Source organism: Miniopterus schreibersii, assembly GCF_964146895.1.
Source record: "Miniopterus schreibersii genome assembly, chromosome: 6".
In the NCBI taxonomy this organism is placed as follows: Eukaryota; Metazoa; Chordata; class Mammalia; order Chiroptera; family Miniopteridae; genus Miniopterus; species Miniopterus schreibersii.
In genome coordinates this window covers 36467709-36591452 of record NC_138107.1, presented here as the reverse complement: position 1 = coordinate 36591452, position 123744 = coordinate 36467709, and the positions used below count along the sequence as shown (strand labels likewise).

Genomic DNA, 123744 nt, shown 5'->3' with positions numbered 1-123744 from the left:
CCCTGGCCACTGTGACTCGGTTTGTTGAGCATCGGCCCATGTACCGAAAGGTCACTGGTTCAATTCCCCATCAGGGCACATGCCCAGGGTTCGGGCTCGATCCCTGGTTGGGGTAAGTGCAGGAGGCAGCCGATCCATGTTTCTCTCCCTCCTCCCTTTCTGTCTCTCTAAAAAAAAATTAACAAAAACAAATTTTCATAAATAGATAGATCAGACTGTCCACTGGCACTGTTTTCCTGACTTGCCCCTTTCCCCTCCCTAGTGTCTCCTGGTATCTGACAGCCATTCACCTCCCTTGGTTGCTCCTCCCCAACTTCCTCTGGAGACTCAGGCATTCGGCAAGTAATTATGTGCTCACAGGGTGTGTCTAACAAAGGCTCTTCCTTTCCTGTTTGTTTCTTTTAATCAAAGAACAAAATAAACAAACAAACTGAAAGGGACTCATGGACACAGAACACGAACTGGTGGTTGCCAGAGGGGAGGGAGTTTGGGGGACTGAGAGAAAGAGGTGAAGGGAATTAAAAGTACGAATTGGTAGCTGCAGAATAGTTACGGGTTGTGAAGTACAGCATAGGGAATATAGTCAATAATATTGCGATAACTATGTAGTGTCTGGTGGGTACTAGAAATATCGGAGGGGGGAACACTTTGTAAACTTTATGATCGTCTAACCACTATGCTGTGCACCTGAAACCAATACAAAATCATATTGAAAGTAAACTGTAATTGAAAAATACAAATAAAAACCGCAATAAAAATGTCATCTGTTTTTAAAAAATCCACATTTGAGCACTTACTGTTGTTCACAGCTGTGTTTCCCAAACACATTTGATGATGGGAAACAATGGGACATTTATTGAATCTATAGGTCCACAGGACTCTCCGCTGAAGTTTCCAATCCAGAAGTTCTATGGTGGGGCTTTGAGAATCTTCCCCCCCCAACAAATGCAATAGGTGTTCTTATCATCAGGCCAGTTTTGGAAAGACTGATGTAAAGCATAAGAAAGAAATCAGGCATTGTGACTATGATGCTAGGAGGTTTAATATTATAAAACTTTAAGAAGCTTATAATCTATTTGGGAAAACTGGATCCATGTACATAAAACGATGGTTATCAATACAAGGTTGGAGAAATAGTTGCTAAATGAGTGCATTGGACGATGTAAGTGCATAAGAGCAGAATAAGTTCAGGAGGAGAAAGCTATGGGCTGGGCTCAGGAGTTAGATTGGCTTATGCTGCTGAAGACGCAAAGGATATGAGTAAGCGTGGAGAGCATGCGGAGGGGAGTGGCATAGAATGGCAAAAATGTCAGAGAACAGGGAGTCTGACTGGAGCAAAGGAAATGCAGAAGTTGATGAAGTGAAACCAATCTGGTCGGAACTGGGAGCCATTCGAGATCTCTGGGTTAAGTGGCAACTGATGAAACAATGTTTTTAGCTGGTGAATCAGTTTATGACGTTCATCAGAGGCTCAGAGGTTCTCACCTGAGGGCTGGTTAAACGAAAAACGTTGGGCCCCACCACCAGTTTCTAATCCAGGAGATCTGGAAGAAGCTGGAGAATCTGCATTTCTAACAAGTTCCCAAGTGGTGCTGATACTGCTGGCCCAGGAACCGCATTTGAAGAGCCGGTGCTGTGAATGGTGAATTGAACACAAGAAAGAGTGAGGTGGGGATGGCTGAGCGCCACGGCCATGGTTGAAAATAGGAGTGAAAGAATAGGAAGGAATCATGAAAGCAATTGGTGTGTGGTTGGAATAAGTATGGGAAAAGAAGAAACAAAGGGAGACAAATTAGAGCTCAAATCTGTGGGCCAAAATGGCAAAAAAAAAAAAAAAAATGCTGCATGTGGAGCCATCTCAATTATAAAAAGGCAAAACTCGTCATCATGAGCGGCTGCCTGAGTCGAATGATTCTTGCTTTGTTCCACATTGCCCCTAGTCACAGAAGGTTAAGCAGCAGAGACAAGCTGGTGAGGCCAAAGGAATGCAGAGATTTGCAACAGTTCGAGGAAAGTGCTCTAAGCACTCACCTGGTAGGTTGGGTAAGCAGTGATTTATAATGTTTTCCAACCTGACCTGACCCATTTAGCAAGTCCGTCCCTGGCTGGGCCCTGGAGTTTTGTTCCAAATCAGTCATTTATACATACAGACCGACACCCAAACCAGAAATTCCTGCTCAAAACTGGAACCACAGTTGTTGTCCCTGCCACTCCACACACAGCTGGAAGCACTGAACCTTGACTCACTAGGCCGTCAGCTGCCAAACTTCTGGGGTAGGCAGCGCCCTCCGTACTCTCGCCCTTACCACAAGGGGGCCCTTTCCAGCCCTGGGGGGAATGCAGGCCAGCCTGAGTGCGCAGGGGAAGGAGTATCGGGCCTGGGGTGGGGACAATATCTGGTTATGACAGTCAGCCCTTGGGGAATCCCCACCAGAGAAGGGAGCCAGGAGTGCCCTTCAGAAACAGCAATGGAGTGGGGAGGGACAGCGCTCCTTGCATCCCACCCTCACCAGCCTCCCCAAGCTGTGGGCACAGACAGGCACCTGATGCTTGCCCCTCCTGTCTTGTCAGCACTTCCATGCATCAGCTCAACCGTGCGTGGGATCAGCAAGAACTAGAAAGTCAATGCCAGGACAGACGGGCTAGAGCTAAAAAAAGAGAAAAATTTCCCCTCATAACACATGAAGAGGAGAAACAGAAATAAGCGCCTGAAGGGCAGGGACTTCAGTTTACTTCATTTATTTGAACATAGAAATACTTCATCTAGGACCATGTACCGTCATGCCTGCATAGTCCTCCCTGTCATTCAAGAGCATGTCTGGAAAGAGCCTGCCTCTGTGAACATCCTTCATTCCTAAAATCCCAGTGCTGCAACTAGGTCGTTTAGAGTGGGTGATGCCCATAAAGGATGTCTCATTTTGTCTAGCACTCTATGGGTTACATCAGTCCGCCGGGCTAGCACAGTTTGCTAATATGGTTCCTCGGTAAGAAATATTTTATAATGCTTTCTTTCCAGGAAAGAAAAGCTTTTATTCATGTATTCAATTGTCAACTATCGATTAGACTTTGTATTAGGCACTGGGAATAGCGTAGTGAACAAAATAAACAGTAAAACATAAATAAAAATAAATAAGAATGTCATAAGGATAAATCCTATAAGAAGTGATAAAGCAAGGAAGATTATGGAGTACCTGGAGCAGGGGAATGTGATTTTAAAGGCTGTTTAAGGAACGCCTCAGTAGCAAAGTGACATTTGAACAAACACAAGATGAGGAAACACGCCTAGCGACAGTTGGGAAAAAGCATTCTAGAAGAGAAAGCAGCAAGCCCAAGGCCGTAAGGCAGGAGTGGGTCTGACACCGTCAAGAGATGGCTGCATACAGCAGGAAAGGCCTATCCGGTAAGGACTCGGGCATTTTCGCTCCATCAGATGGGACTCAGTTGGAGGGTACTGAGCAGAGAAGCAAAGTACTCTGACTCATATTTGAACAAATCACGTTGTATAATAAGCAGAGTACAGAGGGACAAGAGTAGAAGGGAACAGTTAGGAAGTTACTGCAATGATCCCAGGTGATACAGGTAAAGTTGGTGAGGACTGTTTGAGTGCTAGATATATCTTGAAAGTGGAATCAACAGGATTTCTGATTAGATAGCCTTTGTCTCCTCCCTAAAGTAGTTTAATTAAATCTACTTACAAAGGTATCAGGTTGGCCACCAATCAGGGATGGCTTAAAAGTAAAACCAATATTAATTTCCAAATCTAATACCAAATTACTAATTCAAAAAGACCATGATCTTTCTTTGTGAATTTACATTAGTTATGTTTTGGGACAAACGTTATGTTTTAGGACTTCCCATTCCTAATAATAAAAAGTCACAGAGGTTTATTCTGTATTATTTTACACAAAATAAAAAATTGGGAAATATTCTTATATATTCATATGATAGGATATTTCATAGGAATCAGTTATATTTATGAAGGGTTTAAATGAGTTAGGAATGCTTATGAGGAAGGTAAGTGGAAGAATTAAGTATAAAATTATAAATATATTATCACAATTGTGCAAATATGCCAAATGTCAAAAGTAATTAACTCAGGATGATGGGATTAGGAATCATGCTTCTTTCTACTATATTTTTCAAATTAAGATGAGACTATTTTCTTTTTTATAGAAACATTAAAAAAGAGAAATTCACAAGCAAAAGCTTCCACTTATGGTTACTTTTCATTTATCCAGAGACAAGATGAGGAGGCAAGGTACCAGGTTTACTTAGGCTGGTGAGTCCCTACAAAGGGAAGAGAGGCAGCATGCTCAAGTATCCCCAAATATGCAATTCCAGTGTGGCTCCTAGCCCTCCAAAGAATTTCCCTCCCTGTCTCTTTTTGATCCCTTCCTCAGCCCCCTCCCCTAAACTCCTGAGATTTTCCTCCAGGGTAGAGCTAGCTAGTCCACCAGTGCTCCATGAATAATTATGCATACTTTTTTTTTTTTTTTTTTTAAAAAGGGCATTATAATATATTAAGACTAAGGGGAGACTGTAAGTTTGAGCATGATCCTCTGTCCCACATAATTGAATGCCAACTGTGTTCTTGCCTCATTTCACTCTTGCAGTGAGAATGTAAACCACCATCTACAATCTCCTCCTCCTCACCTCACCTGTATCTGTAGGGACCTTTCTGACCCAATTCTGTCAAATATGCTAATTTAACATATTTCTAATAACACAGCATGCAAAATAATTCCATATATACACACATATATATGCCTCTACAAACATTGCAACACAATAAACCTTATTTCTTTATTAAGCAACAAATTAATGTAATTACTAATACATTTTCCTCTTCACTACAATACACATTCTTTCTGGAGGTAAAAGTGGAGAAGTAGACTGAAGAGGAAGAAAATAGGAAGGCAGAAGAACCATGGAGAGCATCCCAAAGTTGTCTGTAACTTTAAGGAAAGTAGCATCAAATAAAAAACCTCTAAAATGACACGGCAAGGAAAAAGTAGCGTATGTACTTTTATTCTCTCTGTGCCACTCACTACCCAGTAGTCCTAGGGGGGTTCTGAACTACAAGGTAGGAACCCTTGATTGAAGCAGACAGCCGTATCTTCTTACAAATGCTAGTTAGTGCTGTCCATCATGTACTTTGAGCTCTCCTCTCTAGACACAAGATCATCACATAAAAACCATGTAACTCACTTAGCCAATGAATTGTGAGAAGGGTGTCACTCTCGTGTTAATTTTAAGTGGCAGTGCATGCTTTCCTTTTCTGTCTGCCAGAGCAACCAGATAGTAGGGCACCAGGTAGCCTGGGTGCAAGAGTGCAGGCAACCCAGAGCAGCTGTCCTTCTCCCTCCCCCATAGACATTAAGAAATAGAATCTTGTTGTCCAAAGATAAAAGTTATAGGTATCTTTTAGGCTTGCTTGTTACTATGGCTGGAGTCTGGGAACTTGGATGTCAGGAGGGTTCCCACCGTCGCCTAAATAACGAGTGGCTCCCTATGCCTAAACTGTGAGGTACAAACAAGTGGCTTATACTAAACATCTGCTTTTCTTCTGGGAGTCTAAAATGTTGGCACCTGGTAGGCAAAGCGTGAGTTCATGGCCAGCCCCCATTAAAAACCCAGGGTGCCAAGTCTCTAATGAGCTACTGTGATAGACATTTCATAGGTATTGTTACAACTTGTTGCTAGGAAATTAAGTGCATCTCTGTGAACCACAGGGAAAGGACGCTTGGAAGCTTGTGGCTTGTTTCCTGCAGACTTGGCTCCACATACCTTTTCCCTTTGCTGATTTAACTTCACTAGATCCTTTCACTAGAATCAATCATACTGATGAGTATGACTATACGCTGAATCCTCCGAGTCCTCCTAGCAAATCACCAAACCTGGGGGTGGTCTTGGAGACCTCCAACACAGTGAGAAACCATGATCAAAGTTAGCAGAGAAGACAATGACTTCAACTCAAACACTTCAAGTACTGAAATTGCAGATACAGAATGTAAAATTGGCCCATGTAAATTACTAAAAAAAAAATAAATGATAGAATCAATCACGTGAGAAAGCAGCAAGAAACCATCAAGAAAAAACAGGATCTGAAACAGAACCAAATAGAACAATAAGTTTGAACAGATAATTGAGAATTTTTCAAAATCAAGATATGTGATTTCATAGACTTTGAAAGCATAATATATACCAAACAGGATTAAAAAGTATCAACAACTAGCAGATCACAGAAGGTAGAAAGATCTTAAAAGCAGCTAGAGGAAAAAGGCAGGCCACTTATATAGAAATATTAATTAGATGACTAGAAGACTTTCTGATATCAACAATAAAAACCAGAAGTAGGTGCAGTAATAATCTCAAAGTACAAAAAGAAAATAGCTATTAATTTGGAATTAAGACCCAGAAAAAACAATCTTCATGAAAACAAAGGTGAATTTAAAATATTTTTAAGTAAACAGAAAGAAATAATTTACTATTAACAGATCTTTGCTAAAGAAATTTCCAAAGGGAGTATTTTAAAATGAGAAGAAATCATCCCAAAAGAATAGTCTGAGATATAAGAAATATATAAAATGGTAAATGCTTTCTGTGAATCTAAATAAATATTGTCTGTATAAAATGATAGTAGTCTGTGGGGTTATAATAGGAAAAAACTAAAATATTAGACCACAAAATCATGCAAGTTATGCTAGTGTAGCTAAAGTACATTAAAGTCTTTGTATTGTTTGGTAGGGAGGTAGAGATATTTGTTTAAGTCTGTTAAGTTAATAAGCTTGGTTAAATTTAAGACAAATAACTAAAAAAGAAAGAAAGAGAGACTCTAAACCTAAGGCATCAGAGTGGAAATTATGGAATAGAAAAACAAAAAAACACAAAACTAAAAAAAAAAAAAAAAAGCTAGAGCAAGCATCTAGTGAAATAGCCTCAAAATATATAAGGCAAAACTAGATATAATTTAGCAATCAGAAAGTGATATTTAAAATATATTTTAGACATTGTCATCCTAACTTGATAGCTTCTCCCTTTATCTAAGGGTGTTTTACTATTTCAGAAAACATGCAATACATTGTAATTTTTCCATTTAACATAACAGAAAATAGGCTCCTAGTAAAAAGGGAAAGGTAATTTAGAACAAATCTTACAAGGAGAAACTTTAAAAATCTGTACAAAATACAAAAAAATATAAATCATAAAAAGAGCTAGCATTTACTGGTAGGAAGCCCCAAAGATGTCCCATGACAATCTTTGCCTCCTGGTATTCACATCAAGAGAAATTTAAAAGTATTTTGAATAAATAAAAATGAAAACACAACTTACCAAAATTTGTGGGATACAGCACTGTGCAGAGAAAAATGTATAGCACTGAATGCATATATTAGAAAATAAAAAAAATCTGCAATCAGTAACCTAACTTTCCACTTTAGGAAACTAAAAAATGAAGAGCCAATTAAATCAATGAACTTGAAAACAGGAAATCAATAGAAAAAAACAATGAAACCAAAAGCTGATTCTTTAAAAAGATGAATAAAAGTGATAAACCTCTAGCCAACCTAGGGAAAAAAAGAGAGGGCACAAATTGCTACATCAGAAAAGAAAGAGGAGACATCACTACAGATCCTAGGGACATTAAAAGGATAAGTGAATACTGTGAACAACTCTATGCTTATGATGAACCTAGATGAAACAGACCAGTTTTTGAAAGACACAACTTGCTAAAGCTCACACACAAAAATAGACAGCCTGAATAAGTCTGTATCTATTCAAGAAATTGAATCAATAATTAATAACCTTCCAAAACAGAAAGCACCATGCCAAGATGGGTTCACTGGTGAATTCTATCAAACATTAAAGGAAAAGATCCTCTACAATGTCTTTCAGAGAACAGAAGTAGAGAGAATATTTCCTAACTCACTCTTTGAAGCCAGTATTGCCTAATACCAAAACCAGACAAAGACATTACAAGAAAATATGGCCCTGCCCTGGCAGGGTAGCTCATTTGGTTAGAACATCATTCTGATACACAAAGGTTGTGGGTTTAATCCCCAGTTAGGGCACAAACAAGAATCAATCAATGAATGCATAAATAAGTGAAACAACAAACTGATATTTCTCTCTCTCCCTTCCTTTCTCTCTAAAATCAATCAATAAAATAAAATAAAATAAAATAAAAATATAGACCAATATCTCTCATTAATACAGATGTAAATATCCTCAACAAAATATCTGCAAATGAAATTCAACAACATATAAAAAGAATTATAAACCACAACCAAGTGGGATTTATCCCAAGTATGCGTGGATGGTTCAACATTCAAAAATTAATTAATATGCCCACACACGAACAGGCCAAAAAAGAAAAATCACATGATCATTATTAATAGATGCAGAAAACAGTTGACAAAAATCCAACACCTATTCATAAAAACTCTCAGTAAACTAGGAATAGAAGGGAATTTACTCAACTTGATAAAGAATACAGGGTGGGGCAAAAGGTTTATAGTTGGTCATATGGAAAATAATACCATAGTTATTAAATAATAATACAAGAATAAACTGTGTTTCACATACTCACAACTGTAAACCTACTTTTGCCTTACCCTGTATATACAAAAAAAATACAGCTAACATCATACTTAATGGTGAGGAACTTTAAGCTTTCTCACTAAGATCAGAAACAAGGCAAGAAAGTCCCATCACTGATCCTTTTCAACACCATACCAGAAATGCTAACTAATGCAATAAGAAGAAATACAAGGTATACAGATTGGGAAGGAAGAAATAAACTCTCTTGGTTTGCAGATGACATGATTGTTTACGTAGAAAATCCAACAGTTTACTAAGTTCTAGTCTTGTGTCTTCTCTTAATCCAATTTTTATTAATTAAGAATTTTGCTACCACACCAATATATCTGCTTGAAGAAAATAATTTCAGAACTTTAATATTTTAGTGTCATTTTATGCTACAAAGCTTTATTTACATAGTTCTTCAGAATATATTTCAGTTATCCAACCATTGTTTCAAGTGTGAAATGATATGAAATAGGTTAGAGTTATAGGAAAGCATAACAGAGAAAACAGTTCTATAATTTAATATATACAGTGGCATTAGTGGTTATTATTTTTAGTTTTCTTTTGAGGATAATCCACTGAATTTTTCTGCCAATGACATTTCAGAGTAAAGTTGTCTTCAAGAGCAGATTTCCACAAAATCAAGAGTACAACAGTCCAATATATTTTACAGGTGATTATTTGACAGTTTCTGAGTAGGTGCAAATCATTTTTTTTCTCTTTTTTTCTCAGAAGTCTTGGATGATGAAGAGGAATCATGACTTTGATCACTACTATAGTGCTCATACAAAGTCTGAAATTAAAAACACAAATCTGATTTGTAACTTAAAATTCAGCATATTATTAGATTAATAGAGATAACTACATATTTTACTAAGCAATACATTTCTTTTTTGTTCCTATAATTAGGAAATTATTTTATAAACCATTGGAAATAATTAAGAATTTTAACACCTAGCTTGGCCTAAGTATCAGCTATCATGAGATGCAGCTCAATTTCTCTATAAGTGAAATGGACCATGCTACCAATAAGCAGATATGTGTATTTTCAAGGCCTTCTTGATCTCCCTTACTTTTTCTCAAATGAAGTCTTAGATAAATTCCTATAATGTAATATACACTCATTAGAAAATATACTTTCCAATGCTATTTAAACTAATGAACAGAAAAGATTAAAAAAATCATACAAATTATCTTAAATATAATTAGCTGCATTAAAATCTATATTTTAAAAAGGGTTTAAAACTAAGCCAACATCTAATTTGTGAAGATATTTTTGCCATCGAGGAACACATTACCTTATTGATAAAGGTAACTAATCTACCTCAATTTCATTTATAAAAGGCTTTAAACTTAACAACACAATGGTAGAAATTTAAAATACAGAGATATAAAACACAGAGCAAAATTACAAAACAAATTTTGTCCAATTTTAATTCCTAAAGTCACTGATTTATACATCAGCACGTGAGAAATTTAAGAAAAAATTTACCATATAGCATATAAATGCAAAATAGTGAATAAATAGTTAATTCCTCCACAATGTGTCCAACTTCTTGACATCTTAGATTGGCTTTACCCATACCCAGAGAGCTAAAAGCTCCTATAATTTTATAATAATATTATAATTGAAATATATAATTAGTAACTGCTTGGTAACTAAACAAGTTGGTCAATAAGCATACATAAGGTTCTAGAAATGATTAGGTGTTTGATGGCAGTAAGATAAAAAAAATTATGGTACAGATATAAACAGGCATTGGGAAGCTGAAAGGTTTGAGACATTTGCTTTGAAAAATGTACTGACTGCTACATACAGCTTCATATAAGTCATATGTGACAAATACTGTGATTTCTCTGAGATGGTTTAAGAAAAAAAATGAGTAGAAAAAATGAATTCAAAAGCTGTGTTAAGAATGGGGCCAATTAAAGACAAATTCCTCATTAAATTTACTCCAGTTGAGACTTCACAGCAATCATTTGAATATACTTTATATGACAATGCACTTTCAATTATTCTATCTGCATAATAAGAATATACATTGAATAAACCTGTATGTGTCAAAAGCACATTAAGTATCTAAATGTAGATAAATACTATTTCATAGTTGATCTGACTGAACCAGCTTTTCTTTGAATTACCCATTTAAATGTCTAACACACTAAACTATATAAAACAAAATTCATGTATATAAATAATAGAAATATTTACTTTAGCAGCTTTCAAAATGGAGTTAGGGGAATTCAGACCAACAAGTTGGCCCAGAACATGTTTCATTTCTTCAGAGGCTCCCTTATGGTTACCTGTAGAAAAATATAATTGATAATACACTGATACCAATAAGAAAAATTAACTTCATGTATAAATACACATTCTGTTAAAACAGTACAATAACTGGCATTCTTGCAATTTATCTGATCACAGGCCCTTAATTAGGATAAGTAAAAATATATGCCAGTAAGTAAAGGAAGGCAATTTCACTTATTTTAGTATTGAGCATAAAAAAAGAAACTTTCTTGCTCTGGCCGGTGTGGCTCAGTTGGTTAGAGTGTTGTCCCATACAAGAAAACGCTATGGGTTCATTCTCGGTTGGGGTGTGTACAGGAGGCAACCCACCGATATTTCTCTTTCACAATGATGCTCACACTAATGTTTCTCTCTCTCTCCCCCTCCTTTCCTCTCTCTCTAAAATCACAATAAAAACATATCCTCAGGTAAGGATTAATAAGTAAATAAGAATCTGGTAATAAATTGATTTTTAAAGAAGTACCTGGGTGAGTTTGAATATGAACATATGGATGCTCCAGAAGCTCAGCAACGGATATCCTCTGTTTAGGGTCCCTTATTAAACAACGCTATAAAAATAAAGATTATTATTTTTAAACAAAGAAAGTTCTCTTACATAATATTGATAAAGTATTTTTTCAGATTGCATTGCATTACAGAAGTTGCTTTCTAGGCAGCCTACTCAGAGATTATTTCATGTCATATTTTGCAAAATCCCCAAGTATTCATTTTAAAACTAACAGCTTCAAAGTGAAATTAACATGCTTTAAAAAGTGAATTCAGCCAGCAATTTCTTTCAATGGGCCAGTTTATAGCTAAGCCACTTAGATAATTCCAATCATTTCGGCAAACAATTAAATACAGTTGACCCTTGAACAACACTGGTTTGAACTGCGTGGTCCACTTTTTCAATAAAAACTATAAATTCATTTTCTATTCCTTATGATTTTCTTTTCTCTGGCTTACTTTATTGTAAGAATACAGTGCATAATATATATAACATACAAAACGTGTTAGCCGACTCTTTATGTTATCATTAAGGCTTCTGGTCAACAGTAGGCTATTACTTGTTATGTTCTTGGGGACTCAAAACTTGTACACAGGTTTTCAATTAGGAGGGGGATAGGCACTCCTAACCTCCAAGTTGTTTAGGATTAACTGTATATATATTGTTCTTCTATATCCATATTCTACTAATGTTACCTTTAACACATCTTGAAGATCTTTCTCTGGAATATCAGGAAATTCGATTTCATGATTAGGGTCAATTATGGCATGTAATTTAGAAATCTGATTAATTATATGCTGAAATGGTGTCTTCCCATAAGTCATATAGTACAAAATGCATCCCAAGGACCAAACATCACTTTTGGGGCTTATCTAAGTAAAAAAAACAAACAACAACAACAACAAACACACACAAAACCAGAAATAAGTTGCCATTATTTTAATATAAAATTAAATTTAAGAGTATTATACACACACACACACATATATCCTAATACTAAAAATCATAAGTAAACCTCAATTAATGTGTAAGTACTAGATTATGTTTACATGACAAAGCATCTTTTTCTAGTTTTAATTATAATTGGTTATTTGACCGAGAGATGAACTTCACTTTAAATCTTTCAAAAAACTCATAATTAAAATATTTCACCTAAAACAAAATATTACATTCTTGTCAGTTTATGAAAATACAAAACTAAAAAATATAACTGCAAATTTTAAATTTGTTTTCCCCAAAGCTACTGGATTATAATAAATTTTTATATAAACTTATAACATATAAGTATAAATAGATCTTTTAAAGGTTATTTAAGCTGAGTTATCCTAAACTCAAGAACACAAAACTATAGAGCCAGGCTGAGCAGGGCTTGAACCCTGGCCTTATCACTAGCTAGTAATTCTATGCATCTCTGTTTCCTCATCTCCAAAATACAAATAATAAAAGTACCCTTTTAGGCCTTAAACAATATAACTATGAGGCCTGAGTAAGCATAGAGAATAGTTTCTGGTTATAATAAGTACTTAATAAATATTACTTATTGTTAAATGTTCTTTGTATTAATCTCATTAGAAATAATGTAATATTATAACATAATCATGTTTTTACTTTAATAAAAAATATGAATAAGACCAAACATAGCAGGGGGCATAATAAATGAGAATGGCTAAATTCCCTTTTTAAAAGATACTTAAATATACAGTAAAACAAAATGTAATCACATGATCTCCGCAAAGGACTGATCTAAACCAAATGATATAGAAAAGTGAAAGGAAAAATGAAAAGAAATGGACATATATAACCAAATGCAAAAACAGGAGAGAAAAAAAAGAAAGCAGGTAGCAATATTAATATTAGAAAAAGAGAACTTGACAAAATGCCTTTAACAGAAGAAACACATTTTATAGTCACAAAAGGTACAATCAACTAAGAAGAGATAATAGAAACTTCTATGCAGTGACTCTCGTCAGTGGTGGTTTGGTGGTCTCTGGCGAGAGACAGTACTCTGTGCCCCTGGTTCTTGTCTTGCTTGTAGGAACGAATTCAAATAAGAGACAACAAATATCAACAAAAGCAGGAGAGGATTTATTTGTGGGTTAGAAATACACTCAGATAGAACGTGAGCGGGCAATTCAGCCAGCCGAAACCAAACCAAGTGCCCTGCTTAGGTGGGGTTTGGGGTACTTATACCCCTAGACTGGAGTGCCTCTCAGGAAGTCTCCCCCTCTCTTATTTTTGGAAAAACAAAATTTCTTTAAGCTGTAAGGCTCCTTCACACAGGTGTTATGCCACTGGTTAGCCCACATCCCGGAGGGGCTCTGAATCTTTCCTCATCACGCAGGAGTCTGCCATTTCCATTGTCTATTTTTGGTTTGTCATGTTTCACACATATTCCCTCCAAGCCCCAAATGCCTTTCCCAGCTCATATCTTTCTAGCTGCCTACCCTAACATATCCACATTTAAAAGAAACAAATTTAGCAGAAACTATTACATTATTTTGGGGAGGGGTAGAGATTTTAATATGCATTTCAGAAGATAACAGATAAAACAGATCCCATTATCTGAACATTCAGAAAACTGAAAATTAATAAAAAAAATAAATAATAACCTCCTTTTCCTCTAATTTAACCACCTGGAAATTAAGCCATTTTCTAATTAAATCATGGGCTAAAAAGGATATCAGATCATGGGGAAATAGCAGTGGCTATGGCAGCACAGTGTTTCAATCTCTCCAAATCCCCAGATAAGATAAAGTACCCTAGTAGCAAAACCATAAACATAGAATATATTTATAACAAAACCAGGTGAAAAACTATACCCAGGAATGCCAGAATATAAGTGAGAGGAGGAACCACCAATAGCCACAAGTCCTGCATAGCAGAGGCATTTGAAGCAGAGGGAAGTAATCAATATACCTGAGACCTCAGAACAGAAGCCAACAGATGTTCACTGGAAAGTAATGTGAGGCAGCTAGACTGGGAGGAGTTTTGAGCTTTTTAATAGCAGGGATAAACTCACATGTTGGGATAAAAATATATCTTCTATACAGAATCACTAAGGCCAATGGATAACAGCAGGTGATTCAAATGAATTGAGATTTACCAATATATGTTAAAGCACTGAGTTGCCAACTGATAAATTCTGAATTTTGAATGTAATTCAAAATAAATTTTATTCTAAAGTAAAAAAGAATAAAACAATTTTAAAACTGAAATTACAAATTTTAGGAATTAATGAAAATAAGGAACACAAAAGTAAAACCTATAAATAGAAGCTAAAGTAAAATTCAGTTTTAACATTTCAATTATAATCAAGAATACTAAGACTAAATTAGCGATTATTTAAATCCAGAAGCTAGAAAAAAAAATAAACCTCAAGGGAAACAAATACATAGCAGAAATTAGAGAACACATAAAAATAGAATCAATAAATTAAATGAAGACCTATTTCTTTAAAAATAACAAAACCATGATAAGTCTAACCAAGAAAAAGGAAAAAGAGAAAGACAACAAATCTAAGTATGAGAAGAAAAAGAGAATTAAACAGATAAAAAGAATTTTTTAAGAGAGACTATTTGGCATAATTTTATGCAGTTATTTGAAAAGACATTTAGAAGCCACAATTTTCTAGGAAGAAAAATATAATTTAGTTAATAGAAGCACATTTATTAATCAATTATTTTGAACTGGACAATATGCTAAGTGTTTTATATTCTTTCTCATTTAATCCTCAATTATTTTTAAAACAGGTACTGTTCGTAAGCCTAAGTTACAGAAGAAGAAACTAGGCAAGTTCAGTCACCAAGACAGTTAATGAAGAGGCAGATCTATGACTTGAATGCAGTCCCTGGACAACGTGTGCTTCCATCCAGATGGTTACACTGTCACAGAGGAAGGATTTGCTTGGGAGCATGAGGCATCATGGCAGGCAGCGCAACAATGGGCACTAATGAAGCTAACACAAAGCTCACTGAGGTGGTCAAATAAGATATAAGCGGAAAAGTAGCCAGTGGCCAGGACAAATTATACGCTAGAGTTGTATTTGAAAATGGAGAATTCACAAATGAATAACTGGTTAGGAAGTAAAATGTAAGAATCAAAGAGGAAACAAAAGACTTCTAAGGTTATCAAGTTAATGTTATTTAAGGTGTCCAAACCAGTGCTAATTTAGTTTTAAATTTTCTCTTTAATTTTAAAACTTAAAAATACCCTAGGTGGATTTCTTGTAGAAGCACAACGTGAGGCATCATCATATTAAAAGCACAATATTAAAGAACAATCTCAAATCAATAAAGAAGGCTGAAATTAAATCCCATGACAATCTACTTGAGAAGGCAAGGTCTCTGTAATGGCCTAAAGTTTTAGAACTTAAATAACTTTTAGTTATCTGTTAAGTTTATTCAGATAATAGACCATTACCTATTAATGTTAGATAAATGACAGATAACCTTTACAGTACCTTTGATTTGGATTTCCCATTCTCTCTCGAGGAAGACATATCTTTGATTGCTTCTGGTGGCATATAATTAACTGTACCAACCTATTTGCCAAATCACAGAAAACACCAATCAATGAAAATAGCACATTCTGCTACAGATTTTTAAAAACACGAACGTGAGATTTTTGGAAACTTGGGTAATTAAATTTCAGTAATATATCTGAAAAACTCAAGCCAACAACAATATTAAGACATAAATTTCTTCACAACTCCAGCAAAATAAATTGGGTTCATAATCAGCAAATTGACTCCTTTCAGAATGCTGAGCTATTTCTATGACTATGGTAGGCAACTACCATAAAACTGTCCAGGCTAAAATTCTATTAATGGCCATAAACCTAGAAGGAATTGATCAATTACTCATTTCTATGCTGAAATAGACTGAGAATTTTTAAAAATAAACCAGCCAACCAACCAACTAACCAACCAACCAAGTAACCAACCATCTAGCTTTTCTCCAAGTACTCACTGGGCCCATGTCCAAACTAAGATGCGATGGGTGTCTAAATTATGCAAGAGTTTTCACAGTTGGATTATGCCAACCTTACAAGGCATTCATTTTATTCTACAATAAACGGTTCTGCTTTCAAACATGGAATATTGTATTTTAAGGCCTTGGCATAGAAGATACCTTCAAGGGGATTTACAACTAGATGTTCAGTCATATTTTTAATATAAAGAAAAGTGATTGTTACATAAAGTTGTTTGAAGGGCACCCTGCTCATCTACTCTTCCTACTGGACTACAAAAGTCTAGTTTTACTCCTAGAATTAAGGCAGATCCATACAAAAAATCTGTATAGTACATAGAACACATCTTGGCTCCAAGCAAGATTGTTTTTAGTTATTCTGTGGTGTTACCATCTCAGTTTTTATGGGGACAATTTTACTAAGTTTGCTACTGCATATCCTATTATAAAAATGCAGTTGAGTACAATATTTACTGTGGTGTTTCCAATATAAAAGCCCCCTTAAGAATTTTTTCCCCCAATGTAAGTAATAAAAGCTTTACTTCTCTGGAAGAATAAAATTATCTTACCTCACCGACAATAAAAAACATGTAACTGTAATCCCTCTCTGGTTGCTACCAGGAAATTCTGAGACCAAGTTTCAGGTGAATTTTAGATCATGACCAAGAAATTCGCCTGGTTAGTGAGGCTGCTCTGTTTTGACAATTCAAGATGATCATTTCTATTTTGTAAATACTATCTAACTTTACATAAATTATATCATAACAAACTATTTTTGCATCACCCTTTGGAAAAAAAAAAAGATGATTTCAAGACAGGAATTACTGCCTCTCTATCTTAACTATAGGAAAATCACTCAAAATTGATGGATATACTTCTACCAGATCTTGACTTTCTATACAAAATTTTATTAATCATGGTTTTGATTTGTTTTTATAAAAAGGCTTTAAATTCTTTGAAGAATGAGGTAGGTAAAAAAAAAAAAAATCCCCATTGGCAAAATAATATTTCACAAGTGAAAAGGAACTGAACTCCCTTGGGTGGTAACCAGCCATTCATTAAGTCTTACCTGAGAGTCTTTAACAATACTTGTTGTATCTGGTTGCATTTGATTTGCAATCCCGAAATCAATTAGCTTCAGCATTCCATCAACTATCAGAAAGTTAGCGGGTTTCAGATCACTGTGAACAATGCCTTCGAAATAAAAATCCTTTGTAATATTAGACAATGTAAAACATTCTTAGTACAAAAAACTTCACAATCTACCAGCTGTGCTGATTCCTGTAATTACTCGATCAAATTATTCATTTTTAATATAATCTACCAACATATAGCAACCCTGCTATGTGCCAGGGACTATTATTAGCTTGTTGCTTGTATTGAATCATTTAATACCTCCTTATCCCCATTTTTAGGTGAGGAAACTAAGGCAAAGAGTTTAAATAAGTTCAGTGTCATTGGGCCTAAGTGACAGTGCCGTGAGTTGAATCCAGGCAGCCTGGCTTCAGAGTTTACGCTTAACCACTGTAATTAATAGCCCATTAGAAAGCATTGTAAATGACACTGCCAGATACTAAGACCCTAATGCTACTGATGCCTCCATCCCTATAGTCTGATCTTGTTCACTGGTGAATTATCTTTAACTTATAGGAATGAAGACATGAAGAGACAAAATGTAACACCTAGGTTAACAGGTTTTACTTTTTTTTTAAAATGTATCTTTATTGATTTCAGAGAGAGGAAGGGAGAGGGGGAGAGAGAGAGAGAAAGAAACTTCAATGATGAGAGAGTTATTGATCAGCTGCCCCCTGCATGCCCCCGACTGGGGATGGAGCCCGCAACCAGGGCATGTGCCCTGACCGGGAATCAAACCTCCATCTCCTGGATCCTAGGTGGATACTCAAGCGCTGAGCCACGCCCAGCTGGGCTGGGTTAACAGTTTTTTAAAAAGGGATAAGGTAAAGGCAGAGAAGCCCTAACAAGAACCAAGTCTAAGTAAAGTAAAAACCCAACCAGAAGGTAGGGCTAAGAGGCAATAACCAAAACAACAATAAACCAACTCCCACAAAAGGTATACAATACAAAATGACTAGGATGAGTGAAAAAACATCTCAGATTTTTAGTATGCCTGCACCCCAAAGTCTCAGATCTGCTATAATCCAAGTATCTGGAAACCTAGGGTTATGACTGTTACTACTGATAAAATACATTTGCATTTATTGATGCATTATGGATGTGGGACTTGAGTTTATGCCCTATATTATTTGGTTGACAGTGTTTTAAAGAAATGGTTTTGTTTCTTCATCTTTAAATAAACTTCCAAAACAGTTTATCTAGTCTAAAGCTGCCAATAACCACTATCTTAAAATTATAGGTATATGTCTCTAAGACATTATTAATGGATATTTTAACTTCACATGATAAAGAGATTTAAAATACCATGTTGATGAATTGTGTGAACTGCCTCCAACATATTTTTCCAGTAACTCTTGCGTTCCCATGGATCAATGGATTTTTTCTTTTTAAGCCAACTATTAAGATCGATATTTCCACACTCCATTACCATGTAGATGTACTGGTCTGTGATTTCACTGCCATTAAAAAAACAATAAATAAAAACAAAATAATAAATTCTTAGGTTATACTAGGTAAGATCTATTAGTTATTTATCTCAGGAATCATAGTAAAAATAAAAAAATCTTACTAATCATAAAGTCGAATGATCTTATCACTGTGTTGTTGTAGTTTATTCAAATAAGCAATTTCATTCCGGTAACTATCAACTGTTTGGTGATCTGCTTCTTCTAAGTTAACATACTTTATAGCATATATCTGTTTCTTTTCATTTAAGACCTGGAATACCTATACAGTAGAACAAAGGGGAAAATTTAGAATGTACTAACACAACAGTAAACTTATTAGACAAGTTAAGGAATACTGATATGAATAATTAAAAGTGCCTGGTGTTATTCTGTGTATAAGAATACACCTGTTGGTAGAGTAATAGTCCATTTTCAACTACCTATGACAACAGGCATTCATTAACTCAAAGGCATAAACCCTAAAAAGTTTCTATATTAACATATAAGAAAGGTAATTTAAATTTCATATATATGTCATAACACTCTGCTGAATGCCTTAACTAGAGAAATAACCTAAAAAAGAAGAGATTCAGAAATGTTAAGGAAGGCTAACGACCATAATAAAGTCAACTGATTTCACATGTGGTGTTTTTTCCATTGTGCCTGAGTTGACAATTTCATTTATGTGGTAGAGAATATTTAAAAATATGAGATCAAAGGAAATGCATTCAGAAAAAGAAACTAATATTATTGAACAATTGCTACTTATGGTACTAATTGTAAGCTATCAGTATATTCAGTTGTAAAAAGTACATTAGTTCTAATTTTCAAAGTCAAGTTTACAGAAACAAGATCCTGTAATCATGTTGTCAGGGTCTCTGAGGTCCAGGTGCTCTGGCTATAACAACAGTCAACTTCTAAGCAACACTTAAGGTAGATAGTACATTTCACAAACTAGAAAACACTGCTAATGTGTCTAACCTTCAGCAGACATGCAACAGGAATGGGGCTTCTAAGAAGCAATAATTCAAATACAAAGTGTCAGTGTAAGAAAGGAAAAATTATATTCATTTACCCTTTTTGACACATTGAAGTAAACATCACATTTAAAAGCCATTTAACCTTGATTACCCAGCAGATACTGGCAAGGAATACGAGCCAAAGTGTATACCAGGGGAGCAGGTACAGCTTAGTTACTTAAAAAATTAAATCCATAATTCTAACAAAGTACTACTGGGTTTACTTGCACACACAGCAAATTAAAGGGAGAGGGGCATAAAACAGTGATAGAGCAAAAAGCAAGAGAAAATAGCACGGAAAAAGATAAAAGGAATTTGAAAATAGGATAAAGCCATTTTGTGTAAGGTAAACAGCCTTACAAGTCTCAAAGAACGGAGTTATCTACTATTCTGTTTTAACACAATGAATGTTATTAGTAGTACCTACCACACAGGGTTGGAAGGATGACTGAGATGATGTGTTTGGAGTGTAGCAAATGTTGGCTACCACCATTAAAGACAATTAGGACAGAATAAAGTGGACATTTTAAAACATTAAAGTTGTCAGGTATATTAGAAAAAAGATTTGCAGGATATTAAAACTGTATAATAAGACCTCAAAATTTTTGAGCAAATGAAAACTTTTAAACCAACTTTGTGCATGTATGTGCTTTCACTCCCTCTGTTAAAGCAATGAAATCAGGTAATTCAAATACATTGATAAAAATCAACAAGGAAAATGCATACAGAAAAGAAATTAATATTACTAAACAATTACTACTTATGGTAATGTACATAGACAGTCTTCAGCAAGTCTAGTTATTATTAGCTGGCTTAGAAAATTATAGTAAAATTTAAATTAAACCTAGGCTTTGTTTCATGTATCATCCCTAACAACTTATAATAGCAAAACAGGTGAGGAGGGACAGTTCTTTCATTCAACAAATACTCCAGTCTCTGTTATGTTCTTGGCACTATTCTAGGTAACAGAGCAAGTATCACTGAATACATCAGACAAACATCCCTACATTGATGGAAGCCACATTCAAATGAGGGCCACCCAAACAACAAATCAAGTAAATCAGAGCATGCTAGAAGATGAGTGACAGAGGGAAATAAAGCAGGAAAGGGGACTGGAACTCACAAGTGATTAGAAGTGGCAGTTGCCGTTTTAAAGCCTGTGACCAAGGAAGGCCTGACAGAGAAGACACTTAAGCAAAGACTTGAGGATATCTGGAGGAAAACTGACTCTTATGTAAAAATAGACCAGGAGAGCAAGGACTGAATCAATGAGACTAGTTAGAGGCAATTGTAATAATCCAGGTAAAAAGATGAAAGTTGCTTGGACCAAAGAGATAATAGTGGAGGTAGTGAGAAATAGATTCTGGATATACTTTGAAGTAGAACCAACAAGATTTGCTGATTGGCTGGAAGTATGTTTGAGAGTAAGTGGAGTCAATGATGACTCCAGGTTTTTGGCCTAGCAATTGGAAGAATGGAGTTGCCATTTACTGAAATGGGGAAGACTATGGAGCAAGAGTTATCTTTGGAACATAAGTTTTAAAGATCTAGTAGATACCCAAGAAGTGCTGAGCAGTCAAATTGGATATATAAGTCTGGAACTCAAGGGGGAGGTCTGAGCTGGAAATAGAAATTTGGGAATTGTCAGCATATACCTAGTATTTAAAACCATAAGACTGAATGAGGACACTAAGGGAGTGAGTTTAGAGAAAGAAGAAAAGAGGTTAAGAACTGAGCCCTGGGGCACTGCATCACTGAGATCAGGGACATGAGGAAGACAGAAAAGGAACAGCCAGTGGAGAGACCAAGTGAAAAAATAAAAAAGTTTCAATGAGAAAAGAGAAATCAACTATTCCAAATACCCCAAATCAAAGCTACGAATTAGATTTGGCAAAAATATGGAACTCAATGGTAATTTTTATAACAATTATTTTGGTAAGTAATAAAAGTAAAAATCTGATTTAAGTGGATTTAAGAGAACAGAATGAGAAAAATTAAAGACAGTAAGTTGAGACAACTTTTTTGAGATGCCCTTCATCCAGAGAATTAGAACCATATAAATTCAGAACTCAGATAAATTTAGGAAATGACCTGTCCAATTCTAGGAATTCGTAAATTAACTAAACTGTTTTTAAAATGAAACACTCAAAACAAAGCAAAATCCATTAGTCAAAAACCTCGCTGGATCATCCTAAGCATATCAGTCACTTACATCACAGTGTTGACTGACTTTAGGAACATTGTTTTGTGATAATACACAGCTGTCACTTGCCACCCCTAAGTCAATGTTAATGCTATTTAGAGAAGAAAACTGAAGGTAAGAACAAGGTACTGGAAATAAGAGATGAGTCTAAAGAGATATGTCATTTGCTGGAAGGAGGAAATAGGAGCCGGGGATGAGAAGGATTTTTTGGCTCAAGGGCAATATGGGCCTCTAGAAGTGAAGAAACAAAGAGGCTGAAAGGTAAAAAGAAAAAGAAAGGAAAGTTTAAAATATTTTTATTCGTTTCTTAAATATTTAAGATATATATATCTTTGCAAAAAAATGTTTTCAAACTTTTTGGGTAGATTCTTACCTTACTTGAACCTCCACTTCCTATCTGCTTCAAAATGGAATAAATTCTTCCTTTAACTGAAATACATTCACTTGATGAAGAGGATGCTGAAATCTAAATTAAAATATGTAAAGATTCTAAAGTTCAAAGAATATACCTGAGAAACTAGCTTGCATTTAATATAGTAAAATGCTTCCAATTTCAAAATTATATTAAATTTTAAGTAATTAGATATTAGTATCAATTATTTTAAAGAGGGAATTTACTCTACATACTTTAGTAAAAGAAATTAACTTACTAAATTAATATACAAACTTCCAAGGTCTCCCCCTCTAACTTGCCTTTATTTCTTAACATGAATAGAAGATTTAAAGGGGAAATGGAGAATGGGGAACCACTTAATGTTCAACATACAAACTCATAAGCTATCACTTTTCATCTTTCTTATCTATTATTTTTCTTACATAAACCTCTTTACTATTACACACACACACACACACACACACACACACACACACACAGGTTTTCTCATTTAGCATTACACTGTAAAGGAAGCAGTGTGCTAAGGTGCTAAGAGCTCCAGAGTCAACCTGACAAATGCAAATGTCAGCAATGCCCCCTTTTTGCTGAAGGATAGTCAAGTTTTTAAATTTGAACTTTAGCACCTTCCTCAGCAAACTTTCAACTGATCTGCTCTACCATTGCCACTTCTCCCCTCCCCTCCCCTCCCCTCCCCTCCCCTCCCCTCCCCTTCCCTTCCATTATGCCAGAGCTCTCTGAGGACCTATAAATGTTTTGAACAGATGGCTTGGTGTGAGAGGGCTTATTCTGAGCTGACAAGGAAGCTGAAGACACAAAAAGTGCCTGATTAGCTGATTAAAAATCTCAATTTAACTAAGTCCTGCTTTAGATCCCAAATGATAGAATCTCTCTCATATAATCTCCTGCTATATTAAAAAAAAGATAAGGATTCTAATTTCTTTAACCTCTAGGGTTGAAAGACACTGGAGTCATGATCTATGTTTTCTGTAAGAAAGTATTAGGTTTTGAAATATACACCTGTCATCTTCCATTACGTTGTGATTTTATTAAGATTCTTCACTATCCTCACCCTCCAACCCCTTCCTTTTGGAGCTTCCTCTCATGCTTAAACTGAAAATTCCTGAGAGGGATAAAAGCAGTTCAGTTTCATTTTCCCCTAACTGCTGACAGTTTCTGTTTGTTTGTTTTTTAAGAATAAAGTAATTCTGACTTAATTCTAATTCAATACTAATGTGAAGTTCAGTTTCCTACACAGGACATCCCACATTCCCCTTAGTCCATCCATCTCACTGTCACCAGAGTAATTGTTTCAAAATGCAAATAAGTTCACTTCCCTGCTCCAACCAGTTCCAACAGTTTCCCATCCCTCTTGGGGTAAAACTTAAAAGGGCCCAGCAGGATTCTTAGGATCATCCCATCCCTTCTGAGCTCCAGGCACACACTGGCCTCTTTTCAGTTTCCTCCTGACACTGACCTCTTCTAGAAGCCTCCTAGCCCCTTCACTTGGTCAAGTTTGACAAGTCCTTAAGACATTTCCTAGCAACTAGATGCTGTAAAAATAAAATCTATGAAATTGATCTCACCTTAACATATACCATCATAGATAAAGCTTATCAAACCTGTAAATTCTGAAGTGGAGTAACAGGTATTTGCTGCTGTTGCTGCTGAAAATAGGCAGGTTGGCCATAAGGTGTTGATAACTGACAAGCAGGTGGAAAGTCATTCTTTACAACTGGAGTCCTAAAACTAAGAAAGATATTTTTGTAATTTAAAACATTAAATTTTTAAAAAGAAGATTCTGACTCAGTTTTTGTGTGGGATTTTAAAGGTGAATATATAAACTTAAATGTGTTACATCAAACAGAATCAAGGTTGGCTTTCATAATATAGCTGAATTATTTATTCTAGATACATCATGAGAAATTTTATTTGGGGGGGGAAGTTCTTTCTCAAAGTAATTTTTTGTCCCCAGATAAAAAAATCCTTATTGTAAAATAAATAAGACGGCATTTAAAATATGGAGTTGGGGTTATTTTGTAAGAATTTAGCCAAGGTAAAGGTCAACCTATGGCTACTATGAGTACTTTTTAACAGTAATGTTCTACAACAGCCTGCTATAAATATCTGAAAGCCAATTACATCAGAGAAGTTTGGCCTTTGAGCTTAAAGTCATTCAGTTCCCATTTGTGCTTTGCTTGTCTTACTCACTACTATATCCTCAGTACCTAGAATGGTGCTTAGCACAAAAGAGGCCTACAAATATTTGTTGACACTAACTAATCTAATTTCACAAGAAATAACTACATCACTATTGCAGTTAGCAATCATTCTTTAAAATATACTAAGTATTACAAAATAAGGTAATATATAGCAAAACTGTATTAACTAGGTAGGAGACTAGGTTATAAATCCTCTAAGGCCAGTTCTAATTAATTAACATCAAAGATTATATTATGCACATGAAAAGCAAAAGACATATGTACCTTAAGTTATCCTGTAAGACATTAAAAAATATAGTTAAAACATAGCCACTAATTTCAGAATATGATGGGTTACATCCCTTTATTTCCTTCCTTTGAATGTCATTAATTTGCTTTTGGAATATCCCAGTGTTTCCTATCAATCAGCACTGACAATCCAATCTCTTTACTCATCTCTCATTCTCATCCACTCACGTCTTATACCTTTGAACACTCCCAGAACCATGTGACCTGTATAAACATCTTTCAGAAACTATCACATTCCAATTAGCACCTCCTTTGCTATAAAATGTATCCACCCTTTATCCACTCTAAGAATGTAACCTTTAAATATCTCTCTCAATTACAGAGGGACCCATGTGGTAATGCATGATTATCAAGTTTTGCATACTTAGAGTAGTTATAGGTTGCAGGTACAGAATACAATATGACAGAGACTTTCAAAACAATTCCTAAAAATATACTGTAGCCTTTTTCACCATTTATAGGTGAAAAATATGATGCTGAGAAAAAAAATAGGAATTTAAAAAATCCTTAAAGTAAGGCAGCAGGATTCAACTCCAGATCTATCTGGCCCCAAAGCCCATGTTATTTCTATTGTACCAAGTTAAGAGTCAAAAGTAATTACCAGCTCATGTAATCTTCCAAGGCCCTGCTGCTGGGTGTCTTACAAACAGATTTTCGGTCAATCCATTTTGGTACTGATAGTGGTGGTGACTGCTTTGAAACTAAAGAGGCAGGTTGCTCAAAAGTGGTTTGTTTCTGTTAAACCAAAATAAAATTTAAAAATCACTTCTAAAATAAAATTATAAAATCATGAATTACAAAAAAAGCATGCTAAAATAGGTAGATATATATATATTCCAGACTTTCAATAACTTTTTTGTTTTGTTAATCCTCAGTGGGGAATATTTTTTTTTTTTTTTTTGAGGGTGTTGTGTTTTTTTTAGAGAAACTGGGGGGGGTGGGGGGAAGGACAGAGAGAAAAACATTGATGTGAGAGACACGTTGATTGGTTGCCCCCTGTATGCAATCCCAACCAGGGATTGAACCCAAAACCTAGGTATATGCCCTGACTGGTAATCAAACCCACAACCTTTTTTATATGCAGGACAACACTCCAACTGAGCCACCCAGCCAGGGTAGTTCAGTGGTTTTTAATATATTCACTAGTGTTCAATCATTACCACTATTTAATTACATACCATTTTCAGCATCCTCAGAAGAAATGCCGTATCCATTAGCATTCACTACCAGTCTTGTCACCCACTAATCTGCTTTCTATCTCTGTGGAATCTCCTATTCTGAACATTTCTTATAAATGGAATCACATAATATGGCCTTTTGTGACAAGCTTCTTATTCTTAGTGTGTTTTCAAGGTTCATCCATGTTACTGAATTTATCAGTACTTATTTTTTATTGTTGAATAATAAAATAATAAAAAAATTAGAGTGCCACACTTTGTTTATCACTCTCTAGTTCATGGATATTTGGGTCATTTCCAGTTTTTAGTAATTATGAATAAAGCTGCTATAAACATTCATGTACAAGTTTTTCTGTGAATATATATTTTCAGTTTTCTTGAGTATGTACCTAGGACTGGAACTGCTGGATCACATGGTAACTTTATGTTTAATCTTCTGAGGAACTGCCATGCCCATTTTCCAAGTGACTGCACCATTTTACATTCTCACCAGCAGTGTATGAGGGTTTCACATCTTCATCAGCACTTGTAATTGTCTCTTTTTAATTATAGCTATGTTAGTGGGTATGCAGTGGTATGTCATTGTAATTTTGATTTGCATTTCCCTAATGACAAATAGTTTTGAGTTCCTTTACCATGCTATTGATTTACAGGTTTCAAAAAGAAAAAGAGAGATGCTGTTTAATATGATCCATGATTCAACCTGTCAGGATTCCTTTCATCTAACATTTGTTATCTACTTTTTTACTTAGATTGGTGGTTCTCAAAGAGTAATCCAGGAAAAGCAGAGAGAGGGTGGTTGCCAAGATCCTTTCAGGGAGTCTGAGAGGTTAAAACTATCTTCCTTATCATACTAAGACATTATTTGCCTTCTGCAATTTCATGAGTATGTATTGGCGATTTCCCAAGGCTATAAGACACATGATAATAAAATAGATTAAATGCAAAAGCAGATTCAAGAAATCCAGTTTTCTGTTAAGCCAATCATTAAAGAAATTGTAAAACAATGCCATTCTTCTCATTATATTTTGTTTTGAGGGAATGTAACTCAGCATAATAGAGGCCATATATGAAAAGCCCACAGATAACATTGTACTCGACTGTGAAAAGCTAAAAGCTTTTCCTCTAAGATTAGTAATAAGACAAGGATGTCCACTTTCACCACTTTTATTGAACAAAATATTGGAAGTCCTGCCCTAGCTGGACAGTTCAGTTGGTTAGAGTGTTGTCCCACTCTAATAGGCCAAGATTTCGGGTTCAATCCTTGGTCAGGGCATATACAAGAATCAACCAATGAATGCATAAATAAGTGGAACATCCCTGGTCAGGCAGCTTAGTTGGTTGGAGCATGGCCCCATACACCAAAAAGGCTTTGGGTTCGATCCCAGTCAGGGTGCATACGAGAGGCAACTGATTGATGTTTCTCTCCCTCAAATCAGTAAAAAACAAAATCCTCAGGTGAGGATTAAAAAAAAAAAAAAGTGGAACAACAAATAGATGTTTCTCTCCCTTTCTCTCTCTCTAAAAATCAATCAATCAATATATATATGGTCCTGCCCAGAGCAATTAGGCAAGAAATAAAATGCATCAAATCAGAAAGGACAAAGTAAAACTGTCACTATTTGGAGATGGCATGATATTATATATAGAAAACCTTAAAGGCTACCAAAAGACTGTTAGAACTAACAAATTCAGTAAAGTTTTAAGATACAAAATCTATACACAAAAATCTGTTGTGTTTCTACATAATAACAACCTATCAGGAAAAAAATTAACAAAACAATTCCATTTATAATTGCATCAAAAAGAATAATATACCTAGGAATAAATTTAACCAAGGAGGTAAAAGACCTGTATACTGAAAACTATTAAGACACTGATGAAAAAATTGAAAAAGACACAATAAATGAAAAGATAGTACGTGCTCATGGACTGAAAAAATTAATATTGTTAAAATGTCCACCCCACACCTGTCAGAATGGCTATTATCAAAAACATAAGAAACACAAGTGTTGACAAGGATGTGGAGAAGAGAACCCTTTTGCCCTGTTGGTGAGAATGTAAATTGGTGCAGCAACTATGGAAAACAATATAGAAAAATTAAAAACAGAACTACCATTGCCCAGCCAGCGTGGCTCAGAGGTTGAGCACTGACTTATGATCCAGAAAATTGCAGTTCGACTCCTGGTCAGGGAATATGCTTGGGTTTCAGGCTCGATCCCCAGTGGGGGCATGAAGAAGGCAGCCGATCAATGACAACTCTCTCATCATTGATGTTTCTCTCTCTCTCTCCCCCTCTCCCTTCCTCTTTCTGAAATCAATAAAAATATATTAAACACACACACAGAACAAAAAAAAACAGTACCACCATATAACCCACCAATTCCAATTCTGGGTATTTATCTGAAGAAAATGAAAACACTAACCCAAAAAGATAATATGCACCCTCATGTTCATTTTCACTGCAGCATTATTTACAATAGTCAAGATATGGAAACAACATAAGTTTCCACTGATGGATGAATGAAAAATGTGATACATATATACACAATGACATATTATTCAGCCTAAAGAATGAAATCTTGCCATTTGTGACAACATGGATGGAACTGAGGACATATGCTAAGTGAAATATGTCAGACAGAGAAAGACAAATACTGCATAGTGTCATTTATATGTAAAATTTTAATTTAAAAAAAAGTTACAGATTGGTGTTTGCCAGAGGTGGGGAGGGAGAGACAGAAGGGGTGACTATGGTCGAAAAGGATGAAGATGGTCAAAAGGTTCAAACTTTTAATTATAAAACAAATAAGTCATGGGGATATAATAGACAGCATGGCGACTATAGTTAATAAAACTGTATTGTGTATTTGAAAGTTGTTGAGTAAAGTGAGTAAAGTTCTCATTATAAAATTTTTGTAGCTATGGTGACAGATGTCAACTAGATTCCTTGTGGTGATTTCACAATATATACAAATATCAAATCATTATTTTGTACACCTGAGACTAAAATAACGTTGTATGTCAATTATACCTCAATAAAACAAAATAAAATACTTATTTTTCATAAGTGTATCTATAGTCACATGTAATGGGCATATTGTTATTTTTAATATATTAATAAATATTTTAAAATTTTCTTGATTTTATTTTCTAATACAGTAAATACAGATAAGTATATGTAAACCTATGTAAACAAAAGCTCTTTGGGTATCTCAATAACTAAGAGTAAAAGGGGGTCCCAAGACCAAAATATTTGAGAACCACTGAGTTAGACTATAAATAATAAGAAATGGTGAGAAAAGTATGGCCATGGACTAAAATAGGTATGGCTCTTCCTCCAGCAGTCTACCAGATCATTCCTTCTGAAATGGCCCCTAGTCACTGTTATAAATATTGTCTAGTTAATATTTTCTATTTCATCCATGAGGATGACAATAGGAAACTGTCAAATGCTTTTGTATTGCACAAGTGTAAACATCAGCATATTGTTTTCTGTAAAGGGCAATTCAGTAAACATTTTAGGCTTTACAGAAGTGCTGCAACTACTCAACTCTGCTGTTATAGTTTCAAAGTAGCCATAGATAGTAAGTAAATGGTCATGGCTGTATCGCAATAAAACATTTACACACACAGGCTGGGAAACAGATTTTCTAATGTATTTTTATTGATTTTAGAGAGAGAAGAAGGGATAGAGAGAGAGAGAGAAACATGGATCAATTGCCTTTCATATGTGCCCTGACTGGGGACCAAACCCCCAACCCAGGTATGTGCCCTGACCAGGAATTGAACCAGCAACCTTTTGGTGCACAGGATGACTCTCAACCAACTGAGCCACTCCAGCGGGCTGGGAAACAGATTTAACCCACTGACTATAGTTTGCTGATCCCTGTTACTGATCATTGTTTTGTGAATAATAAAAATACCCTTTAAATAAACTATTCCACTAAATATGGTGCATAGAAGTTAATAAAATAAGAAAACATTTAACATGATCATCACATTTTAAACTGGCCATGTTACACAAGAGGAAAAGAAAGTTACCTCTGTATCAACTTTTGGGGTTATCTCTGGAATCTGCCACTGATTTAAAGGTGCAGCAGGATTCTGGTTTACACATTTTGACTTTTTCTTAGATTGCCATTGTTTCTGGTTACTTTCTGGAACCTTTGGTTCTTGATCTTCTTTAGGTTCTGAAATTGTTTTTGCTTTTATCATTAAAATGCAAGAATATTTTATAATAACAAAATTAAGCCTAAACACTAGTACATGCTACAAACTGTATTAGCATTTTGCTCTTAAAAACAAAGAGAGAAACTAAAAACTTTAAGCCAATTGTTGACAATTTGCTTTCAGCAAGTCAATTTTTACAAACCTGCAACACGGCCACCTTCTTAAGTAGTTACATAGGGTTTCATCATCAAAGACCAGTCTGAATTTAAATTCTTCTGGTCTTTACACGAAAGCAAGTAAACAAATAAAAATGAAAAAACCTATATATGTCATAAAGTCTTGCTAATAAAGAGAAGCTAATTCACCACTTTTCATAGACCTCTAGTTTTTAAACAAAAATTTTACCTTAAACTGGCCTGCAATTTACTTTAAAGGTCTCTGAACAAAAGAACCTCAACAATACCTTTACTATTCTATGAATATCAATATTCCATTCCTATCATAATAGATGCATAAATCCTAAACGAAATATTTGCAATATACAAAAGGATAACAAATTATGACCAAACTGTGTATGTTACAAAATGCAAATTTGCTTAACATTTGAAAATCAGTTTAATTTGTCATAACAGAATAGAGGAAAAAAAATATGATCAACTCAATAAACACAGAAGAATTTGATAAAATTCAACACCAAGTCACAAAAAACTAATATTACAGGTGTAAAGCAAAACTCACTGTTTTGATACTTGATAGAGTAGCTACAAAAATCTACAGCAATTATCATACAAAGGTAACATATTAAAAGGTTCCCTCTAAAATATGGAATGAGACAAGAATACCACCTATCATCCCTTCTATTCATCATTATACTGAAGGTGTTAAGCGCACTAGAGCAAAGAAATGAAAGTTAAACTTGGAAAGTAAAAAAATGTTATATTATTTTCAAACATGAAAGAATCCATAAGAAAATATTAACAGTGAGTTTAGCAATGCCACTGTATCTAAGATCAATAACTAAAAATCAGTTGTATTTTCATATACCAGCAACAAAGAATTAAAGGATGCAATTTTTTTAAAGACCCCATTCATTATAGCATCAAAAAAGTATCAAATATTGAGGAATAACTCTAGCAAAAGATAGGCAAAATCTCTACTCAGAAAATGATGCTCTGAACATTTTAAAGACCACTTAAATGAATGCCAGATTAGTAGACTAGAACATTTATCTGTTAAGATGTGAGCTTGTCCCATTAGTTCTCAATCAAAATTCCATTAAAAAAATGTAGTGATAGATTCTAATACTTATATGTAAATCCAAAAGGCCCAGAACAGCTAAAATAGCCTTGAAGAACAAAGTTGGAAGATTTTCTGACAGATAAAGATTTCCTGCAGTAAGTAAGATAGCACTGTACTAGCACAAAGATAAACAAAAAGAACTATGGAAGAGAAAAGAAACCACACATCACATACAGGGTCCCCTAATTTTCAACAATTATTGAAAAGAGGGCCTTTTCAATAATCACTAATGGATCAGCTGGACATACACATTGGAAAAAAGGATCTTGACACTTGATCTTACATAGAATATATAGAAATATCTTTATGGCCTTAGAGTAGGAAAAGATTTATTTAAAGACACAGAAAACACTCAGCACAAAAGATTAATAAATTAAAATGCATGATAATTAAGAACTTCTTTTCATCAACAGTCTTTACCACATAATGGGAGAAATCACTTGCAATACATATATCCAACAAAAGGATCTGTATCTAGATGATATAGTATCTCCCAAAAAAAATCAATGCAAAAAAGAAAGAAAACTGAACAGAAAAACTGGCAAAAGACTCCAAGAAGTACTTCACAAGAGGGTATCCAAATAGCCAATAAACATACAAAAAGATGTTCCTCATCATTAGACATCAAGGAAATGTAAATTAAAACCACAATGAGATGTCACTCAGCAGCATCAGAATGTCTAAAACTAAAACCCAACAATAAAATGACTGAGAAGAATATGGAGCAAGAGCAACATAACTGGTCAAAGGTCCAACAACTCTGGAAAACTGTTTGGCACTATCTACTACAGATAAGTGTATGCACATCCTGTGACCCAACAATCCCACTCTTTGATATACTACATAGAAATATGTATGAATGAAATACTGCATTGGGCTATAATCTTATGACTTGGGCAGGTTTTCTAATTAGAAGTTTTACTATAAAATAAAGTATTATTGGCAAAATCTTCATTTAAAAACATTAAATTAGGTGTCAGATTAGTACTATTAGTCATATCACTTTACAACAGAAGCCATGAAAGTATAAAATATTAGTTTTCCCCAAATACTAAGATTAGGTTGGGTCTATTCCCAATCAATAATGGCAAAAAGACTATTCTAGGGTGACTAACCACCCCAGTTTGCTGGGGGCTAAGGGCTTTCCTTAACATGGGGTGTTCAGAGTTAAACCAGGAAAGCCCAGGATAAACCCAAATGAGTCCATGGCAAGCCTAGTTTTGTCCAGGTGCCACCTCTCAGTCCAATTAAAAGACAAAATCACATTCAATCTAGCAACCTTTGTTTGGATAGTGATTATTGGATTTATGACCTGGTTCAAAAATCTTGCCCAGCCGGGCGTGGCTCAGCAGTTGAGCATTGACCTAGGATCCAGGTGATCAGGGTCCAATTCCTGGTCAGGGCACATGCCCGGTTGTGGGCTTGATCCCCAGCAGTTGGGGGCGTGCAGGAGGCAGCCGATCAATGACTCTCATCATTGATGTTTCTATCTCTCTCTCCCTCTCCTTTCCTCTCTCTGAAATCAATAAAGATATATTTTAAAAAAAAAAATCTTTAATGGTACTCTGACATCTAAAAGAATAAAAAATTTAAGCCAACCAGTCTTCTCTCTCATTTCTATACTACCTGTGCTAAAGTTTTCATCATAACTAGACTGACTTTTTTGTTCCTAAAATGTTTTATTCTTTTGCTTACGCTATTACCTCCATCTGAAATATCGACACTGCTAGTCCTTTCTATTTAAACCCTAACAGTTTTTCACATTTCTTCTCCTCCACAAAGTATTACTTATTGTCCCTAAATTAGATTCTCAAATCTCTCCTCCCTCTGAATTCTCATAGCATTTTATTTATGTGGTTCTCATGACACTCTCTGCATTCTACCCAGCAGACAGCAGTGTATCTCCCACATTGGATGGCAACATCCTTGGGACTCTGGCTCATTCATTTACATATCCTTAGAACATTTATCATAGTACTCATACAGTGGGAAATCAAATTTTTAATTAAAGAGGAAAAGGAGAATTGTCATACAAATACAGCTTCTGTGTCCTTTCCAGAAAGCATATGTCAAGTCAATTGAGAAAAATAACTCAGCTCCATGGTACTTTCCCTCCACTTTCTTTTATGGAACTTTTAGATAAATAAATTTTCTTTGCTACAGAATTTAATACTTTTTATACATTCTTTATAATTCAACTGAAATACAAGATAGATAACTGTCTTATATTACAATTCTTAGGTGGCTGGTTAGCATTCACAAACAACAAAGTAGTTTTCTTGTTTTAAATTTTATTTTATTGTTTAGTGTTTTTTGCCCCCTTCTCCTTTTTTCCTTTTAATTGACCTTTAGAGAGAGAGGAAGGGAGAGGGAGAGAAAGAGAGAAAGATCTATGTGAAAGGGAAATGTTGACTGGCTGCCTCCTGCATGCCTCCCACCAGGAAAAGAAACCAGCTATCCTTCAGTGCACAAGTCAACGCCCAACCAACTAAACTATACTGGGCAAAGCCAAAATGGTTTTCTTAACCAAAGAAGTCTGTTTTGTCACTTACCTTCTAATTTTCTTAGAAAACTTGACTCAGTTTTATTCTTCATGGTTACTGAGTCAGTATTAAGTTCAGAACTCTTCTCATCTGACACCAGAGGTTCCTTGGAATGGATATTTTGAACAGACTATATGAAAATAAGATATCAAATAATAAAAGTCTCATAAAAGAAGTAGTGCTAATTTGTCTTAGTGTTCAACATATGAAAGTCCCATCTACGTGAAAATATTGCTAGGAATATTATGTTATAATCACCTGTGGAGTCACAAACTCCGAGCAAAGATTAACTTCCTGAATTACTGACTAGAGCAATAGGAATGACCATAACCATAAATTTGGGCAATTTACTTTCAATGAGCATATCAGTCAATTGTTAAAATATGTCCACTTAAAAACTGAGGTTAGAAAGTTTGAATCCAACATAAAACATCATTTTGTTACTATAGTCACATTTTATCACCAAAAATAACAGAACTATTCAAAATTAAGATCTGTGTAAATCTAAGACAATAATTATTCTAAGTCCAGGATGTAAAATTTGAACAAAATTGTATTTTCCTTTAAGATAGTTGTGATTAGTTAAAATTATTTTAAAGCAAAGACCATGAAAAAGATGAATTATAAAAAATATACAGTTGAAAAGACCCATATTGTGATGCAAGGGGTCTAACTCAAATACAATAAGAGTAATATAACCCCTAAAAATCAGTGCATCAGAGACTAAACCTTTCCTATCATTGAGATTCACAAAGCTGCTCTGCAGTATATGCACATCAGGCTAAGCCCTCACCCCTGTCCATCACAATTTATTCTCTCATTTTTGTCTAAAACGTCCTGCCAGATTATATGACTAAACACAACACGAAACTAAACCTGGGGGAATGCTTAAACACCTGGATAAAAAGTGTTACTTCATTTATCCCAGGATATGGTTGATCTCTACCACCTCAGTCTTGGACAAAGAGCTTAGAAATCGATTTCTGTACCACTTCCCATTAGTGGTCCTACATCTCTGGGGGCTTTAGGAACACTGTTAAAGATATCATATAAATGATGGGTTGCCTTTCACAGAAAAAGCTCCATGAACCTTGGCTCAGGAACCCTTGCTCCATATAAAAATTCAAAAACAGGAATACCTTTAAATTTCTTAATTCACAGGAATCATTTCCACTTGGTTTAGATCCAGGCACAATCACTTCTCGGCATTCTGTTCTAGAGGTCTGTCTATTACCCACAAAACAAAATAATTTTGAAGTTTAATTTGAAGTCACTCTTTCCAATATATTATTTTTTCCATTTTAAAGTTGACTTTTTAACTACATATACTTTTTAAATGGAAAAATCTCTTGAAAAGATATTTTTAAAAATAACATGATTCTAGCACAAAATGTGATTAAATCAGGTGCTGAGCAACAACAAAAATGACAGAGATTGGCCCTGGCCACTGTGGCTCAGTTGGTTGAGCCTTGTCCCACACACCAAAAGGTTGCTGGTTTGAGCCCAGGTTGTGAGCTAAATCCTCTGGTGGCTGCAGTAGTCAGCCAATCGATGTTTCTCTCTGTCCCTCTCCTTTATTCTCTCTCTAAAAAAAATCAATAAAAAAATATGTATTTTTTAAAAGTGATGAGATTGGTAGGTGATTATATACTTCATTATGTAATAAGTAACAACTGGAACTAGGGTGTGACTGTGGTAAAGGAGAAGGGAAGAGCAACATGTAGGTGAAACTCTTCAGATTGCAAACAGCTTAAGGAGAAGAACTAGACTATAAACCCTTCTGTGGGCCTCGATAGTGCCTGGCATACAATCTATCATAACGAGCAAGAAAATAACTGGTTTGTTTTTGTTTTTATTTTCTTAGAGTGTGAGAAACAATCTGTTCTTCACCTAGGTATCTGAAATGAAGATAACAAGATAACTGTCAACACTTTGGAGCTTAACCTGACAACCAAAATGTTCTTTTAATATTAATATGTAGTCAAGCCCTAAGTGTAATAGGAATTTAAGTATAGAAAACACCAACTAAAAACAATCAGTTGTGCTTCTAAACAATCAGTTGTGTTTCCAAATGGTTCTCTGGAATCCAAGGAGATTTTTCCAATAGAAATGTTATATAGTGATTAGAGTTAAGGATAGACCAGAAGAAATCCCTTAGGTAAGCTAGAACACCAGATTGCCATTTTTTTTCAAGGGAATAAACATCCAAGAAAAAGGAAAAACACATTGGATATAATAAACATTTTATCTCTATATACTCTGCCCCACTTCTTGATGCCCTAGCTTCTGAAGCAAATGAATGGATTAATCATCCTTCCCACTGGTAGCTGCTCTTTCCAAATAGCTGGAAAAGGAATTGTTCCCAGACAGCCTTCACCCTGCTATGGAGACTTCTATACACACACAAGGAAGAAACTCTTAGCAGGAAGCCTACCAATTTAAGTGAGAAATGTTCAGACAACAGGAGTTTGGAGATGTTCGCATAGTCTTTTAAGCTTCAGGTTGTCTTAATGTTTTTTTCCTTCATGTTTCCTATTTTTTAATAGTTCCTTTAATGAATATTTTCAATAAGTGAAAAAGTAAAATAAAGTCATATTCCCCACTCATTCCTTTGTCCCCAACATTAGAGACTTGGTAACCTTTAATACTAAATAAAAACTTAATCTGAATTACTACTGCGCAGTAAAAGGCTTTAAGACCATTCTGCAATCAATCTTCAAATATTGAAAACAAATTAATAAATTAAAATCCAAACATACCTTTTTGCATATCTTGGTACAACTGAATCATCAGTCTCCTCATGACAATCCGGGCTATTTAGAAGATTCACTGGGACTCTTCCAAATGGACATGACTAAAATGTTTTGAAAGATTAAGTGACCAACTAGGAAAAAAACAAAGACCTCACCACTACCACCTTAATCAAAGTAGATTAAAACTTACCCGTTTAGCTTTGTTTGTTTGTTTTAAGGGATTTCGATGACCTATGTCTGCATCTTGAGGGGGCACGTTCTCTCTAAACAGAAAGAAAACACCCACATTTTTAAAAGAATAATATTAACATGTGTATTTCCAATAATTGCTAAACTCTGTTGCCACTTTTTCATGACACTATATATGTAAACATAAAAATAAATGTATGATGGACATTTAAAAAACGTTCAGCTTCCTCACCCATACAAAAACCTGGCTTTTGTAGTCTGTCCTCTGGAATCACAACTGATGTCTCTATTCTGTAAATGTCCAAGTGAACTGGGAAATGATTCTTGGGTACTTAATACTGTGGATGCTGTAAAAATTTTGAAATTGTGATTAAATTTGTAAAGACATAAAGAATCTCACAAATAAGAATACTTAAAAGTCAATTCATAAATCTGCCCCTAAATAAGATATGCAGACATGAAGATGTTCTTAAGATAATTACCTAACTATATTTAATAACTGTTTCATAATTACATAATTGCTTCCCCAGAATAAAGACACATGCCCTATTTCTAAACACAAAAAGTGATTCTCAAATTAGATTGAGTTGTTTTTAATGTTTTACCAGTGAAAGTGTGATCAGCAACAACAAAATATCCAACACAACACTAATGACTTGATAACTTCTAAATGTCTCATCTCCTTTAAATCTGAAATTTAAACTTAGATTGTGACCATTCTACATATTTTTTCTATAAAATATTACCCTTAATCCTTTTTCACAGGTAATCAACCACAGAAAAGCATCAGCACACATATACATTTACCTGATAAACTCTTCTTTTCCTCCTCTGGAAGCAGCTGCTTTTTTTGGAGGTTTAAATTCTGAATGGCAGTTTCTAGCATTTGTAGTGGTACTGCTCCACATTCTACAGCTTTATGAAGAAGTTGTTTACTTTTCTTTAAATTACCTAACAAAGTAAAAAATGACTATTATTCTAATGCAGCCATCTTCACTCTCCAGATTGTTATTCTTCAGGACCTTGAAAAAAGTTTTAAAGCTTTAGGCAAAAATACTCATTCCAAGGCTCTTGAGCTTTATTTCATAAGCAAATAAGCAACCTCACTTCTGATCAACAACTCATATCAAATAGCTTACTTGTGTAATATGTGATTGATGTTTATGCATTAGTATATCACCATTGTCCATTTTCAGAAGTAAAAGAAGTATAACAAAGCAGATACAAAGTGGGGACACCAAAGGCCAAGGAAAATACTTAGGACCCTCAGGGAATTTAGTCAAAGAGAAAACTAAGCCCTAGGCGTCGTAACAGTCCCAAGAGCATCACTGTTATAATGCAGTATGATAATGATCATTCACAATGACATTCAGTCACTAAGAAAAGGTTGACATCTTTTGCGAAAGGGAATTCTCCATCAAAAGATTTCTTGTAAAAAAAAAAAAAAAAAAGTAATGATAAAGATTAATCTTTAGCTATCAGACTTAGCTACACCATCCCAAAAATGCAAAAATAACTACCATAATTACTTTTCTGACTGCAGATAAATTACCAAATTTTATTTCAACTGCAAAATTACCCCATCTATTTAGTCTATTATTTTGTTTATAAATACTAAAATGTATACCTCACGTAACTTACAGAATATGCTTTCAACATTTATGGGAGCCACTGAGCTATGCTATGAACTTGGCACTTAGGATATAAATGATTAGGAGATGGCTTCTAGCTTCAGACAGTTTACAAGTTTTAAAAATATAAACATATTCGACAGTGGTGAAGTCTACATTTATTGACAGTAGTGACAGAATTTCATGTATTGAACATTTTAGGACAGCAAACAAAAAAGGCTTGGAAAACTAGTACTTAAGGAGTTTACAGACCCCCATGACAATCTGATAAAAGCTACGGGGATATGCTGCACTCCTACAAATGTACCACCATGCTACACATAAGATTTCAGAGATGTTTCATATTTCCTGGAAGCCTATTCATCAACCCTGTTCAAAATAATCACAATTTTGACCTTGAGATTACTACTACATTGCAGTAGTATAGATAAAGTGCATTTCTTTTTTACAGATCACAATTTAAGATTTTCAAAATGTATGTGTTCTAAAGACGTGAAGCTTATAGTTGCTATTGACGGGCCATATTACCTCAAAAAAAATTTTAGGTGGAAAAAAGATAAAGTATCTTAAAGGCCAGCCAAAGACCTTAACAACCAAGGAGCTTGCACAATGCTTTTCTCCAACATCAATCCTAGAGAATACTGTCCAGTTACTGAGCCCTGCTTTGGGTACCATCATGAGGATTCTGGCTGAGCCAAATCAATAGTGATAATATGTATATCTGACAGTAAATGGGATCAGGAATGGAACAGAAATAAAGCTGAGGGAAAATAGGAACATGTGGCCAAGAGGATAGAAGGAAAGTAGATCCAGAGGCCTCAGAAAATGAGAAGAGAAGACTATGAATGGCCAGGCTAAAAATATCTGAGGAAGAGACTGCCCTAGTCCTATTCAAAAAGTCCAGAATATAAAGAAGCAGGTGAGCAAGAAATAAAAGCTTCTACAGAAGTTTACCTTACTCCCCCCCTTTTTTCTAAAGGGGAACTACTGATTAATGCTACAATTATAGTTTGATGTACATTTCATTGCTATGAAACCATAGCATAGTAAAGCTCTAGCTTAAATATCCTTATATCCTTCATCCCATAAATTCTCAGTGAAGAAGCCACTTTCCTTTAGACTTTTCCTGAATCTAACTAAGCACAAACATGATGTTCATGCTTATTTCCCTGGATTACTCCTTACAAGTGGAAGAGCTAGCACAACAAATATTCTCTGTATTTCCCCGTAGGTGGGATTCTTCCCCCATAATCTCATCTGATCAACTTTCATGTCTTTTGCCTCAAATTCTTACTTTATATATAAGATGTAATATTAGGATATGAGTTGGGGAAGTTATCTTGTACTTAAAATTTGAATTTTATATTTTAAATTACCTTGTGATAGTTCAAATTGTGCAAAAGATATATGCACAAAAGCAAATTTCTTGCAGTTTGCTCTGGCCATTTGAAAGTAGTCACGTGCATCATCTGGCTCTTGAATACTGTAATAAAGATTTCAGAGTGAAATTTTAAGAAAAAGGGCACAACTACCTAAGTTTGATAATTCTTTATTCTACTGTCCAAAAGACATGGGGTTTTATTTTTTCTGTGTGTAAAATTAAATACTAGTAGGCTATTTTTAAAAAAATCTTTTAAGGCAGAGTAAAGAATAGGAAACTTGTTGAAATATGTACATAGTAAAGAGAATTTACATTATTCACTTGCTAATTATAAACAAAAGAATTTGGTCAAAAATATTTTCTTACACATAATCCTGACATGTTTTCTTTCATTTTACCTTTTTGTAATACAGCTATGTAGTGCAGTTAGTTAAATGTAGTTAAAATACTAATACTTACGCTTTCAATTCAGCAAATCTCACTTGAATTCGAGCAAAACTCTCATTTTGGCCATATTTATCTGGAGGAAGTGCTTCAATTGCTTGACTGTAACGACCAATCAACTTATTTAAGAGGACATCATTTAGGGGGACACTATTTTTCTCTAGTTTGAGCAACAAATTCAACCAGTCCTCTGGGTTGTTTGCCATCATCATAATTTGGTTAACAGTTCCTGAATTATCTGAATAATGGAAACAAAATATGCCATAACAAAAGAAAAACATAAAAACAAATGCCAAGTTGCACTTTTCCTTCAAATTAGCTATAGTCTCAATATCAATGTATATAAACTCCTTAAAATACTTTCTAAAAACTTTAACAATTTGTGTAAATACAAGCAACTTATTTACTGCATAGATATCTTTTATGAGGTTATATTTTACTCTAAAAAGCTGTATATTTTGAAAGAAAGAAAAAAATTGGAAATGTTATTTATAAGTAGCGTTAAAAAACCATATACAGCCCTAGCTGGTTTGGCTCAGTGGTTAGAGTGTCAGCCCACGGACTGAAAGGTCTGGGGTTTGATTCCAGCCAAGGGCATGTACCTCAGTTACAGGCTCAATCCCTGAACCCAGTCGGGGCACATGCAGGAAGCAACCAATCCATGTGTCTCCACATCAATGTTTCTCTCTCTCTCTCTCTCCCCCTTCCACTCTCTCTGAAAAGCAATGGAAAAAATATCCTCCAGTGAGGGTTAAAAATAACAACCCCCCACAAAAAAACCATATATAGTCTAAGAAAATTTTATGCTGTGACAGCATAATTCTGTTTTAGTATCCTAACTATTCAAAGAAAACCTAAAGCTTTCCCATCACCACTTGTACCAACTTTCTTAAGAAAATTATTGACTTATTCATTATAAACTTAGAAACTTATTACCCCAGTCGTATTGTAACCTTTTTTTATCCAACATTATACCTATATACCTCAAACTTACTTTTAAACCAACCAAACAAAACCAGTTTACAAAAGATAAGCAACAATATGGTCATTTTCTTCTCCCTCCAAGTTACCCATTTCCCCATAATTTTCATGTTGTAATTTATTTTTTACTTTCTTTAGTGTTAAATGTTTCTAAAAGACAATTTGAATTAATGTCAGTCTACTGTTTATAATATTTTAGTCATTACTAAACATGATTAAATTCTTATTTCTCAGAGAAACTATCATTCCTTCCATCAGTTTCAGTTGCCTTCGACAAGGGCTAAAACTTTACCTTTGCAAACAAAATTACTGTTTCTGCTTTCTACTAAAACAGCATGTTCATAATTTTGCTTTATTTTAAATTGAATCTGGTCTGCTCTTAACTTCATTCTCCAGTTTTACCTCCCACTGTTTTCCTAATAAACCAGTCTGCAAAATGTCTAAAAAACACCGTGTCTCTGCAGATGTGGTCCTCACGCCTCTGAGTACCCGATCCTCCCTCCATTCAACACTTGAAGCACTATTTATTTTGCTAGTATTCATTTGTTGTCAAACATATTACATATAGCATAGTGGTTTCATAAATTCTTCTCATCTAGAAATCACAGTTTTAACCATCTTTGAGTCTTCCTCAATACTTAATCTAATGTTATACGTCCCAATTATCAATATATTTTAAGTATTTACAGGTTTGAGGGAGCTAATGATTTTAAATCAGGAATCATCTACCCTGGTGTACAAGCTTTGACAGAGCTTTTTAAAGTATGGTGGTATTCTATTAAGAATTTGTTTGACACCAAAATGATTAGTTTCCAGGTTGTTTCAAATAAATATGACCTGCCATCATGAATAGATTACAGGTTCTTCTATTCACTTTCAATCCATCATCCATTTAATGTTAGTATAGATATGACAAACTTATCCAAAGGTCACTTTTCAAATGACCTCAACAATCTGAAGTGTAGTAAATTAGGCTTCTGAGCTAATACTTTTCATAAAGGCAGGGTATTAAAATTTCACTTATTCATCATTCAATAAATATTTAAGGACCTACTACTACATGCCACATGCAGGCACCATTCTAAGCTGTGTAGATATAACACATAAAAACCACATCCTCATGGAGCTCACAATATATAAACACATGAATAAATAAGATATAAGGTGATTAGTGAATGAAGAAAAATAACAGGAAAGGGAGATAGACACAATCCCACCTTAGCAGGTTACTATTTTAAATAGGTGAGCTGATATTTGAGCAAAGACCTGAAGGAGGTAAGAATGAGCAGATATCTTGGGAGCGGTGTTCACTTCATAGCAGAGGGCAAGAAGAAAAGGCACTGAGGTAAGAGCTGGTCTAGCATTATAGCAGAGATAGCAGGTAAGCCACTGTGGCTGGAACAGAGTGAAAAAGGAGAATGGGGGGAAAAGGCCAAGATAGTAATAAGAAGACTCTCCAAATCAAAAATTGAGTGACTTTAAAGTTATAATTTTATCAAAATCGGTGAGGCTTTCTCCCTTTGCAGCAAGAAAGGAATGAAAAAAAAAATAGCGCATCTATTGATAGCAAGCATAGCAGTAGAAATAACTGCTGACAATAATGGAAAGGTTTAAAAAACTACTTCTGGGTACACTGTAATAAAGGATAAGTTTCCTTTTTCCAGAAAGCAGAAAATTGTGGGAATATTTCCACACAAAAGGATTAAAATATAGAGCGTATGTCAGTACTCTAATTGGTATCAATTATTCAGAAAAATTATATTATGTGAACATTGAGTGGTCAACATTTTATTCCTTTTACCTTTAGGGGGCAATCAAAAAGCAAGAACAAAAACTCACCTGTGGTATCGGAAGAGGAAGAGACTTTATTTAAGCTTAGCTCATCAGTAAGGTCTTCATTTTTAAATTTATTTTTAAAATCCCTCACTTTGTTGATTATTGAATCAATTGTCAATTCTCTGCCACTTAAATCCTCAGCATCCATTTCTAAGGAAAAAAATTTAATCATAATCCCTATATTAACTAGCATTAAAGAGAAGAAAACTTTGCAACTAGCCTTTCAGAACCCAGAAGCACTACAATGTGAACATGTTAACACAGATGTATTGAGGTCCTATAAAAACAAACTGCATATATTTGAAATTTTTCCAGCAAGGTTCCCACTAGGCTAATTACATGTTTTCTTCCTAACAGAACTTCCATTGCACAACACAGAAATTGCTACCCCTCCTTTCAAACTTCCCATTTTTTCTTTTATATACTGAATGCCTTCCTTTCACTCTTTTTTGAGAATTATTTTCTCTGGCCGATTTGCAAATTCTATCATTTAAGCAAATGTGGTGGATTGTTTGTTTGGATTCTGGCAGAGACAAAAAAACATAATCCTTTTGGTTATGTGAATAACCATTCCTTTAGTCCCCGGTTTTATGTGAGCAAACCTGCACACTGCAAGGGCTGTAACATCACAGCCCTTTATTGATAAATGGGATATCAGCAGGCCTGTTCTTGTGCATTTCTGGGAGAATTCTGATTTGCTAATTTAAGCACTCTAAGATTAAGCAACTATTGTATTCGTACTTGCTCATCTGGTGGTGGTGACGTTTGATCAACAAAGTGTATTCTGTCTTCCTGTCGAAGTCATTTTTTGTAATTCTCAAATATCAACCCAATAACCCAGGGTCACTGATATCAATGCCGCCACTGACCTCGAGTTTAACAACGAAAAGGGCATCTAGATATCACCTCTTGAAGTCAGGCTCGAAAAGTAACTGTCAGAACACAGCCACCATCTCCTCTCTCTGTTCTAAAACACCGACGAGAGGCAGTGTTCTTTAGGAGATGATCTCGGGCCCCCAAACTCCCCCCAAGTGCCCCGCCAGGCCCTCTGCCCAGCTAGGGGCACACCCACCTCCTGCTTCCGGGATCCTCACAAAACCCCCCGCAACACCCAGCTGACTCGCGGAGGCACCAGGCCTCCCCTCCCCCTCCCGCTCGTTCGGCCGCGCCCTACGCCGTCAACTCCGCTAGGTCGCCTCCGCCTCGCCCCCACCACTTACCGACCCGCGCGGCTACCGAACCTATTACAGGCCGCCGCTGTTGCCCCGTGCACTTGCGACGCGAAACTCACCGCCGGAAAGCCGAGTGGAGAAGAAAAGATGGATCCAAGCCCCACTCCGTAAACACGTTTGAATTTCCCCGCCGCTAATGCCGCAGCCTCCTATTGGCCGATGCTGGTCACGTGGAGGCGTCTGCCCTGATTGGTTCGTGTGCGCCGGCACCGCCCCTTCCTCTGCGATCCGCGCATCCTGCTCGGGGAGGGTCGTCGCGGGTGCTCAACAGGGGCAGGGCCGGGGTTCATTGGTTGCTGGCTCTCCGCGGGGGTTTGTTTCCCCGGCGCCTGAGGCTGGCTTTCCTGCGCCTTCGAGTGTCATCAGGCCACATTTTTGTCGCGGAGGGAGCCACTCTAGGGCGGAGTTACCCCGGGAGAGGAAAACGGGCGGGGACGCTGCTCCCAGCATCTGTATCTGAAAGGCGGCCTGAGAGTAAGCGCCCCGCCGACCGCCACCCCACTTTTTCGTCCCCCACGCTGCTCGCTGCCGGCTTAGCGAGGATGCGGCTGGAAAGAATGGATCCCTGCGCGGCCCTCGGCCCGGCTGCAGGCGCGAGAGCCCGAGCGCTGCGTGTCCCCGAGCTCCCTGGCGCCCTGCCGCGGCCCGTCTGCGTCCCTGCGGGCCTCCGAGCCGGGGCCCTCTCCTTCGCCGGAATTCTGCGCGGAACTCGCTTGCCCGTCACGATTGGCCCTCGTCCTCCGAGCCCGTGCCCCCTGAGGGCTCAAGTATTCCCAGGGAAAGGTCCCTTCTCGAGTAACCTACCCAGGTTCGAGGCTCTGATAAACGGCTTTGCGACCTAAGGCTACGCGAGGTCTGTTGAGCGCGCTACGCGAGGACGGTGGTTTGATTGTGTCTGTAGGAAACTGCCTGCAGCTGTCACGGGGAAGTAATTGCAAAGCTGTTCTCAGAATCCTCCAGTTCCCAGCTCTGGCTAGCCACCGCCAGCAAGAAAGCCCTTCCTTCCTTAATGCATCTTTCCATAACTGCTGGCTATGTGTTTTTGCTTCAGCAGAGCAAAGTGATTGGCTAATCGCCACCTTTGCGCACTTGCATCCCACACCGCCTTTAGTAGGAAGGAGTTTACTATTCCACCAATTCTTATCTCTTTGGGGCCTGATCTCAAAACTTGCATTTTCCTGAAAATACTGTTGCTGAATAACCTCACCTTAACACTTTTTTCTGTACATTCATTCCCTTGGTGATCTCCAGTCTTACATTTTTAATACCATCTATATGTTAATGACTCACAAATTTATGTCTCCAGCCAGGTTCTTTCTCCTGAATCCCAGACTCATATCCACTGCCTACTAAACGTCTGCACTTAAATTCATCATGCCCCTCTTAAACTCTTCTTGCAAAATCTTCTCTGTAAAAGACAATTTCATTGTTCCATTTTTAAGCCAAAAACTTTGGTGTCATTTCTAACCCCCACGTCGAATCCATAAACACATTGTGTTAGGTCTAATGAGATATTCCTAAAATTCTACCACTTCCTCTGCCACCCTAGTCCCATGCACCTTCATTGCTCATCTCTATTCCTGCCATAGCCTCCTGGCTGGTCTCCTTGCTTCTGCCGTTTCCTCACCTCAATTTATTCTCTAGCACAGCAGAGTAATCTTAAATCAGATCCTGCCACTCTGCTCAAAATCCTTCAGAGGTAGCTGTCTCATTCATAATAAAATCCCAAAGTCCTTACAATGGTCTAGAGCTACAATGTTCAACATGATAGCTATTGAACACTAGAAATGTGGCTAGTGCAACCAAGGAACTGAATTAATATAATTTTAATTAAAATTAAAAACTAATATTCAGTGCAATTATTGGAAGACTTTTAAGTATATTTGGAACAACCCAGGTATGTGAGTCTACTTTTTTCAAATGTAAATTTTGTAAATGCAGATTAAGTACGTCCTATGAAAATGTCTGAGCTTGATATATACTGTAAGTATAAATGCACACTGGATTTTGAAGACTTAGTATGAAAAAATAAGGTAAAATTTATTGATAATTTTAAAAATATTAATTACAGTTTGAAATTATATTTTTAATACATTGTACTAACAAAATATATTATTAAAGTTAATATCTCCTGCCACAGACTAGAGGAGACTAAGGAGACATGACAACTAAATGCAATGTACTGTCATGGGTTGAATCCTAGAACAGAAAGAGGACATTAATGGAAAAACTGAGGAAATCCAAACAGTAAATAACTGAGGTTTAATTAACACTAATATACCAGCATAGGTTTCTTTGATGCTACCAACTAAGGTATTGAAGGGTGTACTAGTGTAGGTTTCTTAACTTTGACATGTACCACAATAACGTAAGATCTTAACAGTAGGGAAATTGAGTGAGGGGTATATGCCAACTGTCTGTATTACTTTGGCAACTTTTTTGTAAATCAAAAATTACTCCAAAATAAAAACAATTATTAAAATTTAATTTCATTTGTTTCTTTTTACTTTTTTAATTTGATTAATGGAAAATTGAAAATTACATATGTGGCTTCCATTGTATTTTCATTAGACAACAGTGGTCTGTAAAATCTGCAGTTTTATCTATCTGACCTATTTATTTATCCTGTTTATTGTCTGACTCGTCACTCTTTATTAGAATGTAAACTCTGTAAGTGCTTTGGTACAATATCCTTAGTGCTTGGAATGGTGCCTGATACATTGTAGGCACTCAGTGTTAGTCAAATACTAACATTTACAATTATTAGAGTATTTCAGAATCCTATTTTCACTAATATATTTGTATACTTCCTGAGGACAGGAAACTTTAATTATTTATACTTCTTGTAAATGCTCAAGAAACCTTTTTACTGTGTCCTACACACTCTCAGCAACTATTTATTGACAAAGAATATCATTACAAGCTGTTTGGAAACAAAAGGAGGTACAATTCTTGGATAAATATAACAAATGTATCTTGGACCATGTAACTTTTTCATTATCATCATGCGACTTTTTTCTAATTTGATGATTTTCTATCAGTACCTTTCTATCAGTTGCCTTTTTAAAATTCAATTATTGAAATCATTGTTCTCTAGTCCCAAACTTTAGCCTCAGAACCTGTTTCCCATTCTTGGATTTACCTTGTGTATGTGCAAAGGTTAAATTTCTAATCAGTGACCAATCCAGTTCTCATAGCATGTAGTCAGTTCTATACTGCTTTTGATTATTTATTCTGGGATAAAATGTTATTAGTGTACCTGATTTTGGTGCATAGAAGGATGGCATGAACCTGTAAGATTGGTGAGAGACTGAACACATAATGTCAGGGAAACTACCTACCACAGAATGGACCAAACCTTTCCCAAAAGGAAAAAAATGCCAAGGACAGCTAACAAAGTACTTCACAGATTATGAAGGAAAAACAGCAATAACAGTTTAGATTATGTTCTGACCAAGAAAAGCAGCAGGGACAGTCTGGGACACTACTTGGACATCAGATATTGTTTGGTTATCATGGAGAATAGTATTCAAACTGACAATCTTAGAAACAAGCATGGCTGGGAACTCTGTCGGGTGAAGCTATATAAATAAGAAAGGCATTTAAATTTCAAGTTCTATGACACAAATTACTTTTTAATTTTAGCCATATGTTTCTAGTCTTTGCTATAAAAAGGAGGCTCACATATTTGTGTAATATACTGGAGAAACTAAACAGAATATTGAAAAAATTTACATTATAATCCCAGAAACATTGTTGGCAATTTTTGAAAAGTCCTGATGAACAGAAACAATGATAGAAAATCAGAAATGGACAATTTTATTTTACTTTTTAAGAAAAGGAAACACTTGGAAGCTATAGGTCTATATAATCTTGATGTGAATTTTTATTCTGGAATAATTCTGGAATAGATTACAGAATTGTTTGGAAGCGGAGATCTCCAGATACCAACATGATTCATTAAGAACAACCCGTATAGAATATACTAAATTTCATTTTGATTCTTTTCCTAAAATTAGGAAAGGCCATAAATGTAGACTATCTTTAATATATATTTATATGTATATATATATATATATATATATATATACACATATATATATAATTGATTTTAGAGAGAGAGGAAGTGAGAGGGATAGAGAGATAGAAACATCAATGAGAGAGAGACACATTGATTGGCACACCCGCTGCTGGGGGTCGAGCCCCCAAGCCAGGCATGAACCAGGGACCTCTTGATTCATGGGTAGATGCTCAACCCCTGAGCCACACCAGATGGGCTAAATGTAGAATATCCTAACTTTAACAAAGACAGGGATAAAGACTCATTGTTTTTGTGGAAAAGAGGGGCATGTAAGCTCTATGCTGTTAACGTAAGATGATTCTTCAAAGAACATTGGTTAATGGTTTGAGGAAAAGTTCAGGTCCACGCCTAGTGGAAGGCCTCAGAACTCTGTCCTTTGCCTTATTTTAAACTACATATTTTATCTGTGTGACAGAAATAATGCTTATTAATAGTGCACATACTAATTAAAGCAAGAAAGACAAAATGTTAGAAGAGAATTAAGCCTAAAATTAACATTATGAAATTTATAGGGAAAAATGTAAAAGCACACATTTAGGTTTATAAAAATAAAATTCTCAAATACATAACTAGAGTCCAGCCAATTGGAGAAACATAGTCCAGATTTATACTCTGGAAACAACAAAAGCTGCACAAAATACAACAAGCATTTTCAAGCCTTAGACATCAGGCAGCACAGAACAGTGATCCCTCCCTGGGAGCAGAGAAACAAACCAGTGAGCCCTAAGAGTGTCCCTAGATTACTTCCTGGAGAGAGTTTCCAAGCTTCAGTGTGGGGAGGGGAAACCAGAGCATTAGGTGGCGTTCTCTCTCAGTGAAGGAGGTAGAGCCTGGAGTTTGGGATGGCCAGCACAGCTAAGGTTCACTGGGCAGCGTGCCAGAGAAAAGCAGCAGAGAGAACTCTGGAAGTCTACAGAGAAGACCCTCAAGGCTCCAGCTGAATAATAGCGATGAGGACTTGTGTCTAAAGAAGCTACCCCACACCAGAGGAAAATAATAGCTGAAAGGATCAAAGGGGATAATCCTTGGAGGCCATAAAGGGCAAGGAATAGTTCATGTTCCTCAAGAGAGCAACAGGCAAACCACACATGATATTGCTTCAGTACTGGTGCAAAATTAAACCTAGACTAAAGAATGTACTAGTCCAGCCTAATTAGGTTAAAGAGCAAACCTTAAAAGGATCAGACTGTTCCCGCGTAATTTAACTGCATCCCAGAACAAAGCTCAAGAATACTTAGTAGAAATACATAAAATTTGGCCAGATCAAATTCACAATGCCTGGCATCTAATTGAAAATATTACCAGATATTCTAAGAAACAAGAAAATGTAACTCAGAAAAAAGAAAAAAAAAGTAGATTGAGACAGACTCAGAAATGGCACAGATGACGGATGAGTAGATACAGACACTGAGCAGTAATTAGAGCTGTGTTCCATATGTTCTAGAAGTGATGAAAATGTGAACATGGTAAGGAGAGATGTGGGATATATGAAAAGACCCAAAGTGAACATCTATATAAAAAAATACAATGGACAAGATTAACAGCAGATTAGACAATGGAGAACAAAAGATCAGAAGCTTGAAAACAGCAATAAAAATTGTGCAAAATGAAACAAAGTAAAAAGACACACAAAAGGTAAACGAACACTATGAGCTATAGGACAGCTTAAAGCACAAAGGACTTTACTGTAAAACAACCACTAAAAAAGCAAAAACAAAGCAGACAAAAACAAAAGGCAAACCTAACAGTTATAGCTAATTACTGAAAAGAGGAAAAATTAAAATATTTAAAATGAAACAGAAAATCATGAACAAGGAAAAAAGAACAGATGAGGGAAAAAGAAAATGTTGTTTAAATCCAACTATATCCATAATCACATTAACTGTACATGATCAAATCACCTCCTGAAAGGATAGCGATTTTCCTATTGAATTTTTTAAAAAGACAAGTAACTATCTGCTGCCTGCAATAAACCTACTTTAAATATGAAGACAAACAGGATAAAGGAAAAGACCGTAAAAAGATATACCACGGTAACACACTAAATACAGAAAGAGAAAGTCCTAGCTTGGCCGAGGTCTATGAAAACAGACTTACGAGTTTTTGATCATCTAGGTAAATGATCTTCCATCTGATCTAGGATATTTTTTGAATGTGCCCTCAGACAGGGATCCAGATTGAAAACTTGTCAGAAATAAGTGCATCTGCTGGAAATCTAGATTACAGATAGGCACTGTTTCTCTCTGGTGATCAAGAGTGGTTTTGGCACATTACACAGCAACGGATAGAACACAGGATCTATTAAAACAGGCTTGGAGAGTTCCAAGACCCCCAGTGGGTGCTTGAAACCATGGATAATATTGAATCCTATATATACAATATTTTGCCTATACATACATGCCTATGATCAAGTTTAATTTACAAATGAGATGCAGCAAGAGATTAACAATAACTAATTATTGTTAATAATTAATAATCTCTGTCTCAAAATATCTTATTGTACTGTTCTCACCTTTCTTCTCGTGATGACGCGAGATGATAAAACGCCTGCATGAGAGGCGAGGTGATGACGTAGGCACCGTGACAGCATTAGGCTTGTTGACCTGACGGTATGTTAGAAGGAGGGTCATCTGCTTGGGGTGATAGTGGCTCATTAAACCATGACGATGCCAATGGTTGAATGTCAGGAACAGATGGAGTCCATGGTTGAACTTGTCAATTGTCAATGATTGGGGAAATTCAATATTTTGGGGCCTTGGTTGACTGCAGGTAACAAACTGCAGAAAGTGAAACCACAGAGAGCAGCATCCTCCATCTGTGGGCACATAAACCTGCATCTGGCTCTGAAGGGCCCAGGAAAATGCTAGTGGTATGCAAGTTTTCCCAAAACCTCACCAGCCTACAGGTGCATTCAGTCACCTAAAGACTACTAAGATTTCAGGGCCTGTTCCCTCTATCTGCATAATGCTGCTCATCAGCCCCTGAATTGTTACCGTTGGCATTTCTGAGAGTCGCAGGGGGTTTCTTACTTGCAATCAGAAACAAGTCTAGCCTCAGTGGATACCACATTTCTCCTCCAAGGATCACCACTGCTCTCCCAGACCCTGTTCCTCCAAGCAGCTCATTCTTTCGAAAACCCTGTTACTACTCTTCTGAGCCCAAAGGACTTTACCACACTCTGGGTGGTTCTTAAAAGTTTGCAGTTGTAAACCTTGGTTATCTGTGGCAAACTGAGTTTACCTCTCTCTCCTTTATAACATCCAGCCTGAGAAGTCAAAAGCAATGCAGTATGTGTGTGTGCCTTAATGTTTTATGGAATGTTCAGTGAATGCTCTTTCAGTTTTTGCTTATAGACCTCACTTGCCTTACTACCCAGACATGAATGTATGGACTGGGCTGGGAAAGCTATACTCAGAACCTCTTTTCTCCTCTGGTGACTAAGGGTCTGCTACTGGGGGGCTCATTGCACCTCTCTTTTTCCATCTTTAAAATGAATTCTCTCTCAGGAGACTCTATAGCCCCCTTTCAACTTGACTTCTGTCCGAGTATCTCATAATTGATCCCAATTGGCTAGCAACCCAAGCAGAAGACAAAGCTCAAGTGCTTTCCTAAAGGTTCTTCAGGCCCCAGGAAATCAGGCTGGCTTCACAAATTCCCAGGCATGCTTAGATGGACCTGAACATGGAGGAATTGCAGCCCAGATTCAAGCTGAAACTTTGCTACCCTGATGCACAACAAAATCTTCAAATGAACTCAGCAGTGACAAACCTTTAAACCATGTAAAGTCACTCCACACCCTTAGCAATAGAGGCAGCCAGCAGTGACAGAGGACGTGAGGTGGCAGCAAAAACAATGGAAAGGTCACCGAAGGGAACACAGAAGCCAATCACAACACAGAACGTTCTGCCAAGGGCAGGGAGGAATTGGGGCTTTCAATAATTCTGCTCAGATTCCTCCATGATACCCCTCAAACTGGGGGCCCAGGTTACATGTTTTTAAAATATGTTTTTATTGAATTTAGAGAAAGAGGAAGGAAGAGGGAGAGAGATAGAAGCATCAATGATGAGAGAAAAACATCGATTGGCTGTCTCCTGCTTGCTCCCTACTAGGGATCAAGCCCACAACCCAGGCGTGAGCCCCGACCGGGAATCAAACAAGCAATCTCCTGGTGCATGGGACCACACTCAACCAACTGAGCCACACTGGCCAGGGTGTTACTCGTTAATATATAGGTATACAGACTGGAAGGATATAAATAGCATTAAAATAGTTACTATTTTGGATGATGGAATTGTGATGCTTTTTCTAAATAAAGTTTAGTTTTTATACTTTCCTACTCTATTTTCACAATTAAAAGACAAGAAAAAAAGTAAAAGTTGCTATTATATACTTGTGAGTCTAACTATTCTAAGATCATCAGCACAGCAACAACTCTTGTTCAAACCAAGAATTAATCATTAATTCTCTTAATTCATTGTTCAGTTTGTGAATATATATGTTAAAAGCCATAACACAGGAATAGCAGAAGCTCAGTTCACAAATTCAAAACTATAAGAACCATCATATTTACTTATAGTCTATAAATCACTTGAAACCCAACTCCATGCCCCATTCTTATAGGCTGGTGGGAAATTCAGTAACAGTTGGGGTTCCACCTACCCAAGGCTGTACCTTGTGTCTTGTGTATCACTAAGCCTTTGGAGGGCTCCAGTCATCAATTATTTACTGACTCTGGTTACTGCCCAAGTGCCAGGATATTTCCAGATATTTCCAGGAGATCTCCTTCTTTGGTCCACATACAGGTTCCTGGCACCATCAGTAAGGCTGATAGTATCTGTGCTGAAGGTGCAGCCTTCTGACTGCCCCCAGAGAGAAGCCAGCTCCTCTAGGGGTCTTGCCACCTTTTGCCTTTGAGACAAGGAAATACTGTACTAAGGAACTAGTCACCTGTTTGGGATAAATAAGTAAAAAGGAAAAGCCATCAACATTAATTTGTAGAGAACATTTATAACAATTAAAATACAAACCAGCTAACTTGGTAAAACAGAGCTGTGATAATAAATATAATAAGCAGTATTCTGAATTATAAAATAATTTCTGCAGATTAAATATAAGACATGGAATGGCTAAAGTCTTTATCATCTATCTATCTATCATCTATCTATCTATCTATCTATCTATCTATCTATCTATCTATCTATCTATCTATCATCTATCTATCTATCTGCCTCTTATCTAAAATTATCTTTTAATGTGTCTCTCATGAAGGGCCTGAATTAACTTATGTGAATATATAAAGTAGCTCAAGACATTTCTTTAGTTAAGAAAAAAATTTAAAACATTATTTTATTATAATACTTTGGGTTCTGAAATTTCCTTCTTATATTATTAAATGTGCATCTTCTAGTGATAAGAACAATGTCCTAACATTTTCATATAGTTCTTTATTTTAAAGCTCCTTAAGGCTTCACTCCCTCAGAGCACACAAATGTGGTGAGGTGTTCATCTGGGGATAAAGTCACCCACCCACAGCCTCTTGCACAACCACGTGAGCACACAGGTCTGATTAGAGTTCCCCTTGCACCATGGGCATCCCGGATAGTGACTGCAGCACCTGTCAGCAGCGCACTCCCTGCTTCATCTGATAGAGCCAGTTGCACAGGGCGTGCCCAGCAGCCAGACCAGTCCTGTCAGAATGGAACCCACAGAGGCCTCGGGGTAACGAAGGGCTGCAAGATCCCTTTGCTCTAAAAACAATCAACATGTGAAAACTAAGAGGCTCCATCCTTATGGCTCTAGATGAGTGCAGGAAGGAGAGACAGGGGGAAGAAAAGCAGGCACTGGAAAAATGGTAATGTGTATTTTAACAATATAGGTATCCTGTAGAAAATAAGTCACCAGCGTTTTTAAAATGGAAGGAGAGGGAAAGAGAATTAGAAATTCAAGAGGGGAAATATGGCACTCGTATTTGTGAGTGAAATGAATTAGGTTGAAAAAGCTTCCCTGGAATAACACTTTAATATTTAATGGTGATTATGAATTCTGAATTCTAGTCATTTGGGTATATCTTACTATATAGTCACATCAAATAAACTCTTATCAACATGTTAATGAATAATAACAATCGGCCCTAATTTCCCGAAGGAAAATCAAGAGTAAAACAAAACATTGAGAAAGTTTTATCTTTGTCAGTAACTTTGCAGTTTTTAAAGTGCTTTCACTTAAATGGTTTCATTCGACCATCATCGGTTTATGAGATTGGTGGAGTTTTCCCCCCATCATTTTGCAAGTAGGAGACTAAAGTTCAGACGAGTCTGGTGACTTGCTCTGGGTTATATGTCTGGGAAACAGCAACACTAAGATCAGAACTCTGGACTTTTGTTTCCCAGTTCATTTTTATTTTTGACAGAATGGTCATTCAAAGCTCTATAGCTTCTGTCACCAAAAACAGCCATCAATTGCCAGAGTTGAGTAAAGCTTGTCCATGGATAGGTATAATTTGCAGTATTTATCCATATTGGATTGATATCTTTTGTGTTTGTTCGTTTTCATGTGCTGTTAAAATGTGAGTCAACCTTAAAAAACAACTTTCCTTTGGGTCCTCAGTCAGAGCCTTAGTCTTCAATAAGAGCCTGGTTGTCAGAGGGCTGAGGGCACCATCCGAGATCATCACTACTACCTACTCCACCCTTTGACCCAGTTTCAACCAAGAGTTGGCACCACAGCGATTATATGGCATATATTGCTGAAGCTTTGTGTTTGCTTAAACCCGTCTCAGCAAATTTCAACCAGGCTATTTAACTCGCTCCGAAAAGGGCAGAAGCAGACATATGCAAGGACACTGCCAGATTCACTCTCTTCCCTTCCCAATTCCTAGATCCATCCCTTTCCAAGCAGGCTCAGGAGCAAACGTGCAAGCTGGAGACTCTATTGGGTCACTCAGAGAGGGACATATAAAAGTTGTTGGTTCTGAAGAATCCCCAGAAGCCATGAAAGCTCCACCTGTGACGCTGTTCCTCAGAGAATACTCTGCTTCACTTGAAACTTTCTGGTTACTCCAGGTGCCCTTCACAGTCAGAAAAGATCCACCATCCACCCCTAACATTTGTTAGCTCCAGGGAAAGACTATAAATAGAGGCCCACATACCATAAGTCTAAATATTTAAAAATTATAGGTCAGGCTAACAAGCTGTAAAATAAAATATGTCCCTTTTTCCTACTGCAACAACAGTATGTCCATAATAACAAAGTTGAAATACATGTTGAAAGTTAAGGTTGTTTGTTACTGAGAGCTAGCAAATATAAAAGGCATTTTAATTTAATGATTATATTTTAGGCATTTTTGTTGATGGGCCAACAATGTTTGGATGTATAATAAGATAAGGTATATAACTTATAAGTTACTTATAAATTGATTCATTCCATGAATTTATTTTTCTTTTATTAGAAAAAGATTTATTATTATATTAGTAGAATTAAGATTTTATATACTTTCTGCTCTACTGACAGTAAAGAGCTAAAGAACTAAAAATTAATTGTAACTATATTCAAAGAGTACAAAACGTGAATATATTTTCATAAAAATTAAGATACATATTTTAAAAATTATTTTACATATAAATTTGCAAAAATTTATTTTTGCCTAAAATATTCAAAACTACATATTAAAATTAAGTCAAAATACAAATTCTAATTAATGCATATCAAAATTATTTAAATATAATCAAATCTTTAAATTCATTTTTAAAAACAAATCTTATTAGACATTTTCATAAAAATAAAACTATTCACAATTTTAGCATTGAATTGTGCTAATATAAAGAATAAGTATCACTCTTTATACACATTATGTCTAGATCAGTACTGGGTAATAGAAATAGTGCAAGCTACATACATAACTTAATTTTTTTACATTAAAAAGTTTTCTACATTAAAAAATAAAAAGTAATTACTTTAAAAAATGTTAAAATAATTTTTTAAATCCTCACCCCGGGATATGTTTTTATTGATCTTAGAGAGAGAGGAAGGGAGAGGGGGAGAGAGAGAAACATTGATGTGAGAGGGAAACATCAATCGATTACCTCCTGTACACGCCCTGACCAAGGATCTAACCCACAACCTGGTTATCATTCCCAGTAGCGTGGAACATCCACTTTCTTGCTTCTCTTTGTGTCTCAACTTGTGTTTCTGAAGGCCCTAACCAATTAATGTGGTATTTGTAACAATCTACATGGCTACTAAGGAATACTCATTCTCTAATAGGATAGCCTTAGCTACCTGTGGTTATTGGGCACATAAAATGTAGCTACTCAAACTGAGAAGTGTTATAAGTGTAACTACACACCAAATTTTGAAGATTTAGTATAAAGAAAAAAAGTATGTAAAAAGAATAATTAATTATTGTTATTCAATTATATGTTGGAATAATATTTTAAACTCTTGGATTAAATAAAATATATTGTTAAAATTATTTTAAACACTGGCTAGTGTGGCTCAGTTGATTGGAGCATTGTCCTGTGCACAGAAGCCTCACAGGTCAGGCTATTATCAGTGAAAGTGGAGTATCCCTTTCCCCCACTGAGTGCTGGGGAGGAGTCCTTATAATATCTGGAGAAAAAGAATTCTCTCAGGCTCGCATGGGAGGATGAGTGATTTTTATTTGTGTGGAATTACATCTCTGGGTTTCTAAATTCCCATTTCCCTTAATCCAGTCTTGAAAGATGTGCTGCTGGGGATTCGGTAGAGCTAGAAGCAAAACCAATATCCAAAGTTTCCTTTCCATGGTGGAATTGGGTCAGGTAATCATCAGGCTAGTTGCAGTCCATTAGTCCATGTGGGTGAATGCAGGGGAGCAAAGAGAGCCAGGAGCCAATAGTGCAAGAGAGTAAGAGCCCAAGACATTCAGGCCCAGGAAGCGCAGAGAGTCCCAAACAAGGTTAACCCAGAGAGGCCCACACCAAGGTGCATCATAATTAAAATGCCAAAAGTTAAATCAATAAGGATTTTTTTCTACTTCAAAGTTGGAAACAACCAAACTTAAGGGAAAAAAGAATATTTTAATGTATAGGTTTGTTCCATATAAGTTTGTTAAAAATAGTTTAATTGACTGGTTTTCCATGTAAGTAACTCAGTTAACCTACAAATGAGAACTAGGAAGTAGAATAATCCTCTGGCCTCTGGCTTCATGCATGTATCTGTATTCCATGAGTCCACAGGCTTGGGCCTGGGCTCGACTGACAGGCTGAGATGGCTGACCTCTCTTTCCATGAGGTCTTTCATCTCCAAGGAAGCCAACTGATCACCTCCATGGAATCATAGCAGGGTCTCAGGATTCCAAGAGTGGCAAGCCACTTCTAAGAGCACGAGGGCATGGATATGGTGGGCACACTGTGATGACTTGGAATGCAAATGCTCCGTTCAATGTTGCTAATTTTCAGTTTTCTTCCTAAGTAACCAAATATCTGGATACAAAGATACAGGTTCTTTTAATGATGATGACGACGATTATTATGACTTGGTGGTTACAATATTTGTGGCAGTTCAGTAAATTGGGCTAGTTGGTGATCTAAAGCCCCAATGTACAAACCCTTATCAAGCATCTGTTTGTATCATGTTGGCTGATGCCTTATTGGCCAAAGTGGACACATGGCCAAATCCAGAATCAGTCTGAAAGGGGAGTCACAAGGGCATGAATATCAGGAGAAATGATTCAAGGGCCATTAATGTGACAAAATCTGTCACAAGATCATTAAAAATTGTAATATATAACTATCTTAAATAATTATTAAAATGGGAGCATATTTTGTCAATTAAAGATCTTCAAACTTAGAGCATGGATCTTATATTTTGTATTTGCATTAAATATAGTATTATTTTCATTTATTATCAATATTATTTTGTGTTTCATTGAATTCATAGATTTTTTTTAAACAGCATTGTGTGTTTTTTTCTTACATTACTTTGCTACTGGATTTCATTAAATGTTAGCAATTAATTTAACAATCTAATCATAATTATATGGTGAGTCAAATGTTATAGTGCTTTTAAATTTTTTCTTTAGTAAAGAAAGAGAGGTCGGCCATCTCAGCCTCTCAGCTGAGCCCAGCCCCAAGCCTGTGGACTCATGGAATGTAGATACATGCATGAACCCAGAGACCAGGGATCAAGGGGAGGTTAATATTTTAAAGCTATTTTTATGGGTAAAGTTCTAATTTTAAAATACTATGTCCTAAAACAAAAAACAAAAAACAACAAAACTCCAACTGCCACACAAAACATAGCAATAGACTTAATTGGGCTCAAGAGCTATCAGCTTGCAAACTGGCTCAAAATGAATATTTTAGCATAACAAACCTAATTTTTGCCTTATGCTAAGTGGTCCAGATAGGTTTTAAGAGAGTTAGGATGTTAATGTTTTCCACCATCTGCCATTTTCAAAATGAAATTCTTCATCTAATTTCAGGAAAAAAGATTAGCCATACAACAGACTGTTACAGAATTATATACATATTCATTAATGACAAGCACAAAATCTGTTTAATTTAGTTTTACAGTTAAAATGCTATTTAAGAAAACTTGAATGCAAGTAGTTTAGCCAAAATGACTTTATTTTGTCTATTTTTATTATTTATTTATTTATGTTATTTATTTATTGAATTTATTCATTGATTAATAAAAGTATACAGGTTTCAGGTGTACAATTTTATAATACATCATCTGTATATTGTATTGTGTGTTCACCACCCTAAGTCTCCTTCCATCACTATTTATCCCCCCTTTACCTCTTTTACCTCCCCTCGCCCCTCCCTTCCCTCTGGCAATCACCACATTGTTGGTATCCATGAGTCTCCCTCCCTCCCTCCCTCCCTCCCTCCCTCCCTCCCTCCCTCCCTCCCTCCCTCCCTCCCTCCCTTCCTTCCTTCCTTCCTTCCTTCCTTCCTCTTCTTTGCTTAATCCCTTCACCGTTCTCCCCCAACCCCCAAATCCCTAGCCTCTGACAGCTATCACACTGTTCTCTGTATCCACGAGTCTGTCTCCACTTCATTAGCAATTCCACTTCTGGAAATATATCCAAAGAAACCCGAAACAAGAATTCGAAAGAATATATGCACCCCTATGTTCATAGCAGCTTTATTTACAGTAGCCAAGATCTAGAAACAGCCCAAGCGCCCAGGAGTAGATGAGTGGATAAAAAAGCTGTGGGACATTTACCAACAGAATACTACTCACCCGTACAAAAGAAGGAAATCTTACCTTTGCAACAGAATGGATGGATGTGGGGAGTATTATTCTAAGTGAAATAAGCCAGCCAGAGAAAGACAAATACCATATCATTTCACTTATATGTAGAATCTAATGAGCAAAATAAACTAGCCAGAATGATTTTAATTTAATACTAATTGATAAAAGTTGGCTAAATCAGGCCTGCTTTGTGATTCCTGGTAATCACCTTCTTTGTTGAGGCAGAAATGGGACCTGTAGGAACCTGCTTCTCATAGTGTGGTCTGTAGACCAATTATCATCAGCATTACCACTAACTTGTTAGAAATACAAAATCTTACCCATCGTGCCAGATGGAATTGGAATCTGCAATTTAACAAGCTCCGTAGGACTTTCTGTGCACATTAAAGCGTGAGAAGCTCTGGCCTAGGTTATGTTTGTTGGTTGAAAGGTGTCTTTTTCAGCGGCACCGGGAAGGACATCATCAGTGAGCCCTTGATGGTGGAGCTGAAGGATGAGCACTGGAAGCAGGGCACTGATTCCGGCCTTCATAAGAACAGGGATGTTTGAATTGGCCATAGAGCCCCACGGAAACTTTTGCTATGGACCCCAAGCAAATATGTTACGCTACTGCTCCTCAAGCAGCTGAGAACTATTTTCATATAAATGCCATTTTTCTAAGAGGACACAGAATCTCCCAGATATACTTGCGGTCAATACATTGTGCTGAAACTGACTCCCCAAACTTTCACTAGCACTTCAGTTTTTGACTCAGCCGAAGGGTTTCCCTGAAAGCCTTGTGAAGACGAGCTATGTAGTAACTTTCTGCTCGCCTCACTTCAGGAGGCACATGACATCAGTTTGTCTCGTTATTGGTCGTGTTAACCTGATCATTCTGTTAAGATAGTACCTGCCAATTTTCCATTGTAAAATTTCCTTTTCCCCTTTGTAATTAATGGGATCTGTGGAGGGACGTTTCAGATTCTGTGAATATCCTGTTCCTCAACAATGTCTCAGCCAGTAAGTTTAGTTTTCATCGGTAATTCTAGCCAGAATCAATTGCTATGGTGATTGAAAAATCATGGGTTTTTGCCTCTTATCATTCCTTCTACATCTATTGGTGAGCATTTGTGTAAAAAGATACAAAGATGTCACTCATTTACATTATTTTTATGGAAGCTGGGGAAATTTTGTTTTGCTACTTCTGATGTAAGCTACTTCCGTTCATATATTCTCATTATATAAGCATTTAAAGTCTGTGATCTAGGAAACACTAAGTTGGAAATACTAATATACTGGGATGGTGACATAATCTTTTCTTACTGCTCACTTGCAGTTATAGGATACATCCATTTCTGCTGCGTGATATCAAGGAGAACAGTTGCTTTAACATTCATATCAGTCAGGTCATATAAAGAATATTTCCAAATTTATACATTTCAGGCAATCATTGACTGGTTCTGGTTGCTCTGTAGTCACAATGTTTTGTTTTTTGCCTACTTATTCCTTTTGACTTTGTTTTTATCCAGCTTTACTTTTTAACTCCCATTTCCCTACTCAGAGGAAATGTCTGCTCCTATACATCTGTAATGCTACAAAAATTTAACTAAGGTTCTCATGTTTCAATGATAGTAAATAGAGATTTTTATCAATATTCATCACACTCTATAATCTACTATTTCTTAGCTAGTAAATTAGTAAAGCTCAGTACATTGTAAACAACAACCTTCATGGTGCTTTGGCTTAGTTATTTTTGTCCAGTGATTATCAGGAAAGTGGCTATCAGTGATAGGACAAGAGATAGGATGCCAGACGTGCATGTGTGTAGATAGGTGCCTGGTGGTTACACCCACTCCCACCCTCAGTCCTGCCAAGTTAACAGGCCTGAAAGAGATTTTGACATGCTTTAGGCTATATTTTGTAGATAAACCCATTGTATCTACTTATCCATCCATCCATCCATCCATCCATCCATCCATCCATCCATCCATCCATCCATCCATCCTTCCATCCATTTGCCATCTACATCGAACATCTACTCATTTCCAGGCATTGTTCTTAGTACTGTGGAGATAAAGATGAATACAATACGATCTCTACCCCTAAATAACTCTTACAGTCTAGGAACAAATCCTCCTCTAAGGTCATCTCTCTTTTCTTTCCCAGTTATTTCTTTCAAAATGTGAGTAGCTGCTTGCATTTTTCTCCTCAGTGCCAGCACAGATCAAATCTCCCTTTGAGGACTGTTGTTCACATCTGCTACCTGTGGGAAGCTGACAACTGCTGTGCAACACCTCTTATCATCTCCTTTTAAGCCCACTTGTGAGAGGAACTGTATAGTTCTCTTGCCTGCTATGAAATGACTGAATGGAAAACATGGTACAGGGAGAAGTGTTTGTCATGAGGGGACAGATAAAAATCCTAAAGAAAGTCTAGTGTTAATGTGATATCTAATTGAAGATTAGAGAATATAGCTCATTATTCTTTTCAAGAACAATAAAAACAATTAGAAATTCTAAGTTATCTAAATTATATTTGTGGTGGCTAAATCTGTATAATCCTTTTAAATTATCTTGGTACCGGGGGAGGGTTTTTTTTCAACATGGGAATAAACAATAGGCTCCCTAGAGTGCTTTAAATTTTTCCATGGAAAGAAATAGTTAGCAATGGTTATTTCCTTTTTGTACATACAAAGTAAATTTTAGAACATTACACATGGTTACTTAATTGAATTATTAATGATGAGAGATATTTCATAATATCTTTTAAATAAATTTCCAATGAAAAACCTATCCTCTTTGAATAAATGTATTGGTAATGCACAATCTCAGTAGTAAAAACACCATTCTTTACATATGCTTTCATATCTCTCCTCTCATTCGACCCACACAACAATCATATGGAGATATTGAATGCATTATCTTCTTTTATCAGATAAGGAGAGCCATAAAGACACTAATGACTTGCCCATGCCCACACACCTCAGGGCCAGAGATAAAGCGCAGAACGGAGGCCTCCTGAATCCTGGTCCGGAGCGCTTTCCATGATAACAGACTGTCTTGCTAGTTGCTCTTAAAATCTATATGACCTACTGCGGACAAAATGCCAGTGGAAAATCCTGTCAGTGAAATAAGCAACCTGCTCATTACAGTCTGGTAAAATGTGCTCAAAATATGTTGCTTTCCTTCATAAATAAGTCTTATCCTTATTTATCCTACATCACTCATTATACATACATTCGTACATACATTTAGGGTCTTTCTACAGCTTTTTAAAAATTTCATCTTATTATTTACTTTTATCAACCACTTCTTTTCACCCCTAATCCAACAGATCCCTAGGTTCATTCTTCTTTGAAGGCACAGGTTGCTGACAAGATTGACAAGGAAAGATGGAAACACTAGGAAAACATTCATAGTTTGATTTATGCTGTTAACTCAATGGGGCTATAAGGCATTTGCATTTTTAATTTTTTTTTGCTATTTTATATAAAATTATTTTCTATTTTAATCATATCCTCTCCCTTGGTTTTTGTAGGTAACTGTCTCTTACTTACAGTCAATCCACAATAAAGAACTCTGTCCTCAAAAGGAAGACGCCAAAGGGTGGCTGCGGGCTGCGGGTGGCTGCGGGCTGAGGGTGGCTGTGGGCTGAGGGTGCACTGGGGGCTGAGGGTGGCTGCAGGCTGAGGGGGGCTGAGGGCTGAGGGGGGCTGCGGGCTGAGGGTGGCTGCAGGCTGAGGGGGGCTGCGGGCTGAGGGGGGCTGCGGGCTGCGGGTGGCTGCGGGCTGAGGGTGGCTGTGGGCTGAGGGTGCACTGGGGGCTGAGGGTGGCTGCAGGCTGAGGGGGGCTGAGGGCTGAGGGGGGCTGCGGGCTGCGGGTGGCTGCGGGCTGAGGGTGGCTGCAGGCTTGTTCTGCGGCCCAGGGGTGGCCGGGCAAGTCCGCGTGGACAGGCCCTCGGTTGCAGGCTTTACTCTGGAGGAGCAGTCCCCCTGAAGGCTGAAGGGGCTGATGCAACAGGGATTGAGGCAGTGGTCACTCCAAAACGAAAAACCTGTTCTCATGTAGTTCGGAGACCAGACCAAAAATATCCCCTTTGTGGTCTTTAAGGGGGGATAAGTGGCGGTTCTTCAGGCTCCGGCATCCGCGGTTAATGGGGATTCCACAGCTGCCTCCTACGCATTTCAAGGTGATCCTTGCCTCAGGCCGACATCCTCCTGTGGGATGAAAAACAGAATGGAGGCCTCCTGATTCCTGGTCTGGAGTGCTTTCCGTTATAACATACTGTCTTCCTAGTTGCTCTTAAAATCTATATGACCTACTGCGGACAAAATGCCATTTTTATTGGCAATAACGTCCGGAGAGAATGCAGCAGTTTGTTATTAGTTTACAACCCAAGCATTTTCAGAGGGACGTAGCTGAACCCCAGGTGCCTATACCTTGTTTGATGCCTGAGTGGCGATGGAAGCGAAGCCTCTCTGAAGGACCGACTCAAACCTAAAAAAAGCCCAAACTTCGGTGGACACGTTTATCAGCTCCTGCAAGCAGGAGCCACTGCATCTCTGGAAACATCTGATAATCTCTTGGATTTATTGTGTTACTGCGGTGACCGGAAGCCCTCAGCCGATTATCCCTTTCAACAAAGTGAAAAATCAGAAGAGCTGGAAAAGGCCACAGAGGAAAATACCAAGAAATCTAAGGAGAATGCTGGTCATCAGTTTGGAGTTACTTGGGGAGCACAAAGAACGCTCTCCCAGCAACTCCATGGGTTCTCCACCGAGAGAACATTTGCTTTAATGCCAAAGAAAGACCACGTTCCTGGTGCACTGGGATCCCAGGGCTGAAGCACCGAGCTCCTGGGCAGGCCTTAAGCTTGCACGCCGAATTATTGCACGAAGGCTCCATGTCGATGTGTACACCTCCAGTTCACTGCTGGAAGCGACAGCCACGATGAAGGAGAAATTTGACAAAAAGTAGAATGCTGCATTGGAGCTCCTGAAACCAGTGGTCATGCAGAAGGTGAAACCAAATCTACAGACTTTTAACACCATTCTGAAGTACCTTAGAAGATTTTATGCACTTGGGAAACTGCAGCTTTTGCAGACCTTACGTGAAACGAAAGCCATTGAAATAGAGCCCTCACTTACAACAACACACCACTACATTATTCAGCTGTTTTATCGACATGAAAGCCCTGCAAAGGGATCATCCCTCATGATCTATGATATCATGAATGAATTAATGGGAGATAAATTTTCCCCGCAGGACCCAGATGATGATAAGTTTTTTCAATCAGTTGTGAGAGTTTGCTCCTCTCTCAAAGATCTAGAACTTGCTTACCAAGTACATGGCTTTTTAAACACTGGAGACAACTGGAAATTCGTTGGACCCACCCATTGGCATAATTTCTATTATTACGAATTCTTCAATTTGCTTTGTCTAATGGGACAAATTGATGTCCCCTTGAAATGGCATAACGACCTGATACCTTCAAGTTTTCCTTCCCCATTCCCAAAGAGTATAGATCTTCTCCAAGCATTGGATGTGACCAACAGGCTAGAATTGACTCCTTAAATCTGGAAAGATAGTAAAGAATATGGTCACGTTTTTTGCAGTGACCTGATAGAAGAGATTCTGATGCTCATGGCAAGGAATCAGCATCCACCAGAGCTTCAGGTGGCATTTGCTGACTGTGCTGAAGATACCAAGTTTATTTATGAAAGTCAGGATGCCAGACAGACTGCTTGCTCCTGGTTGGCCAACACCCTGAACTGTATAGTTCCCCTCTTCTTAAGAAATGGGAGAATCCAGGAAGCCTGGGAAATGGTGCTTTTCAGGAAGCATAAGAAGAAACGAGGTGCTGAATGACTTTATGAACAGAGCAAAAGGATCCAACAGCCCTGCCCAGGCCATTGAGATAGTTAGTGAAGCTGGTGAGTGCCTTTGGCTTACCTACTTGTGAGGGCCTCACCCAGAGAGTAACGGTTGACTTTACAATCAGCCAGGAACAAAAGGAAGCCCTGGGACACCTAACTGCATTGGCCTGTGACAGTGTTGGTGACAGCAACAGTGACAGTGAAGGCAAATAAAAGTGGGCCAATGAAGAGCAGCTATGGCCCAGCACGAGTTGTTAATATTTAACCATGATATGGATAAAATGAGAATATATAGATTTGGTGAACTTTGAAATACAATTGATACAACACTGACTTATTTAAAGGTTAAATTCCTTATTTGATACTGACTAAACCACCAATTCAAGGTTTATTGCTTAAATAGAAGCAGCACTACCATTTTCAGTTCCTTGGATACACGTCGTGAGGTGTAAAGCTCCTGATTTTAGCATAAGCTCTGCACACCTGCAGTGTTTGCCTGACAACTTCACACTGCTGTCATCAGTGTGGTTTGCTCTCCCTTGTTCAGAACTTCAGCTTTTGTTGGCTGATGCTACGACGCTGGTACTTGCTTATCTTAGAGAAAGTGTCTAAAGGAGATTTTCATACATTTACATCGCAGTTGATATTGATTGGGTCAATAGTATTTCAATTTCAGGGATATTTATATGTGGAAAAAATTGTGCATCTTAGAATTGATTAAATGACAATGGCAGTTTAAGCTGCACAACTGGGGAAATGAAGACTGTAAATAAATACCAAATGAATGCAAAAAAATAGTTTCGTAGATACTATGGATGCTTGTATTTGATTTTGTTTTGTCACAGTGTCTTGGTTAGATGGCTGTCACTCCAGGTGAGTGGACATGTAGGTGTCCTTCCTTTTGCACAAACAGACTAGGTAGGCTTTGGTATTTGTAAATCACTTGCGAATTGAGTACTAGACTATTAGTCTCCGGGCTAGGTAACAGGGTTCCAGAGAAGGTAAGTTCTAGGGCTCTAGTTCTTAGATTATATTTGGATATCTCATAAATGCTAATAAACATACTACTCTTCCAGATAGAGTGTGAAGGTGTGCATGCCACTCCTGACTTACATTCCTCGTTACTTGTCTAGCTTTTTCTTATATGTGACAGGCGCCCCCTAGTGAATAGTGGGACTTAGGTTGGCTTCCACTATAAAAGAAGCTGGGGAAATGAAATATCTGAACCTGTTTTAACAATTTCATATTTATTAAACAAGATGCTGAAGTTCTGTATGTGGGGAAGGTGGGGATCTCTTCTTCATAAAAAAATCCAGTATTTCACAAAATAGATGTAGTAATCAATTTTCTACATAAAATTCAAATTAATCTGAACTTTGCTAGATCATCAAAGTACATGAATAGATCATTGATCTTTATCAACTCTCCAGCTTCAAAGACTTGTTTGGATTTTTAAAATATAGCTACTAGAATCTGATACACATAACTTGGAGTTGAGACTTGAGAAACTATAATTTCAATCCAAAATACTTTAATCTGGTAAATATATTAGATAAACTATATTCTGTTTGGTTAATTTCAAGATTAGAGCATTTACTGAAAACTGTGGTTGCTTAAATGACACAACAAATCAGTTACTTTTAATTATCTCTTCTCTCCCTAAAGCTCTTGCCACTTGTAACAGTCTTTACTATGTTATTAAAAAAAGGGGTTATAATTTTGACATCATCATAAATATTCATTATTATTTATAGCACTGAGTTAGGTCCTCAATGAGGAACCAGAAATAGTTCTTGTCCTCTAGGTTGCTTCCAATATAAAATAAAGTCCAACAATATATAACTGGGTCAATTGGAAAATCAAACGAGTATAAGAGGAAATATTCACGTTATTTTAATAGTGTCGAAAGAACTAGAAGCAATCACACACTTGACTCAGTGGCCTTTAAGTGGAGCTCCCTAAACCAACAATTAGAGAAAAGGTAAACAAAAAGTAGGTGACAGGTTTAAATAACAAGTGGGTGAAAAGATTATTGGACTCTTCTCAAAGATCTTGTTTGATGTCAGAAACTATCAAATTATTAACTGTGCGCAGTGTATTTTTGCTACTTTTCAAGGGTAGATTATCACGTTGCCTCCCACCTTCTTACCTACACAACTTTTTAAAATAAAAAAAAATACTTTTTTCCTCTTTTGCCTGGGTTGCCCTTTGTCTCCTGAGCAATTACCCTTTTAGATTCCTGCAGGTGCAAGCTGACTTCTCTAACTATAAGGCAGGCCCCGTCGGTCCTCGCTCTTCTCCGAATTCCTAATGGCCGAATGTAGCACAGTTGTATCTCTTTGAGTATTCCGTGCATGTGAAAAGGCTCCACAGAACACGTGCAAGCCTTCATTCAAAGTACAGGTGACCCTTGGACCACAAGGGGGTTCGGGGCACGGGCCTCAGCCCGCAGTCCGCGTATTTAACTCAAGACGTCCCTCCCTCCGCACACACGGATTTCCCACCAGATTCGTTAATTTGTTACTGAGTAGACCCCATGCCCGGAGCTTCACGAATTCAGAGGGATAACTTGTGCATCCCCCTGGTCTGGGAGGCAAGCGCGTGCAGACGGGGTTCCGAAGGAGCCAGAGCGCAAGGGATGCCGCGGCGAGTGACAGGTGAGGACCCAGCCGGTCGCCAGCCAGCCTCCTCCCCCCTCCTGCGCAGAACGCCCATTCTTCCTTCCCCGCCGCGTTTCCCAAGATGTAGCCGGGGCGGATGCAAGGTCACCCGTGGGAAGGCGGCTCGCTTCCCCGCCCGGCTCGGTGCCCTGGAGGGAGGAGGGGCGGGGTGGGGGGAGCCTCGGGTGTCTCGTTCCGACGCGACCCCGGAAAGGGGAGGGCCGAGGGGGACGGGGCGGGGCCGCACGCGTGCGCCGAGCCGGCTGCCGCCGCCCCCCGACCGCAGCATCCCTTCGCAAGAGTTGGGGCGCGGGCGGGAGGAGGGGTGCGCCGGCCCCTCCGCCCCCCTCCCCCCCACGTGACGCCAGCAAGGAGATTGGAGCGGCGGCGGCAGGAGGCGACAGAAGGGCGCAGCGCTCGGCGCTCACGGCGGGAGCTCCTCCTCCTGCTGCTGCTGAGCCCTGACGGTCCCGGCCCCTCCGCCGCGCTGGTCGCCGCCGCCGCACCCCCGCCGCCGCGGCGCCCCGAGCAGGAGAAGACGCCGCCGCGCCGCCGCCGTTAGGAGGCGACCCCGGCTGCCGCTCGCTCCCTCGGCCGCCGCCTCCCGCGTCTACCCTCCCGCGGGGTCTCCGCTTTCGCCTCCCGCCGCCGCCGGCTCCCCTGACCGCCGCGATGGGGCTCCTGGGCTCGGAGCAGGGCAGCGTGCTGAGCGCGGTGTCCACGGCGCTCAACGACACGGTGGAGTTCTACCGCTGGACCTGGTCCATCACAGGTAACGCCGCTGGCGCCCCCGGCCCCGCCCGGCCCTGCGGCTGCTGGGGCGCTGTGGATCGGAGAGGTGGCGGGGCTCGGGGACCGCGGTGGGGCCCCGGTTACTCTGACGGGCACGCTCAGGCCTCCCCCTCCCCGCGGCGCTCGCACGGGTCCCTCCGAGCCGCCTCTCAGCCTCTCGGCTGCAGGAGCTGACGCATCAGGAGCCCGAGCCGCCGGGAGCTCGTCGCAGGAGCCGCCCTGCGCCGGGAGCCCGCATCTCCGGATCTCGCCGCGGCTCTCAGTTATGCACAGGATCGGTTTTAACACTTAGCAGCATTCCGAGTGGAGAGAGGGCTGGTGGCGCGGACCACTCCAAATGGCAGCTGTCTTTTTGCGTCTTCGGCCTCCTGGTTGCTTGGGCACAGCCTGCTAACCGGCTAATATTTTGTCTAGCTCATTCATCTATAATTCGGAAAGAATAGTAAAAAGCCATTGTTTGGCTCCTCGAGCCTTGAGGAATGTTAGTTTCGGAGGCTTTTCGACAGCAAATGCGTTCGAAATGCTCGTCTGTATTGTCTTTGCGCAGTGCAGTGCAGTCAGGGGGATGGGATGCTGGAACACCGGGAAAGACACGTCCCTAGGAAGGGGGTCTCTACAGCAGCACCTAGAGGTTGTCCTACAACCCTACATATGTACAGTTTTCTTAAATCAGCAAACTTTTCTCTTTAGTTGTTTCAGTTTACTTGGCACCACGGTCAGTTGGTTCCTACGTGCAGCTCTTCTAGCAGAAGCAGTTGTGATGTCATTTTTATATTTCACCATTTATTTTATCCACTAGTTTCAGTTGCCTTTGGCTTTAAGGCATTTCAAAGTTTTGAAATAAAAAATTAGGTTAACAAAATTTTAGAAATGATCTTATGATTTCAGTTTTTTAGTCCTTTTGCCGTAATGCAATGCATCCCAGCAGGGGAGGGAATTAACATTCCATATTATAACTCTGCCTCCTTAGAAATGAAAATTTATTCCTGTAGGTTTTGTTTGTTGTTAGAGTAAACAGGATAGTGGTTACAGCATGAATACAGTGCAATGCATAGGATATATGCTGTAGAGAAAATGTGTTGCTGGAATTGTTTCTGGGTGAGAAACAATTCTTTGACATTGGTGTGGCTTTGACTTCTTTAGAAAAGTGTGTTTGTTTTCAGAAGCTCTCAAGTTTGACACTGAGAAGTAAGCTATTTCATTAGCCATGGCAATTGAAAATGGTTAAAAGACGGATTTTAATGGAGTTTTTCTTTTTTAAGTCTTCTGTGTATTGTTACACTGAAGTTACGCTCTACCTACACAAGCTGGGAAAGATGTACCCTTCCCTTCATCTCTGAAGTGATTTTGGTTATTTAAACATTGCATCACGGTTTCCCATTACACAATTGTGCAGAGTCGAACATCAGGCAAGCTCTTTGGCAGGTAATTGCACTTTGCATACTTTAGAGTTCAGACATCGTGAAGGTCCTCCCATCTCTATATAGCCAGAGCCACACCCAGGAGTTCTCATTCCTGTCTGTCAGTCCCTTCCCACCTCTGGAGTCTCAGAGAGAATTGAGAGCAAAGACAGAATATAACTTTGTGTAATAGTTCATTCCTTTCTAATGATGTTTATGTAAAAAAAATCACAAATGAAGTAGGAAATTTTATGCAGTTGCCTTATGTGAAAGCTTGCTACTCGTGTGTGAAGGCATAAACTGATATAATATTGTGGGCTAAGACTGAGAAGTGAGAGCAGCCACTGGGACACAAGTGACCTCTCACTAGCAGGTTGGAGGAAAGGTGGCCTGGCTATCCACTTACGAAACCTGAGACTGCTTCCTTGCTTTCTGTAATCAGCTACCTAGTGTAGGTAGATGGTATTTCTTAACTAACCTAGAGGCTTAGTGGGATATAGCCTGTTCTGCCTTGCTGCTGTGTAAGGAGGAGAATTCTTCAGATTCAGGCAGAATAAACCTGAAGCCTATGGTGTCCCATTTCCTTTCACTGCCTCATCCCCTCCTTTCCATGCTCTCTAGGTACCTTTTCTTTGGACTCATTAACACCGATCCAATTCCCAGAAGATCTCTCCTCACTATAATTTTATGAAAATCTGGGTGAAGGAGTTGCAGAGTAGAAGACTAACCTAATAGACAAGGTTGAAGAGAAGGTTGATGAGTCAGATGTTGGGAAAGGAAAATAAAAAATGGGTGGAGAGAAAGATGGTCTTGAGAAATAGTGGTGACTGTCGTGAAAGGATACAAATCATTCAGGGAGAGCAAGAAATGAGCGACATTGTGCCCTTGCCTGCTTTCATCCCCAGAACTGTAGTTATATGCTTCTGTCTTTCTGTTTTATTACTACATTGAATATTTCTCTGAACTGAGCTTTCTACCTTAGTGTAAGTAACCTATATCTACTTTGGACTGTTTATAACAGGAATAGTTACAGATTTGTAGAACATACTTGATGATCCGAGATATTTTTGTCCTAGGGCAGACAGTTTCTGCAAAAGTGCTATTTTGAGCTATTTTGTCAAATAGTGCTATTTAATAAAACATCTCCAAAGCAATGTATAAAAACTGGGCTTTTTAACAGTACATATCTAGCAAATACAGCATATAGCCCATAGTGTATTAATACAGAAAATGTTACCTTCACTATATTACTAAGCACTTTGAACACTGAATTGAAACTTTGAAAGAGCTGTACTTTTAGAAAAATAACAAGAACTTTTCTCACTTCCCTATTTAATATTTTTAGATATTTTTAACAAGTAAACTAATCTTGGTTTATATTATACAGTATAGGAAAGTATAGATTGATGTGGGACTTTGTACCAGTTGGTGGTACAAGAGTATGCAGGTACTCTGATGTCATTGTGTTTATTTTTCTTCTATTCTTTTAGTTTTTGAATATATTAAAATTATTAGGGCTGGTATCCTAGATTCAGAGTGAATATTTAATCAAGAGATGTAAGCTGATGAATCTAAATATTCCCCAATCTATAAATACCCAAATTATCTACATCATTCATTGGTTCATTTATTATTTTAATAAATGCTTATTAGTAGTAACCTTTTGTGTAACTGACATTTAGCATAAAAACATCTAGAGAGTTAATAGCCAAGTTCCCACAATAACGCCAAATGTCTCCTGAGCCACCATTTCTTTTTGATCCCATGTTTTTAAACAGCCACTGTTCGTGGAGTAAATATGTACGTGTGTGTGTGTGTGTGTGTGTTTGGCATTGCTCTCTGTTCGCAGATATAGTACCCAACATTTTGTGAAAAATTTGTGTCTACTTGGGAGTTGGAGTTAAAGCATAAAAGGCCAGCCTTGCTGGGTCTTTAAATTCACTTTGGAGGGGATGGAAGGGAGAGGGAGATGAATGGTACAGGAAGAATGATGGTGAAGTTTGGAAACTAGGCTTAAATAGTCATTTATTCTTTCCACATGACTTGCCATGTGCAGGCACAGGACTGGGCTCTGAGGAGGGACTGAGAACACTTGATCATTGCTCTCATGCAGCTTTCAGAGTCTAGAGGGTCAAGACTGTGGTCTGAGGGCAGTGTGATCTGTCACTCAGGCCTGGCTGGGGCCTAGGGAAGGTCAGAAAAGCCCTTCTCCACTCTTCTCATCTCTACTTCTACCTGTACTGCAATCTTCACTTGCGACAAGAATGTTAAAGCTCTGTTTGAGAATACATTTCATCATGTAGAATTAATGTGGAAACTGGTAGTGTGCTCAAGGGCCAGTGAGTCACCTGGTTTGTAGAAACTGGGGGCTTGTGGGAGGGGACCTTTAACTCAGCTCGAATAAGCTGGCCTGAAGCAGGTCTGTCCCAGAGATTGGTAGGCCCCAGGAAGCGTGCATCTTAAACATTGTATAGTATATTTACATTATAATTATTATTTATGACAGTTAATATAGACATTTTTATTCACATTATTGTCTAAAATAGGTTTTTTGTTTGTTTGTTTGGATTAGTCTGGGAACCCAGTCACCATTTTTAATGTTTCTCCAGAAAAGGCATTCCAAGTTCTAGGCAGTTCATTAAAGACAAATAAGTGTAGCATTTCCAGTTCCTAACATGGGATCTCCCTTGGTCAGTGTTTTCCATGAGGTTCTAGAGTTATCCTTCTCTGATAACCTCCCCGAAGCTTTTAAGAGGTCCATGCCACTTAAGGGTTTCCTGGTGTTTTGTTTGTTTGTTTGCTAGTTTGGTTGGTTTTGGTGTTTTTTCATTCACGTAAGTCTGGTTTTTGGTGGCAGACTCCTGGACCTTAATGGCTGATGCTCTTGTTCATTGCCCCAGCAGCATATAGCAGAAATCCTATCACAGATGGAATTCCATGAGGGTAAAACAATGCAGATTCTAAAACTGGCATCAGGATATAGTTTTGTACAGTTGGTTTCTTTGACTTAAGGAGAAAGGTTTTAATAATTGCACAGATTATTGTATCAGACAATGCTTTTGTGATCTTAAGAGCCACAAAGAAGTTGGTCATCTTTAAAACCTCAATTTGCTTTATTTTTTTCTCAAGTCATATGAGATTGACATTGGTGAATGATTTATTATTAACATAAATATTATTTTGGATTTCAGTCATTTATTATTTTGAGTCATTTATTTTGAATTAAACATATATTAGCACATAGAAAAGAGTTATGTAATAGAACTTGTCTTATCTCATTTTGGATGATTCTTTTTTTTCTTCTTTTCGTTATCAGGACATTTCTCCTCAATAAGTCAAAGTGCTATTGTTTTATTTTCCCTTGAAATGAGAATATTAGAATTTTTTTAAAAATCACATGGGTTTGGACTTTTAGAAAAGAGAAGGGAGGAAATATATGCCTTTCAAAATTAGTCCCCAAATTTTCTTTCTAACCTCGTCAGTCAGTATTTCCCTGCCCACAGACCTGCAGCTCTAGCCAACTTGGATGGCTCACCCTTGAGTAAAATCTATGCGTGTCCAACTACACTTCCCCAGTCTATCTCTATAGGTGGTTTGTTTGTTTTTTTACCAGAACCCAGCACAGTTTCCCTTCTTTATAAAGCCTTTGTTGGCCATGGTACCCTGGAACCTTCATTGCTTTATGTGATCCCATTTCCTTTAGCAAGTACCCATGTACTTCCTCGCCCCATTCTCTCTGTGATTTTATTGTCTTGAATTGTTTAAACCATTATTATTTACCTTTTCACTTTGTATTATTCTCCCCAACACTAGGGAGTCACACATGTTGATTTCATATGTATTGAAAAGATGACCCTCTTAATCTAACACAATTTCAAGTAGTGAGATATTCTGGTTGCTAAACACTAATAAGGTTTTGGATCACACTAAATTACAGAAAACATTTTAAAATTATTTTGATCATAAGTTAGTCATAAATTCAATTGATGTTGACTAAATTTAATGAAGAAATAAAACCATTACATCATTTATTCGCACAAAACAGCGACTTTCAAGAGATATAAAATCAGACATAGCTCTTATTCCCTCTTCATTGCCTATGTAGCATTGTGAAGTGTGTGGAAGTGAGGAGGACAGCATGGAATAGAGAATGGAAAGAACACTAGACTGGGATTTAGATGATCTAGGCCTTAGTCCTGAATCGTCTGCTAATTAGCTTTGGGAGCTTGGGCAAGTCCATTTGCTTTTCCAGCCTCGACTTTTTTTCATCTCTAAATAGAGAGAGTTGAATTAGGTAATCTCTAAGGTCTCACTCAGTTATAAAATTCTCGATATAGATGCAACTTTTTAAAATTCTTTAAATACATAAAGCAATTTCAGATGAACACACATTGATCAATAATTCAAAAACCTCATTCTATGCAATAATTACAGTCTTTTCCACCAAAACAGTTACCAGTGCTGCCCAAATAGTAAAAGTAACAGATTCATATTTAGTGTTTTTTACTTTCTCTTATATGCTCCATAAGAAATAAGTACAGGACTAGAAAAACAAAGGGCTACATTTATTTAAGCATCTGCTTTGACATAACACTGTTATAGCACCTAGTGCTGCTGCAGCACTGTATCCATTTAATTATCTGAATATCCCTTGAATAACCAAGAGTTAACTATTTTGTCAAAAGTAATAGCAATATATGGTCTTGAGCAAGTTATTCATGATTCTTTGGGTCTCATATTTCTACCTGTACCGTGAGAGGCTTGAAACTACATGATTTCGTAAGGCCACTTTATTGAATCTTTATAATATCTCCTGAAGCAATGGCTTCTATAGTTGAAACATAATCTTTACATTTTTTCTATAAAAATGCAAAATTTCATCATACATCATTGCAAAAGAGTTCCAATTACGGCCACTTTTATCTCTGAGCATTTCTAATTTAAATTTGAAAGTGTGGCTTAACATTTTTATAAAATTGCTAAAAATATGTAGGTCTTAGAATACGGGGAAAACAAAAGAAACTAAATGGCTTTGGTGTGAGTATGTTCCTTAACTAAAAAGTTAATTTAAAAAATCTTACTTTTGTCATGTATTTTTCTTCATGGAATATTGTCATTCTTAAACAAATACCTCAATATGATATTTTATTTGTATTATATTTTAAATAGAATATAAGTCTTGGAATTTGAAATGTAAATGCATTAATCCACTGAAGGAATCAGTTACTCACTGTTAGATGTGACCACATATCATTTGTGATTTTAAACTGGAGTAGTCAGAAGAGTAAGCTTCTCTGTTTTCATTTTTATTTGTTTCTCAAATGAAAACTTAGGCACAAGATATGTGTTAAAGAATTCCATATATTTTTACATGCTCATGTTCATAGCAGCATTATTCACGGTAGCCAGGAGATGAAAGTAACCTAAATGTCCAGTGATGGATGGATAGCTAAACAAAATATGGTATAAACATACAATGGAATATTATTCAGCCTTAAAAGGAAGGAAATTCTGACACATGCTACAACATAAATGAACCTTGAGGACATTATGCTAAGTGAAATAAGCCAGGCACAAAAAGACAACTACTGATAATTCCACTTATATGAGGTCCCAAAATAGTCAAATTCACAGAAGCAGAAAGTAGACTGGGGGTTGCCAGGGCCTGGTGGGGAGGAGGAGATGGGGAGTTGTTTAATGGGTATAGAGTTTCAGTTTTGCAAGAAGAAAAAGTTCTGGAAATTGGTTGCACAACAGTGTGAATATACTTCGCACTGTTGAACTACACCCTTAAAAATGGCTAAGGTGGTAAATTTTGTGTGTGTTTTTTATTTATTTATCACAATTCAAAAATGAATTTAAGCTCTTTGTTTACTCTCTTCCCACCCATGAGTTACAACCCAAGACACAGACAATAGTGTGGTGAAGGCCTGGGGTGGGGGGTGGAGTAGAAGGGGTCAGTGGGGAAAAAAGTGGGACATCAGTAATACTTTCAACAATAAAGATCAATTAAAAAAAACACAAATTTGCCTGGCCGGTCGTGGCTCAGTGGTTGAGCATTAACCTAGGATCCAGGAGATCGCGGTTTGATTCCCAGTCAGGGCACAAGCCTGGGTTGCGGGCTTGATCCCCAGTCGGGGTGTGCAGGAGGCAGCTGATTGATGACTGTCTCATCATTGATGTTTCTATCTCTCTCTTTCCCTCTCCCTTCCTCTCTCTGAAATCAACAAAGACATATTTTTAAAAAGCCCCCCAAAAAACAAATTTAACATATTATGTAATTAAATGATAGCAGCTCTAGAAGTTATCTTTATTCAGTGTTCAGTGGTAAATCAGCTGATCCTTTTATGTTTTTCAGTTTATAGAGAGCATGTGTAGCTGTTGCCTTAAAAAAAGCCCCAAGGGGCTAGAAAGTAGCAGATAACAAGGAAGACAACCTTGCCTTTGTATTTTGCTTTCCAGTTTTACCAAGAACTTCACAACAACTCTGGGAGATAGGCCTGGCAGGCAGTGTTATTTCCATGTGTGTGGAAGTCCCTGAGAGTCATAGAAGCTAAGTAACTTGCAGATGAACACTATATTGGAAATGGTCCTAAACAGGTCATTTTGTCTACCCATCACACTAGCCAAGCAGGAAAGCAATAATCAGCTCTCTGATCTATGTATCTTCTCTTATTTTACTTTATCTTTTTAAAAAATTCTTGCCCTAGGATATGTTTTTTATTGATTTGAGAGAGAGAGAAACATTGATTGGTTGCCTCCCGTATGCGCCCCAACCGGGGATTGAACCCACAATCTAGGTTTGTGCTCTGACTGGGAATTGAACCCACAAACATTTGGTGTATGGGAAGATGCTCCAGCCGAGCCACCCAGCCAGGACTATTTTACTTTATCTTAATTAGTATCTCATCTACATAGTATCACTATTTATAATACTAAATCTGAACAAAGTCAGTATTCTGCCAGAGATAAGCTAAAGAAAGACATCTGAAGTGCTCAAAGGGACTGTAAAGGCTGTTGGATGAGATTAAATTAAAAGGTGATATTTATTTATATAAATTTATGTGTGTATACTTCATATACGGATATATAATATAATTTACATATAAGATAGAAAAAGTGGCATTTAGCTTGAGAAGATGAAGTTGACCTCCCTATGAAGGAATAACTAGGATCTTCAAGAAAGAGAATTAGGAAAGTATTTGCCAAATTTCACTATACAAGAGCTAGAAACTATTGTTAATTAGAAGAATAATAAATTCAGGGTGCACAGTGTTTTATCCAGTGGGTATTCAGCTTATAGAAGTGTTAGCAAGAGAAGATTTTGAACAAAGTTACCACTGAAACACACATACACACTCCAATTGTATCTTCAGTCTTTCTTTGCTAGAGAGAAACACCATTTCCATTTTCTTAAAGCCTTAAGATCCTTGGAAGCACTAAGAGGGATGTTTCTATCTCTCTCTCCCTCTCCCTTCCTTTCTCTGAAATCAGTAGATATATTTTAAAAAAACCAAATTTACCATATTATGTAATTCAATGATAGCACCTCTAGAAATTATCTTTATTCAGTGTTCAGTGGTAAATCAGTTGATTGGCTCCCAGGATATGAGGCATTATTTTTGTTTATCAAATACATATTTATATCCCCCCCCACCTCTTCTTATACCACATCTCCCCCTACCTGGGCATTATGAACTGGCTTTTATGAATATGTCTTTTTTTTTAAGTTAAATATATCGGGACAGCATTGGTTAATAACATACAAGTTTCAAGTGTGTAATTCTACAATACATCATCTGTAGATTGCATTCTGTGCTCACCACCCAGAGTTTAATCTTTATTGTTCCTCCCCCTTCTCCTCTTGTCGTTTTTTAAAAACCACGAACTAGATATCATCTGCCCATGATGAAACTCACTGCTATTTATCGAGCTTCTGGTAGTGTAGGACCACATGGACTATAGAAGGCTGTGGTATGCAGTTTGTACGCCTTACCCTATGTAATGTTCATAGAATCCCTAACAGGTAGGTCGTATTTAACTACTCTGTGATGAAGAAATAGACTTAAAACTACACAGCTGGAACATAATGGAGCTGGGATTGAACCTTCTGATGTGAGTGACCTTTCCATGCAGCAAGGACAGCCTCCCTCTTCACCCAGCCAATACTGTTTCATTGCCCAGCGATAACAGTGAACGTTACTGAATGCAGGCACTGTGTCTAATGCTTTATATATATTATCACATTTAATTCTCATTTTCCTTTGACCAAGGCACTGTTATCCCCATTTTCCAAGTGAGTCAACAGTTTTGTCCTGGATTATCCATCTAGCACCTCCTTTCCCAAATTAAACTCCAGGGTAATCTGTCTTCAGCTTGAATCATATATTAATTCACTCACCTCATCTGTGTTTCTGTCTTTTCTCTTTTGCAGCCTCTGAATGCATCCTTACTCATCTGCTCTCTATGGGAAATGCTATCATTTCTCTCATTTTCTACCTTTATTACAATCTCTGTGTAGGCAAAGTTGGAACTAAAATTCTTTTTTTCTCTGCATTTTAGCTCCTCCGTTCATTGTTTTAGGCTCTTCAGCGACTGCTATACAACCGAGTTACATAAACACTCGCGCTCTTGCTCCAGCCCCGCGCTGGCCCGCTCTCAGCAGCCTGTCCCCGCAGGCTCTCCGACGGTTACCCGCGCCTTGCTGGCGAAGGCCCCCTTCCTTCCTGTCTGCCGGCAGCTCTCACCTCATCCTCATTTTGTAACCCAGTTTCTGCCTGGTCCACCTCTACCTTCTGCCAAAGCTGCCCTTTCCTGACACCCACCTGGGTGCCCTTCCAAGCTCAGCCATCATCTTTTTTCCTGTGTACCTGGGGAGTGAAGGAAGAAATGTCCCTGCTCAGCGCCCTGACTCAGTAGGAAAGTGATCAGACTCTCACTTACCCACCACTTTCAGAATCTGTGTTTTTTCCTAGAGTATATCTCAGGTCGCTTCCTGTCCCATTGTATTGAGTTATGTGAAGACTCTTTCTCCTCTACTTCTGCCGTTTGCACCTCACTGATGGCCAAGCTCTTACTTGGCTTGGAGAATACATTAAACATCATATTTTACATCAGAACCTAGAAGAGGCCTTATTGAGTTTATTTCTGTCATAGAAATAAGATCTTTCTCAAACTCTTCTTGACAGCAGTTATTTACATTTTGTTTTAAAAATTTCTTTTAACAAAGGGCTGACATACTAGGTATTGTTGTAGAGATACATGGAAGAGTAAGGGCCCGCATGACATGTACAGTCAACGGAGGACATGACCGCCTCCCTCAGAAAAAGACTGAGGTTTGCCTTTGAGGTGCTTTTAGTGCACAACGTGACAGTGAGTAACCGTTATTTTTGTGTAGCCAGTAAAGGCAAATGTATTTTTAACAATATAGTGATTAGTAGCCAAGTGTAAAAAAAAAAAAGGAGTTGATTTTCCTCTCTTGGTTCTAACTTACTAAAAGAAGATGAATAGTTTTCGAGAATAACGTGTCATATATACTTTCTGATGTCTTGAATATACCCCCGAAGCTACCAGTGTCTCTAGTTGTCTGTCAGACTTGTGTTTTGCTTGTGTTTATGGCAGGTGAAATAGACGTAGATGTTCGAAGAGAAAGAAGTGGCTGGTTTACTCAGATTCTAGGAAAAATGAACCAAGCTTTTATGACTCGGTTATATATTATATAAAGTAGGCCCATGTTTCTGAGCAGACTAGAACACTTCTTCATAGACTTTAATCTGTAAATCACTTGGGAATCATATTAAAATACAGATTTCTGGAGTGAGACCTGAGATTCTGCTAGCAAGCGTCCAGGAGTTGCTTTTCTGCTGGTGCATGGACCACACTTGGAATAGCAAGGGAATGGAGTATTCCTGATTTCTTTGATAATCTGCTACTCTATACCACTATGGAAAAAAAGAATTTAAAAATGTACTTCAGCTTTGGATTTTAAAATATACTTAAGAAGACCAAACAATGGCATGGATTTTTATAGAACATCTAGTTGTTGTTTTACCCCAGCAGGGACTGTGTATCTTTTAGAACCATATTGATCAATACCTGTTGCTCATTTTACCCTGAATCAAAAGGGCAGTTTAGAGATGCTCTGAATGTCTATTTTTATATAGTAGCAGTAACCATAATAATAATAATTTATTTTCTGGATACTTTGTCACCTTCATTCAGTCTGCTAGCCCTCAGCCATTTGCTTGGTGCATCCACTGTGCAAGCCTCTGTGGCTGTAGAGATAACGGATACAACCCCTGTCCAGTCTAGTGTGGGATACAATTAAGCAGACAATGACAGGACAGTTGCATGATATGACAGGTAAATCACAGTGTGCTTCAAAAGTTTGAAAAAAATACATATTTAATACTTTTAAGTACAAACAGAGTTAATGTTGGAGTAGCTTCCTACAGAGAGTTTTCAATTTGAGCCCTCTCAAAGCAACTCCGTGATTTGAGTAATCTTAATATTGCCCCATTTTGCATAGGAGGAAATTGTGGCTCAGAGAGTTTCAGGTTCACAGTCATTGAACTAGAGTTGGAGTCCAATTGTTCTTGCATCAGGTCCTGTTCCTTGCCCCTATGCCACACTCCCTCTGCTCCACGTGACTTCCCAAGTCCTCACCCCATAAAGATTATCTCCTACTTTAATCTAGTGCTCTTTCTTATTACTTCGAGGGATTTGGATGTTCTAAAAATTAAAAATTTCATCAGTTTTTTAGGGTGGGAGGAGATGATCAACTTAGACTAATTGGAGAAGAAAGTTCATGCGGACTGGTAGAAATCCTGGGTTCTAAAGAGCTTTAAAAGATATCAGCCTTTCAAAAAAAAGAGAAGGTTTATTAGAGATATTTAAGGAGGTTGCTTTAATAGACATAGTGGTCACTTGTGAAAAATTAATTATAGTTGTTTGCATATTAATAGAGGTTTCTAAAGGCCTTGGGTTATTTTATCACTTATCACGTCTGCTTTACATTTTCTTTAAAACAAGGTGTGTGTTTTAATGTATTAAAAAAAAGCTGGCTGCCCATCAAAATAATTCAAAATTCAGGGTTAGATTTGCTATGTATTTGCTCTCCTGAATAAATTATAAAATGTTCTGATTTCTCAGCTTAAGCTCTTCCCTTAAGATTTATTATTGACAGTGATTTTTCTTTAATTTGGTGTAACTCTTCTCTTGGAAGAGAGGAGAATAGAGTGGTTGGACTCTTGTCAATAACAATGATTATTGCCAGCACTTACTGAGCTCTTGCTCTGTATCAGATGCTGTACATACAGTATTTATTTCTCCCAGCAACCCCCCACCCCCACTTTATCATCCGTAAGGCCAGAGAGACCAAGTAACTTGCTCAGGTTTATTCAGCTGGTAGATGAGGGAGGGAGGGTTCAGGTGCTGGTGGTCTGACTGAGAGTCCGTACTGGGAACCTAGAGAACACCCCTAGGTCAGGAAGAAAAGGCCTCAGAGACATCAAAGGGCCCGACTTTCAGGGGGCGGGGCCCAGGCTATGAGTGGAGAAGGGGGCACTGACTGAGGTATCCACGGGTGCTAGGAGCTTTCACATTTAGCCAGCACACATCCACTCTGTGACATATTGCTTCCTCACTAAAAACAAAAGGACAGTTGATGCTCCGTCTATAGTGCTTGTTGCCCACCCATCATTTTGGAAAAGTTGTCTTCTCTTGGTCTCTGTGATGTCATTTTCTCTTCCGTCCTTCCTGGCTGCTCTGATGCCATTCCTCTCTCCCAGTCTTCCCATAAGTGTTCTCCAGGGTCCACCCCTTGCTCATTTTACTCTCATTCCGTGTGCTCTTCTCCCTGTGACTTCAAGCTCTGATGAGATTTTGATTGCCAAAGACTGCTATGCGTCTGCAGCTGAGAGCCTAGTGGATACCTCCTCCCAGGTGTCCCACAAGTACTTCATACACAAGATGTTTAAAAATTTACCTGATCATCTCCTTCCAGATCTATGCCACCAGCCAAACCAGAAATCTGGGTATAATCCCGAACTTCTACTCTCACCTCTTATGTCCCTATCAGTCACCAAGTCTATAGATTTTATTCTTGTAACTCTCATATCTGCCCATCTTTTCCATCACCAGTGCAGCTCCCTGAATCCAGGTTTCCATCATTTCTTGCAATACAGTGGTCTCCAAGTCTGGCTTCCCCATGAGAATCACCAGGAGCACTTTGAGATCATAGTGTTGGGTCCCACCCACAGGGATTTTGATTCAGTAGATCTGGGGTGGGGCCTAGGAATCTCCTTTTTTAACCAACAGATGATTCTTATCAGACTCTCTGAAGTCTGATCTAACCTATACATTTTCAGTAATTTCCTGCCATCTTTCCTTGTATATATCACCCATCTCAGGCCTGCTTGGTTGCTAAAATAAGTGTTTTATTTTTATTTTTTGCTTTTGGGCTATTTATACATATGGTTTTCTCTGCAAGAAGACCTCCCTCCTTATTTGCTTGATAAATTCCTCTTTTATTCTTCAAGAAACAATTCAAATGTTTGCTCTTGAAGTTCTTGTCTCCTCTCTCCTGTCTTTTTAAGACTAGCCTCTGATATTGCAGTCATTATCCCGAACAGCAATGGGTTTTTCATGTCTTCTCATCTAATAGATAATGAATTTTGAGAGGTCAGGGACCAAATAACCTTCCCCAAACCACTTAGATCAAAAGAGGTGGAGAGTCTGACTTGAAAATCTGTTCCATTTACCATGCTGTGGCTTTTAAGATACAAATCAGGTGAGGAATAAAAGCCTATTGGTGGATCATGGACACAGATAACAGTATGGTGATTACCAGAAGGAAGGGGGCGGTGGGGGCAGGTGGAAGAGGGTAAGTGAGAGATAAATGGTGAGGGAAGTAGACTACACTTTGGATGGTGAGTGCGCAATGCAATGTGCAGATGATGTATTTAGAATTGTATACTTGAAATTTACATAATTTTATGGACCAATGTAACCCCAATTAAATTCAATTTAAAAAAAACCTTTTGGTGGAGGATGTTTAAGGGAAGCCCCGCTTTAGATGGATGGTTTTACTTCCTATTTTTTAATAAAGGTATAATTTACACATAATAAAATTAACTCTAATTTTTAGTAAATAGTTTGTGAGTTTTGACACACATACAGTTGTATAAACATTACATGGCCTTTCATACGGGTAAAATTGTGTGATTGCTGAGCAAACTAATGTTTGTAAATAAATCATGAACTTGGCATGAACTTTATGAAGCAGTCAGAATGTTCTAAATAGAAACTTCTTCCCAAGAGAGAGTTAACCCTAAAGGGTCTGGAAGGGTTAAGATAATGTGTCTTAGGAATTCTTTTTTTTTTCCCCTTCAATTTTTAAAAAATTCATTTTTGAGGGAGGAAGGGAGACAGAGAGAGAGAAACATTGATGTGAGAGAGAAACATCGATTGGCTGCCCCCCATCCGTGCCCCCCCCCCCCAGTATGTGCCCTGACCAGGAATAAAGCCCGCCACCTTTTGGTGGACAGGAGGATGCTCCAACCCACTGAGCCACACTGGCCAGGGCATGTCTTGGTAATTCATGTTATTAAAATAAAGTCTCTTGCTCCTGAACTAGATTTGCTTTATTTAATATTTAGCTTTAGGTTTGCTTAAATTTACTTTAACACTAGGATAGGGAACTCATGACCAAAAAAAGACAGCTCTTTCTACTTATAGAAAGATCTAATAGTTAGAATTTTCTGAATTTAAGTGTAACTTAGGTCCCTAAAACTTCTCATTGGTTCTAATTCTATGCTCTGAAAATAGAAAATAAATCTAGTCTTTCTTTAGGTCCTTTAGTATGTGATGAAGTCTCTTTCTTTTTTCCAGGCTAGACATCCTTCGTCGTTTCCGACCACTCTTTGTGTCATGGTTCCCAAAGCATCCGTGGTCCTAGGCCAGGTCCGCCAGATGCAGCACCAAAGAAAGAGTGAAACTTGGTTTCTTTGAGTATCTCTTATTTTTTTCTTCTGCTAAGGGAACTTTTGTAGGTTTCTTATTTTCTTTTCCTTGAATTCTATCTTAAAATAATCATTTGCGCCTATAATTCAGAAGGAAATTGGGAAATTTTCTCCCTTAAAAGTTTTCCCCTTTTTATTGAATTTATTGGGGTGACACTAGTTAACAAAATTATACAGGTTTCAGGTGCGCAGTTCTACAACACATCATCTGTACACTGTTTTGCGTGTTCACCACCACAGGTCAAGTTTCCGACCATCACCATTTATCCCCCCATTCCCTCCTGCACCTCCCTCCACCCCTTTCTCTCCCCGGCAGTCACCACCTTGTTGTCCATGAGTTTTTTCTCCTTTTTTTCTCAACCTCTCAGAATTAATGGGCATGGTGACTGAGTGGCACTGCAGTAGCTGCCAGGATGCATGAGGCTCTTGCTCCACTTTCTTGGGCAAGTCTCTGGACCTTTCTGAATCTCATTTTTAAGATAAAGGGATCATTTCTAAATCTAAAGCTCTACACCTCTAAGTTTAGATGAAGGTTTACATGAAAGACTTAAAATTATCAATAGGCTAAAAATAAAAGCAAAATCACTAAGACATGAAGGCATAAGCATATTAATAAACCTATTAATAGTATAAAGTATAAAAGTGAGGCAAACAATTTGACAAACAAATCAACTAGCGTCCGTTTATATTTGTGCTGTATTGATCCTCTCCGAAAAAAGCTTTTAAAGTACAGAATTCCCCAGGATGTTACATCAAAGCCATTTGAGTCTTGATGTTCCTTGATGGTAGAATTTGACTCTAGTGGTGGCAGGAGGGACAGCATTGCATTTTTTAATAGAATTGCTCCCCCCCAATAAATTCATGGCATTGCATCCCACCCATAACTGTGTAGGATTAGGATATTGACAACATACTAGGAATATTTTTTCTTTTACTCTAATATGCATAATCTACTTTTGGCTTCAGTGAATTTAAATGAATAGGGCACTTAATTTGCAATTTATCTTTAAAATATGTTACCTGCCTCCCCCCCCAAAAAAAGCAATTCAGAGAAAAAGAAATCAGACTTGTGGTTACCAGAGTTGGAGGGTGAGAGAAGGGGGAATTGTAAGAAGGTGGTCAAAAGGTACAGACTTTCAGTTATAAGATACGTAAGTACTAGGGAGACAATGTGTAGCACGTGTGTGACACTTAGGAAAATTAAGAGAGTAAATCCTAGGAGTTCTCATCAAGAGGAGACATTTTTTTCCTTTTTCTTCTTTTTATGTTATCTGTATGAGGAGATGGATGTTAGCTTCTCTTATTGTGTTAATCATTTCACATTATATGTAAATCAAACCATCACGCTGTATTCCTTAAACTTATAGTGACATAGGTCACACATCTTTCTTAGAAGGAAAGGCAACATATAAAAAGTTATTTAAACATTTGAGTTAATGAAAGACTGAATACTTCTTTTTTTAAAATGTATTTTTATTGTTGACACTATTACAGATGTCCCCCATTTTCTCCCCTCTTTGCCCACCACCTTCCAGCCCCACTCCCTCCTCCGGCCTTCACCACACTGTTGTCTGTGACCATGGGCTATGCATGTATGTTCTTTGGCTAATCTCTTCACTTTCTTGATAATTCATTATTTTAAGGTAATATAAATTACATAAAGCTTCAGTATTCATGATTCTCCTTGATTGTTCTAATCCCTTATTATATATTTATCTATTTTTGGTTCAAGACTTGAAGGAACCTGTTAGTAATGGTGAATTTTTCTACCATTGTATGACACTATTGTGATGCGCTCAGTCTTTCTTTTTAGTGGAAAAGGGAACATGTCGAAGAAGCATAGGATATTTGAATGGTGTCAGAAGTACTAAAGGAAATAGTAATGCAAGTAAATTCAGAAGAACACAAATAACTGCAAAGACATGGAGAAATTTCATGGAAATATCATAGGATGGGAATGGCTATGCTGTTGTTCAGGTCCCTGACAATTACTACAACTTCCATAATCATTATTGGAAGTGGGACTTTTGAGAGCTGGAAGGGCTAATTTGAGAAGGATCTGGTGTGAAATGTGGCCTTTTCTAGGCAGAACTCAGGGTTTGTCAAGTGGTCCCTGCATGAATGTGTGACTTGCGTTGTTAAGACAGAGAAGTAAGGGCATTGCCCTTTTCCCTGGAGAGAGCAGTGCACAGTGCTGAGCCTTACAGAGTGCCACACATGTACTCACTCAGTACCGGGCAAAGTGCTGCTGGTTTTAGGTTAAAGCTGTGTGCCGACGTAGAGGGGGTCTGGGAGGAGCTGTAGGAAGGGGTTGCTGTACACTGAAGAAACCTGGAGTATCAGTGAATGGACACTTGGAGTTCACTGAAGGGATAGAGAATAAAGGACTAACAGGAAAAGAAAACCCACTCCTCATTTACTCATCAAATAAATGTTTAGGCACCTTGATAGACCTTGCAATATAGAAATGAAAGACCCAGCCCCTGCCTTCAGGGAGATTACATTTTAAAGTAAGGTCACTGAACAGTGTGGTGAGCGCTCCAATGAAACAGAAACATGTGCAGGTACTCTGGCAGTGCAAACTGGGTCCCCTGGTCAGTGAAAATTTTAAAAAGCAACAATTTTCAGAAATTAAAAAAGAAACTTAAGGGATCATCTGGTTTCCTGGTACTCAAAAGGTAGACCATGGAATATTAGCAGAACCTGATCATTTGGAGCTTTCTAGAAAATGCAGAATCTTCCCCAGATGGGCTACACCTCAAACCTACTGAGTAAGAACCTGCTTTTTAACAATCCCCCCAGGCGACTCTTTCTTTCATTAAGGCTCTAAAAGCACTAATCTAATTTAGCTTTCTATCAGGTTTTATAGATGAAGGACATGAAGACATTGTGCCCTGTGCACAGTAGCAGAGCTGGCACTAAAACTCTGTTTACTGATAGAGTCTTACTTGATTTCTCTGATATCTATTAGTTTTATCTATGCCCCTCCCCCTTTCTACTCTTCCGTTGGCCTCTGTTAGTGCTTCTTATTGTCAGAGCTTCAGCTCTTACTCTTCTCTCTTTCTTTCCCTCCCCCTCCCCCTCTCCCTCCCTCTCCCTCTCCCCTTAGTCTTCTCTTTAAATTTTTCTGTCGAATGAGAGAATGGTACAGCTTACCCACAGTACACATCAAAGAGAGCAAATTTTTATTTATTCTTGATTTCAGGGAAATTTTTGGACCTATTTCTCTAATTTTTTTTACTTGCTGCTCAGAACTTCCTTTAAAGTCAGTAGGAATTCTGTGTGTGGTAAGCGTGAGAAATAATCTATGATGTTAGAAATGAGAACCTCTGTACAGATGAATTTACCTTCCTTGCTTTGTTAAAAGGTTATTCCTTAAAGGAGTCCTTTGCTCTTCGTATCGTTCTCGTGGAACACACATGCCTGCCCTCCCGTCTGTGGGTGGGAGGAGCAGACCACGGCAACTCCTTCAGTGACCTCAAGTAGAGAGAGCATTAAGGTTTTAGGAGATTTGTGTTCATTTTTTTCCTATAATGCAGAAAAATAAAGATCTAAGTAGATAAATACCACCATGTTTTAAGGGGGCCTTTGTTCTAGAAAAATATGGTCGTAGTAGGATAATATGACAACATTAAAGAAAAGTGAACAGTCACTGAAAGGACCATAGTGACACAACGCCTTCAAAGCCACGTCCTCCCTCCTTGTGAGAGATTTACTCTCTCCTGTCTTTTTAAGTATTCTAGTTTATTTTAACTCTGGAATACTTTTTGATTTAAGTGAGAGAACCGTAATTTCCATGAATAGATAGATAATAGGCCTCCTATAAACTATGAAATAAAATCAGTTTTCTTGTTCTCATATGTGTTTTTCTTTCAAGTCACTATTCCACCTTTTCAACAACTCTGATTTTATAGAAACCATAGCTGTTATGTTACTTCCTGACTTTGGAGGCTATGTGATTAAATATTGTTCTACTTGTGTTTCATGTCTTGGATCTTATTTTCTGCTGCCAGTATATAGAAACAGATTAATTTATTTTTAAGTAAAGTATTTTGAGACATAATTATCTAACCCAGAGCTATTTTGCATATATAGTTTTAGTAAAATGGACAGTTTAAACAGGGGACATTGTAATGAGCAAGTAAATTATATTTTGGTTAGGTTTAGGAACTGGCTGAAAGGTAGAAATTTTTTTTTTTTACTATTAAAAAAATATATAATATTCCTGAAAATGGAACATAGAAATGTTCTGCATTTCCAAGAATAAACTAGATAACCTTTTAAATGCTGTTTAGCTTTTAGATAAAATTGAATTTCCATATCTTCTTACACTGTATTAGAAAATTAATTTTTGTTAACCTCATATTTCATTTTCATGCTTCTCTTAGAAGTGTTTTATTTGTGGCAGAACTGTTGTAAAGTTGAATCATGGATGCATATTTAAATATTAAGGACACTTTATTCATTTTAAATGAAATAATGTGTTATATTTTATATGTATATATTTACACAAATGTAAGGTAAATGATTTACAGCTTTAGAGAAAAGCACATAAGTTGGTTATGTTTATGGGTAAAAGAAATAGACTTATGTTCTCAAGGAAAAAGTTAGAAAAATGTCTTGAGTGTGATGATTACCATTTAAGTAAATTACAGAACTGTAATGATTTCTACCTTAATCCCCCAAACATAACTGTACTTTTATCTTCGGTATTCAGAAATATCCCTGGAAATGGCTCTCATTGCCCCACACCTCTTCAGTTTACTAATTCTTTCCTGTCCAAACTGCACTGATAAATTTTACAGGTTTAATATGGAAGACAAATTTCTCCTTAAAATATTTATTTTTAGCCTATGAAGTCTCTCATTAACTTTTCATCTCCTTCCACGTTTGTTCTATATTTTTAGTGAGCTATATTTCTTGTCTTTGTTCTCTAGGTTCTCTGCATAACATAAGGTGTGCCATATGTAACAAAACTTCACTTTCAAAAGCTGCTCATGAGAAGCGGTCTTGTTTCTTTGGGTTTTATGCCATGTATTTTTGTTGGGACTCAAAGGACAATAATCTGTTTTTGGTTAAATTAGGAAAACTAAGTTGAAACATAATTCCTGGTAAATTCATGTTATAAAACACATTGCTTAATGAATTTTCTGTTACTTTGTTGTCTTTGTAGATAAACGTGTGGAAAATTGGCCTCTCATGCAGTCCCCATGGCCTACGCTCTGTATAAGTACTCTCTATCTCCTGTTCGTGTGGCTGGGCCCAAAGTGGATGAAGGCCCGAGAACCTTTTCAGTTGCGCTTGGTGCTCATTGTCTATAATTTTGGGATGGTTTTGCTTAACCTTTTTATCTTCAGAGAGGTAGGTTTACTTAAACTCACTTTATAATTCCCCCAAATTATTGGAAATTAAAAAATGAGAATATGTAAAACCATCATTGTAACATTGTACCCCAATGTTAGTTACTCTAAAAGTAAATTTTATATTATTGACATTTTTCATTTTTAGATTAAAAAAAAAATAAAACATAAGGTATAGGACAGGTGTTTAAAATGGAATTTTGAAGCATACAGACTGGATTCTAAAGTAACCCTTATGAACTGTTCTGATATTGGAAGTTATTGAACTTCTCGTAGACTCATTTCCCCATAAAATGGAGAAAACACCTACCTTCTAGGGTATTAGAGATACCAGTGAGGTAACTTTGGCATAGTGTTTAGCACATATTAAGCACTCAGTAAATAGTTGCACATACTTATTTAATTCTTACTCAGCAGTTTCAGGTTTGTAACTGTTTAAAATATGCAGATGTAAAATGCCAATTTCAAATTAAATCTTATTGTATAATGTCATTGTATTTTGGATTGGAGGTAAAATGAGTTCACTGTTATACAATTGTTGCTACTAATCATTGTATACTTTTCTGGGCACCAGCAAATTCTCCAGGACATTTTGAAGGGAAATCCTAAAGGCTAGATTGACACAGCCTTTTTTTTGAATTAAGAGTGAAAGGAATTTGTTTCCCAAAAGACTCTTCATTAACATTCTATATGAATGCAGAGAACTAGACTGGTGATGCTAGGAAAAGAAATAGTACCCTCTTTTAAAACACACACACAAATCTTCTTTAATTGACAGCTTAGGCTACAGAATCTCAACTTGGTAAAAAACTTTATTTGGTACTTTTATCTAATTTGTTAGATACAAACCACTCTGGATCAAGAATAAAAATCACTGCAACTCTTAGATCTGAGTTTGGTCAGTCAAACTTTCTCTTAATATTATGAAGTAGATAGAATTGATCTCAGTCTAAAAGTTACATGTGATTTTTAATTTAGATTGCAATTTTAGAATAAATTGACACTGGAAATTTTAAATATTCCAACACAGTGAATGTTTAAAGCAGTTGACATTTTTTAGATAATACTGCTTTTAAAAATAATTTCAAAGATTGCATATTATGTTTAGTGTTTTTAAATGCTCTGTCTATTAAAACTTTACTCCAAATATTATTCCCTTTTTTTCCAGTTATTCATGGGATCATATAAAGCAGGATATAGCTATATTTGCCAGAGTGTGGATTATTCTGATAATGTTAATGAAGTCAGGGTAAGTACATTAAAAATACTCTTAATCAGTCAAAGTGGATCTAATTTTATAGTTCCCAGTCTATGGAAAACATACTTTTAGATAGTGGTAAAAGTATACTGAATTGTTTTGAGTCAGTAAAGCAAGGTTTTTTTTGTTTTTTAAGTACATAATTTTTTAATTACCTCCAGTGTTGCTATTTGGTATGTAAGAGTAAACATGTGTTGGGTTATTAAAATGCAGTACTTGAAAAAAGTTCCATGTTTAATGTAAAGATATTTTAGATTTTGGTTGTTTTTGGTCAAGAACAGAAATTCATAAAGAGACTCTAATTTTTGTTCAGAAAGTCTGAGGAGAAAGAAATATTTTATAAACCGTAATAATGTTTGGTAAATTAAGTATAGCATAATTTGTATAGGTATAGACTCAGTTTTTATTATATTTGCAGCAAAATAAACCAATAATAATAGAATGCTATCATATTTTACTTTCCAGTCACTTACATTAATAAAATTACCATTTTACTCAAGTGGAAGAAACAATAAATTATTAACTACTCTTGTATACTGTGGTTCATATTAAAAATGATCTATACATAAAACATGTACTTGTATATGTTTTATGTTACATGTAGCATATATAGCAATAATATAGTATTTAGTAGCTTCCCTTGAAAAAATAGCTTTTTGACATAAGGGTTGGATAATATAAATAGCAATATTCATCAAGACCCAAGGTCAAACTGCTTTAATGTACTTACCGTGATATGTCCATGTCTTCATGTCCCTATTTGAAGACTTAAGTGCCGATGGAAAAAAAATCATCCCTTTGGTTGTCATATTAATTTTATTCATTCAATATTTGTGTACTAAACATCAATCATATGCAGATAGCGTGAGGGGCCCTGGGAACACAGGTGGAAGAGACAGGAGACCCCTGCCTTTATGGAGCTGACATTCTAGCGAAGGGTGAGAGAGGCAAGTAGTCATGTAAACAAATGGTTAACAAGAAAATAAGACCTGTGGTGTGACTGAGAGGGAATGAGGGGAGTACTCTATTTAGATTTGCTGGCTAGGAAAAATTTTTTTCTGATAACCGTATTGTCAGAGACCCTCCTCAGTAGACAGCTGACTTCTGTGGTCTTGCTTGGTTTGGGGGATGGGGAAAGGAAAGTGTTTAATTTGCTTTCTTTCAGGGGCGCACTTAGAGAAACCCTTTGGGTGAAACAACAGGCCAATATTTTTAGGATAAACCTTTAAAAAGACTGCTCTGGTCTTTGTGAACCTACCCTCCTGGCATGCATAACTTCAAAAAATTAGCTATTGTGAGAACGGTAATCGGGGAGGAGAGAACCTGAGATTCGCAACAGACTGCATGTGAAATTTTTCTCCCTCTCTCTTCTCCTCTTAATATTAGATGTAGTAGAATAAATATTTTACTCAGGGACTTGTTTTTGTATTTGTTGTCATGTAGCCAAGAACTATCACTTTTCACTTTCTGTAGCTATTCAGAGATATCTAATGCAGTTTACACATGAAAGATAGGAATTATTATTACTATTCATAAATTGTGGCTAATTTAGAGGCCCAGATTGGGGTGGGGGGATAAGACATTATCTCTTACTTTCTGGATAAAGTTTATTATGCCAGAATGGTTACTTTATTTTAAAGTACTAAGATAATAGTGAATATTAAATATTGGGTTGCTGTGAGTAGTTAACTATTTCAAGCCTATTTTCAACCATATTATTACTCACACAAATTCAGTAAATCAAGATTTTATTTTCTCTTTTGTCCACACTTAATATAATTTTGTTTTCCAAACGAAACAAACAAAAAAACCCATGCTATCCAACAGGTGCAGGGATAAAATGTGGAAAGCATCTATCGACTAAAATATCTCAGCCTGTCTATGAATGAATCTGTCAGACCCCTGACACACACAGGTTTATTCAGTTATGTGCTGCCTTTTTGTTATTTATACATAGGGCACATATCATAGAAAATACTTGACATAAAAAGTTGAGTTTAGGTTACTATTATAGTAGAATTCCTGTAAAATATTTTAAAACATACATACAGAGGTCACCTCTCACTAGCTTCTTGGCTCCTTAATCTCAGCATGTGTAGTAATCTTTCTTTACCATCTGGTGTCTTAATTAGAGCCCAGGAAAAGAAAAGACTTACTCATGTGAGCAGGATTATATTTATGACCTAGGAAATGGTGGTTGTTTCTGTTTATTTATTTCAGCCTATCATTTTAAACATTTTATTACCTAATGCAGACTTCTATGATTAGGTACTTGGCTGCACGTGTTAAAGTGAGAGAACGAGACAGGCACTAACAGAGACCAGTTGCTATCCATAAACATATTTACAGGAATATGAGGTATAATGTAGGCTAAGCATGAACAACTGAAGTACCTTTACAAAGTAAATACCTCAGTTTCTCTCCCAAATTGAAAAACATAGCAGTGTGAATGTGTTCACAGTTCTGTATTCAGCAGTTTGGCACTACAGGGACCCAGCTGTGTAACATGAAATGTTTTCTATATTGTTGGTACAGAGTAGATACAGACTTGGACTCTTGACTTTCTCATCCCCCCCCCCCCCATATGGATAGATGCCTAGATTTCACACCTACTTAGGCAAAAATGGTTTCATGCTCCATACATCTTGGGTAGTGAAATTTTTTTTGGACTTATATACAATGAGTAGAATACCATATGGTAGTGTCAATAACATGCTTTTTCTTTCTTTTTACAGATAGCTGCTGCTCTGTGGTGGTACTTTGTGTCTAAAGGAATTGAGTATTTGGACACAGTGTTTTTTATCCTAAGAAAGAAAAACAACCAAGTCTCTTTCCTTCATGTATATCATCACTGTACAATGTTTACGTTGTGGTGGATTGGAATTAAGTGGGTCGCAGGGGGGCAAGGTGAGCATTTCCAGAAACATATCTGCATGTATTAAATTATGTAAATATGTTGGATGGAAAGTAATGAGAACCTGGGAATTTGAGTTGGTCTATAACTTGCTTTCATGATTAATTATTTTTGTGTTAATTTCATTTTAAAGAAATTTGAAGAAAGTAAAGCTTTAGCTTTTTGCCTGTGACTACTTTAACACCTAAAGACTTGCCCCAGAGATGAGCATAAAGTAATCCTATATGTAGAAAATACTATTTTGACGGGGAACAGTTCTAGTGGTTCTCATCCAAAGGAGACCAATATATAACTTCTCAGTCTGAAGGCTCCATCTCCAGTCCAAGTCCAGAGCCCACTCCTGCTCTAAAATAGGCCTTAAATCAGCCTGTTGGTTCTTACTCAAAGGAAATTATATGTAGTCTTGTTGATGTTAAAGCTAATCTGAATTCATAGTTTGTCTATAGCTTTCCAAATGCCTGTAGATTGAAGATGATTTGCATTTTTGAGCTGGAAGTAGACCATTCCTCTGATGGGGACCCATGGTACAAGTCATTATAGTACAGTTCACCATTTAAATGCCTACTTTCCATTTTAAAGTATTTAGAAGCCTAAGAAATATATATATATTTTAAGATAATGTACATTGGCACATCTAAAGGCAATGATGAGACACAAATTTACTTAAACCATTATATGTACCATGACTCCCCCCCACCCAAGAATAATAGGATGACAAGTAATATAGGCAATAGTTCTGTATTAGGGCCTACTTAAACCACTGAAGTACCCATTTGAAAGCTCACTACTTTGAAAGTCCTTTGTATTTGAAGAACATCCATTTTTTTAGATGTTACAAGCTTGAGTGTAAACTTTAAAAATGCCTGGCATGATCTGAAGAGAAGGCTTTTCCAATAGTACTGTTTTACAACTTTTATTCCTAATCTTTACTCAAGGTTAAGTGTTAGAAAATAAAGTGAACTTATTTATTTCATGTCCAAATGGTTTATTGCCTCATAACATTTTTTCTGTGTTTTGTAATTACCTCTTTTCTAAAGCATTCTTTGGAGCCCAGCTGAATTCCTTCATCCATGTGATTATGTACTCATACTACGGGTTAACTGCATTCGGCCCATGGATTCAGAAGTATCTTTGGTGGAAACGATACCTGACCATTTTACAGCTGGTGGGTGAAATGCTTCTAAACTTTCTTCTAGTGCAACACTGAAAATGTTTGAGTTTATTAATTGTAAAGTGCTGAGTGATTTTTTACAATTTTCCATTATAAATTCAAGTCTCTCTATGCTCCAGCTGTGGGAGTTGAGGCTGCTTGGCTCTGAGCTACCTGTTCATAGGCCTACTGGTTACAGCCACTTGCCTTTTGAATGTCTTTAAAAGGCTAGGCTAGTGCCCGGCCGGGCGTGGCTCAGCAGTTGAGCATTGACCTAGGTAGGATCCAGGAGATCGCAGTTGGATTCCTGGTCAGGGCACATGCCCGAGTTGCGGGCTCCCTCCCCAGTCAAGGGCGTGTAGGAGGCAGCGATCAATGACGACTCATCATTGATGTTTCAACTCTCCCTCTCCTCCTCCCTTCCTCTCTCTGAAATCGATAAAGATGTATTTAAAAAAAAAATCTGTGAAGTGGATGAGTAAAACCTAAGCACACCACAAAGTACAGACTCATATATGACTAGAAAAATAACATCTTTCTCAGGTGTTCTTTTAAATTTTTACTTAAAATATTATTATTTCTCTTCATCCTGTTTGCTTTTCCATTTTTTTCAGTTCTTGTTCATAGATCCAATACATACATTTAGAATAAAAGTTGAAGAAAAGGCATAGAGCCAAGGAAGGGTTGAGGTAAAGGAAGGGAACAAGGAGTGAAGAACTCTTCTTAATTCTGCAGGAAGTCCTTGAAGAGCAAAGCTAGGTATTTTCAATTGGCCAGTCTTTAGAGAAGACAGTTTTCAGCGCACACCCCAGTAGGACCTCATATAGCATTTGGGTGCTTCAGTTTAACATTCAGAGCTAGGCAGTCACCTAGTAATCAAACTGGAAACCCAAACCAACCTGGTAGCTATTCTTTAAGCCTTGGAATTTATTATAATTTGCTTTAATCATAGCATGCACAATTTTATCAGTGGAATCACATTTGGAAATATGTCCATCTCTGTTTTAAGTTGCTAAACAGCTGGCTAACCAAACAGGAAACACAACTTTTGGGGAGTGCTGGGTGTGAAGGATTCATTTGTAATTAAAATGCTATAGGAAGCTTCCTTCAGTTTTTGTGTAAGCTGTTTATACAGTTTGTGTAATTCATTTCTCTTAGTAATTTAGTAAATGGTTCCAAGAAAATGAAGAGATGACAAAAATCACATGAACTATTGATACCTATTTTGTTGGACAATGCCATACTCAGCCACACCCACAGACACACCCTTTGTCTGTGATGCAGATTCTAAGAACCATTGTGAAATCAAAAGTTCTGAAAACCTGGATTTGCCATGGAAAATTTTAAAAGTTTTTAGTGTGATATAAATCTGGGGGTTACCTGGAATAAATTATTTTAATAATATTTAATATAATAACACTAATACTGTATCCTTAAATGAGAAACCACAATTGTCCATTCCAAATAGGATGTTAATTTATGAAGGGTAGTGTATTTCCAGGCCAGTAGTTCTTACTTACAACAGTTAATCATGTAAGTTAAACTTGTAAAAACTCAACACTCGTTAACACTGTGAAATTCTTAATTTTTATTTTGAGAACCATCAATTTATTAATATATTAGAATTTAAGCTGATTTGCTTCACCTTAATTAAAAGCATCTTAATTTGGTTTTTCTTCATTTAAAAACTCTTCAAGTTGAAAGTGATTTTCTCTTTTTGCACTTATTCTCAACTACCTACTAAATTTTACCAAAGATCTTAGTTTTTAAAGCAGGGGTGGGGAACATTTTTTCTGCCAGGGGCCATTTGGATATTTATAACTTCATTTGAGAGCCATACAAAATTATCAACTTAAAAATTAGCCTGCTATATTTTGTCAAACAATGAACTCGTCCCTAATGTGATGGCTGGAACTATTACTCTTTGGTGAGGCCTTGGCAGGGCCAGACCAAATGATTTTGCAGGCTGTACATGGCCTGTGGGCCGGACATACCCCACCCCTGTTTTAAAGGATAGTGTTAATTCAAATGCCTATTACCTGTCTGCTGTTCTGTAAGAAGTTCATTTTTAAAAGTACATATACCAGCTGCTGACAATTTTGTGGAAAGAAGTCAGTCTAAAATGTGGGAGCAACACAAAAATTGAAGAGCCTCCAATACTATTACTTTACTGTCTTAGGCCACTGATATTCCCTCTCATTAGGTAATTTATTCAGCATTATCCAACAGATATTCATTGAGTCTGGACACTGTGCCAAAGACTCAAGAATCATCATAGCAGCACAGGGTCCTGCCCTTTAGCATTACATACTAGCGGAAAGATGGGCAATCCAGACGTCACCACATACAAAAGACAATTTCAGATAGCTATAATTCTTATAAAGACAAAAACCCCACACAAAACAAAAGCTCTTTGGTTAATGGGACTGAGAGGGCCAGTGGGTGGAGGAGGCATTTTAGTTCTAGTCATCAGGGAACCTTGTGGAGGAGATGGCATTTGAGCAGCTACCTGGATGACAAGGAGCCAGGCGTGGGAGCCAGAGAACCATGAACCTCTGGGCCATGTGGCAGAATTTGGGCCTATTGTAGCTCTCTAGGAGATTCTGAAGTCGTTTCCCATGCCTTCGCTTCTGTCTTTCAGGTTCAGTTCTTCGTGACCATTGGGCACACGGCGCTGTCCCTGTACACGGACTGCCCCTTCCCCAAGTGGATGCACTGGGCCCTGATCGCCTACACCATCAGCTTCATATTCCTCTTCCTCAACTTCTACGCTCGGACATACAATGAGCCTAAAAAGTCAAAAACTGGAAAAACAGCTGTGAATGGTATTTCAACCAATGGTGTGAACAAATCAGAAAAACTGGTGATAGAAAATGGAAAAAAGCAGAAAAATGGAAAACCAAAAGGAGAGTAAATTGAACTGGGTCTTAACTGTTGTTGACAGTGAGGAAGCTCCCGTTTCAGATAAAATTTCAGGGAAAACAAGCAAATGAGGGTTTGGGGTGGGGAGAAAAAGGCAAATGTGCTCCTATGTATTAGTGACCTTTAGGTTGAGCAAAGTGTTAAATGCGGTACCCAGATGTTTTATTTATGAAGTTTTTATTTTAAACATTTTTTTTTATTAGCTTTGATGTTGTCCAGACCAAAGCAGCTGTTATGTGACTGGATGCTCTCCCTCTGTTCACATCATTGTCTAACGCATGAGATTTCTCATGTATCTAATATGCAGTCATTCTTCAGTCTGATGATCACAGAAACACAGTCTTTATGAGTTTTTTGGCTGAATTACTAATTACCTACTGATTAAGATCAATCACCTTACATTTTCTGGTCCAAAGCTGGAAATGCAGATGCTTTAAAATTTGCGTATTTGAATTCATTTACTGACTGGAGTGGCTGAATCTCTCCACCTCTAGTCTGAATATACCCTTTTGGTTGTAATTACATTAAAAATATCTGATGATCTCTGTAGACTTTTAGAGGCCTGATGATGATGGTGTTGGTGAAAATAAGAAAGAATTACAGTAAAATCCTGTCCGGCGACCCAAAGGTCATCAGGACTTGTGGCACAAATCACTGTGGGAAACAGTTTTTGTGATGAAAAAGCAGCCTTTTAATACTTTTATTACTATCAGAAATACATTATGAAAATTAAGATTATTGTCTGATTGGAATGTGAAACAACTCATGTCTTTATTGGTAACATCATGAAATGGTTACATTAATGTGCTGTTAGGCGACAGTATGTTGATTTTTATCAGCCTTTTAATGTTTTGATTTGCAGCTGTTACTTTTTCATATGTGGAAATATACCTACCTCTTCTGTTGGAAAGAACATTTAAAATTAAATAAATTTTAATTAAAAAAATCAAGGAGTCCTCTAATGTAAGTTTTAATATTGATTTTCAAATCCACTAGTTTTTTTGTTTGTTTTCTGTTTTGGGTTTTTTTGGGGGTTTTTTTTGCTTTTTTACAAATACATACACCAAATTTTTCTGTGAAACTATTCTTCTCTTTCAATGTGTTTAATTTTGGAGTGATATTTCCCTTGTGACAGAGTTGCAAGATCTTATTTATTAACTAGATATGAAGTGTAAACCCATTTTGGTGCAATATTCTTGACTCCTTGGTGCTAAAGATCATTAAATTCAGTGCTTGATTGTTACAAGGTGTTGTTAAGACACAAAACGAATAAAAGTGAGAGTAGTCAGAACCAGAAAGTTAAATTTGCTACTTACAAATGAAGTATTTCTTGTAATATAAATGAACAGCTGAAAATTCACTAAGGAAGAGAAGTTGTACAGTGTCTTATTACATAGGTTAAATTGTTAGGGGTGTTGCACTGGAATCATTATGGGAAGAGAAAATGTAACCTCCCCCTCAAAAGAAAAGCATGAATATTTCTAAGTATCTCAAGATGTCAAAACTGCATGTGCAGGATATATGCTGTTTGTGCAGACCACCTATTTCAGAATATTTGTAAATTATAAAATATTTATTGTGCATTCAAATTTCACACTTTTCCCCCAAAAGGCATGCAGTTATGAGAATTACAGAAAATTTGCAATACATATATTAGTTTGGTCTTAGGGGATTCAACACCTGTGTTTTTGCTGCTCAGTGTGTAATGACTAAAGATTTGTAAATCTTTGTGAACGTTCTGTACTGGTTCCCCAGAGCTATTCATTCTCTGCTACCTGATTTCAGCACAATAAATATACTGCTGTGGGAAAAATGACATTTTTGTTAATCAGTTTATTATAATGTAAACTACCTGCTAGATGCGTATTTATTTGATTCAGTTGTTAACGTTCCTAATTCTGCTGCCAATTTCTAATGCAGAAAAGAAATGAAGCTAGAACTCGGGTGTCTACAATTTCTGGTAAAATTTTATTTTTTTAATGGTAGCATAGTTTTACTGTAAAAATTAGTTGCCTATGGAAGAGCTTTTGGATCCGGACACAAAACATATTTTCTTTTAAATTATTCTTACATTTGTCATTTCAAATGTAAGCTTTAATAACACTTTTTAATTCTTTGCACTTCTTTTTGTGCCAAAAATGAAGTGAGGGAGCTCTTGTGTTCTTATGTTTAAATCATTCAGTTCTCACTCTACCTTAAGGTTCTTTAGCACAGATGATTTTAAGATGTTACAAATATAACATTGTCTAGTAGCTTTCATGATATCTCTGCCATCACGCTAAGTTGCATGCCTAGTACCCCAAAATCAGGAAGATTGCATCCTCTCTTTGGTGAAACTTTGTCACTAACTACAGAAATGTTTTATTACATAGAAAACAGAGATTCTATTAAATATTCGCAATGAGCAGAAATACCTGAGGCATGTGACAGTGCACTGGAGTTGATGACTATAGCTCTCTTTTTTTCTCTTTCCTGTGTTACTCTTGACTCTGTTTTGCTGATGGACACTGACTGGTGACTAATTTCAGTATTATTGTTATTAATTTAGTCCTTTCCTCTCTTTCCACGCACTCTCTAGGCTTTCAAAACTCTTTCATATGGATTATTATATTCACAGTTTAGAGCATGGACTATTGCCATGTTTTGTAGTTTATTGGAAATATTTTAATTTACAGGTTTCTTTCATATATGTAACTCAGTTTCCCTGTAAATAAGAAAGAAACTAAAAGTGGAAGTGATTTTTGCTGTCCTGTCCATTTGATGATATGACAATTTAGGCATTGCGTATTAACTATTGGTGCCGAACTCTTGAATCTCACCTTCATTAAAATGCGACATCAAGCTGAGCTGTTTTCACTCTCTGCTCTTTCCTCATCGCAGCCTCAACCCCAGGCAGCTGTATTCACAGCTGTCCTTATTGAGAAAAAGGTGACTGCAGATGTGCAGGATGGGCACTCAGCACAGACCCTGGGGACTTAGACTTAGGATCCCGCTGGATGGTGATAGGCCCACAGAGTTGAGAGGCACCGTAATGCTGAGGCACATACACAGGAGCCCAGCATCTTAGCAGAAACTAGAAAATCCGTGTCATGAGAGTGGTCACCTGCCACTCTGCATGCAAGCAGATGACATCTGAACGGGAAGTATAGTTGTGAAATGGAAGAGAAATAGAAACAGATTTGTTTCCAACTCTACAAATCATGCAAGTATTAGAAGTTGGTTTGCCTAATATAAAGTATGGAGGAAAGGCACAGCTGTGAATTGAAAGGCACAGCTTTTAATTTTATTATTATTTTTTAAAGTTTTAAAAATAGCAGGATGGAATATAACTCTGCATTCCTGAAGGGGATTCAGAGATCTAAATTAAAAATTATAATTGACATATAGAACCACTACCAGATGAAGACAGATTGTAGAATATATATCACTAAAAGAGCCTTGTCACTTATGAAGAAGGTGGCCAAAACTGTCTTTAGATGATTGATTAATAGGAATTTTCGGTAGGCAAGGGATGATCTGAATTACTCCATGGAGCTCTTCTAGACTTACAGGTCTAGGTTTCGCTATATCCTTTGAGAAATCAAACTTTTTTTTACTGGCTAAAAAATAAATAAAACCTAGGTCTTCTTTTTCCTTTGTCTTTTTCATTTTACCACATCAAGTCGTGTTCACATGTTTACATGTGAACAAATTTTCCTTCATACCTTCATTGCTTGGAGATCCATCTGGTCTTAAATAGAAATTGAACTAGAATTTTATTTTCCCCCATTCTGATTGGTGAGGTTTTCCCAGGGAATGTGTCCTTCAAGTATTTCCTTTGAGAATGAATACATACTGAAACACATCACTTGATATCTATCTACCTAATTGCAATAATCTAATGCAGCTATCAGAAGGGTCACACTGTACGTGAACATATACAGAGAGTCAATGTCCAAATTAAAAGCCATTCTAAAACTAAAAGTCTTGGAAGGTTTATGTAATACAGACATTTCTAAAAAGATAGGGTCTTGAAATTATTGGGTATTTCCCTATTTAAATTAAAGACTATGAGTTAAAAGAGTATTTTGTCAGTCCATAAGCACAGTTCATATGCTCTGTCAGTCCCTAGGTGTCCCTGAAACCCTTTTTTTGGCAACTTTAGAGAAGCCAGTTAGGTTGTTCTTTTACTCAGTTTTAAATTTTGTCTTTGAATTTCCTATGGGGAAAAAGGAAAACATCCAGTTGAAATTCCTTCTTTGACATCCCTGATGCATTATATTTAAACCGAGTTTCTCCTCCCTGTGAGGAAGCTCTCCTAAGAACCAGTCTTTCAAGAACAGTGATTACCTAGCTATTTGGTAATGAGAGGGTGGGTAAATTACGAATCTTGCCTGGTAGGTAGCATGATGTGACATTCACACCTCACCTTTGAATGTGGATTGTGTTCTGATTAATAAATCTGGAATCAAATACAACATTTACACTTTAATAAGCATGTTATATAGTTAGGGTTTATCATTTGTACATACGTAGTTGGATTTCAAATATTTTCTGAGTTCAGTTCTTACAGTGAAAATGTAATAATGATGCTAAGTGGTCACAAAAGAACAACTGCTCGACAAAGCTGTATTTATTCAACACATTTAAGTGTTCTCATTATGCTTGAATTATTACTGTCGCTATTACATACTTGTAACAGTGGTGTCTAGTCTTTTTTCCAGAAGGAAAAGGAGCATAGGAGCTTGTGAGGCAAAAGTGCAGCCAGATGAATTTGGGGAAGAACAAATTTCTAACTTTCCTTTAGAGATGAGATTTGAAGTTCACATCCTAGAGTCTACCCTAAATATTAACCAGTTCAGAAAACCATCTTTAGGTTAGTGTGCTAGGTATTTACTGGCTCTACAAACCCATTTTTATCTCCCTGATACATTCTCTCTCCTTTCTTCCTTGGTATTGCAGTGTCTAGAGGACTGAAAATGACATTTCTCAGATTCCCTCACAAATTTGGGTTCTGTGAGTGTGAGGAACTTACGAAATTTTTGGAAGGCCATCCTTCTATAGTAATGTAATTACATAGATTGGCTTCTTACAGATATGTGTTCGCAACAGCTAAACTACATGTTCCACTATCTCGGCACCAATTTTGTGAGTGCAGGCAGGGGGATGGTGATAGTAGTCATGGCAGATGTGGTCACATGAATTTGAAGTCAAAGACTAGGAATGGCTTTTGACTTTCAGTCTTCCAAGTTACCGTAATCTTATAAGCATCTAATTATTTGCATTAAAGCTCTTTCTACTTGAAATACCTTGAGTGATATCTATTTTTTTGCAGTGACCCTTACCTAATTAAGTATTCAGCACCAAAATTTGATCAGGAAATAGACTAGCAAAGATAATAATGTGGAATCAGTTATCTGACCTAGTTGAGTGATAATTTCATGACCAGTGGGAGATGGGATACTGTTTTCCATGTAGCAAGTAGTTGAATTTTCACCTACGGTCACCTAAAATGGAATACAGTAGTTGCCCCTTATTGAGAGATATGGTCCAAGATCCCCAGTAAATGTCTGAAACCACTGTTAGTAGTGAACCTTATACATACTATGTTTTTTTCCTTGCATATAGACCTGGATGATAAAGTTTAATTGATAAATTAGGCATAATAAGAGATTAACAATAACTAATAATAAAATAGAACAATTATAACAACTTACTGTAATAAAACTTAGGTTATGTGAACATTCTCTCTCCAGTAATTTTTGTATTTTGCAATCCAACCCTGTTCCTGAATCTCTGTAACCATTCCTTACTGGCAATCTGGCAATAAGTGGCTGGGTGTCACTTGCTGCAGGGGACCCCTTGTGGAAATCTTCCTATAGGCTCAACGCATTCTTGCTCAACATGTTGCCATCAATAGGAACACATTTCCTATGTATCCTCTACCCACAAATCAATGCCTTTTCCATCTTAACTAAGCACTTATCATTCACCATGGTTATAACTTTTGCACTTTGAGGTGCAACAGAAAAACTAGCATGAATTTCTTTTTCCTTGACAATTTCACCGATACAAGACTCATTCTTACTGTAGACCTTAGCAACCTCAGCATGACTTTCCCCCCCTCTTAAGTCAAGAACTCTCACCCTTTTCCTCAAACAAAGCACTTTATGGCTTCTCTGTGGCATATTTGAGTTGCCAGCATCACTACTCTTGCGCTTTGCAGCCATTATGAAGTAAAATAAGGGTTACTTGACCACAAGCACTGAGATATCATGGCAGTCAATTTGATAACTGGGAGATGCTACTAAGTGATTAAAGTGTGTACAAGTGGAGACATTGGACGAAGGGATGATTTACATCAAGGGAGGCAAGGAGCAAGATGGCACAAGATTTCATCATGTTACTCAGAATGGTGAGCAATTTAAAATTTATGAATTGTTTACTTCTGGAATTTTTCATTTAATATTTTTAGAACCCTGTAGACAGTGGATAACTGAAACCACTGAAGTGAAAGCATGGATAAGGGGGACTACTGTAGCTATTGAAACTGAAACCTTTGACAGCGCAAGTGGCTGCTGAATTGTAATGTGATGGAAGTAAGGAATGTCAAGACTTGAGTGAGGTGGCTGCTTCTGATTGCCCTGGAGAGCTTACAGAAACCAAATTAACTCATGTTTGAAATTCCTGGCTACCCTAAGAGGCCCTGTTATATCTTATCGCTACAGATCTGAAGTGTTTTAAAACAAGAGCTAGACTTTTATCCAAAGTATGTTGCAAAATTACAACTTAAGTTCACAACTTCAATAGTTTCCTAAGTGGAAGTTGTGGCATTCATTGGGAAAGAGTGGGGCCCAAAGAGTTGGAATAGGGACATTTGGGTAGATTTGGATGAATCTGAGAACCTGAATCTCTCAAACCCATTGAGTATCCTTGGCCAGGAAAGCAGCCCTCTTCCCTTGTCAGATGACATTCGTTCTTTGCTGCTTGAGGTCCTATAATGACTTCAATCAAAGAAGTTACCTTCCAAAAGGATGCTTATTTTTCTATACCTTCCTTCTATTCTTACTGTGTCATCAGATTGTAAGAATTAGACCATAGCATGTCCCAGGAGATACACACAAATCTACCCTGGGAGGAGACAGTTTAAGATTATAGAATTTGGCTAATTTTTACCTATATAAATGTGTAGGAATGGACTCTAAGAGTGCTAAACAAAGCAGAAAGAAACATCTTTATAGTGGACTAAAATTATTAATATTGGTGCACTTACCAGAAATTCTTAATTTGAAGACATATCTCAACAGTGAGGAGTAGCTTTAATGATTTGTCAGTTGCTTAACTAAAACCTGGAATTATTGATAGCCTACATTAAATTGAGCTGTATGGTAGAAATTCATTGCAATAATGTGGAGGAGGAATCCAAAGGCTTAGGAAATTAGCAATGTTGGAGATGATTTATCGTGTGCAACTCACTGTGTTTGAGAAATAAAATTGGTAAATGTACATTGGTAATTTGTCCTTGAAAAACTCTGTAGTGGATATTTTTTTGTAGGCTGGGGATTCTAGAGGGATTTTCCTCTATCCTTTTAGGTTTTAGCTGAGACTTGTGAATTAAACTGACAAAAGACAGATTAACAGGAAAAAAGCTTATAACTTTTATTGATGTTAATATTTTTAATTTTACATGCTTGGGGATTTCAGGGGGAAATCCCCCTGAGAACCCCAAAGAAGTGGTTAGACTCAGAGGCTTATATACCATTTTGACAAAAGGCAATCAATTGTGGAGGAGTAGCTAGACAAAGGAAAGCATCTGGGCTTCTAAGACTGGTAAATTGTGGGGAAGTGATTAGGAAGCATGTGGAGGAAATTAATGGTAAATAAGGGATTTTTTCACAAGGTTTGTTTATGCAGACTCATTTCAGTGCCATATATATTTTTTTCCAGTGGTAGGAGTTGTTGATATAGGAGAGGGGAAGAGTTTCACAAGGGAAATTTATGCCCTGCTGTTAGGCAGACAGAGGGAGGGCAGAGGGCTCTTCTGTGTCACCTTTTTCTCAGTTGCCTTCAGTTCAAAATAATCCTTATGTCAAATTGGCATATTTTGAGATGATATATTCTGATCCCCTTCAGAATGATGAGGGAGGAAGGGTGCTGTCTCTGAAATGGGTCCCCTGACTTCAGTGGGAGTGATGGTATTACATATCGCCAGAGGCCAAATGGCAATCCTGAAATGCCAGAGACAAAGTGGACCTGGTTACAGTAATGAGCAGAGTCAGAGTGGTTATTAGAATGGCTTAGTCCATGAGTATTTATGGTGGCAGTTAATTTATGATGATGTCCCAAGGGACTGAAATAGGTAGGCAGCCTACTAAACTCCTACTTGATCTGTATATCTGACTCTAAAGTTAATGAACATAGTCTTGGCTTGAGTCACCACAATAGGGAGGCACAGTTCCTCACCGATTTCTCTACCTGAATTAATGCATAGACCAGAGCTTCTAAAAGAGAGGGAATGTTGGGTTCCCACGAGGAAATCCCGTGACTATGTCACAAGGATATACTATGATTTCCCCTCCTAGCTTTTACCAAAAGGGAAGGGAAATAAGCAAACCTTGGGACACTGATCTGATGATGATCATGAGGCACCCAAATTGCTATTGTGGTCACCTTCAAAATGGGTGTGTATGGAGGCTGGATGATAAATGCAGTTTTGGCCCGAGTCCATTGCACAGTGGGCCCAGGGTCCAAACTTTCCATCTCCAATTCTTGAATGTAGAGTTGGATTAGACATACTCAGTCTCTGGCTGACTCTCCACATTGGTGCCTTGTGCCATGGAATTAGGGCTAATGCACTATGAAGTCAAAGCTCCTAAAATATTCCCTTCTTCTTGAAACAGTGGACCAAAAATAACATCACATTTCTGGGTGAACGTCAGAGGTTCATGCCAGCATGAAAGGCAGGAGACATTCCGGGGTGATGAGTTTTTATCTTATATCCATTTAACTCTGCTGTTTGACCTGAGCAGAGCTGGGAGGATCTTAGAAGATGACAGTGGATTATCATTTACTTAATCATGTAATTTCAAGTTTAATGGCCTTTCCAGACGACAACTGAAGCAAATCAACATAATTTTGGCACCTGATTATCAGCTATCAATCTGTTAAACATTTTTTTCTCTTTTACAATAAAGAGATAACAGAAGTAGTTTCTTTCACCTGTACTCCTTTACTGTCATACCTCAGGCCAGGGCTAATTTTTCGGTATCCTGTTATGACCTAGGAACCTTATGTGTCGCATCATGCCATAAAACATTGGTTTGTCTATCATCCTGATCGGATGTAGTGAGTAGGAGGTAACAAGTACCATAGATTTTTTGGTAAGGAACATGTGTGCCAAAGAGTAGGAGAGGAAAAAAAATAATGTAAATTCCAGGGCTATGACATGAATAAAATTGTTGGCAGTCCAGTGGCAGGCTGAGATTTTTTTTTCTCTTTGGTGAAAGACAATTGCTACACTTTGTCACCATCACTATTAAAGAGGCAAATGATTGGTAAGTCTCACTGAACTTTTAAAGCAACATAAATATATTTGAGGCTGTTTCTCTGACCCACTTACCAAGTAAACCAGTAGGCTGCCGGTTCTGAATGGGGCCCGAGTAAGAGAAGGCTTTGCTATTACTATGGACTGCGGTGCAGATTACTCTCTTAGTTGAGCCTTAAGATCCAAAAGATCAAATGGTGCTTGAAGCATCTGGCAGAAAGCAATTCTGTAAGGACCTCTGGCAAGCCTTGATTTAGAATTACAGAGCAGCCCTCTATGGTTTTAGAGCAAAGCCACGAACTATTCTCCAGGTAACTATTCTTTTAAGAAACAGATCCTGGATTGCTTCTGGACCATGGTAGAAATTTGTGTTCTGACCATGGGCTATCAAATGATCACATAAGCCGAGCTGCCTGGCATGGACGGGGTGCTATCTGCTCCTCCATGTCATAAATAGGGTGTGCATAACAACGCTCTTTCATCAAGAGGAAGACTCTGAAGGCACAGGCAAGTGGCATGAGAGTGCCCGAGACTGCCATTTCGTGACTCCAGCTGCACTGCCACTTCTCCCTCAGCCCACATGTTCGACCTCTGGAAAGTTCCTATGAATTGTTGGCTGGTTATGTTTGTGTGCCTCTGATCAATTTTGCCTCGTTTTGTGTCCTAGGACACTGACCCATTTGGGCACTGCATGTTGTTTTTGCTCTGGTTTTTGTTTGGAAGTGAAACACGGGCAGATTATGGATGCTGGGTAGCTGCACAGCGGATTGTGCCCGACATTGCTGCCACGAGGCATCCATTCCCACCCCTTTCTTGTCCTTGCCTCCGTGTCGCGTGTTGCATGGGTTGGAGAGCTAAAAGCCACATCTCCAGGCTTCCTTGAGGCCAGCGTCCTGTGTCTGGTTTATATTATGCCAATTAAATACTGGAGTGGATGAGTTTGTTTGGAGGGAGAAGGCAGCCAAAACAGCTCTGATAGACTTAACATTGACAGCAGCTGGGTCCCATCCATGTTCCACCATTTGTCATCAGCTTCGTTAGTGTGGAGCCGCTGCAATGTCACTGAGGGTGGTGGCAATGGCTGAACCAGTTTCCTGGCCTCTGATCCCGCCACAGCAGTGGTTCATTGGCTCCTGTTCCTCCAGGCTAACCCCTTTCCATTTGAAAACATTAGCTTCTGTTTCCTGCGCGGGACCCGGAACAGCACAGATGAATAGTACAAAGGCTACAGGACCTAAATTAAGTGCAATGTGACACGAACTATGCTACTGTTAGAATGCAACAGCGGTACAATTTTAGCCGGCTCTGGAGCTCTAAAATGGCCATTCTTATCTTTAACACGCATTTTCCCCTTCCTGTGACCAAGCATCCTTCTAACTAAGTATTGAATAAATGTTTTTCTGTATTTGAAGGGGTGCAAATAACTGGCCCGACTTGGGCACCCACATGTCAGCACAGCCGTGATTCCTTAGACCGCTTGTGCCTTATTTTGGGGGATTTCCTTAAGAGCCAAAGACAAGGTGTTGGGTGCAGGTAGTTCGAGAGTTGACCGAAGCTAGAGTAAGTCTGAAGAGAATGAGATTGGGAAAGAGGGAAAGCCAATAAAGGGTATATTTTAGGTTGGTTAACATTGGGGCAACTGAAATCCAGGGTAGGCAAAAATAAGTTTAAGGTTAGTATGGAAAATAATGCAATAATTAATAAATATTAATACGGGAATAAGCTCTGTGTTTTTGTGTACTCACAACTGTAAAACTGCTTTTGCCCCACCCTGCATGATTCTGCTGGAGACTCTCTGACAAACCATAAGGAAATCTCAGACCTTGTATCTGAGGGAATCAACAATCCCTCAAGCCATTCCTCTCCAGCCTCATTTCTGTTCCCCAGAAGTAACCATTTTAACTGTTTCCAGTTTGATTTCTTCTGGCAGTCTTTCATTCGTAGTCCTAAATATCTTCTATCTTCTGGTAGTCTCTTAGTTATATTTATAAATAATAAATATGTGTTTCCTGCTGTTTCTAGGTTTGCCAACTGGAGGCATTATGTATTGAGTTCCTACTATCACAGATGAGGGTAGAGCTCTGTTATACCACACCCACCTTGCTTAAGTCTAAATAATATACTTGCCCCTCTACTTCTTTTTCCATGACTTACAGAAAATATCTTTTGATCTCACAGTTTGTAAGATGTAAATGTAAATGCTTCTGTATTTTCTTTCTCTCTATTTCTCCTTTCAATCTGTATTCCTTGTCTATATTTTTAATTTTACTCTGTAAATAGTGATAATATTTACATTTTATTATGTTATCATAATTGTCTTCTATGTTTTGTTTTCAGGATTATTCTAAAAGTTGAAAAATCAATAAAAAGCATTTACATTATTTAGGCTATGTCAATTCTGTGACCTTCAGAACTAAGTACTGTGTCTTGATCACATTTCCTTTTTTGTATAGCTTTTTGTTTTTCTTAGACTTTTGGATTGCCTTTTTGTTTTCTTGAATTTTCTATTTTTCAGTGTCTCAAGTATATTATAAAATCTGTGAATCTCCTTTTTCCCCTAAATATCTCACATCTTGGGGTATGAAAAATGTGTTGCTCTCTAGGCCTTTGTATAGCTATCATTCTAGTAATTGCCTTCACTATTCAGAGGAATTGAAACTGCTGTTTTTTGGGTCAATATCTTCCTCTTTCTTGATTCATTCTCTCATTTTCCTGGGTTATATCCTTTCTTAAGACAAGTTACATGGGTGATATATTTTCTTCTTTTAAAAAAATATATCTTTATTGATTTCAGAGAGAGGAAGGGAGAGGAGGTGAGAGAGATAGAAACATCAATGATGAGAGAGTCATTGATTGGCTGCTTCCTGCACGCCCCTGACTGGGGATCGAGCCTGAAACCTGGGCATGTGCCCTGACCCAGAATTGAACTGTGATCTGGATCCTAGGTGAATGCTCAACTGCTGCACCACGCCAACCGAGTGGGTGATATATTTTATGAGTACTTACATCACTCAGATTGTCTATTCATGTGCTTAATAATTTGGCTGAGAGCAGAATTCTAGGTTGAATATCAATATTTTTTCCTTAGAAATTTTTTGGGAAATATCCATTGCCTTTACATGACTAATAGTTGTTTAGGAAAAATCGAATGCCAGTCTGAATTTTATTCCTTTGTTAGTGACCTATGTTCCCTTGTCTGACAGTATTTCTTTATCCTTAGGTTTCTGAAATGTCACAATGATTTGTCTAGGTGTAGTTATTTTTCATGTAATTTTCAACACACCTGAAAATATTTTTTAATTTAAAAATATGTCCTCTTTTAATGAAGAAAAATTCTCTTCTTTTTTTCCTATAATTACTTCCCTGTTTATCTTCTCTAGTTATCAATCACATTTTAAATTTCTAAGAACGTTATATTCTCTGATTATTTATTTTCCCATAGCATCTTATTTTTGATTTATGAGTGCAACATATCCTCAAATATTTCTAACATTCTTAATTAGAGGATTTTTCAAAGTTGTTTTTGTTCCCTGAATTACCTTTGTTTGCTTTAGGGTTAAATGTTTAGTGTATCTGTCTTGACCTTTCAACCTCAGAGCTGTGTAATCCGTGGTTGCCACTCGTATTTAAACATGACACAGACAAAAGCTGATTTGAAGCTGTGTGCTTATGGCAGAGTGTGTTGTCTGTTTAGCTGTACCTCACTGTGAGCAGGCACGAAGCTGGAGAGATAATCAGGTTAATGGCTCATGATAGGGCACTGTGACAATAATAGAAATTAATGACTTTAAATCCAGAGGGGCCTGCTATGGATCCCTGGATTAAAGAACATTACCAATACCATGACCATCCTGTATACATCTATAAATCTCCTGCAGTTTGAATGTAAGTGTAATTACAAACAAAGCTGCTATTAGCATCCATGTGTAGATTGTTGTGTGGACATAAGTTTCCAACTTTTTTGGGTAAATACGTAGGAGCAAATTGCTGGATTGTGTGGCAGGAGTATGTTTGCTTTTGTAAGAAACCACCAAACTGTCCCCCAGAGTGGTTGTACCATTTTGTATTCCTATGAGCAATGACTGAGAGTTCCTGTTGCTCCACATCCTTGCCAGCATTTGGTGGTGTCAGTGTTTTGGATTTAGGTCATTCTCATAGGTGTAATGATATTCCATTGTTGTTTTAATTTGCAGTTCCCTAATGACATATGACGTGAAGCATCTTTTCTTATCCTTATTTGCCATCTGTATATCTTTGGTGAGGTGTCTGTTCAGGTCTTTTACTCATTTTTAAAATTGGGTGTTTATTTCCTTAATCTTGAGTTTTAAGAGTATTTTGTGAATTTTGGATAGCAGATATATCTTTTGGTAATATTTTTCTTTCAGTCTGTGACTTGTTTCCTGTCTTGATAAATATTTTTTAGATTAACTAATTTATCATTCTTTAGGGCACACAATCTGGATAGAGATAAATTGTGATTTTATATTGTCATAGACTATTATTAAGCAATACCATTGCTTCTCAGAATAATCAGTCACAGAAATTTAAAGTTAATCACTTACATTCCTCACATATACAGTAAGTTTTATTTAGATGTTGTTGAATGAATCATCATTGTTTTATGCCATGAGTGTGCTGTAGACTGAACAGGAAAAGGGCAAGGAGGGACTTTTTTTTCCCAGTGAGGATTTGAGGTAGCTTAGTTCATATCATAATTTATTTCTGTATTTAAAATTCACATCAGTTTTCCCACTTCTCTATCAAAGTTGAGTGGTCACAATCTTGGGAGCAGTGCTCATCTGCTATGGAGTGCACAATGTCACATGAAATTATCTTTCAAAGACTTAATTTTAAATATCTTCAGTGATGATTAAAATAACAACAATTTATAAAGGTTGTAAAGCTTGTTATAAAGGTTAAATTGCTGAAACAATAAATTACATAGAAGAAAACATACGTACTGAACTCATGGACCTCGGTCTTAGAGAAGATTTTATGAATTTCATCCCCAAGACAAGGGAAATAAAAGCAAAAATAAATGTGACTATATCAAACTAAAAAGCTTGGCATAGCAAAAAAAGTGCCAGCAAAACAAAAAGGTGACGAACCAAATGAGAGATGATATTTGCAAACAAAAGCTCAGACAAGAGGTTAGCATCCAAAATATATAAAGAACTCATACAACTCAACACAAAACGAACAATCCAATTAAAAAAATCAGATGAGGACTTGAACAGACACTTCTTCCAAGAATAGATACAAATGGCCAACAAATATATGAAAAGATGCTGAGAATCACATGATTTCACTCATATGTGGGATATAAAACTAAAACTCATAGACATGAACAATAGTACGGTGGTTACCAGAGGGAAGGGAGGTGGGGGGTAGTGAAGCGTAAAGGGAACCAAATATATAGTGATGGAAGATTATTTGACTTTGGGTGGCGGACACACAATGCAATATACATGTCATGTATCATGGAAATCTAAATTTAAAATCTATATAATCTTATTAACCAATGTCATCCCAATATGTTTAATAAAAAATAAAATAAAGGTTAAAATTGCAACAATTTATGCAAACTTTGCCCTTTTATATTTGGATTTTGAGTGAGAGGTTTCCTAATTATAACCATAATTTACATAAACATTTGAAAGACAATAGTGTAATTCTGGAAACAAGACATTTCCTTGTCAAGAAGTAGTGTGCTTATGTCAGAACTTAGATAATATAAAGAGAGCTTTGCTTATCATTTTTATGGTAATTATACTTTTGTACTCTCAGATTACTGTTGAATATATTCATTAGACAAATATTTAATGAATTCTTTCTATGTACCAATTATTGTGCTAGCCTCAGGAAGATAATAATATACATTCCAAGCTGGTGTGCCAGTGACTTGTAAAGATGGTCAAATAAACAAATAATTTTATTATAAAAGGTGCTAAAATTGAGGTCTAGACAAAGATGAGAGAGAGAGAGAGAGAGTTAGAACCACTTCATAAAAGTTTGCTTCTAATTTGTAAATAACTCTTTGTAATAACAATTTTGTGTCTAGATATGCATAGATTTGCATTTAACATTTATAGTAGCCAATGCCATCTTAGATGTGACACGAATTAGAAACTCTTGATACAATATAAACAGCATACTACTTACTTCTCTATGCACTGAATGAAGAATTCATTGACTAAGACATGTGCTATGGAAACATGACTCTGAGAAGATATTTTAAAAAAACATTTAGAAACAAGTACAGTGGATTTTTACTACTAGTTACAAATTTCTAGAGTTAATGTTGCAGAAATAAGATTGTTCATATGGTGCTGGAGAGTGCATCAAATTTTAATCCCTCTCTTTAATGTGTAATTGTGGTAACATGGTCATCTGCCAACATATCACTAGAACAGAGATTTTCAACATCTGTGTTGCAAGAATTTTTAAAACATGCGATACCTGACTATTTAGTCAGGGGCACTGACCTCTTTTCCCCTAGATTGTCAAATAAAAAAATGACAACAGTCAACACAACGATAGCCATTTGGTGTGAATGAATCAAAATTATACTTATTTTTTAGTCAGATTGGCAAAAAATAGAGTATATTTTTTGGTGTGCCACAGAATTTTAGTAATTAGTTTATGTGTGTCACGAAATGAAAAACATTGAAAATCGCTGCACTTAATAGGAACTTTGTAATGAATGGTCATGAACATTAAGGAAATTTTATTTTATTTATTTATTTATTTTTTTAGATCTTACCAATTTTTATTTATTTATTTTTTGTCCTTAATGTTGAAAGTATTACAGGTGTCCTCTTTTTCCCCCCATTGATCCCCTCCACCTTGCATCCACCCCACTCCCAGGCCTTCCCCATATCAATGCCTGTGTCCATGGGTTATGCTTATAATCATGTAAGCTCTTTGATTAATCTCTCCCCACCCATTCCCCCCTCCCCACCTTCCCTCTGAGATCCCTCAGTCTGTTCCATGCTTTTATGTCTTTGGATTTATTTTGTTCATCGGTTTATTTTATTTATTACATTCCACATATGAGTGAGATCATGTGGTACTTGTCTTTCTCTGCCTGGCTTATTTCACTTAGCATAATATTCTTCAGTTCCCTTCATGCTGTCCCAAAGGGTAAGAGATCCTTCTTTTTAACAGCTGCATAGTATTCCATGGTGTAAATGTACCACAGCCTTTTTATCCACTCATCTACTGATGGGCACTTACTTGGGCTATTTCCAGATCTTAGCTATCATAGATTGCACTGCTGTGAATATAGGGGTGCATAAGTTCTTTCTGATTGGTGTTTTGGGTTCCTTAAGATATATTCCTAGAAGTGGGATCACTGAGTCAAATGGCAGTTCAATTTTTAGTTTTTTGAGGAAACTCCATACTGCTTTCCATAGCTGCTGCACCAGTCTGCATTCCCGCCAAGGACTTTTTAAACATGTTAAAAAATATGAGCTAGTTGAGATCAAGTTGAGCTAGGTCATGTTGTAATTATTAATTTATGCAATAGTAACTAATTAGGTGTTTACTATTCATAAAAATGACGTCAGGGTTTATCTTGCTAAGCAAGTTTAAATTCACTGCTACTAGAGTACTTTGATACTATGGGAATGTTTCCTAGGCATAGTGATGCTACACAATGCACTAGACATCTGTGTCCGCACTCTCCCAGTTATCTGGGGGTTGTTTCAAAAATTTGTTGATGATTCATTTGTTGGTCCTCCAGCTGAGACAATGTCATCCGTAGGTATAAAACCTCGGGCCTACTCACAGGGCCTATTGAACCTATAGTTCATCTAGAATAAAAAGCTGTACTTGAAATATAATCATCAAGTAAATCAACAATACTTATCTTGGAAAAGGCTTTCAGAGTCCTAACAGGAGGTGCCAGTCCCATAGCCGACATCCTGTTACAATGGAAGCAGGAACCCCCTGAGCTCCGAGCCATTCCTGGCAGCTCTAACAGCTTCGAGCAGGACCACCAGTCAAGGGCTGAGTACCGGGGACAGTGCAGCATAGCAAAAACAGGCCGATGGGAGAGAAACATCTCCCCAGCTTATACGCATTCAAACCTCCTGTTTGTGGCAAGTTCTCTAAAGGCTGAAACAATATCTTATTTGACTTTGAATAGATGTTTCAAGACTTAGGGTTTGGCAAAAGCAGGCATTAGAAATGGCTGCTGTGATTTGTCTAGTAGTAGCTAAAGTCATTAGTATACAATTTATCCCAGGAGTAAATTCATAGCTTGGACTGAATCCATGGACTAAAAGAAAAATAGGTGTCCCATTTTCAGAAAGCTTCGGATCTTGGAAATAAAATCAACATTCCCTGAAACATCACGAATAGTTGATAAACATTAACTACTGTTACCTTTATTGGTTGAATACCTGCTATGAACCTCTCAACACTGCCTCTCTACTCTGCTTGTCTCAGTAATTTCAAATTATCCCCCAAATTTATCAGTATTTTATTTTATAAATATCCTCGATTAAATAAAATTTTTCTTTTAGATTAAATATTTATTGTACATCTCCTTCAGAAAGATGCTGTCCTAAGGAGTAGGTATGTGTAGCCGGTGAAACTCAAAAATACTGATGCAGGCATGTTTGGCTGAAAGTAAGAAAAAAATTGCTATTAATAGTAGCATAAATGAAGAGCTTAACTTTTGTCTCATACAGAATCAGAAGTCTAGAAGCAGAGAGTATAGATTTGGTGCAGTAGCCATTTTTAGCAGGTTGACGTAATTCTTTAAATAATCATTATTCTTTTTTCTCTACTGATCCCACCTTTATTTAAAATTTTGATATTGCCGGGCCTGCATGGCTCAGCAGTTGAGCTTCGACCTAGGATCCAGGAGATTGTGGTTTGGTTCCCGGCCAGGGCACATGCCTGGGTTTCAGGCTCGACCCCCAGTAGGCGGCATGTAGGAGGCAGCCGATCAATGACTCTCTCATCATTGATGTTTCTATCTCTCTCTCCCTCTCCCTTCCTCTCTCTGAAATCAATAAAGATACATTAAAAAATAATAAAATTCTGATATTTTGCTCATCCTGTATTTTTTGAATTATTATGATTTTTAAAAATATTGCATTAAAATATTAATCTTGATTACTGATTTTTTCTGTATCCTCTTAAATTCTGTTCCTGAAGCAAAGGCTGAGTTCACTTGCCTTACCCTAGTCCTGACCCTTCTTATTACAATCAGTATAATAATCCTTGTAAAACATGTACATTCATTGTCATTGTTTAAATCTATCCCTTGAATTACTTCAGAATGTTTTGAAGCTTCAGAACAAGGGAAGATATTTTAGAAACAAACAAAAACAAATGGGAGTTTGTGTTTTCAACTAATGGAAATCAGAGTAGGAGGGCCCAACCCTCTTTACGTTGTTGTGAACCGGTGTGTCACATGGAGCTTCGTGGAACAGGGGACTATTTACTAAAAGCATGGTTCTTGGCCCTGGCCTTCCCCTTTCTGAGCCAATGAGTAAGTCGCAAATCCCCTATTGGCCTCAGTTTCTTCACCCCTAAAATGAATAGAATCTGCCTTGCTGATCCCTGAGTTGCAATGAGATCAAAAGTGTGAAAAGGCTTTTTAAACTATAGAGGTATGAAAGAGCGTGGTGAACTGTAGAGCACCCCTTGAGGAGGTGAGCTGGGGGCAATGTAAGAGAACACCTAAAGAATCAGAGCCCAGACCGTGGCGGTAATCCAGGCCAGCCCTCCCATTTGGACAGTGGGGCAAGTGAGGACCTCAGACACATACCTTGTGTCAAAGATGGGGCAGGACATGGCTTCCTGAGTCTGGTCCAGGTCCCAGGCTCTTTCTCTTACTCTAATGATGATCTCAAAGACATCAGATTCAAGGTAGAATCAGGACAGGCCCTCTGGAAAAGGAGAGAGAGATTCCTGTCCTTAGTGAGAGAGAAAAGCAGAGAAGGGAGCTTGAGAGGATTTGTTTCTGAGGTGTGGATAATTTCGACTGGGACTGGCAAAACTGGCTCCCATTGTGAGGTGTGGCCACACAAGCAAACCAAAGTGAGTTAGACTGACTAGGTTTTTCAGTCTGGTTGGTTTTGCCTGTGGTACAGAGTAGCTTAATGAAGAGGCAAAGATGAAAACAGGAAACCCATTATGTAAGAATTAGTCATTCATGTTTTCAAATAAGCTCTCTGAAAACTACATAAAATGATATGGCTCTTATAACAACAATAACAATAATAATTTACTTTAGAAACTAAAGAAAATCACCTAGGAAAAGATGCATTTGATGCAGGAGTGGGAGTGGGTAGGGATAAAAAAAATTCCTTCTCTAATTTCTTCATTCTCATGAAATAAAAAATTTTGCTAAGCTCCACCCAATTCCTCATTGCTATACGTGACTCATCAACCTAATATTAGCTTTTACGTAGTAAGTGCCGCGTGCGCTCTAATGGCATAACTAGTGAGAGAGTATTTATTGACAGTCTTCAGTGGGAAAAAAATTATGTAAGATAAGAGTATGAGAACCAAAGTTTGGTTTAATAACTTTGGTCTTACAGCACACAAATAAATGGTTCCAAAATCAAAGATAAATGACATTGCATTGCTATTATTAGCCATTATTTCCAAGGGAACCAAATTATCTTCATTTTCTCTAAGACATTTCTAAAATGTCCTTGTTCCTTGAAAGTATAACATGCCCAGAGCACTGGAACTGTTCTCTGGCTAGCATAAACATTTAGCTTGTTTTGGCTGGACTCTACCCAAAAGGCAGATTCAATTAATGTGACCTGTTTGAAGTAAATATGCTAAGCCTCCAGCAAAATTGCTACATCATCTTAGCAATGTCAAATTTCCTAAAGCCTGGCTACTCCTCATGGAAATATTAGTAATCCTACGTGAATTGTTCTGTCACAGATTAGTAGCCACTACTCTTCATTCCTGGAAAGGGTGGGCGCACCCCATTTGAAGGGAAGTGTTAGGATCTTACTCCTGGGATGGATGGCTCATAGTCTCTTTGATATTTAAAAGAGGTGTGTGCAAGTTTTACAGTCATAAGATGGGAAGTTTTAAAGGCGATAATATTGTAGGAAACGCTCACACGAGACTATTTTAATAGTAACATTTTCTGAGGAGGTGGGTTGACATGGTTGCTATGGTTCCAATATTTTTAAATCTTTCAATATGTACCAGATACTGGGTTGAACACAGAAGATAAAGAACTGAGTCAATCATAATCCTTCTCTTAGAAATTTCACAGTAATGTGCTAAGTGTTCCTCAGTTTGTTTCTCAAGCTCTGACCTCTTTCTTAAGATCTAGGTAGATGAAATTGCCAACTGGGTGGTTTGTTAACTCTTCAAAGCTAGCCCATCGGAAAATATCTAGCTTTGCCCCTACCCTTGTTTTTCTCACCATTTCTGTTGGTGACGTCAGCATACCAGCACTGAATTATCTTCCTTCTTTTCTCCACCTTCCCAGCCTTAATTCTGACCCCTTTCTTGCACTTGCCTTATGCTTTAGTCCATAGCTATGTCCTAAACACACCCCGACCTCTTCCCAGCCATCCAATATCAAAAGGCTTTACTCTTAAAAATGCTTCCTGATATTTATTCTGTAGAAATGAGGATGCACATTGTATAAATATTAACTTTATTTAGCAACTTCTATTCCTACCTTACATGCATTTTCTTAATGAACCTTCTATCTATGACTATCTGAGGAGGATGTGTTATCATTTCATTTTATGTGTGTTAAAATCCAGTGACTTGCCTAAGATTACACTACTGATAAGGGTTGGGGTAAGAAAAATAATTTGCCCAGGATCCAAGTATGGATCCTTTTCACTGCTTGATGATTTTGAGGTCAGTTCTTTTCAGCATCTCTTAGTAGCATTTCCCAAATGATGTTTCTTGAGATATTAATTGTTGCTTTTTTTTTTTAAAGAATTCTATAAACATGGATTTGGGAAATAAAAGAAAGTTTAAATGGTTTATTTTCTGCTAGTATTCTCTGACTTTTTAATATGCTAATGTGCATTGTGAATATACATTGCACAATATATTTTATGTAGCATTTTTTAAAGGTATTTAACCAGAGTATTATTGCTTCACAGCCTCTCTTAGGGCTTGCTTTCTCCAGAATAAATCTGAGGAAAAGTCATATTAGAGAAAGAGAACTGTAGATCGTAGCACCTGTTCTTATTTTCTTAATTTCACTTGCTAGGAAAAATCTCAACTTTAACATTCTCCTGGTTGACTACTCAACAACAGGCTGCTATGAGTTCAGTCACTGTCATTTCAACCCTTGTTGAAATCTTTTCTTAAGCTCAGCCCAGCTGATGACTCAGGGAGCCCTCACCTTCTGACAGATAGATAACCAGTTAAGTCTGTGTATCCATGCCTGGGAAAACATATTATTAATTAACGAGAGCTTCTGCTTTGTGAGCACTTGATAAATTCAAGACACTAGGACAGGAACTTTGATAAGCATTATCTCATTTGGCCCCCACATACCCTGGGAAGAGGGTACTCATGTTGCCTTTGTTTTACAAACGGGAAAATAAAGGCTCAGTTGTACGTGCTCATCCATGACCACATAGTGGCTGCCGTGACAAGCTTGAGTCTCATACTTGAATCTGTCTGACCAGAGCCCATGCTTTTAGCCCCATACTCTTGTGAGCTGACTCATTATCAAAATATTTAAAAATAGATGAATCTGATTAAATGACTAAAAAAATATAACAGAAGACTCTAGTGTCTGTGTCCACTTAATATTTATGGCTCCATACCCAGCTCCTAGCACAGTGTCTAGCATGTAAAAAGGGCTTAGGAAATCTTTGTTGAACAGAAATGGAATTGGATGACAGTGGAGAGGCTAATAAGAGAAGAATATAAACAGTGGAGCTAACTTAAAGAAAAATATCAATTAAACAGCATAGTCTCTTCACTGTAAGCATATGAAGAAAAATCACATCACTCCTCAGAATTTCTGGAATGATATTGAGAGCTGTTTGTTTCACCAGGTCACTTCCCTGTTGAGTTAGAGAACCAGTTGTCGCATCTGGGCTGTCATCATCTCGACTCTCTGTTGCCACTCTATTGTTGCACACCCCTCCTGCAGCAGGCATGAATCAGGTGCCCTTACACAATCTTGAGTATCCCTAAGGAAAATTGCCTGTTAGTCATATATCAACTACTCACCTGCCCAATGATGAGATTTAATCTTAGATACTTGAACAGGTGATGTGGTGCCAGCAATATAGACAGGTTTTGTAAGTAAAGTTATAAAAAGAGGAAGGAAAAATCACTTTTTCAGGCAACTTATTCAATTATGAGAGAGACAAATTACTGATGCGATGATACCATCTTCAAAGGGAAGTATATAGGTGTATTTAGATGAGTTTCTTAGAGCAAGATGGTGAAGATAATGAAATGTATGTACTGTGGGTGGTGACTAAAGAAGGGTATAGTGATTACCTAAGAGTATGGATGGTGCAAATAGCTAAGGAGGGATAGAATTGAGTGACTCAAGGATTAAATAATTAAGCGGGGAAAAAGAAGATGATATATCCTTTTTACTTCCTTTCAAATAATTTTGGACTTCTCATGACTGATGATATCCAAAGAGCGTGCTGCTGACACCATTCCCATTCACGTGCCCTTTAATATAAACATCAGTGTGCATGGTGATCCTTTTCATAGTGGGAACATCCGTAAAGTGTTCCATTTGTATGTATTGAATTTATTTTACCCAGACTCTTTCTTAACAGAATTTGAGAAGATATGATACACACTAAAGCCAGTGAAACCAAGTGACTCTTATCTATGCTAGTCTCAGGGCCTAGCACAGCCCAAATCATGGTAAGCACTTAAAAAAATGTATGTTCAAGGAATGAATACAGGGTGTAAATGACTAACAGAAAATCTGGTTGAAAGAACCATTACTATATTTTGGTTCAAAAATCATTCCTTTCAGGAGGTTAATTATTTCTTGGAAGGTTCGCAGGTTCTATCCCCCATAACCCTTTATAATCTAATATCAAGTGTAATTATTGGATTTATGGAGCTTACATCTCCATTGGGGCTGTACTATATGTTGTCAAATGCCAGTGGATTACATACAAAACACCATCAAAACTTCCACATATCAATATTGCTGACTGGAAACACAACAGTTCAATCACAAAGTGCCTTAACATTTTCTTTCCTGAAGTAATTATATAAAAATAATAAAAATATTTACTAGAAAATTCTCTTGAGAATGCAGCCTAAGTGGTTGATTGTCAGAATTGGGAAGAGTAATGAACATCAGAGAAAATCAAGTTCCCTGAGCTTCAAATTTGCCATGCTTGCTAAAAATGCAGATTCTAGGGCCCTTCTTCAGATCTACTAGGTCTAAATACTCAGGAGGTGAGGCCTAGAAATGTATGCATTTTAAAAACTAAGAAAGATTTTCGAAACTGCCACCTTATCCTTTCTGGTATATAGAATCTTAGGTACAGAGCGGGACCAGCTGATGAGACCCAGGCTGCAGAGCTCAGTGGTCCAGCAGAGGAAGAACAGAGACTTTCATCTGCTTCCCACTGCTCCTTTGACCCTTCCACATTTTCCCTTGATGCTTGCTTTTTGGCTTCTAGTATACATTCCCTAATTATTTGATCCTGTTTCTAGGCAAACAAATGGCCCGCTCCCTCAGGTACTCACGTACCAGTACCATATGTCAGGAAGAGATGACTAAGGCAGATGTAGGTTGGCATCCTGGTACCCTCTGTATGACCTTGGCCAAGTTACTTCACTTCTTTCATCTGCCCTTCCCACATCTGTAAAAATGTGGACAATAATGACAACCTTTCTGTGTTATTGTGTACTATGAGCTGGATATTGGTGTCCCTCCAGGAACCTTATGTTGAAGTTCTAACTTCCAATATGATAGTATTAGAGGTGGAGCCTTTAGGAGGTAATTAGGTTTGGATAAGCTACTGAGACGGCAGCCCCCATGATGGGATTAGTGTTCTTATAAGGAAATGAAGACAATAGAGCTCTTTATTTCTCTTCCTTGTGAAAACACAGCAAGAAGGTGGTCATCTTCATGCCAAGAAGAGGGCCCTCAACAAGAAACCATGCTGGCACCCCAATCTCTGACTTCCAGCTTCCAGAACTGTGAAAAATAAAATCTCTGTTGTTTAAGCCACCCAATCTATGACATTTTTATTGTAGCAGCCTGTGCTGACTAATACATCATGAAGAGCACATGAGGTAACAAGAGATAATACCTGGTATATATTAGATGCTCAGTAATTATTATTTCCTTCCTTATGTGTTATTCTAAAAAGGGTGAGTATTTGATGTCTCAATTTCCTGTGCAAATACCTACCACCCTTGTCTGTGGGATGATGGATCAGGACTCAGATGGGTATGTGGGGGTGGAAGTCCAGCATATATATGTGTGTGGCAGGGCTTCAAGGCACAATCTGGTTAAAAGGGGGTAATTTCTAGGGGATTTGTCTTGAAAATGCAAAGCAAGATTCTTGCTTTTGCTTAGATTCTGTGCTCTTTGGGTGGCTTCAGGGATACTGATAGAGATTAAAGGCCACCTTCCCCCAATCATTTCTTAGTGCTACCCCTGATGGTAGGGGCCCCTGATGCCAGAATTCTGTCATTAAAGTCTGCCTGCCTCGCCTTGACCCCATGTAAGTCAGTGAGTGTGCTCCATGACAGGTAATCTTTGGTGTGGAGATGGCTGTGACAGATACAGTTTCGTTCATTCATTCATTCATTCAATAAGCAATCATGGAACACCTGTACTGAAGAAGCAGTTCTTCAGCGAACTCAGGGTGTAATCTGGGAGTCACCTTTGGGTTCACTACCCAGAACATTAC

The 123744-nt window shown here is 37.4% G+C and overlaps 2 protein-coding genes and 1 pseudogene across 4 annotated transcripts; 2 read left to right on the top strand and 1 right to left on the bottom strand.

Moving 5' to 3' along the window:
* Positions 1–6924: 6924 nt before the first annotated feature.
* Positions 6925–44846, bottom strand: TTK (TTK protein kinase). 2 transcript variants are annotated; one of them, XM_081140567.1, is made up of 22 exons: positions 44750–44846; positions 43462–43608; positions 40657–40879; positions 40193–40299; positions 37993–38136; positions 37418–37532; positions 37187–37259; positions 37003–37097; positions 35383–35470; positions 34253–34373; positions 30273–30421; positions 25652–25785; positions 24163–24289; positions 22523–22615; positions 19050–19207; positions 18785–18936; positions 17415–17539; positions 15838–15918; positions 12074–12250; positions 11355–11439; positions 10796–10887; positions 6925–9376 (listed from the first exon to the last, which is right to left on the bottom strand). In XM_081140567.1, exons 2-22 carry the CDS (start codon positions 43604–43606, stop codon positions 9290–9292), a joined length of 2571 nt encoding a protein of 856 aa, XP_080996693.1. In that variant the 5' UTR covers positions 43607–43608; positions 44750–44846; the 3' UTR covers positions 6925–9289. The 2 variants fall into 2 exon arrangements, with proteins under 2 accessions (XP_080996693.1, XP_080996692.1); XM_081140566.1 differs by having other exon boundaries at positions 44679–44811.
* An 18247-nt stretch (positions 44847–63093) lies between these two features.
* LOC308558726 (small ribosomal subunit protein mS39-like) lies at positions 63094–66079 on the top strand (annotated as a pseudogene). The gene is made up of 4 exons: positions 63094–63146; positions 63958–64054; positions 64110–64209; positions 64315–66079. The product of its transcript is annotated as a small ribosomal subunit protein mS39-like (transcript).
* A 2729-nt stretch (positions 66080–68808) lies between these two features.
* Positions 68809–101188, top strand: ELOVL4 (ELOVL fatty acid elongase 4). Its single transcript, XM_081140581.1, has 6 exons — positions 68809–69298; positions 89913–90100; positions 91268–91348; positions 94093–94264; positions 95309–95436; positions 98063–101188. Exons 1-6 carry the CDS (start codon positions 69199–69201, stop codon positions 98333–98335), a joined length of 942 nt encoding a protein of 313 aa, XP_080996707.1. The 5' UTR covers positions 68809–69198; the 3' UTR covers positions 98336–101188.
* The last annotated feature ends 22556 nt before the right edge of the window (positions 101189–123744 follow it).

What these genes read in the sequence shown, in the direction of transcription:
- ELOVL4 (XM_081140581.1), top strand. Translation starts at nt 69,199, where the DNA reads ATGGGGCTCCTGGGCTCGGAGCAGGGCAGCGTGCTGAGCGCGGTGTCC. An exon ending in ACCTTTTTATCTTCAGAGAG is followed by an intron (nt 90,101 to 91,267) that starts GTAGGTTTACTT and finishes CTTTTTTTCCAG; the next exon opens with TTATTCATGGGATCATATAA. An exon ending in ATAATGTTAATGAAGTCAGG is followed by an intron (nt 91,349 to 94,092) that starts GTAAGTACATTA and finishes TTCTTTTTACAG; the next exon opens with ATAGCTGCTGCTCTGTGGTG.
- TTK (XM_081140567.1), bottom strand. Translation starts at nt 43,606, where the DNA reads ATGGATGCTGAGGATTTAAGTGGCAGAGAATTGACAATTGATTCAATA. An exon ending in GTATTGTTAAAGACTCTCAG is followed by an intron (nt 15,919 to 17,414) that starts GTAAGACTTAAT and finishes TTTGGCAAATAG; the next exon opens with GTTGGTACAGTTAATTATAT. An exon ending in ATCTTCAAGATGTGTTAAAG is followed by an intron (nt 11,440 to 12,073) that starts GTAACATTAGTA and finishes TTATTTTTATAG; the next exon opens with CGTTGTTTAATAAGGGACCC.